At 45.0% G+C, this 144,179-nt stretch overlaps 2 protein-coding genes and 1 long non-coding RNA gene across 3 annotated transcripts; 2 read left to right on the plus strand and 1 right to left on the minus strand.

Annotated features, from left to right (window-relative positions):
* Nucleotides 1-25,363: 25,363 nt before the first annotated feature.
* MED24 (mediator complex subunit 24) lies at nucleotides 25,364-74,559 on the plus strand. The gene is made up of 26 exons (XM_069952608.1): nucleotides 25,364-25,448; nucleotides 27,476-27,614; nucleotides 29,306-29,388; nucleotides 31,909-31,947; nucleotides 38,344-38,417; nucleotides 40,402-40,625; nucleotides 41,486-41,597; nucleotides 44,358-44,508; nucleotides 44,687-44,800; nucleotides 45,874-45,921; nucleotides 46,017-46,099; nucleotides 47,051-47,137; nucleotides 47,227-47,332; nucleotides 48,299-48,441; nucleotides 48,518-48,555; nucleotides 48,640-48,722; nucleotides 49,789-49,970; nucleotides 50,124-50,223; nucleotides 51,792-51,967; nucleotides 52,049-52,313; nucleotides 56,172-56,353; nucleotides 56,450-56,543; nucleotides 57,390-57,489; nucleotides 67,145-67,225; nucleotides 71,846-71,994; nucleotides 72,273-74,559. Exons 2-26 carry the CDS (start codon nucleotides 27,485-27,487, stop codon nucleotides 72,387-72,389), a joined length of 2,961 nt encoding a protein of 986 aa, XP_069808709.1. The 5' UTR covers nucleotides 25,364-25,448; nucleotides 27,476-27,484; the 3' UTR covers nucleotides 72,390-74,559.
* Nucleotides 74,560-104,976: 30,417 nt separating this feature from the next.
* PSMD3 (proteasome 26S subunit, non-ATPase 3) lies at nucleotides 104,977-114,493 on the minus strand. Its single transcript, XM_069951542.1, has 12 exons — nucleotides 114,247-114,493; nucleotides 112,236-112,426; nucleotides 112,005-112,142; nucleotides 110,261-110,397; nucleotides 109,240-109,430; nucleotides 108,824-108,927; nucleotides 108,616-108,730; nucleotides 108,179-108,298; nucleotides 107,601-107,704; nucleotides 107,076-107,231; nucleotides 106,797-106,847; nucleotides 104,977-106,150 (listed from the first exon to the last, which is right to left on the minus strand). The coding sequence occupies exons 1-12, from the start codon at nucleotides 114,362-114,364 to the stop codon at nucleotides 106,073-106,075; spliced, it is 1,503 nt and encodes a 500-aa protein (XP_069807643.1). The 5' UTR covers nucleotides 114,365-114,493; the 3' UTR covers nucleotides 104,977-106,072.
* A 25,253-nt stretch (nucleotides 114,494-139,746) lies between these two features.
* LOC138772362 (uncharacterized) lies at nucleotides 139,747-141,484 on the plus strand. The gene is made up of 3 exons (XR_011359752.1): nucleotides 139,747-140,011; nucleotides 140,092-140,193; nucleotides 140,951-141,484. It is a non-coding gene; the product is annotated as an uncharacterized lncRNA (long non-coding RNA).
* Nucleotides 141,485-144,179: the final 2,695 nt, after the last annotated feature.

The raw sequence follows: 144,179 nt of genomic DNA on the forward strand, positions 1-144,179 counted from the left end.
CTTTCCCAGTGTCCTGTAGTCAGCATAATGGAGGTCACCCAGCTTTCCCAGTGTCCTGTAGTCAGCATAATGGAGGTCACCCAGCTTTCCCAGTGTCCTGTCGTCAGTGTCATGGAGGCCACCCAGCTTTCCCAGCATCCTGTATGTCAGTGTGTAATGGAGGTCACCCAGCTTTCCAGCATCTTGTACTTAGTATGATGGAGGTCACCCAGCTTTCCCATCATTTTATAATGGAAGTCACACAGCTTTCCCAGTATCCTGTAGTCAGTATGATGGAGGTCACCCAGCTTTTCCAGCAATAGTACTCAGTATGATGGAGACTGCACAAGGGTCTGTACTAGGGATGGTCCGAACCCGCCGAGGTTCGGGTTCGGCTGAACCCGAACGCTCGGCATCGGATTCCCGCTGTCTGCCCGCTCCGTGCAGCAGGAGGACCGCCTGGAAAACTGGGATACAGCCTATGGCTATGGCTGTATCCCAGTTTTCCAGGTGTTCCTCCCGCTGGATCCGCCCGCTGCACGGAGCGGGAAGACATCGGTAATCATTGCGGATGGTTCGGGTTCGTACGAACTCTGTTCGGACCATCCGTAGTCTGTACTAAACAGAGGAGGAGAGGAGTGTACTACACACGGGGGCATTACTATAGAGAAGCCTACACCCCAGAGAGGGGGGGCAATACCACAGAGAGGCCTATACTACACAGAGGCTGCATAGAGGGGGCTACACTACAGAGAGGCCTATACTACACAGAGGCTGCATAGAGGGGGCTACACTACAGAGAGGCCTATACTACACAGAGGCTGCATAGAGGGGGCTACACTACAGAGAGGCCTATACTACACAGAGGCTGCATAGAGGGGGCTACACCACAGGGGAGTTTGTATAGAGATGAGGATAATGCTGGAGCGAGGAGCCTAAAATGTCTCTCTAGCAGATCCTGTGGAGACAAGTCATGGTCGGAAAAGTCTTCATGATGGCCGGGGCCAGATGGAGACCAAAGGAAAAGTGAACAACTTTCTGTGAGTGACTGAATGATGTTTTTGTATTTGGTAGAACACTGCTCTATGCCGTAATTCACACACTGCTTCTTCCAAGTAACCCCAATCTTCATGAAAGCCCCCCTTCCTTCCCCAGTGCTGAACTGAGTAAGGTCCGGGGGCCAAAGGCCCCCCACATCGACTCTGATCGCTAGCCTTCCTCCTCATGCAGCACCCACACTCTCTCAGAGGCCATGCTAACTTGTGTCCCTTTTTTAGAGCTCTTACCATGGTGAACGCTCTCCCTCCCTCTACTGCTTAGCCCTTACCACATTTTCACAAGCGCCCCCAACACATTTGACCCCCTTGCTATACCTGCTCCATCATGTAGTTGGAAATGCAGGTATCTATACACCTTATGCTAAAGTAAGTTAAAGGGGTACTCCAGCAATTTTTATTTTTTAAAATTAACTGGTTTCAGAAACTTATATAGATTTGTAAATTACCTCTGTTTCAAAATCTCAAGTCTTCCAGTACTTATCAGATAGATAGATAGATAGATAGATAGGAGATAGATAGATAGATAGATAGATAGATAGATAGGAGATAGATAGGAGATAGATAGATAGATAGATAGGAGATAGGAGATAGATAGGAGATAGATAGGAGATAGATAGATAGATAGGAGATAGATAGGAGATAGATAGATAGATAGATAGGAGATAGATAGATAGGAGATAGATAGATAGATAGGAGATAGATAGATAGGAGATAGATAGATAGATAGATAGATAGATAGATAGATAGGAGATAGATAGATAGATAGATAGGAGATAGAAAGATAGATAGGAGATAGATAGATAGGAGATAGATAGATAGATAGATAGATAGATAGGAGATAGATAGATAGATAGGAGATAGATAGATAGATAGATAGTGAGATAGATAGATAGATAGATAGATAGGAGATAGATAGATAGATAGATAGATAGATAGATAGATAGATAGGAGATAGATAGATAGATAGATAGATAGATAGATAGATAGATAGATAGGAGATAGATAGATAGATAGATAGATAGATAGTGAGATAGATAGATAGATAGATAGATAGATAGATAGATAGATAGATAAATAGGAGATAGATAGATAGATAGGAGATAGATAGATAGATAGATAGATAGATAGTGAGATAGATAGATAGATAGGAGATAGATAGATAGATAGATAGATAGATAGATAGATAGATAGATAGGAGATAGATAGATAGATAGATAGATAGGAGATAGATAGATAGATAGGAGATAGATAGATAGATAGATAGATAGATAGATAGTGAGATAGATAGATAGATAGATAAATAGGAGATAGATAGATAGGAGATAGATAGGAGATAGATAGATAGATAGATAGATAGATAGTGAGATAGATAGATAGATAAATAGGAGATAGATAGATAGATAGATAGATAGATAGGATAGAAGTGGATATCTAGCAGCTCATCATATATCTTTGATTGTACATACATGTATAATCACAACCAACTCACCCCTTTTAATGTCTAAAAGCTTATTACCTATACCACTATTATTTTTAGGCAAAGATAATCTGGTTAAAAGGGTTCTCTAGAATTAAAAGAAAAACAGCATATTTGTTTTCTTCCAAAAACAGCGCCACACCTGCCCTTAGGTTGTGTGCGGTATCACAACTTGGCTCCATACACTTTAGTCGAATACCACACACAAACTGAGGACAAGAGTGGTGCTGTCTGTGGAAGAAGGCAGCTATATTTTTCTAATCTTAAGCCCTTTTACTTTTTTTGTGGTTCTATATTTCAGATGTAGAAGCCTCTTACATTGCTCTTTATCCTTATTCACTATAAGAAATGTAGAAGAATATTCCCTTTATTATTCAGAAATCCGTGTCACCTGCTGAGATTTCCTATGGGTAACAATGGTTGGGGGCCCACTTAGACTCACTCGCCCCCCCTAGGCTGAACCCCTAGCTACGCCCCTGTGCCAGGTAAATGAAGGACAACGATCTAATGATATTCTGTATTTAAACACTCATTTTTTTATATCCAGATATAATGAAATGTTTATTCTCCTTTATTCTGTGTCCACCTTACTAAATGTGCCTAGGGGGAAACACATGACCAGTTCATATTCTCTATACAGATCCTGTTTTTATTGGCAATAGCGATGGATCAGGTTCCCAATGAATCTGAAGCATTTTCTCTGCTTGTCAGAGAAGATGCTGGGTAAGCCAAATGGCATTCTGCTCCTCTGACAAGCAGAGAGAATGCTGAATAGGTGCTTAACTAGTTAGGATAACAGGACAGGTGTGCCACACAATACTAGGGGGATTGGTGCAGCGAGCTAGGGTGTGGAAGAGAGTGAGAATGGTAGTGAAGAGGATGAGTGTGGTGGTAGTAGTAAAGTCTGTAAGTAACAAGGCCTTTCTCCTGTGTGTGTAGCTTTGAGCTCTGAAATGAGGGAATGCAATATAAGATGAGAGTGGTGCTGTGAGATGGCTCGGCCTCCTAGTGCAACGCAGCCTTACTAACTTGTCACTGTCTCAGGTGGGCATGAGGGCTTTCCCAGGAGCACACTACTCTCTAGAGCTTTCATGTAATCTTTCCCTCTTCTGAGGGCCGATGTAAAGGATTTAGGCGGGCTGCACCAGTGTGTGTGTGGTGGTCCGTAGTGTGGAACTGTAGTTCCCCCGGGGCCAACCCCTGATACTGCTGTCTGGCAAGAAGTTTAAGAGTAACTTGGTTTAAGAGCGTTTTGGTTTAAAAGCTCAAGGTTTTTCAATATTGTGACTTGGTTTAAGAGCATTACTTTGGTTTAAGAGCTCCCTGTACTGGGTGGGAGGGCGAGTGGAGGAGGGGCATGGTCTGCAAAGCGTGGTCTACAGCACTGTACTTTGACCTAGGAAGTCTCCCTCACCTTCCATATTATAGCAGATCCACTTCAGGCTGGGGCTTACATCAGGGGACAGGACTGTGGAGGTAATCTCTCCATAGCTGTAACCCCTCTCTCCCCAGACAGAGAGCTGCATGTATGTGCCCACATCTGCCCTGCTCATTCCTTCATGCTCCCTGCAGTCTCTGTCAGTCCTTGTGTTTCCCATCCTCTCCATTACTGTACAGTAACTTATAATATCACATATTCTGCTGTTTCTGAATGTTTGTTTCATTTGTTTTACATGTTATTCAGAATAATAAATCATTATTTTTGGGGTGTGGAACCAATTGTCTGCATTTCTATGATTTCTCATGGAAAAATTTGCTTTGGTTTAAGAGTAGATTTGGATTACAAGCACGGTCCTGGGACGAATTATGCTCGTAATCCAAGGAACCACTGTACTTGATAATGGTGAGGTGCAGGTGAACCAGACAACAGGGAGAAAAGGAGGGTGGTGATGTAACATCTTCACTGAAAATACTGACACTTAAAGGGAAACCGACTGCCCCGCTATCCAGACGATAAAGTCTCTTCTTGCGGCCTAAAGATACTGCACCGGCTGGAGAGCAGGGAAGGCAGAGGTTGTGCGGGGCGGGTGCTGACTTCTGTGACACTCTCAGCCTAGGAATAAAGAATGATTTTTACATACCTCCCAACTTTTTGGATGGCCAAAGAGGGACATTTGTGGTTCAGGCCTTATTTTCACTACTGCATACTTTTTTAATATCTGCTGATCCTCAAATACGGAGCACTTTGCAACCCATTACTTCCTGTAGTGCAATTCACACATCCTCTACTTTTGGGACTCTGCAATCTGCAAAGTAAGAAAATAGTTCTGGTTGTCAAAACACCTAAGCACTCCACAAAACCATCCGCAATTGTGTTCAGCAATTCTGTGACACCATTTAAGCTCCTCCTGACAGGTTGGGAAAGCTAGTGACATCATTTTATGCCCCCCTCACCCCCCCCCCCTTTTTTTTTTTTTTTTTTTTGTAGATCTGCAAAATACCAAGCACAATACAGAGCTCAATATGGATGCATTACAGACGATATTTGTAAAAATGATGTGTGAAAGGGGACATATTGTCTCTTGATTCATCTGAATATGACAATTTTTAGGATCCAATATGCACCACATGATAGAATAATATGCAGGTTTGGATCTATTATAAAGTAAGAAACCAGACACTTTCTAGAGTAACAGAAAGTTTATTTACGCCAATCTAATTTCTAGGTCAAAAAGAGGGACATGTAAGGGGCAAAGAGGGACAGAGGGACGTGGGTCAGCATATCCATACTGTCAGTTTCCCTTTGAGCAGTCCAGTTGCATACAGTTCTCGAGTCTGCCTGCCAAGAACGGGTTACTGTGCTTCGTGTGGAGATTGTAGATGGTTTTCCACAGTTTGTCACTGTAGGATGCTAAGGAGCACAATGATCCTGGCCTTCCCAATGGAGCTTGAGTCTTTCCCTCCCTGTCAGCTAGGAAGCTTTCTGCTTAGTTATCTAGGCCGAGCCAAAAGCTACTACCTGCGGTTCCTGAAATTGTGCAATGCTCAATTGAACAACTTCAACTCCCAACATAGAAAGAAGACAAAGAAGCCCAGTTATCTCTTCCACCAATAATACAGAGAATTCCCACTAAGGGTGGGTTCATACTATGGAATTCTCGCGGATAAACTCAGCGGAATTTTGTCGGCTGTCTGCGTCCACGGCCACGCGCCTTTCCGCCGGCTCCATAGACACCATTCTATGGGCTGGCGTATTCCGCTATCCGCCGAAAGAAGGGACATGTCACTTCTATGGGCCGGCGGAATACGCCGGCCCATAGAATGGCGTCTATGGAGCTGGCGGAAAGGTGCGCAGCCGTGCGCGCGGACATACTGCAGAATTCTGCGGACATTGTCCGTGAGAATTCCGTAGTATGAACTCACCCTAACAGTAGAAGTGCAGGCCCTTTCCTGGGTGTGGAAAGCACATCTGACAAACTCTCTCTCCCATGTCCTCTCGTAGGGCTAATGCACACGTCCGCTGGCTAAATCCCTGTCTCAGTAGGCCTTTTATACGGAGCATATTAGCATACTCCACCCACCTTCTGGTAAGTTCTAAAAAGAGCTGGAAACGTTTAAAGGGATTATCCTGAGCTACAAAAACATGGCCACTTTCTTCTAGAGACAGCCCCACTCTTGTCTCCAGCTTGGGCAGGGCTTTGCTGCTTATTTCCATTGAAGTGAATGGAGCTTAATTGTAAACCGTACCTGACCTGGAGACAAGAGTCGTGTTGTCTCTGAAAGAAAGTGGCCATGTTTTTGTAGCACTGGATAACCTCTTTGAAGGGGTTATCCAGCGCTACAAAAACATGGTCACTTTTCCCCTACTGTTGTCTCCAGTTCAGGTGCAGTTTGCAATTAAGCTCCATTTACTTCCATGGAACGAAGTTTCAAAACCCCACCCAAACTGGAGACAACAGTAGGGGGAAAATGGCCATGTTTTTGTAGCACTGGATAACCCCTTTAACACTACCTAAAGCAGTTCCTACAAAAGCCTGCGGGTGTCACTGTTGCCTAACAGTTTAGTGTAGCGTGTGTAGTGAGGCAATGTAACCCATTCCCTGTCTGCCAGTTACACTGGTACAGAAAATACATAGCATACCTTTACATATTACAAACAGTTGGTAAACAGGTGCCATCCTAGACCCAGCCAGAAGAATTGTGCTCCGCTACACTACATCGGGAGGTCTATTTTATTGCTTACAGAATGATACTAGCACAAGGTAGGCATAAGTGTCACTGTAATTTTTTGCTTGTTTTTTCTCTTCCAGAAATCAATATTACAAGCGATTTTAAGAAACTTTGTAATTGGGTTTCTTAGGCAAATATGCCATTTTCTGAATTCAAAAAGACTTTCCCCAGGTCTCCCCCCCCCCCTTTCATTTATTGCTCATTATCAGGAAATCTCGACTCTTTTACATCAGTCGGCCCTGTCTGTTCTATGGAGAGGGGAGGGGGAGGAGGGAGATTAGTCGGCAGCATAGAACAAAAGATTACACAGCAGTAGTTGTGTGACAGCTGCTATTCAGAGGTCAGAGAGGTCAGTGCTGACTTCAGAGGAGATAGCCTGGTGATGTAGCTGATAAATTAACTCTTTGTTGTCCTGTTTTGGTGCCTCATCTCCCTAAACCCCTCCACTCTCCATAAGACAACCATGAAGGTAGGGGGGAGAGCTTCAAACTGCTTTTTCATGATAAAAATGCAATTAACCCGATAACAAAGTTTCTTAAAATCGCCTGTACTATTGTTTTCTGCCAAAAAAAAAAAAAAAACTTAAAGTGACACTTTAAGCAACTCTGTATTAAGAGACACTCAGCACTGCATTCTCCTTTAAATGTTCACTGCACAGCTAGGTGGCGCTATGCAGGGAAAAAAATGAAGGGAAAGCAGCAGTAAATCACTACCATAACCCCTTCATTCACCGGATTGGTCAGTAAATCAATACTCCCTGATCCTAAAGTGATGGCATACCCCAGCAATGCAGTCACTATATAAGATGGGAATGCCTCTTTACTTTATTAACACTTTCTTTATTAGTATCTGATGCACATATAATAATTTGACATCATTATTTTACACTACATATTAGCGATTGTAAGAAAATATCACCATTTCCTATCCACATCACTTAGCCAAATTAACAAGCATCGCATGACAAACCGCTCCACTAAAGCATGAGCTACGATTCTGCCTCCTGGGTGTTTTCCCTCCATATTACCAAGCAAAAAGATATCTGACCTAGACAGAGATATGATACCCAGAGTGTGCCAGCCTGCCCGCCTCTCTTGTTATGCTCCATTTCCTTCACATGTCTAGGATCTTCTTATACGCACCCTGAAGGAATCTGTAACCCAGAAAGGGCAGAGCAATATTATGTATAGGGAAGGACCCATGTGCAGCAGAAGGAGATCGATGGAGCATTATGGGATGAAGATAGATAACGGTAGAAGCTGCACGGAGCAATAAAAGATTAGAGATGGGGCTCTGGGGTGTCGAGGAGAGGTTAGATGGAAGAAGAAACACAATGAAAATATTGATCCTTGTTGATCGTGCAGATAAAACAACCGTGTCAGATCTTGTTATACGGCATAGTGAATATGGAGCAAATATGTTTATAGAAAATATCCTACAGTTTGGTGCCTACAGCTCCTATGCAGACCTACGTGTCACATCGAAAGGGTAGAATCAAACCTCCAGTGTAAGTAATCTTGTAATACGGTACTTGCTTTAGGGTCCTTGTCTAAACACGTGTATGTTCTGAAAACGACTGCAACTTAGTCACTAGCTGCATGGGGTGACAGGATGCCGACGTATCCGTGCAATGGAAAGGCAAATCATATTATGAACCTGGACCAAGACATTGATGCTAGGTGGATGCGTTGAGATGAAAACCACATGATATTTTTCCATTTCTGGGGGGAAAAATTGGAAAATGTTGGTAAATTTACTGTCACTTCGAGGAATTCTGTCCAAAAAAGCCCAGTGCTTGTCAATGATTCCAGAGATAGAAATGGGTCAGATGTTGCAGCTGGTGTCACTATCAGTGTACGGCAATAACCTGATATAAATTATTATGGCTGATAAAGAAGTGTCTGCTTGGCTAGAGAAAAAAATAGTATTATAGTATTTTGTTGAATGATGTGTTAAACTGAGGGGTCAGCCTGTGTAAGGCCAGTCTTAAAGGCCTTTTACATAGGCCGATTATCGGCCAGGAGCGTTGCTAACTCATGTAAAACTGACAGCCGGGGAGCGGGAAAACACCCAATATAGTCAGCAAGCTTTAAAATTTATCGCTATTGGCCGCAAAACTTTTTGTGTAAAGAGAAGATCTGATAGCATAGAGAAATTGACTGCACTGATATTATATGTCTATGCTGCCCATTTCCAGATCAGACAAGCAGTACATACATACCTAGTGGGCTGCTGTGTGATCCGGCATCCTGCTCTCTGGCCTCTGCTGTGTCTTCATGCAGCCGTCCTCTTCAGCTGTCAATCATTCTGGAGGAGGCGGGAACCTGAAGATACAGAAAGGCCGGAGAGCAGCATAGGAGAGTGGGATGCCAGATCACACTGCAGTGCTGAAGGTAAGCAAGTCAATTTCCATGGCCGAAAGAACGTTTCTTGTATTGTTCGTGTGGCCTGGCTGCTTGATTTATTTTGCAAACGAGCAGTGAAATCTTCAGGTGTAAAAGGACCCTATGACAAACTTTCATGTCATGGAGAGATGTAGACAACATTAAATATAAACTGTGTCTTTATTCATACCATGTGCAACGTTTCAGCAACTTCTTCCTCAAAGGCACCTTTGAGGGAGTAGTTCAGCAAAGATGTTTTCTTTTAACTGGTGCCAGAAAGTGCCAAAGATTTGTCATTTACTTCTATTGAAAAATCTCAAGTCTTCCAGTACTTATCAGCAGCTGTATGTCCTGCAGGAAGTGGTGTATTCTTTCCTGTCTGGAGAGCAGAAAATATTTTCTGGTTCAATGTTTTTTATTAGATTTTTTGCTACTGCTCTCGACAGTTCCTGACATGGACAGAGGCGGCAGCAGAGAGCTCTGTGTCAGACTGATAAAAAAAACCGTAGGACATACAGCAGCGAATAAGTACTGGAAGACTGGAAGCACTAGTTGATTTGAAAGTATTTTTTAATTTTTTATTTATTTTTTTGCTGAACTACCCTCTATTACCTTCTAGAACTCCACTTCTTCCCTGTAACCGTATCTGGTGATAACTTCTGAGACGAGGGGGGGTGGGAGCAGGCATTGCGTGGGTGTGGACTGTCAGCCCCATTTGAGATGAACTATTAATTTTAGTAAATTTTTTGTGCACATAGGACATGCCCATTTTACTGAAGCCAAACACCTTCTGTTGAACCTTGGAGGAGTGCCAAAAACGAATAATAAATGTGGCACAAGTGCTAATGGCAACATCATTTTGGTCATACTCGACAGACCACCTTTTCATATGTTCCCTTCTGAATTATCACACAGTGGCACCATCAAAGGAAAAAAGCAAAGCAAACATTAAAGAAGAGTGATTCCAAATAGCAAAGAAGAGCCTCATGAAAGTCCTCAGCTTTCACCTACAGGCTACTGAGGCTTCTATCCATGTTTCACACTTACTAAGACTGAAGCTGCTGGAAATTTTCCACTATATATATTGAAAAAGCAGCCTTTTCACGGGGCTAAAAAGTTGTTTTTCAGCTCTAAGAACTGCTCCCTGTGGGTATACTGCAAATCTCTGAGCTCTGACTGCAGTGAGAAGAGCAAAAATACAACACAAAAGCCAGACAGAGTCATTTTAAACGATAGGAGGTGCTGGGCGTCACCGCCCTGGCTCACACTTTTTTTTCTGGTGCCCACCTCGGGTTTGGGGACTGTGAGCACCAGGGAGAGGCAATGACGGGGACATTACTCATAGCCGGTTGTCAGTAGAAACCAACAAAATATTAGAATGTGAAAGAAGAACTATATACATTAAAGTAGCTGCAGCTCTCCAGCACTGATCTCAGGAGAGAAGTAAAACACCGGCTGGGGGTAGTAAATGATAAGGATTATGGGGCACAATGGGTGGTCTCTTATTGTTAGAAAAAGGAATCCAGTGGTAATGTTACACTATTAAACCTCATGAACATTAAGTTAAGGAACATAAAGTAAAATAAAACTCCATTCCCCCAAAGCACCCTATACCAACCCCTTCACTTGCTCCCGTACCCACACTGCTAATGCTCTGGACTGTCTGCTGGAAGTGTCCTGATGACATCACAATGCACTTGTTACTAGCCTAAAAAAAAGTTTGTCATAGAGATCTCAAACATCCACTATGAATGAACAGGGAGAAGGGCTTGGCTATGTGCTTCTCTACATGATGCAGGAAATGGATCCATAGATGTTCTAGAGAACTTTTCTTCTATACCGAGGACAGACCGATTGGGGGGGGGGGGGGGGGGGGGGTATTTAGCGAGGTGATTCTATCCACTAATTCTAATAATGTTAGAGGTCTCTACACCCAGAACCCATTTGAGTGTCCTATCAGATGCTGTTGTGTACTGAGCTATTATCCACCCTAAGTACTGCTTTAAGAGTAGACTATATAGATAATTTGTATATATGGATCCTATCAGATGGCTAAATACTTGCTGTAAACAAGCCCTGTTCTCTTAGATCATGAGCTCATTTAGCTCATATAATTAGGCCTTAAAGGGGTATTTCACCCAAGAGCTAAAAAATAAAATTTTTCCAAAACTTGGTGGTCTTACTCACCAAGTCTTCAAAAGTATTTTGAGCCATCTCCTGTCTTTCTAGCTGCCACTATTCCTGAGTTACATTTTTTTTTTTTTTTCGAAAAGCCGGTCTATATCCAAGATGGCGCCAGTGGGGAAACTACATTTCCCAGCATGCATTGCACCCCAACTGCCAAGTATCTGCCTTATCTGCCCATAGCTGGCTCAATCTGCTTCTGCTTTACACTGTAAACAAAATATCTATCTATATATCCATCTACATAGATAGATTAGAAAGAGAGAGAGATGAAACAACTGTGTTTCCATTCCCCTATACTGCTCAGGAGAGGCTGTCACTGTTCTGTTGTTTCCCTGTCCTTTGGCCAGGTGTTCACTAATTGGTGTGATGTCAGTGGTGGGTGGTTTACAGATGAGGTGTTACAGCTTGCCTGGTAACAGCAGAGACAGAGATCATGTGACTTTGGTCTCAGAAGGGAGGGGGAGGGCAGAGGAGGTGTTAGAAATGTGACTTTGCGCTCCTCAGTCCGTGCCGGGCGGCCGAGGAAGCGCTGAATTTCTGTCTGTGTTTGCACTGAGTGAACTGTGTTTTACTTTCCAGCCACACCTACCTTGCCTGTCAGACTTCTGGCAGTGCAGGGGTTACTGCACTGCTAGATCTGTTCAGCTGAGCTTGGTGCTGGGATCAGGGCTGGTCCAATCAGCTGCTGGACCTAGTCTCTGATCCAGGATAAAAAGCAGTCAGATCCCTCAGTTCCCTGCTGGCTATTAGTTGTTACTAGTCCCAGCTCCCCTGCTCCTTTCCCAGCGTGCCCTGTCCTAATCCCCTTGCTATTGCTCTACCCGTATTCTGACCTCTTGCCTGACATTTGACTATCCGCTCTCCTTCTGATTTTGTACTGCGTTGTCTGTTTGGTTTTGACCCTGCTAGTTGACTATCCTCTATTGTGTTTTGTTTGTCTGTCTACGTTTTGTGTATTCACCTACGCAGTGTAGGGACCGACTCCGTGGTTGTCCACGACCGTTTAGGGTCGACTGAGGCAAGTAGGCAGGTGACAGTGGGTGGGTTCAGATCTAGGGCCCACTGTCTTTTGTCTTGTCTATGCCTGCCTGTCATGACAGAATAGCCAGCCTCTCTAAAAAAAAAAAAAAAAAAAAAAAAAAAAAAAGTTTTTTTTTTTTTCTTTTGCGGATCATCATGGATCCTGTGAAAGCTCTGGTTGAGCAAATGCAAGGTCTGAACAGGCTAGTTCAGAATCTTGCAGAACAGGTGCAGGAGCAGGAGTCCACACCACGGCAAGTGACCATGACCGCGGCAATGCCTCTGGAACCTCCGATTCTGCTCCCCGAAAAATTTAAAGGGGACAGGAAGGCCTTCAGGATCTTCAAGGAAGGTTGCAAATTATTTTTTCGTTTACGTCCCCGCTCCTCAGGAGATGAAACCCAAAGAGTCGGCATTGTCATGTCTCTCTTGCAGGGTCCTCCTCAGGAGTGGGCTTTTTCGTTACCCCCTGATTCTATGGAATTATCTTCAGTGGACCAATTTTTTAATGCCTTGGGGTTACTATATGATGACCCAAACAGAACCGCTGTGGCAGAGCGACAGCTGACTTCTCTGCGACAGGGTAAGAGACCTGTAGAGGAGTACTGTGCAGAATTCCGTCAGTGGTGTGTTCCTTCAGGGTGGAACGATCCAGCATTGAGGTGTCAATTTAGGATGGGGTTGTCTGACCAACTTAAGGACCTATTAGTGGTGTACCCTACCCCTGACACGTTAGAAGGGACTATGACATTGGCAATAAGGGTTGACAGGAGACTCAGAGACAGACGTGGGGAAAAGAGCGCCTCTGATGCTTCTAAATCTCTTTCTTTCCCTAACTCTACTCCTAAGTCTAATCCTTCTGTTCCTCTGTTGTCACAAGAAGACCCCATGCAACTAGGTGCTGCTGACACCCAGACCCGACGAGCTCTTCGGCTACAGCACAATCTCTGCCTGTACTGTGGCAAGTCTGGTCACTGGGTGAAAGAATGTCCATCCAAGCCTGGTCAACCGGCGAAAAGACTCCAGCGTCTGAGTGACTGTCGAGAGAGTCACTCAGGCGCACAGGTACCTCTAGAAAATAAGAACAAATTGATGTTGCCCATCTCGTTGTTTTTAGGTAATAAGTGTATTTCTGGGTATGCTCATGTGGATTCTGGAGCTTCTGCCAATTTTATTAGTTCTGCATTTTGGTCATGCTTGGGAATTTGCCCTCTTCTGCTTAAATGTCCATTAACTATTACTGGTGCTGATTTTACCCCTTTGGCCCGGGGTAAAATCCAGTACATCACTCCGCATCTTGAGGTGCAAATTGGATCAGTTCACAAAGAAAATCTTGATTTTCTGGTTATGGATAACTTATCCTCTGACATTATTTTGGGTTTGCCCTGGTTGGACCAGCATAATCCTGTGTTTGACTGGTCTAACAGGGAATTGATTAAATGGGGGCCGAATTGTGCTTCTCATTGTATTGCGCTGAATGTCACAGATTGTTCTCCTGTGGAGGGAGCAATTCCTGAGTTTTTATCTGACTTTTCTGATGTCTTTGATGAGAAGGCTGTGGAGGTGCTACCGCCACACCGACCTTATGATTGTGCGATTGACTTGATGCCAGGGTCCAAGTATCCTAAGGGAAGAATCTTCAATCTGTCTAGACCTGAGAGGGAGGCCATGCGAGAATACATTCAGGACAGCCTTCGCAAAGGTCACATTCGTCCCTCTTGCTCTCCCTTAGGGGCTGGGTTCTTTTTTGTGGGGAAAAAAGATGGTGGTCTTAGACCGTGCATTGATTATCGTGAACTAAACAAGATTACCATTAAGAACCAACATCCCCTTCCCCTAATTCCGGATCTATTCAATCAGATTGTGGGCGCCCAGTGGTTCTCTAAGATTGACCTACGTGGGGCCTACAATCTGATAAGAATAAGGGAGGGGGACGAGTGGAAAACTGCCTTTAATACGCCTGAAGGGCATTTTGAATATCTGGTTATGCCATTTGGGTTAAGCAACGCGCCGGCAGTTTTTCAACATTTTGTTAATGATGTTTTCCGTAAATATCTTGGTCAATTTTTAGTAGTTTATCTGGATGACATTTTAATCTTCTCTCCTGATTGGGCCTCACACATAGGTCATGTTCGTAAGGTTATGGAATTGCTCAGATTGAACCATCTGTACGCTAAACTGTCCAAATGCCAGTTCGGGATCCAAAAGGTCTCTTTTCTGGGTTACATTATCACCCCTAACTCCTTCTGTATGGACCCACTGAAGGTGGCTGCTATTGAGAAATGGGAACGACCTACTAGTCTAAAGGCCCTGCAACGATTTTTAGGATTTGCCAATTATTATAGAAAATTTATTAAAGGCTTCTCAGTCATTGCCAAACCACTGACTGACTTAACCAGAAAAGGAGCTGATCTTGTGAACTGGAGTCCCGAAGCTGTACAGGCATTTGGACAGTTGAAAAAATGTTTTTCTGAGGCCCCAGTGCTTATTCAGCCGGATTTAGATCAGCCATTCATCATCGAGGTAGATGCTTCAGAAGTGGGGGTTGGAGCGGTCCTCTCACAAGGTTCCGAGACCCTCACTAATCTTAGACCTGTAGCCTATTTTTCAAGGAAGTTCTCTAAAACTGAGTGTAATTATGACATTGGTAACAGGGAGTTGTTGGCCATTAAATGGGCCTTTGATGAGTGGAGACACTTCCTTGAAGGGGCTAAACATAAGATCAGGGTTTTAACTGATCATAAAAATCTCTTATACCTTGATAAAGCTAAGCGCCTTACTCCTCGACAGGCAAGGTGGGCGTTATTTTTTACCAGGTTCCATTTTGAAATTACCTTCCGTCCGGGTTCTAAGAATGTCCGAGCGGATGCTCTGTCTCGCAGCTTTGAGGCCAGCAATGCCCCCAGGGAAGAACCTGAGACTATTTTAGCACCAGGTGTGGTCGTTGCCACCCTCCAACCTGACCTTGCCGCCCAGGTGGTAGATTCACAATCCCTAGCCCCTAGGAACATCCCGGAGGGAAAACTCTTTGTACCCCCCAACCTTCGACTCAGAGTTCTTGAAGAGACCCACTGTTCAGTTTTAGCAGGTCACCCGGGCATTGCTGGCACAAAGTATCTGCTCTCACGGTATTATTGGTGGCCGTCTTGGGCCAGAGATACTAAACTGTTTGTTGAGGCCTGTGAGGTCTGTGCCAGGTCCAAGGTTCCTCGTAGATTACCTGAAGGTCTTCTACATCCTCTCCCTTTGCCTGAGAGACCCTGGACCCACATTTCAATGGATTTTATCACTGACTTGCCATCTTCAAAAGGGAAGACTGTTATCTGGGTCGTAACTGATAGATTTTCTAAAATGTGCCATCTGATTCCCCTTAAGAAACTCCCTAATGCACGTACGTTAGCATCTCTGTTCATCAATCACATTTTACGACTTCATGGGGTTCCAGAGAACGTTGTGTCTGATAGAGGGGTGCAGTTTGTCTCTAAGTTCTGGAGGGAGTTCTGTGGTCGATTGGGGACTTCATTGGCATTTTCATCTGCCTTCCATCCTCAGACTAATGGGCAGACTGAAAGAGTCAACCAATCATTAGAACAATTTCTAAGATGCTTTGTTTCTAGTGCCCAGGACAAATGGAAGGAGTATTTGTCCTTGGCAGAATTCGCCCTCAATAATAGAGAAAATCATTCTACCAAAATGTCGCCGTTTTTCTGCAATTATGGTTTTAATCCGAGGTTTTCATCTGCGCATGCTGCTGAATCTGTTAACCCGTCAGCTGAAAAAACCTATAGAAGACTGTGCACAGTCTGGGCCCAAGCTCTTGAGAACTTGGTTAAAGCCCAGGAATTATCGAAAAAACAAGCTAACAAAAGACGCATATCTGGCCCAGAATACCTAGTGGGTGACAAGGTGTGGCTTTCCACCAAAAACTTGAAACTTAGGGTTCCGTCTGGAAAACTGGCACCCAAATACATTGGGCCTTATGTCATCACTGAGATAATTAACCCTGTTTCTTTCAGGTTGCAATTGCCAAGAGTCATGAAAATTCATAATGTGTTCCATAAGGCTCTATTGAAAAGGTATATCACTCCTGTGTTGCCGTCTATTCCTCCAGATCCCCTGGTCATTCAAGGGGAGCTTGAGTTTGAAATTGAGAAAATTCTGGACTCTCGCCGGGTGCAGAACTCCGTTCAATACCTCATTCATTGGAAGGGGTTCGGCCCGGAAGAACGGACTTGGGTGGCAAGCCGAGATGTCCACGCTCCCCGTCTCATTAGACAATTTCATAATTGTAACCCCTCTAAGCCTCGTCCTTTGAGTGAGGGTCCTGAGGCCCCTCATAAGAGGGGGGGTACTGTTAGAAATGTGACTGCGCTCCTCAGTCCGTGACGGGCGGCCGAGGAAGCGCTGAATTTCTGTCTGTGTTTGCACTGAGTGAACTGTGTTTTACTTTCCAGCCACACCTACCTTGCCTGTCAGACTTCTGGCAGTGCAGGGGTTACTGCACTGCTAGATCTGTTCAGCTGAGCTTGGTGCTGGGATCAGGGCTGGTCCAATCAGCTGCTGGACCTAGTCTCTGATCCAGGATAAAAAGCAGTCAGATCCCTCAGTTCCCTGCTGGCTATTAGTTGTTACTAGTCCCAGCTCCCCTGCTCCTTTCCCAGCGTGCCCTGTCCTAATCCCCTTGCTATTGCTCTACCCGTATTCTGACCTCTTGCCTGACATTTGACTATCCGCTCTCCTTCTGATTTTGTACTGCGTTGTCTGTTTGGTTTTGACCCTGCTAGTTGACTATCCTCTATTGTGTTTTGTTTGTCTGTCTACGTTTTGTGTATTCACCTACGCAGTGTAGGGACCGACTCCGTGGTTGTCCACGACCGTTTAGGGTCGACTGAGGCAAGTAGGCAGGTGACAGTGGGTGGGTTCAGATCTAGGGCCCACTGTCTTTTGTCTTGTCTATGCCTGCCTGTCATGACAGGAGGGGAGACAGAATGTGAGTGTGAGAATGTGGTGCAGACAAACAGACTAATTCATGTAATAGAAATCTATCACAAACAAGCTTAGATTATGAGTGGGGATTGAACAGGGTTTAATCTTAAGTGGAGTACCCCTTTAAGGACCGCTCAACTTCAATACCCTAGGTTTTGACAGGAGTGGCAGAGCACAAGCTCCACTGGTGCTCTATGCAGCAGCCATGTGGTTGAGGGGACAAGAGCCCCCTGCTCTGGTGATGAGTCGGGGTCTCATAGGTCAAACTCCCACTTATTCAGTTAGTAAGCGAAAAAAGCTTTAAAATAAAACATGCCTTTAAGTTTACTGTCAGAATATTTTCCCATACAATGTGTAATGGTGACATTCCCTTCCCATGTGTATAGCCTTACATTTATCAGTATTACACCTCATCTGCCACTTCTTAGCCCAGGCCTCCGCGTTATCCACATCCATGTGTAACCTAATCCATTCATCCTTTCCCCAGTTTAGTCTGCAAAAATTGATAAATAACTATGCAAGGTCATTAATAAATATATATATATCATATAATAGTGACCTATATACCCCTGTGGTCCCCATTATTAATGGTGGCGCTTCAGATTTATTTAGATATACTGTTACTTTCATTGATATGTTTTCCAGGATAACGTTACTAAGAAAACCTTCAAACATTTTAGCCATAATAGAAGTTATAGGGCTATACTGTATTGTGGAAGAACCTGTATCGGCGTCAGTGTAAAGCATATTGGAGAGCTGAATCTCAACTGACAGACGGATGTTGGTGGAGATAGGGGTTGAACGTGATGGAATTTCTCTGCTCTACTCCTTTGTTCTTGGAGAGATAAGCTACCGCCCTCCCCATAAAGAACACAGGAACGCTGAACAGTTAGTCGACAATTATTGAAGGTGTACAGACAAATTTATGCTGCCAGCTACCATCTTACCTGCACAGCTCCCTATGATCATGTTGACAGAGGAACCCACTGTATAGAAGTCACGATCACTATTGACTCTAGCATCTGAGGAGATAAAAGTTCAGGATCTGAGTTATATCTACTAGAGCGTATCAGCTGTAATGCATAGCCGACACTGGGTATAGAACGGGCTTGGCCCCTAAAAGCATTAGTATTCCACCATCCCAACATCACGTATGTCACATGTCAGGGAAGGGGTTAAAGGGCAAACACTTACAGTTTTGACCTTTTCACTATTTATATAACTTAAGAACATTTTATCGTTTATTTTACTCTTTTTGGCAACGAGCCTCTGTCTCCAGATTTGCTGATTTATCTCTTTTTTTCACATCATTTATTTGCTTATGGTTTTAGTGCTTCTTCACTGCTTTCCTGTTTTAGTAGTTTCAATGTTTTCGTTCTGTAATTTATTGCCCCCTTTACATTCTTATTTATCCACATCAGTTTTCTCCTGTTTATAACTCCATTTATTCCCAAGTTAGCTTCCCCCCAGCATTGTATATTCCAATGCTTTTTAGCTCTCTGCCACTAGCACCGTGTACACTGGAGCCTCCAGCATAGGCCAAACGGTATCTAACACCGATAGTGATACACAGTGTCCTCCAGTGTATTGTGTATTCTAATGTACAGAGCAAAAAGGGACCAGGGCATAAGCAACCCTGCAGTTCCTGACACAGACATTGGGGGCGATAGAGAGCCCCATGTCAGCTGCTACTGTTATCATGCATCTGTGGTGCACTACTGTGAGGCGCGACTGGTCACTTGCTAGATGGTGCTGTGTGACGCCACTGGTGTAGTGGGTGGTCGAGATATAGCCAGGTGTTATGCTGTCGTGATGCCAGTGCCAGTTGGGTTCACAGGTATGAAGGAACACCTGCTTTTATTTTAGTGAGGCTGGCTATAACCTTTGCCCTGTGGTCAGTAACCTGCCTGGCTGTTTCGGGGCGCTTATTACGGTGGTCCGGAGTGGAGTTGTGGCCCACCCGGAGTATTGGTACCGCCACCCACAGAAAGGGGAGATGACCCAAGGAAAATGCAATGGCTGTGTAGGTCTTTACTGCAGGAATATTTGATACAGTGATACACAATAGACTTTTGCCTTGATAACACATTTTGGACTTGACTGATAAGACTTGTGCTGAGAGTTTAAGAGGTAGAATAGCCATGCTGGCCTGATTGCGTGCTGAGAAGTAGAGTAAGTTCAGAAAAGTAGACAGGAAGATGTCAAGAGAGTTCCAACCCAAAGTAGTACTGTGCTCTGCCGGAACTTTAGAAGTAGAGAGAATACTTGTGCCCGTGTTTTGACTTCTTGGTCTTTGCACCACCTATTGCCCACTAGTGTCAAGCGACCTGTCCTAGAGGGTGACACAAGCCCCAGACCTTGTTATCTGGAATGAGCAGAGTGGTCAGAATTTTCTGGTTACACCGACGCTGCGAGATAGAGTACGTAGGCTTCTAGCAACTTTGCTCTATCCGGATAAGTTCCTCTTTCTTCAGGATACTGTCCTGCACCATTAGACTGTTCACAGCGTGGGCTGGGATAATCCCTGACTTGTCCTCTCTAAGAGTACTTAGCACTGCATAGTGTGTAAAAAGTGCTGCGTTCAAGAAAAGAGTGTTCTTGCTTCCCATGTGTGTGCGTCCACTACCACACCTCAGGCTACACTGGACACATCTTCTAACAGGGGACCTGGCATAAGCCAGGGCCCAACTTGACTGTTGTAGGGACCGTTTTCACTTAACAAAAATCACAGCAGCCACTCACCTGTCCACAGCCGGCCCGCCGGCCGCGCTCACTGCTGTCCGCACATCCTGATGGGCTCCTGCGAAGTCACTCAGCAGCACTCCTGGGTTACTTAGCTGTGGTGAGTGGCTGGAGTCGTCGGGGTTCACGCTGCGGCGATCGCGTCTCCGTGGGGGGGGGGGGGTTCGGGGCTTGCTGCAGGTGGGCGCGGGGGTTCGGGCTTGCTGTGGGTGGGCGGGGGGGTTCGGGGCTTGCTGCGGGTGGGCCCGGGGGTTCGGGGCTTGCTGCGGGTGGGCGCGGGGACTTGAGGTTTGCTGCGGGTGGGCGCGGGGGTTTGAGGCTCGCTGCGGGTGGGCGCGGGGGTTCGGGGATCGCTGCGGGTGGGCGCGGGGGTTCGGGCGCTAGTGAGGGGGCGGCCGCCTGAGGTTTGCCTCAGGCGGCAGAGACCCCAGAATCTGCCCTGCAGCATATGCAAGAGAAGAAAGGAGATAGGTAGAGAAGAGAAAGAGCTCTTATTGGTGCACAAATCACAGAAACAATAATCCCAGTTCACCAATTTTATTTGTCAGTCTTCTAGCATTGGTTAGCGTGAAATTTAGAGGATTTAGTTTTTTTTATTTCAAACTTATCCTTATTAACTTTAATCAATCTTTAAGGCAAGTCAATCAGATCATGAGAATGTTGACAGCAGAAGAAGATGACTGCTCTTATTAGAGGCTGTGACCAGTGCACTTATGGGATTATGGCAGTGAAGAAAGAGCTGCCTGTAACAAGGTTTGTGTCAGGCCTTAAAGAAAGAGAATGGGGGGAAACGCGAGATGCGGCACACAGTGTAAGCGAGATAACCTTGGGGAGACACCCTCTAAGGAACTCGTTGCTCCCACTAAAAGGGGGTTCAAAGCAAGACACGTCTGTATGGCCAGATAGGGAATAAGGACTGGGATTGTGTTGTGTGCATCCCTTGATCAGGGGACGTTCATATTTTCATTCTAATAAAAGGACGTTTATGATGACAATGGACATTTTATAAAACCTACAGCAACTCATGTAGTCACAAAACAGATTTAGCAGAAATAAATGACTGGATGCAAAAGAAAAATAATCTTTTTTGCCCAAAGTAACCACTAGGTGTCACTATTTTGGAGCTTTTAATAAGCTGGTATAGAGGTAAGACCACACTGCTGTAGTGGTGGTGCTCGTGGTAGGCACTGGTCCCAGCAAGCAATAAAGGAAAGTCCCAGCACTCACCAAGTTCTTTTGTGTGCTTTATTGTGGTATTCACCCCATACAGGTACAGAAGTAAGAGGACGCAGCCAAAACGCCGCCACGTCCTCCTACTTCTGTGCCTGTATGATGTGAATACCATAATAAAGCACACAAAAGAACTTGGTGAGTGCTGGGACTTACCTCTAATATGCTGGTGTCAGAGGGTTATACAGGTTTGTAAATGACTTCTATTAAAAATCCAAAGTCTTCCAGGACTTATCAGCTGCTGCATGTCCTGCAGGAAGTTGTGTATTCTTTCTAGTCTGATACAGTGCTCTCTGCAGCCACCTCTGTCCATGTCGGGAACTGTCCAGAGCTGGAGAGGTGTTCTATGGGTTTTCTACAGTTAATGACCTGGACAGAGGTGGCAGCAGAGAGCACTGTGTCAGACTGGAACAAATATACCACTTCCTGCAGGGCATGCGGCAGTTGATAAGTACTGAAAGACGTTTGTAATAGGAGTAAATTACAAATCTATATAACTTTCTGACACCAGTTGACTTTTAGAAATATATCAAAACTTTCGGTCAGTCGTGGTCCGACTACTCAAGGCAAGCCGGGAGAAGTTCATGCAAAGTGCGTTCTCTTTGTTCTAAATGACAGGACAGAGACAGACCCCTAATGTAACCCTATAGGACCATATACACGTATATATATATATATATATATATATATATATATATATATATACAGTATATCCCTGCTTATTCTCTGAACAGTCAGACCCTGACCGCTCAAAAGTTTCCCTTACACATTAAAGTAATACAAATAGAAGACATATAAGTCCTTCCTATAGTGTATCGTACCCCACACATGAACCTGTGGCAGAAGGCTGGCAGGGGCGCCTCCGTATCCTGTACTGACTGTATACACCCTTCTGTGCACACAATGCAGAATTCCAAGAAATCGTCTCCTTTATATGAAGCGATGTTCCTGCGTCCCAGCATCAGTCTCCTACCCTGATGACCATGATGCACCTTATTAGTAACCATGGCAACTGGGATTTTTCCATCGCTCCATCAAATACTAAACATAAATATCGACTGGAATGATAAAGCAGTTTTCTCGCCAAATGATGTCGCTGCATTTTGTCTCTGTATAAAAGGATTATCTGGAATGGATTATACATCCATCAGCCATAACATTAATACCACCTGCCTTATATTGTGTAGGTCGCCCTTGTGCTGCCAGAACAGCTCTGACCTATCATGGCCTGGACTGCATAAGACCTCTGCAGATGTCCTGTCCCCTGAGAGTCCTCCACGTGGTGCACAGCTATTCTTTCAGGGGATAGGACATGAGCAATTTTTTGCCAGCAGTACTTACAAAGGCACTTCCTTTCCCTTACTTGTCTGGCCAATTACAGTACAGTACCTATTACTCTCTGCTATGCCATGACTGATGGTGAAAGTATATTGGACTGAATAGGCTGGCCTATGATTTACATAGTACACTACTATAGATGACATGTGAGGTATTACCGATGCATTGGGTTTGCAAGGTGCAAGCAGAAAGGAAAGAAACAGCAGCAGCAAAGAAAGGGTTACACAAAGCACGAATACTCAGCTGCTGACGCTGCACTGTGTACATACAGTAGTAGGAACCCCGTTATTTACATAAGAGACATCTGCCCAAAACTTTTTGGGTGGTCAGAGATGAGACAGAAGGCCTGATTTACCTTTGAAGCTCAGTGTGGAACCTCTGCAGGGGACAGACAGGCTGACAGGTTACAGGTAGAGAATACAGGAACGCTTGGCTGTCCTGAATGTTCCTTCGTATGGGGAGGATGGCAGGCGGGAGAGATGACTGGCCGCCAAGCGATCGTTCGACCATCAGTTATTGAAGGTAATGGCCAGCTTTAGATTATATGCAGTTTTTATGAGCTGTAAGTAGTTGAATAAATGGGAGAAAAATTATCTTTAATAACATGTGCATGGATAGCCATATTTCCAGTAGACTTTTATGTAAGAGATAAAGAAAAAAATCAGCATTTTTCCTTCCTTTTACGGCTGTATTTTTTACCGTGTTGAATCAGGCCTTATAGACAGATTCTAGAAATGATCGAATTTATGTTGTAAATTGAGGGCCCTATAACACGGGACGATTATCGTGCGAAAAACTCGTTAAATCATTCGAATTTAAACGATAATTGTTCTGTGTGATTGCAGGCAACGATCGAAAAATCGTTCGTAGGTCGTTGATCGTTTATTTAGATCTGAACCTAAAATTATCGTTAATCGTTCGCTAATCGTTCTTTGTAATTCCACGTTCGTTTGCTCAAGTTCCGCGTTTTTTCACTAATCGTTCAGTGTAATAGCACATTTTTTATTGTTTTTCTGGGATCAGAAGGAATAAACGATCAAAGTAAGGATCGCAATAATGATCTTGGTAAAGATCGTAACTAACGACCATCGTTCTGTGTAATCAGGTGAACGATTTTAGGTAAACGATAAACAATCTCGTTTGCGATTGTTTATCGTTAGTCGTTAAAAATCTCTCAGTGTAATAGGACCCTTAGCCTTTGATCTCTGCTACGCGTGACTGGCAAAGCTGGATGCAGTCCTGGGAAAAGTTTCTTTGTCAGGCACCTGAGGCGGAGCAGAGGAGAGCAAAGATCAAAGGCAGCCGGATCACAAGCTCACAGTGTAGCGAAACGCTTCGCTTAGGGTCCTATTTCACGGGCCGATGGGGGCCCAATCAATGATGTAAACAAGCGCCAATCTGCTAGATCTGCGCTCGTTTACTGGGCCTATTCCAGGGCCTGATGATCATTGAGCGAGGGCTGCAGGGACATCGTTAACGATGTCCTTGCAGCCCTTGCACCATAAATTACCTGGCAGGACTTCTTTTCGGCTCAGTCTTCCTCCCCGGGTCCCGCGGCACAGCATCAGCAGCTCCGGAGCGGCCTGACGGCAGTCCTGGCCTTTGATTGGCTAAGCGGTCTGACAGCTCAGTCAGGCCGCTCTGGACCTGCTGATGCTGTGCCGCGGGACCCGGGGAGGAAGACGGAGCAGAGGAGAAGCCCTGCCAGGTAATGCATGGTGCTGCTTCTCGAATCGGTGGTCGCCCGCCGCGCACCGCTATTCCACTGTAGCGATACACGGTGGGGGACCGATGATTTTAGGTCTGGCCCTAAATAAACGACCAGCAGATGACACGATCATCGGCTGATCTTTTTCTCTATTCCACTGAGCGATAATTGGCCGGATGGGGGGCGATTATCGCTCCCGTGGAATAGGCCCCTTAGGGCCAGTTCACACTGAGCAAGATGGTCAGAATTCCGCGGCAGGAGAATGTGCTGCTTTGAATGGGAGAGCGCGTGCTCGTCCGCTTTCTCTCCTCTCCGCTCAAAGAACTAACATGTTAGTCCTTTGAGCGGAGAGCGGCGGCAGCGGAGGAGTGCGCGCCCTCTCATTCACTTGCAGCAGCACACTGAGCGCGGCGGGATTTCATGGCGGCGAATTCTGACCATCTTGCCAGTGTGAACTGGCCCTTACAACGTAAATTTGCTCATCTCTATCAGATTCCTTTTGTTGCTTATAAAAATCACAGCTCAGCTTTATTTTTTAAAAAAAAAGAAAAGTAAAGTTGTGGAAAGTACAGCGGTGCCTTTGATTACGAGCATAATTCGTTCCGGGACCGCGCTTGTAATACAAATCACTCTTAAACCAAAGCAAATTTTCCCATAAGAAATCACTTTAATTTTTACCCAACTCACACCCTTCCAGCTGTTCAAAAACTACAACTCCCAGCATGCCCAGACAGCCTTTCGCAACAGCTAGAGCGCCATAGGTTGAGGAACAGAATTCTATTCATTGGTTATATATGTTCCTGAGTAAATAATAGAAAGCTAACAAAGTACAGTGACTAAAAGTAAAAAAAAAAAAAAAAAGCCTCTCTATAAAGCTTTCTTCCTCACTATAAACTTCCAATATTACAACTCTTAATACTTAAAACTCCTATCTAAGCGCCTCCACAATCCGTCCCCCGTCTGCAGCCCCTAACTTCTCTGTCAGTTTTCTTCTCACGGCTATGACGTGCCCACCACTTTCCCGCCGCGTCTGGGGCGCAAAAAAACTACAGCTCCCATGTTCCCCCGCGGCCAGCGTGACGTCATTCTTCAGCGACGCCAGCGATCTCCTGCGGGGGAACTGTCATGGCGGCTGCTATTTCAGGGGCTTGATTGTGTTGTGATCGCAGGTAAGGAGGGTTATAATCGCGCGGGGTGATGTTATAATGGATGGGGACGTAGAATTATCACCTAATGTGGAGGTTAGAGATTAGTCATGCACTGTGTATAGTCATCCATTCCATTAGGCTAGTGATGCTGCTTCTGGTTACACTGCTCCTATGGGAAGTGATGGGGTCTCAGATAAGAGAGCAGGTTTTGTTGCCTAAATGCATCTATAACGTGATATATGACATGTATATAGTATGACTAGTGTTACAGATATTTATTAAAGGGGCTGATCTCCTCTTGTGAAGCAGAAGTGACCACTGATCCTAAGCATGAATGGATGTCAGCCAGCCCTGACACCTGAATGGACCAGGTGCTACCCCAGAGCTGTGTTCCCATCATTCTCACCATCAGTCAGGGTCCTACAGGTTGGATCAGGAAGCAATTGCATCTCCTAGCAAGATGTCATTGGAATACCCCTTTAAAGGGATTGTTCACTGAAATGTTTTTCTTTCAAATGAACAGGTGCCAGAGATCTGTAAGTTACTTCTATTAAAAAAAAAAAAAAATCTCCAGTCTTACAGCAGCTGATAAGTACTGGATGTCCTGCAGGAGGTGGTGTATTCTTTCCAGTCTGACACGTTACTCTCTGCTGCCACCTCAGGAACTGTCCAGCAAATCCCTATAGAAAACCTCTCCTGCTCTCTAGACTGGAAAGTATACACCACTTCCTGCAGTACATACAGCATCTGATAAGTACTGAAAGGCATGAGATTTTCTTATAGCTGTAAACTACAAATCTCTAGCACTTTCTGTTGATTTGAAAGAAAAAGAAAATAGTAATCTAGCTCTTTAAAGGGAACTTGTCATCACTTTCTTACTCCCTGGGGGGTCATATTATAGTTACCTGTCCCGATGTCCACGCATTGTTCTGCTCCTGGACCCTGCCAGCTTTCTTCTGATCTCTCCGCCGGCCACATCACGACCCGGCCGATGGATGGGGTCACCACTGCAGTCACTGATTGGCTCAGCTGACTTAATCCCAGCTTTTGGTGACGTGGGACCCGGGTCGTGACGTATTCGAGAGAAGATGACAGCCAGCGGGGTCTGAGATCCCCATGATGCAGCACAGCACGGGCTTCAGGAACTGTAATCATAGTGTGTTTTTTATTTCCCCCACCACCCCCGGGTCATAATGATTTTTTAGTTCCCGCCGGACCTCTCCTTTAACAGGACTTTAACAAGTCTCTTGTTTATACCCCCGCTGATCATCAGAATATACAGGAAGAAACGTGGGGCTGTTCACTTCACTCCCTGGCTCTCTCAGGTCTTCATCTGGCTTCATCACACATCAGTATACGTTTTGCAGATCCACTTTTTTTTCTTACGGAGGTAACATCCACAAAAATGCAGATCCCATAGACCACTATTAGAGTGTCAGTGCCGCAATTACGAACCACACTATGTCCTTTTTTTTTTTTTTTTTTTTTTTCTTTTTTGAGGATCTGCAAAAATAATAGACACATAGAAACTAATGAGACCTAAATTTGGACAAATCATCATGGACAAATTTTGCAGATGTGTTAATGAGGCCTAAACCTAAGGAGCCTGTGTAGTGCAAATGAATGGAGATCACAGCCGCGTGCCTCTCCTGGTTCTGTCTAATGATGAATGGGGTCTGAACACCCAGACTGCTACTGAGCAAAACCTTTGACCTGTCACTACAGCATTTCCAGCTAACTACCCATGGGGGTGCTGGGAATAGGACCCCTACCTTTCAGATATTGATTCCTATCCAATGAACAGGTTGGATATTTGGGGTCCTATTTTCATCCTTTTAGAGGAGACTCTGGTTTTGGTCATCTAAGATGCTTTTCTTCCTTGAGGAGGAGACCTAATTTGCATACTTCTTCCCCCCATGGACCTCTTGCCTGAAAAGTATTCTGCCAAACAACATCTGTGTCTCTTCAGTGAGAAACTGTCCTCACACCTGATGTCTTGTAGCTAAAAATTAAAAAAAAATTGTATCTTTTTTTTGTTTTGTTTACAGACTAGTAAAATGAAGCTGGTGAACCTAAAGCAGGCCATTCTACAGGCCTGGAAGGAGAGGTGGAGCGACTACCAATGGGCCATTAACATGAAGAGATTCTTCCCCAAAGGAGTCACCTGGGACATCTTGAATTTAGCAGGTTAGTTAAGCAGAGAATTTCCAGTATCCGGGTTACACAGACTCCACCCCCCCCCCCCCCCCCCCCCATTGATTGCTAAAATAAGCTCAGCTAAAGGCCCTATTCCACCGGCAGATCTGACAACAGATTATCTGCCAAAGATTTGAAGCCAAACCCAGGAACAGACTATAAACAGAGAACAGGTCATAAAGGAAAGACTGGATTTCTCCTTTTTTCAAATCCACTCCTGGGTTTGGCTTCAAATCTTTGGCTGATAATCTGTCGTCAGATCTGTTAGTGGAATAGGGCCTTTAGTTTTATACATCTTTCCTCGCTGTAGGAGCTAATGTATAGTAAGGGCCCTATTCCACAGTAACGATAATCGGCCCGGATCGGGCCGATTATCGTTCGGTGAAATAGAGAGAACGATCAGCCGATGATCGTGTCATCGGCTGATCGTTCATTTAGGGCCAGACCTAAAACCATCGTTCCCCCACCATGCATCGCTACGGTTGAATAGCGGTGCGCGGCAGGCGACCGACGATTTGAGAAGAAGCAGCAGCATACATTACCTGTCCAGGCTTCTCCTCCGCGCTGTCTTCATCCCCGGGTCCTGCGCGCTCTATCTTCAGAATGGCCGGTCAGCTGACGGAGCGCTCAGCCAATCACAGGCGGGGACCTCCGCGGCCTGTGATTGGCTGAGTGTGGCCTGTCAGCTGACCGGCCATTCAGAAGATAGAGCGCGGGGGACCCGGGGATGAAGACAGCGAGGAGGAGAAGCCTGGACAGGTAATGTATGATGCTGCAAGGACATCGGTAACGATGTCCCTGCAGCCCTTACTTAACGATCATCGGGCCGTGGAATAGGCCCAGTAAACGAGCGGCGATCTAGCAGATCGTCGCTCGTTTACATCGTTGATCGGGCCCTCCTCTGCCCGTGGAATAGGACTTTAACTCAGTGGAGCCCATCTCTTGCAGCAAGACGGTGAGAGAAATGCCTAGCTGAGCGATTCTCCCTGCTTGTTCTAAAAATATGTATGTTTTGTTTTTTTGACTAGTCTAAAAGTGACAGGTGCACCTTTAAATATATAATTCTATAGGTTAATGGTGCGTTTACACAGGCAAAATTATCTGACAGATTTTTGAAGCCAAAGCCAGGAACAGACCATAAACAGGGAATGGGTCATAAAGTAAAGACAGAGATTTCTCCTCTTTTCAAATCCATTGCTGGCTTTGGCTTCCAAAATCAGATAAATCTGCCTGTGTAAACGCACCATTACCCGATATTAATAGTCTGTAAGCTCATGCATGCAAGCAGGGCCCTCACTCCTCATGTATATGTATATGTATATCTCTGTAATGTCTATTTTTGTTTATGTATGTACCCCAGAATTGTAAAGTGCTGTGGAATTTGTTGGTGCTATATAAATAAAAAATTATTATTATTATTATTAGTATTATTATATTAGCATTTTTCCACAAAGGACCTCTGTCGACAGGAGAGGTGTTTGTATATGATCAGTGGGAAACTTATCAATCACAGGTCTCTCGTTCCTCATGACCATGGTGCATTTAAACGTTTATGGGACTGATGGAGACAATCTGGCAGTCCCTGGGCTTCCCACAGAAGCTATACACGCCTTATGGAGATGAACACTTTGTCACATTTGTGTTGTAGATGTTATAGCTTTGTTTTCTTCTCCTCCCTACAGAAGCCCTTTTAGATCAGGCTATGATCGGACCTGCACCCAACCCCCTGATCCTCTCCTATCTAAAGTACGCCATCAACTCTCAGGTACGTTATTTAAGTGAGTAATGGTGAGCTGAGTTTTTTCTTTGTTCACGTTATTTAAGTCCATGATAAACGACACGTTTTTCAGTGCAGCAAACGCTCCAGGTAATGGATAGCTTTTATTAGGTCTTCAGTCGTGGACAAGTACGGTCGGCGCTCTGTCTGCGTGTTCACATCTAGTCTTTTCTGATGTCTGATTTAATATCAGAGAGTCCCATTGTATATGTGCAATTATATTATGCAGCTCTGCCGCCTATTGTTCAGCCTTATGAATCCATGACTTGTATCACTGTTAGTAGATGTGATGTGTCTATGAGCAGTAAGTATACTATATCCCATTCCATCTTGTCACAATGCATGATGTAAGATTAAAGCCAATCCGAATCATGCCGTAGTTTAGAGATAAAAGCATGTTACATAACTATAATTGTTCATTACATAGGCTTATCTACAGCCCATGTTTTACTCCAGAGCTTCGTTCAAACATGACCAGACTTCAGAGCTGGAATCTTCCAGTTTTCCTTGCTAGCGCAATATCTTAGCAGAATTTCCTTTAGTGCTTTTCATTCTGTGCATAGCACTCTACAGTAATCTTTTTAGAGAAGTAATACTCTGCAACCCCTGTCCCTCACAACAGCCGTGCTGAAGCTCTTGTCCAGCTCGTCATAGTTATTTCCTGCTTGCTGGTGATAGGTTGTCCTTACAGCAACTGCCCTATTTAAAGTGTACCTGTCAATAAAAGACCTATCAGAAGTTTTGATCAGTGGGGGTCTGGTTAGATGAGAGTGGTGAACGGCCTTCACTTCCGTCTCTGTGTCACGTGACCTGGTTGGACCGTGCTTCACAGCATCTCTGCACTCTTTCTACCGATTGGTCAGGGACTGAACACTCCAGGACATATCAAAACATAACAGGAAAATGGCAGACTGGTACATTGGGATAGAGGACCCTGTCCGTGAGGGCTTACAATCCATAAGGGTAGGGGAGAGAGACAGTGGGTAAGTCGGGCAGCTAGTTAGTGTGGTGCAGAATTATTGTAGGTTGTAGCCTAGTTCCATTTGAAGGTCTTGAAGGTGATGGGAGCCGGATGTGTTGTGGTAGAGAAGTTCCAGAGTATGGGGGAGGCTCAGGCAAAAACTTGGAGGTGGTTGTGTGAGGTGCCAACTAGGGGGGAGCACAAAAGGAGGATCATTAGAGGATTGGAGGTTGCGTGAGGGAGGGTAGAAGGATATCAGGTTAGAGATATGGGACAGGTTGTGGATGGCCTTTTATTTCATGGTAAACAATTTTAAAATGAATTTGTTGGGCAATGGGAGCCAGTGAAGAGATTGGCAGAGAGGGAGAGATGAATTAGACGGGCAGCAGAATTAAGGATAGACTGGAGGGGGAAGCAAGAGAGTTAGATGAAAAGCCAGAGGGGAGGCTGATGTAGTCCCAGTGGAAGATGAGCGCATGGACCAGCAGTTTTGTGGAGTCAGGGGTGAGAAAAGAGCGGTTTCTGGAAATGTTTTTGAGGTGAAGTTCATGGTCTGAATGTGCGGTTAAAAAGACAGAGTAAAATGAAAGGTGACCCCAAGGCAGCAAACTTGGAGCCATTGACTGTGATTCACAGGTTAGATGTAGGGGTGGAGCGAGATAGGGGAAAGACTTTTAGTTCTGTTTTGTCCATGTTGATCTTTAGAAAGCAGGAGGAGATATAGCCGATGGACACTCTGGGATCCTGTCTAGCAGAGAGTTGACATCCGGACCGGAGCGGTAGAATTTGGTGTCATCGACATAGTGGTGGTTCCGTGGGATTCTATGATCATCTCCAGGCCAAAAGTATAGCTAGAGAAGAGGTCCGAGTACAGAGCCTTGGGGGAAACCAACGTTCAGGGGGTGAGGAGAGGAGGGGGTGTGGGAGTGGGAGACGCTAAAAGTGCAGTTAGAGAGGTTGGAGGAGATCCAGGAGAGCCAAGCTGGTGATACCAAGGGATGAAAGTGTGTGTAGGAGGAAGGTGTGGTCGACTGTCTCCAAGGCAGAAGATAGGTCAAGGAGAAGGAGCGCCGAGTATTGGTGTGAGGCTTTGGCAGTCAGCAGGTCATTGGCTACTTTGGTGAGGACAGTATCTGTGGAGTGGTTCAATGTCAACCTGCACATTTGGGAGTTCAGCTCTGGGCTATAATATAGGCTTTAACTGCCAATAAATCATACAATGGGGGAGATCAAACTGATGTAAAGTAGAATTGTCTTAGTTGCCCCTAACAACCAATCAGATTCCACCTTTTATTTTTCAAAGTCTCTGTGAGGAATGAAATGTGGAATCTGATTGGTTGCTAGGGGCAACTGAGACAATTCTACTTTACACCAGTTTGATAAATCTCCCCCAATGTGTCTATATTGCAGCCCTGATACTCCCATGCCCATTATATGCTATTCTGATGGTGGGAAGAGGTCGGCATGGGATGACATGTCGGTGGCTTCTAATGTAATGGCTGATGTGTGCAGAAGTGATAACCTAAATCTGACTCTCTTCTCTTTAGATGGTGTCGTACGCTACGGTCCTGACAGCGATCAGTAAGGTATGCCATACAGTATGCTCCATGTGTTCAGGGTAGGGCTGGGCGATATGGCCAAAAAATAAAATCTCGATTTTTAAAAAATTTTGGACGATTCTCGATTTAAATCTCGATTTTTTTTGTTTTTGCTAAATAAATAGGACATTTTTCTCCCTGCAGCATCAGATACGATTTTATTGACGTTTGAGACAACTATATTGTTTCCCAGTGTAACAGTGCTCCTCCTGTGCCCCCATGTAGTAGACAAACACATTGTGTGCCCCATATAAGTAGTTTTCCCAAATATGTGCCCTATGTACTCTGTGCCCCCATATAGTATAGGCGATCTTCTTTGTGCCTTCATCTAGGTAGGGAGTAGTAGTGAGGGTATAGTGGATAAGGGGTGTAATAGTACAGGTAAAGATGAGGAGTGTGGTAGTAGTACAGGTATAGATGATGGGTGTAGTAGTACTACTGAGGGGGTATGGGGTGGACTGGGGGTCACTGAGTGGGTATGGGGCAGGCTGGGGGTCACTGAGGGGTATGAGGCAGGCTGGGGGTCACTGAGGGGTATGAAGCAGGCTAAGGGTCACTGAGGGGTATGGGGCAGGCTGGGGGTCACTGAGGGGTATGAGGCAGGCTGGGGGTCACTGAGGGGTATGAGGCAGGCTGGGGGTCACTGAGGGGTATGGGGCAGGCTGGGGGTCACTGAGGGGTATGGGGCAGGCTGGGGGTCACTGAGGGGTATGGGGCAGGCTGGGGGTCACTGAGGGGTATGGGGCAGGCTGGGGGTCACTGAGGGGTATGAGGCAGGCTGGGGGTCACTGAGGGGTATGAGGCAGGCTGGGGGTCACTGAGGGGTATGGGGCAGGCTGGGGGTCACTGAGGGGTATGGGGCAGGCTAAGGGTCACTGAGGGGTATGGGGCAGGCTGGGGGTCACTGAGGGGTATGAGGCAGGCTGGGGGTCACTGAGGGGTATGGGGCAGGCTGGGGGTCACTGAGGGGTATGGGGCAGGCTGGGGGTCACTGAGGGGTATGGGGCAGCTGAGGGGACACTGAGGGGTATGGGGCAGGCTGGGGGTCACTGAGGGGTATGAGGCAGGCTGGGGGTCACTGAGGGGTATGGGGCAGGCTGGGGGTCACTGAGGGGTATGGGGCAGGCTGGGGGTCACTGAGGGATATGAAGCCGGCTGGGGGTCACTCAGGGGTATGGGGCAGCTGAGGGGACACTGAGGGGGTATGGGGCAGCTGAGGGGACACTGAGGGGGTATGGGGCAGCTGAGGGGACACTGAGGGGGTATGGGGCAGCTGAGGGGACACTGAGGGGGTATGGGGCAGCTGAGGGGACACTGAGGGGGTATGGGGCAGCTGAGGGGACACTGAGGGGGTATGGGGCAGCTGAGGGGACACTGAGGGGGTATGGGGCAGCTGAGGGGACACTGAGGGGGTATGGGGCAGCTGAGGGGGTATGGGGCAGCTGAGGGGACACTGAGGGGGTATGGGGCAGCTGAGGGGACACTGAGGGGGTATGGGGCAGCTGAGGGGGACTAGGCAGGCGTGGTAAAGTGTCAGGACTGTGCGGTGAGGTGCAGGGCCGGCAGTCAGGAGAGATGTGGTATCGGCGGCTCCAGCCTCTTCACAGAGCCGCGGCTGACCTCTCCCGCCCCTTACACGTTAGTGCCGCGCTGAGCTGCGTCCCGCTCTCTTCCTGTCACACGTGCAGGTCCTGTTCTGTGGAGGAGGCGGCAGGGATCGCAGCAGAAGGAGAGAACGTCGCTGCCCGCTGTACAGCTCCAGGACCCGCAGCGACGTTCTCTCCTTCTGCTGCGATCCCTGCCGCCTCCTCCACAGAACGGGACCTGCACGTGTGACAGGAAGAGAGCGGGACGCAGCTCAGCGCGGCACTAACGTGTAAGGGGCGGGAGAGGTCAGCCGCGGCTCTGTGAAGAGGCTGGAGCCGCCGATACCACATCTCTCCTGACCGCCGGCCCTGCACCTCACCGCGCAGTCCTGCAACTCTCTCCGGACCCGACACTTTACCGCGCCGCCCGCAATGATTTTTTGTGAAAATCGAATTTACGATTTTCACAAAAAATCTAATCGATTCTAACTGTCTGGGCGATTAATCGAATTAATTCGATTAATCGCCCAGCCCTAGTTCAGGGTAGATTGTCTTATTGGGGTCATGTAAAAGACCTATAGCTCACAATATAATATTTCTACAGACTAATTGATCTATTAGTAATATAAGTATTGTCTGTGATGGAGATCGTCCTCGCTCTGCGCAGTATGGTGTAAGTATGATTTAGCATCTTTACTGTGTAGAGCGATCCTGCTGCTCGTCCTGTACAGGCCTGGAAGGAACATAAGGTGGTTGTGAGAATTGTAGTCTCCTATATGCAACATTGTGTGCGGCCCAGATTACCCATTGCGTACAGGAGGCAGAACCACTAGTGATAGCAGATTGTCCTCTTATTTAGTCCTCACTTTATATGTTGCCACATCGTACTGGGGTACAGATTCTGGGATAAGCCCTTTAAGGGGTTGTTCACCAAAAAATGTTTTCTTTCAAATCAACTGGTGCCAGAATGTGCCAGAGATTTGTAATTTACTTCTATTAAAAAATTTCAAGTCTTCAGTACTTATCAGCTGCTGTATGTCCGGCAGGCAATAGTGTATTCCAGTCGGATGCAGTTCTCACTGCTGCTACCTCTGTCAATGTCAGGAACTGTCCAGAGTAGTAGCAAATCCCCACAGAAAACCTCTGCTCTCCAAACTGGACAGAATACACCACTTCCTGCAGCAGCTGATAAGTACTGGAAGACTTGAGATTGTTTAATAGAAGTAAATGAAAAATCTCTGGCATATTCTGGTACCAGTTGATTTAATAGAAACAATTTTGGGGTGAACAACCCCTTTAAGCCTTATGAAGACGAGAAGCCCTATCTCTAGGCAACTGTAGTGAATGGCAATTTTTCTTATGAAGATTTATTAGAACCTATAAACAAAAATAGTCTCACTCTTTGACATGAAGTCCTAGTGTTTACATCATGTGAAATCTTGGAATCCATTGCTGGCAGCGTATGCTGCAAGCTACAACTCCCAGCATGTCCTGAAATCCTACCGAATGTTTCATAACCAGTTTTTCCAAACCTATGGCTTTCTAGCTGTTGCAAAACTACAACTCCCAGCATGCTTTGGCAGACTGCAGCATGACCTTTAGTAGTTTCCCCAGCCTTTCAAATCAGAAAGTTGTACAGAATTATAAATGACTTCTATTTAAAAATCTCCAGTCTTCCATTACTTATCAGCTACTGTATGCCCTGCAGGAAGTGGTGTATTCTCTTCATTCTGACACAGTGCTCTCTGCTGCCACCTCTGTCCATGTCAGGAACTGTTCAGAGAGGTAGGAACTCTCCATAGAAAACCTCTCCTGCTCTGGACAGTTCCTGTTACGGACAGAGGTGGCAGCAGAGAACACTGCTGCCACCAGTGTCAGACTGGAAAGAAAACACCACTTCCTGCAGGACATACCGCAGCTGATAAGTACTGGAAGACTTGAGAATTTTAAATCAAAGTAAATTACAAATCAATAAAACTTCCTGCCACCAATTGATTTGAAAGAAAACATTTTTCCCTTCACTATCCCTTTAATTTTTTCCCCCCTTTCTTATCCTAAGTAACCCGGCAGCTCCCAAACAGCACAATGTTTGGAGCGTAACTAAAAATAGCCTGAGAACGTCCTCACGTAAATAGCATAACTGGTTTCTGTTTGGGGGTCTCTTATTTTTTTTTTTTCCATTTCAAGTAAACCAGACGAGATTGAAGATGAAATGCGCGGCCCGCCGGAGCTATATGTCATGGGGCAGGAGCTCCAGAATGGAGACTGTTTTTCTCTGTTACATAGAAACCTTGGCCGGTCGGAGGCAAATGAGGACTGCGTGTTTACACGTTACTGTATACATTGATGTGTACATAATATCGCTCTCTGGTCACCTCGCCTCCAGAGCGGAAAAAAAAAAATCGACTCTCGGGCTGAGAAACGCAAATATTTACATTAGCGGAAGAAATATGGTCGGGCCGAGAGCGAGATGTATGGTGCAGGAATTTAACCCGTTGGGCTCTGCGGCCAGCAGCAAGCGGGAGGTTAGGTGGGGTTTCTTATAATGAAAAGTTATATGGGGAAATATACATTTTTGTGGTCGGGAAGGCACAACAGAAATGACATAAATATGCAGTAAACAGCGAGGATTGTGAGAGGGAACTTATGTTTAGTAAGTGAGTGGGACGTGGGGCCCCGCTGCTATGGAGGGAGCATAGGAAACCGGAAGAAATATGGAACTTGTGGAGAACTAGTCATAACATAAATATATACTGTATTGTCGCCCAACTTGTGCTCAGCTGATAAAAAATTTGCCTTCTTGCCCCTCTAAAAATGTATCTGATGTGTCAGCCACCAGGGGTCTCACTTCCACTGGGTTTGCAGTTCACTTCCTGTTGCTAAAGCGAACCAAACTTGGCATGCAAAACATTTTGATTGGTTAGGTTCTCGCTGCTGGGAACAACAGTGATCAGGAGAGCGAGCGGGGAGAGGCACATGTCACTGCTTCATCTCCATCAAGCTGCCCTATAGGCTTGTTAAAAGCTGTATGTGCTGCAGTACAAAAATGCACCTCTCCCAGCCCAGCAGTTTGACCCTGACCCATCAAAACTTTTCATGTGACAGTTTTACAGTGTCCCTTTAAGTGGCACCAAGTAAGAATACAGAAAGTGTGGGCGTGGTTTAGCTAGTTCTTTGTACATGAGAGGGCCTGGACTGTGTTTATTGCAAGTTAAAGGGATTGTCTGGTGTTAAGTAATTTTTAATATCTTGCTGCTGTTATGTAAAAAACAATTAAGAGCTTATGCTGACCTGTCCGTGCTCCCCCTGGTCATCTGTTGCTGGTGTCCCCCGCTGCAGCGCCTCTGCTTCTGAGACAGACTTTTCTCTGGTGTGACAGCCGCTCAGCCAATCACTGTCCACAGCGCTGTCCCATCTTAGCCAATGATTGGCTGAGCAGTCTGTTACTCCCAAGAAGAGTAAGGGTGGGTTCACACTACGGAATTCTCGCGGATAAACTCTGCGGAATTCCGTCGGCTGGGCGCGCGCCTTTCCGCCGGCTCCTCAGACACCATTTTATGGGCCGGCGTATTCCACTATCCGCCTAAAGATGTGACAGGTCACTTTCGGCGGTTAGTGGAATACGCCGACCCATAGAATGGTGTCTATGGAGCCGGCGGAAAGGCGCGCGGCCATACAGCGGAATTCCGCAGATATTATCCGCGAGAATTCCTCAGTATGAACCCACCCTTATGGTGCGTTTACACAGACAGATTTATCTGACAGATTTTGGAAGCCAAAACCAGGAATTGATTTGAAAAGAGGAGAATTCCCAGTCTTTCTTTTATGAACCGTTCCCTGTTTATAGTCTGTTCCTGGCTTTGGCTTCAAAGATCTGTCAGATAAATCTCTCTGTAAACGCACCATTAGTCTTGGAAGTGAAGGTGCTGCAGGCAGCGCAGGACACTGGCAATACCGCAGAGTCCACACTGTGCCTGAAAATTAATCAAAGTTTCCCTTTGTGCACCTGCCTCTTGTGTAGCTTGTCATCAGCCGCAGCAGCTTACCAGTTGGACCAGGGCAGCTTTTGTGCTGTGATTTTTCTCCTAGCTCATTGTCGCCATCAGCTTCATCATCAGTTTACTGTTTAATTCAGGGCTGCATTGACACTGTATTTTCCTCTCCCTTTACTTGAGCTTGTCATCATCAACATGTCACTGCTTGGATCAGGGCTGCTTTTATAATGTAACCCGATCTTTGCTGTAATCTTCTGCCCTCTTCCTTTTAGTTTGTCCTCATCCTTATCAGTAGTTCATGCCTTATACCAGGGCTGCTTAGATGATGTAACCCCTGCCTAGATGTGATGCTTTTGTTGTCTCCTCTTTTCTGCTCAAATAGCACCTTGCAAAGCAAGTGCATTATTAACTCTTTTCATCCCAAACATGCCATCTATAGTATAGTATTATATAAATCATCCCCCAACGCAGTGCCAGCCTTTATGGCCCAGTGCACTTGCCACTGCATAGCAAAGTGGAGCATGTGCTGTGATTGGTCAGACAAGTAAGGGAAAGGAAGTCCCTGTGTGAGTACTGCTGTACTGCTCCTCCTGCACAAAGTGTCACCAATGTTACCAGGACCTCAGTAGTGGTCACCCAGCTTTTCCAGTTTCTTGAGCCGCAGTTTTGTGTACAGTAGTTATACAGACTTGTCTGATGATCAGAGCTCTAGAAAAGCTGGATGTTTCCTATAGGGAATACAGTATATGCCATTGTGGTTTATTATAATATGATAATGGTTTAATGTCTTATTTTATCTCCAGTTCGATGACTTCTCCAGGGAACTCTGTATCCAGTCTCTGCTGGAGATCATGGACATGTTCTGTGATAATCTAAGGTAATGTTTGCAGTAGTGCAGCTTGTCCCTGTTTGCCTCACAACGGAAATAAGGTGCTGATATTGTTACCGGGAGTGAACCTGTATCCGGCAAATAGGACGGATATGAAGAATACACAGAGCGTCAGCGTGTTATTGTCTGGCCTAGGAGAACATATGGTGAACATATGAAAATATATACTTTTAGGCTGGGTTCACACTACGTATATTTCAGTCAGTATTGTGGTCCTCATATTGCAACCAAAACCAGGAGTGGATTAAAAACACAGAAAGGCTCTGTTCACACAATGGTGAAATTGAGTGGATGGCCGCCATATAACAGTAAATAACGGCCATTATTTCAATATAACAGCCGTTGTTTTAAAATAAAAGCAAATATTTGCCATTAAATGGCGGCCATCCACTCAATTTCAACATTGTGTGAACAGATCCTTTCTGTGTTTTTAATCCACTCCTGGTTTTGGTTGCAATATGAGGACCACAATACTGACTAAAATATACGTAGTGTGAACCTAGCCTAAGTCTGTTTTTCTTCAAGTGGTTTTATCTGGACATAAGTGATTATATTGCCTTAGGTAGTGTTGAGCAATACTCACTGCTCACCCATTCCCTCTCAGTTGGACTGTCGGAGATGAGTACAGCACTCCGCTAACTTTGCAGTCCCATAGCAAAAGAATGGAGTGGCTGCTCCATTCACATACGGTAACAAGGGGCCCCCATTATTGTGATAGGTGGGGCCCTGCAGTCAGACCTCCAATTTTATGGGTCGATACATTTTAAGTTTTTGAATGTCCTTATACCATGATGTTATATGGTGATAGCTGCTAGTATTTAATACCTTCCATCACTTCTTATAGTTTTGTCCCACTCATCCACCTATTTTATATCTCTTTGGGCTATAGTGTTTTTTTTCTTAAAGCGAATGTACCACTAGGTACATCGATTTGTTTTTGTTCATGAACAGACCAGCACTGACACAGGGATGCTGGTGGCGCGGTCCTTTTTTTGAACCGCCACCCAGTTCCTGCACACGGTCTATTTCCAAGCACCGGCCCTACATGAAGCACTGGAGGCGGTCCCGCCGATCCCCAGTGTGACGATCACCCCTCCCCTTTGTGACATTGCTCCATTGATTCTAATGGAGCCATGTTACAGAGGGAAGGGGATTTCGTCACACTAAGGGCCTGCGGGCCCGTCTCCAGTGCTATAGGGCGCGGCGGGGCGAGAACCAGGTGGTGGTTCAAAAAAATGAACTGCGCCACCAGCATGCCCGCACCAAAGCAATGTACTTAGTGGTTTCTTCTGACTCAATCGGCAGAGGTCTGAACCTGACTGATTAAACGTTTTGACATATCTGTAGGGCCGGGTCATCCACTAGTGTCTTATCTGCGTTCATATTTTATATACATTTGCTTCTGGGAAAGCTGACAAAGCTGGATTTTAATGCTGCCATATTAGTTACGTCACTCAGCTTTACCAAATTCATGAATGGCAAATTTGAGGTGTTTTGCCATTCAGAAGCCTGGGAAATCTGAGTAAGGATCCTATAACTATATGGATTGTCATTTAGGCTACATTCACACTTTCTGTATTTTTATTTATTTTTTTTTTTTTTACGAATAGTGGATGATTGCAGACATCAGTAGTTTTTCAGGACTGTTTATGAAGTTGTGAATGTAGCCTTAGATTGTGGTGGGTGGTAGACCTCAATGAGTTATATTCACAGGTTATTCATATTATGTTGTGATGAGCTGCTCATGACTTCTGTATTTCATTACCTTTTTCTTACAGGAAACCTGTCACGAGTCATTAGGGTGGTCCCTGATGGCTTCTCCCCCCACCAACCATGATTGATAGCTTTTTTTCCCCTGATTGGGTATGAGCTATCAGTCAAGGCTGGACGAGCAGGGAGAAGCCACCTGGGACCACCGTAATGACCCGTGGCTCTGGCAGTATCTCATAGATGTCCATGTTTTGTGTTGCAGCTGTCATGGTAAAGCAGAAGAATGTCTGAGCCTATGTCGGGCCTTGATGAACGCTGTGAACTGGCTTATGCGAGGCTCGGCCTACTATGTGGAGAAGCTGAAGGAAGTTATAGATCCTGTGACTGGAGAAAGCAACCTGTCGATGTGTCTGAAGAGGCTTGAGGCCATCCTTGGTAGTACCAAGAACAGGGCTCTCATTCATATTGCCAAGCTTGAGGAACCAGGTATGTACATGTATCCACGAGACAGGCAATCGGTGTATGATCGGTTGTTTGGGGATGGAAGCCCTGCATCGCCTTGGCACGGGTTACTGCAGCTCCGCTCCAGTTTAATTCGTCAGGAGCTTACCTTCAGTAACCTGCACCAACACTACATGTGTATGGGTGCTGGTGTAGTGGCTCAGCTGAACAAGTGGTTGGTGGGGATGCTAGATGTCAACACCACAACAATTAAACATTCATGGTCTTCCCATAAGGTTGTATACCCGAATAACTCTATACTCTTCTGCCACAATCCCCCACTAATCCGATGGCACCTAGTCCCCACTGCTCACACCTGATCTCCTCTCAACACAAGGAAGTGTCCGCTCAGCCAATCACTGCCTGAGGCGTGTCACTGCTGCTGCCTGTGATTGGCTGAGCAGGCATCTCCAATACTTCTCCAGGACTTCAGTAGGATGTAGTGTGCAGCAGGGACTAGGAGGAGTTGGAGCAGCAGTGGTGGGGTGTTAGTGTTACTGTTTTAACTTTTTTAGCCCACTTTTAGAAAAAAAAAATTAAACCTGATTTTAAATAAGTTAATTTATTTTGGTGCAGAAACTCTAAAAATTTGCTGTGTTTGGTTTGCTTCCTGTCAAAGAACTTTTCTAACAGTAGGGGTCTTAGAAGGTCTCCTTAGTTATTGTGCACATATGGGAAAGCTTCCATATCTGAAGCCTTGCGGCCTTTATTGAAGCCTAATAGTTGCCGTCCCTCCTCTCTGTATCAGTTCAGCAATGTCTTCTGGATTGTGGTACTTGCACTGGGGTACAGTCTCTAGCTGGCAGATATGTCAGACCTTGTTACCATGTCTTGTATACTTGTAGCCTCCTGGGCATCTGTGGAACAATCACTGCTGCGACTTGTCGAGTGCGTGAATCTCCTTCCCAGCGTTCAACTCAGGAGCAAAGCCGAAGATTGCATCTCGCAGATCAGGAGGTACGGCCATGTCTGGCTGCATTATTGTATACTGTTTCAGATGGGGGCTCTATACATATTTAATTTAGCATCCAAATCCAGGGAACCTCTTATGTAATCATTTGTGTATCGTGTTTGGAAACCCTTAATGCAAGTTTAAAGCGCATTTGCCTTAATAGACATGTCACGTAGAGTTCTGTTTGGTGCTTTTGAGAACCTTAGGCCAGGCTCACACTACGAAACCTGAGCGGGGAATTTCTGACAGATTCCGTAGTGCGTACCTGTTCACGGACGCGCCTCTCCACCCGTGCCATAGACACCATTCTATGCACGGGCGGATTCCGCCGAAAGAATTGACGTGTCAATTTTTTGGGGGGATAGCAGAATCTGGCCGCCCATAGAATGGTTCCGTAGTGTGAACCCGACCTTACATCTGAGTTATTTGTCGAGATGATCTCCCAGTGTCTTCGGACAGATGTGTTTAGCATCTTTATGTATAGCTTTATGTGGAATAAAAATAAAGGTATTCTGATGCCCAGCATATGCCAGAAGGACACTTTAATATACATTGAATAAATAGGGACAAGCCAGGAGATTTCCTGATTTACATGCTGAAGGTTGGATTGAATCGGGAATCTGACAGATCTATATTATGATCAGACATGGAGGAAGGGGTGGGTAACAATCTGATCGGTAAGGAATACAGCTGATCCCGAAAACAGAGGATAAGTCATAACAAACATATTGTGAGGGCATGACTGATCCTGGCAAAGTGTTATAGGACATAACAAGCTGATCCCTGGGGGTATGACTGATCCTAAGGGCCCTATTCCACCGGACGATTATCGTTCAGATTATCGTTAAATCGTTCGAGTCTAAACGATAATCGTTCGGTTGAAATGCAGTTAACGATTAACAACCGAACGAGAAATCGTTGATCGCTTATTAGACCTGGACCTATTTTAATCGTTGCTCGTTCACAAAACATTCGCAAATCGTTCGCATTGAATAAGACATCGTTCGGTCGTTCGCAATAGATACGAACGCAATAGCGAATAAATAGCGAAGAAAAACAATCGCAATTACGATCATAAGTAACGATTATCGTTCCATGGAAATGAGTGAACGTTTTCAGGTCTTTCGCAATAGCGGTCATTTGAAATCGTTAATCGTTAAGGATTATGCAAACTATAATCGTCCGGTGGAATAGGGCCCTAAGGATGAAGGATAAGACATAACAAGCTGATCGCTGTGGGTATGACTGATCCTAAGGATGAAGGATAAGGCATAACAAGCTGATCGCTGGGGGTATGACTGATCCTAAGGATGAAGGATAAGGCATAACAAGCTGATCGCTGGGGGTATGACTGATCCTAAGGATGGAGGATAAGGGATAACAAACTGATCGCTGGGGGGGGATGACTAATCCTGGAAATGGGGTATAAAGGATAACAAGCTTATTGGTAGGGGTACGACTGATCCTGAGGATGGAGGATGAGGGATAACATGCTGATCGGTGGGGATATGACTGATCACGAGGACGCAGAATAGAGCATAGCAAGTTGAATGGTGGTAATCTGACCAGTTGGACCCCCACCGATCCCAAGAATGGAAAAAGGGGAATAAGTAGCTGATCTGTGAGGATCTGCCCACTGAGACCAATCCTGAGAATGGAGGACGGGACATACATTTTGGAGGAGCACTCTGGGTTATGCTTAGGGCAGGCCCCAAAGACTTTCTTTGACGTTCTTTGCGACGCGTCATGCTCCACCCACTCAGACCCTGCCCTAGACATAACATTTTTCTGGAGTTCCCCTTTAATACTGGCCTTGTAAGCCCTGCCAGAGCAGCAGCTGATATCCACCATCCACATTCTGAGTAATATTTTGGCACTGGATACATAAAGGCTAATAATAATGAATCACGTTATGACATCTAACCTCCGTTTAGCCTCCATAGACAGTCTCCAATGCAAATTCCTTATCCCAGAGCACTCTTCCCTAGGGTTACATTGATCTGCGGTTTCTTCCTTTTTACAATGAGGATCAGCCTAGGGGATGTGAAGTCTGGTTAATGTTGCTATGATGCAATTCTTAGGCGTGTTAGACGTATGTAGAGAACAGAAGGAGGTTGACTTGTTTGTGTGGATGATGTGACACTGTGCATGTGTTGCGTGATGGGCGATCGCCCGTGTTTACATGTTACTGTGTATTTGTATAGAGGAAGTCTGCGGGTGTGTTTACATTGTATCACATGCTGGAAAGGATGGAAAGCTGTTACCGGCTGGGATGCAGATGAGCTTTTATTGGGAGATAGGTCGGAAAAGGATCAGCCTGGGGCTCATAAGCTGCAAAACTACAATTCCCATCATGCCCTGAACAGGCCCAGACTGACAATCTGTTGCACCAGGCAAATACCCGGTAGGCCACCTGCCTGCGTGGGCCATACTTGCTGTATAATTGCAGTAAGGGTGGCTTTCTGAAGCCGAAGCGGAAAATTAATTGATTTAATCTGTTGCTTTGCCCAGAAAGTGCCCTGCCAGTCACTGCCCACATTCAGGAAGCCTTAAGTCTGTTCATTATAAGGTATATTGGAGAATCATTGTCTCCTCTGCATTGATGTTTCCCTTCCAGTGTATCTAGTAGCTGGAAGACAGATACCTGTGGTATGTGATCTCGTATTGATCTGCTTGTATGCAGTAGTGTATAAAATGTAACCTAACGTAATGGCACAATAAACTCCAGTACATGTATCTAAGGCTGCATGTGCCTGTCTCCGCAGCATCCCGTCTATGTTATGTGCACATTCAGACCAGCTGCACCGCACAGGATTCCCCACAGTCCATGCTGTTGTTATGTTAGAAGGCACAATGAACCTGACCGGGGAGGCACAGCCATTGGTGGAGCAGCTGAACACGGTGAAGAGGATGCAGGTGAGACTGGGCATAAAGGGGTGCTACCCTGGTTGAGGGTGAGGATCTCCAGATATTGTGGTACTACACCACCCAGCATGCCCTAATTGGGGGACCACTATCCTAATAACTTATGACATGACGGTGTTTTCCTTTACCATATACATGTCTGATCCCTGCCATGTCTTCTCCCCCATAGCGCATCCCATCGCATCTCTTCCTCCTAGAAGTCTGGAAAGCTTGTATAGTTGGATTAATAGAGTCTCCCGCAGGGACTGATGAGTTAAAGTGGACTGCGTTCACCTTCCTTAAGGTATGTTCTTTATGGCATCTCTGCTCCTGTGAATTAATGCTTTGCCTTGCAGCTCTTCTCTCCTCTGCTGTCAGCAATGTATTACCCTGCCATTAGAGAGCACAGGGGCTGCCATGATGGCTGTCCTTCACTTCAAGGATTTTCCAGCAATCCTTTCCTATGCAGTTAGATCAGATCAGTCTGCAGTGAAGGAAAGGAGACGTCCGTGAAATGGACGTGCTGGGAATCATGGGCATGGCCCTATCCAGTACAGATGCAACACTTGGCCTTGTAGCGGAGAGGGGCTGCATAGTATGGGGACAGACTTACTTTCCTAAACATACTAGTATTTTTGTGAGAGTGAACCTGTCCACCATATTAAGAGGCCCTTACCAAGTCCAGCGCAGTCTGATGACAGATCTGCTTCAGTCTGACTGGTGGTAACCTCTGAAGAACTATGCCACATTTAAAGGGAGCAGAGGGGATTGGTACTTAAAGGGGTATAACAAACTGATAGTTTGTAGGTTCTGACTTCTGAGACCACCACCTATCCCAAGAACAGTCACTCTGTTGCCCCGCCATGAATAGAGCGCTCACAAGCCTGCATGACCACCACTCTATTAATTCTCAATACAGCCACCAAGTACTAGAGAATGAATGGAGGTCAGACATGGTGAGCGCTCCATTCATTGCAGGGTAATTGTGTCCTTGTTCTCAGGATCAATGGGGGGACCCGGTGGTTGGATAGGAGATAACCAGCTCAGACGGGAATACCTGTTAAAGGGAGGGGCTATGTCAACATTACAACTTATCACCTATCAGCTGGACATCTGATTGGTGGGGATCTAACCATTAACAAGCTTTCATTTTGAGAATGTGGGACCCTTGTCCCCCTGCATCAATGGAGTGGTGGCTGAACATGTCACTAACTATAGGACTGACAGAGATGGTGGACTACTATATATATTATCTCCATCAGTCTCAGTGACTGCCAAGGGGTCTCCCGCCACTTATAACCCTTTATAGCATGAAGTCTTAAGCATATATAAGCCGCTGATGTCATTGATACTTAGGTATATACTCTTCTCCCTCAGATCCCACAAGTTCTATCAAAACTGAAGAAATTCTGGCTAGCAGATCAGGTAAGAGAGAAGACTCCATTGCCAGTATGTCCTTGCACTGGTTTATTGGGATATTGCCGTGTGGATTATACTCTGCACTGTCTTTTATTCTGTAGGACTTCAATGAGGATATGAATACTGCTTTCGAGTATCTGCTGAAGCTCACCCCATTACTGGATAAAGCCGACCAGAGATGCAAGTAAGTTATATGTTGGGAACTACGTGTTAAAGGGGGGAGTTTATAAAAAAAAAAAAAATCATTTAAACAACTGGTGCCAGAAAGTTCCAGAGATTTGTAATTAACTTAAAATTAAAAAATCTCAAGTCTTACAGTACTTATCAGCTGCTGTATGTCCTGCAGGAAGTGGTGTATTCTTTCCAGTCTGGTACGGTGCCCTCTGCTGTTACCTCTGTCTATGTCAGGAACTGCCCAGAGCAGTAGCAAATCCCCATAGAAAAACTCTAGACAGTTCCTGACATGGACAGAGGTGACAGCAGAGAGCACTGTGTCAGACTGGAAAGAATACACCACTCCCTGCAGGACATACAGCAGCTGTTATGTACTGGAAGACTTGAGATTTTTTAACAGAAGTAAATTGCAAATCTCTGGCACCAGTTGATTTGAAAGAAAAAGATTTTTGTTGAACTCCCCCTTTAAGACCCTCTCTAATTGCATGGCTGTGTGCTTCACGCTCTGGTTTGCTGCTTGATCTGCCTCATCGGCACTCAGACCAATCAAAACTCTTGACATATCTGTGTGATAGTAACAATTTAGTCTCTTAGTAAGGCTGGGTTCACACACAGTATATTTGAGGCAGTATTTGGTCCTCATAGCAACCAAAACCAGGAGTGGATTAAAAACACAGTAAGGATCTGATCACATAATGTTGTAATTGAGTGGATGGCCGTCATTTAATGGCAAATATTTGCTGTTATCTTAAAACAACGGCTGTTCTATTGAAATAATGGCCGTTATTTACTGTTATATGGCGGCCATCCACTCAATTACAACATTATGTGATCATAGCCTTTCTGTGTTTTTAATCCACTCCTGGTTTTGGTTGCTATGAGGACCTGACATGAGGACCAAATACTGCCTGAAATATACATAGTGTGAACCCAGCCTAATACTGTATCGCTGTCTCCTCAGCTGTGACTGCGTCAGTCTGTTACTTCAAGAATGTAACAAGCTCGGCCTGCTCTCTGACAACCACCTGGATCACCTTGTGGCTAAAAGGTATCGTCACTCATCCCACCAGCAGTCATTCCTTAGGTAACATGTCAACCGTTTTACTATGATGAGGATCACATAACATCTCATGTTAGGTCGGCAGATCGGGAACAGGCTCCTCGCTCATCTGAAAGCTCTGCCATTCAGCCCAATCCAGGCCTGATCCTCCGGGCAGAGCCCACTGTGACCAATATTCTCAAGGTAAGATACACACAAGATGCACTGTAAGGGTACAAACACACACACACCGTATACGCAGCAAATACGCAGCAGATCTGCAGCAGATTTGATGGTGAAGATTTGATGCTGTGTTCAGTTATTTAGATCTAACCTGCTGCGTATTTGCTGCGTATCGCAGCAGTAAATACGCTGCGTATACGGTGTGTGTGTTTGTACCCTTAGAATCAATGGAGCTGCATCATAGAGTAAAGTGTACCTGTACTTGCAGGTAGCTGGTGTGTCTGTCTGTCTGTGTGTACATGAGGAGTAGCACTTGTATATGGCACATGTCACTAGATTTCCATCTTTAATATTCAGTCATCCCCAGGGTAGTGGGTGCAGACTAGCTGCTGTTATGTTTTCATACAATGTACACAGAGAAGAGTTGGTCTATCTCCCATATGACTCTATACTACACCCTCAGAATCATCAGCATAGAGGATATGATGGAGCAGTACTGAGCAGTGTAAGCTGTAAATCCAGTATGGGGGGGAATACAACACATACTACAAAGTCCTGGAGCATCCTCCTCTCTGCCTCGGTCCCTCTTTATTGACTGTTATGAGCAGCTGAGTGAATGATAAATGTAAGAGGAGAGGGAGAAAAAGGAGCCTCATACATGGAGAATACGTTTTCTTGTTTTCTCTGATAAGATATGTTACATCCCCTTGTAGTATTGATTAAGGCAACGTATGTTATAAGTGCATTGTCTATATAAGAGGGGATGTCTCTAGGTTTTCCACTGTGACATGGCTGGAATATAAAGTTGTATCTCCTTACTATAAGTTCTGTGTAGAAGCACCCATAGCTGTTTCTAAGTATAAGCTTAATTTGTATGGAATGTATCCATGGAAGACCCAAGCCTGAGATGCTTTTGGGGTCTGGTGACCCTGTGGTGGGTTTCCTTACGTATGACTGACTTATCTAGAGATGCTTTCTGTATTACAGACAATGGACGCAGATCACTCAAAGTCTCCGGAGGGTCTTCTGGGAGTCTTGGGACATATGTTGACCGGGAAGAGTCTGGACCTTCTATTGGCCGCTGCAGCTGCCACTGGCAAATTAAAATCTTTTGCTCGTAAATTCATCCAGTGAGTATCAGTACAATGGGGGAGATATGGGATGGCTGCAATGTGTCCCCTGACTAACACTTTACTGCTCCTCTAGGCTGAATGAATTTACCCGACACATCGGTGCTGAGGGCTGTAAGTCTCTGCCATTAATCATTGATTTAGCTCAATCCAGTAAATATGTGGACACCAATATGTATTATTGTTTATTTTTAACAGCAAAAGCCGCCTCTACCCGGGCACTTCTGTTCGATATCTCCTTTTTGATGCTCTGTCACGTGGCACAGACATATGGCTCAGAGGTACTCCATTACCATCCGCTTTTATCCTTTATAATGTCTTAGGATTAGGAAAACCGCACCAACCCTGTTCTCAGGCTGTGAGGGCTATTACAACTTTGCTTTATTTACATTAATAGAACTGATTATATGTGTATATAGAACTGTGTGAATGTCTATACACATATATATATATATATATATATATATATATATATATATATATATATATATTATTTTATTTTTTTATTGCTGGCCTATCATCAGTATTGCAAGTGATCAGCTGTGCAAGTGTCGCAGCTTCTGTAATATTTATCAGTTCCTGCATCCCTGTGGGTTTTAGTATGAGCAATACAAGGTACTACATACTGATTGTATGGTGATGGAGGTAAATAAAGATGTTGTGCCACTCACGCAAGTGCTATGGCGCCCATAATGAAGTGCTATAGCCCCCATGAGTGTTGAACGCCTAACTATCTAATATTCAGGATGTATCTTGGAAATATGGCTGGATAACTCCTTTAATATGTAATTTTATGGGACGTCCAGCAGGGGTAGCTGTTGGTCAGTAGTTTTCCTGTTGTCAGCTTCCATAGTGTTCAGTGAATCAGCAGATATATTGCAGTTTATTCGCTGTATGCTCGGGTTTAGTAATAGCATAACTATCAAATTCTATAGCATTTAATGTATACATGAAGACTCCACCTAAATCTTTTACTTACTGTAACATCTTTAGTGTTTTTTTTTTTTGTTTGTTTGTTTTTTTGCAAGAGTTGAACCCCGGGGTAAAGGGGGAAAACAATATTTGGTTATTAGGGCAGACACTTCTCTACTTGTTGTTCCCTATACATGACAAGTAATTGTCCCCCCCAATACAGAGAATGGGGATTCAGACATGAATGGAGTGTACCAGCGCTCCATCCAAACATTTTTGAGCATTGATGTCTGCCATCACCATAGATAGGCGATAACTGTTCAAATAGGAATGTACCTTCAAGTAACATTTCTTATGGCCTGATCCCTTATAGCTGCAGGAGAATTAAAAATTGTGGCCATTTTCTCACCTTACATACTGTTTTTTACATTATAGATGATCCTGTCGGATGGAAATGCTGGCGGGGAGACGCCATTCTTTGAGAGTTGGATGCAGACATGTATGCCCGGAGAGGGAAAAGTGCTAAACCCAGAGCACCCCTGCTTCCGCCATCCTGATATCCCCAAAGTGGAAGCCTTGGTAGCGCTGCTCAATACCTCCACAGAGATGAAACTGGTGTATGTATTTTTCTCATCTTCACACACATCAGTACATGCCCTTCTGTACATATAGCTTTATATGCATGAACATGTCTGCTGTCAGCATAGAATGAATACAGGATCTGCGTGACTAATCTAGACATATAATGGGTTTAATGGTTCTTATTTCAGTCAGACAAAGTGGCATGAAGTCTGTCTCAGTATTCCTGCAGCAATTCTTGAAGTACATAATGCCTGGGAGAATGGAGTCCTGTCCTTTGAAGCCATCCAGGTACACAGCAGTGTTCTTTAGATGTGTTTTCCTATCTGATGAAGTTGTCCTCAAATCACAAGCGATCCCAAGAATTCATATTCTTGTTCCCAGAAGGAAAAGCACAGCACTCTATTCGTTCTCTATGGGGTTACAGAACATGTCTGAGCGCTGAACTCCTATTTGGTAATCCCATTGAGAAGAAATAGAGTGCTGGTTGTGCATGTGCCGAGTACATCGTTCGCTTTGTCCCCATTCTCGGGATCTGTGGGGGTTTCAATAGTTTGAACCATTATATTTCCTTTATTTATATAGCCCCAACTTATTCCACAGCCTTTCCATTTAGATTGGTCCCTGTCCCTCTTAGGGCTCACAGTCTTAAATCACCTATCTGGAGTACCCGGAGGAAACCCATGCAAACACAATCTGCTTATTGACCCCTATACTTTGGATAGACTGACTTGATTGGATGGGAATACCTATAAAGTCCAATGACTTTTGCTTAATACACTGACAACAGGACACCCATCTTGTACCCAATACTTGGATAACAATATCTCCTTCTCTAAAAGTGTGACTTTACTTTCAAGACTGATGGGGACTCGGGTGCTGAGACCCCACTAATCGCCAGAACAAACAAGAAGGAAGCCTCGGTTGAGCACTATCTCTCCCCTCTCTTGATGAACATTGGCGCCTAACTAGTGTTGAGCAAACTTGCTGAACTGTTTGGTTCGACAACGTTCTCCGAACCCGATCACTCAGCATTTGACTACCGGTGGCTGGAGTTGGATGCCGCCAGAGGGAGTCCTGGAAAACATGGATACAGCCATAGGCAGCCCCAGGACATCCAACTTCTCAAGCCGCCAGGAGTCGAATGCCGAACTTTCAGGTTCGGGGGAATGTTGCTGAACCTGAACAGTTTATCACTTTGGCACTACTACTAACCTTTCTATAGATCCCGTCTTCAGTGACCTTGGAACGTAGACACTCGGCGGAGCACTCACGTTTTTGTTATTAATGAGCGTCTCAGCATCTGGATCCTCACTGTTCAAGCTTTCTTATATATATCTCTGACATGTCAAAACTTTTTAAAACATATTTATACTTTAAAGGGGTTATCCAGGATTAGAAAAACATGTCTGCTTTTTTCCAAAAACCACATGCCTGTCCTCTGGGTGTGTGCGGTATTACAACTTTGCTCTGTTTCCACTGTTTCCCTTCCTGGATAACCTCTTTAACATGCAGATGCAAACATATTAAGACTACAGATGAGCAAACCTTGTCCGAACCTGAGCATGCTGCATTTGATTTCAGGTGACTAAAGGAGTTGGTTGCGGCCTATGGCCGTATCCATGTTTTCCTGGATTCATCCAACTTCTGCATCCAACTTCTTTAGCCACCGATAATCAAATGGTGAACGATCGAGTTTGCTCGTCATCTAATTAAGACCTTCCCTCATTTAGTGATGGAGATTGTCACCCATTGGGTGTCTGATCCAGTACGATCTGTGCTAGATGTAGACATCTAGTCCTTCCCCACCACTCAACCTCGCTTGCAGAGATATCCAGACACGTTCTATTGTATTGCAGAAAATCACAGACAATATTAAAGGGAAGGTGTGTAGCCTGGCTGTGTGTGCTGTGGCCTGGCTGGTGGCTCACGTTCGGATGTTGGGTCTAGACGAGAGGGATAAGTCTCTGCAGATGATCCGGCAGCTGGGGACCCCCTTGTATGCTGACAACATCCTGCAGTTTTATAATGAGCGGTAAGCCTTTACTTATTCCATGTTCCAGTTGTGTCCCTTTCTTGTCATCGATATTGATCACATTCATCATGTATTCCTCAGAGTGATCATCATGAGCTCCATCCTGGAGAACATGTGTTCTGAAGTTCTGCAGCAGACGGCCACTCAGATCAAATTTGCAGTGACGGGAAGCGAGCCTGTGCCTTATGTTCACCGCCTGCCCTCCAAAAAGCCCATTAAAGAGGTCTTACACGGAGCCTTTAGCACCACCTTAGAGAAGGGCTGGGTGGACATCCGATCCCTTCACATCTTCGACACCTTACTCCACATGGGAGGCGTCTACTGGTTCTGCAACAACTTGGTCAAGGTGCGTGAAACTTATACTGTGCAACTTACACTTGTACCGTGCCGTTTAGAGCACAATTTTGGGCAGGATAGTGACGTAATGCTTTGAAGTGTGCCTGGTAACTTTTCACATGTGACATGTCATAGGTTGTCCTATGTGCAAGCACCATATTCGGTAATATTACTCCTGGAAATACTGATCCATTGTCACATGTCTGAGGGGGTGGTGCATGACACACAACATGTAGATGTCTGAGCAACTTCCACCCATGCAAAACGCGGTCATGTCATGTAGGATGTGTGGAGAAGTGGAAAAAAAATGTAACTTTTTTTTATATAAATAATAAACAAACAAACACATACATAATTATATTTATCTATTCTTCCCTTTTAAGCTAAAGTTTTTGGGGTATTTAGAAGTGGTGATTAGGTAGTATAATGTTTGTATTCTAAGGGCCTGTGCACACAGAGCAACAGAGGCGGAAATTCTGAGCGGAGTTGTGCCGCAGATTCCGCATGAAATTCTGCCTGTTCCATTGCTTCAATGGGATTTCTCAAGCGCCTCCGTGACATGTCAATTCTTTGAGCGGATAGCGGAGACACACAAGAAGTCCCATTGAAGCAATGGGACAATGAGAATTTCAAGCGGAATCCGCGGCACAACTCCGCTCAGAATTTCCGCCTCTTTTCCTCTGTGTGCATTATTAGCATTACAGTGACAAGTCGCCGGTTGCCATGGTAACAATCAGCATCCTGCCGTTACATTGCCAGACGGAGAGTCCCCTTCCCCTCTCAAACATTTTAGATACTATGGTCGCTATTGACTGTGGCGTCTAAAACGTTGAAGTAACGGGATTGAAGTTGCGATCCTGGCAGTTGCAGCAGGAGTTCAAGCTTTGTGGGACAGCTTAGCTACTGCCACTATCTCTCCGTGACAGCAATATAGCAATTGCAGGTAGCAGATGTGCCATCTCTCCCTGCCTAATTTTAGCCCTGCCCAATGGATCGGTTGCAAATCAAATTCATGATTCTGTTCAGAATCTGAATCCTGAATTGATTTAAACTGAATTAATCAAATAAATTGCCAAGCCCTAAAACATGCACAAAACGGGCCAGTCTGCTTAATGTGTACTGGCCCTTTAAAACAAACCTTTTTCCCGTATCGGAAGGATTTTGGTAATGGAGTAGTTGCACAACGTTGCAAACAAAATGATAAAGGCTTCAGTGATTTTTACCTCTTACAAAGAACAATGAACGGAGCAAATAAAATGATTCACCGTTCTGGAAAACTCTCAAAAGTTTCTTTGCGGACAAAGAATAATGACAATGGGCAATACATGGAAATTCCTTCATCTGACATCTCAGTACCTGGTCAGAAAGAGAGTGCCGGTATATATGTGTACAGTCATGACAGCCAACATCCTGATTCCTGCTCCCCAGTCATAAGAGGAGCGTTAAGAGGCCTTCCTAGGCTAGCTGATCATGGGGACATGGCGGCTCGCCTTCCATAGATTCCTGATAAAATAACAAGGTTGGAGCTTCTCTGCTGTGTGTTGTTTCTCTGTTATTCCTCCTGGAAATATTTGAATAATTTGACACACATTGATACTGACTAAAGGGGATAGTAACGCCCAGTTGTCAATTTTCAGGAGGAATAACAGAGGAACAGGTCAATGCCCAGCTCTTGAAGCTGCTTCAGAAAATATTCATTAAATGGAACCTTTCTGAGGGCAGCATAACATGGCGACTGACATGCTGATTCTAGTGGTTTGTTGCTTGTCCAGTAGTTTACAGTCTGAATCCAGTGGAATGCTGATGACAGGCTTCTCTCTATTTGCATAGTATTTGGGGAAGGCCTCAATCCTCAGCAGGGGGAGCGGCACCTAATGTATATGCTGGACTCTTCTCTTCTCTTACCTTGTGTATTGATGGAAGCCAAAGACCGCAGACAATCTATCATTATGTCATATGCTGCCCTCATCCGAGGTAGACTTGAAGGGTTTCCTTTTACTTAAAGTAGTTATCCAGTGTTAAAAAAATTAATAATAAATTGCCATGGGGTAATAAGGTCCCAGGGACCAGGTGGTCTAAAATCATCCTTGCACTTGAAAAATGGAAATCCTTAATTCCCAATCGTGATGAGGAAGACTGTGAGTCTCTATTAGAATTCCACAAATACATGTCCTCAGCACATAGCAATAAGCTCACACAGTTATATTATATCCATCTAGCCTGTTTTACTCCAGTCCTATGGTGTGGACTTACCTGAACGTTGTTTTGTGCTGCAAGGAGGTACCTTAGTTACTTTCCACCATAGTCTAAATCTCTGTGCCTCTTACACACTCTGTGTCTGTTTGTCCTTTTGAGTGAGGAGAAGTAGACACATCACCTAGTATCCCTTAACTACATCTTCTCCGACAGAGACGTACTTGTTCTATCCCCTCTGCATAGCTTGCTTGCAATCTGATACTTGAGTGATGTGATTGTATAGGACTCGGACTTCAGCTCCGTTAGTGTTTTATCTGGCCAATATATTGGACGTTGTTTTGTTAATATGTTTGCTCTGGGCAACCAAGATGCCTAAAGTTTTGTGTTATCGTTAAAAAAAAAATATATATGGTTGCTTTCTTCCAGGGAAAGCACACCTTTTGTCTCCCAGTTCAGGTGTGGTTTGCAGTTAAGCTCCATTCAATTCAATGGAACGGAGATGCAAAACCTGTTTTTTTGTTTTTTTCTGTTTTGTTTGTTTTTCTAACGCTGGATAACCCCTTAAGGGTAGCTTCACACGTACCGTATCGCTGCGTTTTTATCGCTGCGTTTTTGGTGTGATTTTTACATGCGAGTTTTGATTTTCACATGAAAATCATGTGAAAATCAAAGCGCGCATGTAAAAAACGCAGCAATAAAAACCCAGCGTTAAAAACGCAGCGATACGGTACGTGTAAAGGCACCCTTAAAGAGGTATTTTCATTTTAGAAAAGTATGCCCTATCCACAGAAAGGGGCATAACTAGTAAATTGGTAGGAGGCGTGATGACTTCATGACTCGGGGGGGCCAGTGAGGAATTGCATTTCTCAGCTGATGGACTGGTCACTCACCCAGTCCAGCCCCAGTCACTGACTGGCTGAGCGGCCAGTCCATGATCCCCGAGCCTGGCGGCGGTCAGACCCACCACTCACTACAGGCACGGGGGAAAGGTAAGTTCGTTCTTGTAATCAATTTCCCTCTGCTGCATTATACAAAGCGCCAGACTTCTCTTTTAATAGAGCTCTATTGCTCGTGTACACCTATCCCTCCATTCAGTCTCTACAGGGCCACAAAATTTCTGCATTCTCCAGTGGTTGGCCCCCGACCAATATGCTGGTCGTTCTCTATCCTGCTGTCTCACACTGGTGGATGTTCTCCTGCTGCCCATCTCTTGCGCCTCCTGCCAGAGATCATGGTGGATGCTGAATGTTAGGGTCCTATTACACTGATCGATTTTTAACAATCGCAAACGAGATTATCGTTCACCATATTACACAGAACGATAATCGTTAGTTACGATCGTTACTATGATCGTTTATTCCTTCTTATCCCAGAAAAACAATGGACAATGTGCTATTACACTGAACGATTAGTGAAAAAATGGGGAGCTTGAACGAACGAGGAATTACAGCGAACGATTAACGATAATTTTAGGTTCAGATCTAAATCAACGATCAACGACATACGAACGATTTTTCGATCGTTGCCTGCAATTACACAGAACGATTATCGTTTAAATTCGAACAATTTAACGATTTTTTGCACGATAAACGTCCCGTGTAATAGGGCCCTTAGTGAGACTAGATGTATACAGGTCTATGCCAGACATGTGACCCCTCTCGCCCTTCTGCAGGAGCTGCTGAAAGAAACGCGGATGGAGTTTGCAGTGCGAGCGGTGGAGCTCCTCTACGCCATCTTCTGTCTGGACATGCAGCAGCTCACATTAACTCTCTTAGGACACGTGTTGCCTTCCCTGTTGACTGACTCTTCTAAGTGGCACACACTGATGGACCCGCCGGGTCGGGCCCTGGCCAAGTGAGTATACCTCTCTGTAATATACAAGTAATGCCATAGCTGTGCAGAATTACCATATCCCTCACCTCCCATCCCTGTTATGATCTTTTATTGCAGATTGTCTGTCTGGTGCGCCATGACATCATACTCCACCCAACACAAGGGGCAGCCATCCCCCCGACAGAGGAAGAGGCACAGGGAAGACATTGAGGTGAGTAACAAGCCATGAGACCTCTCCAGTGTGGAAGAGGAGTCAGATCAGCGCTAGATTTAAATCATTTCAATGCCATTTAAAGGGGACACAGCATAAGCCATCTAATAACATTACTACATATAAAGACCTATATAGATTTCAGATACTCATGTACTGAAGAAAAAAAGCAGAGGTATACCTGATCATTATAAGGATATAGATTTGCCTTAACATTTCCCTATACAAAGACATCATGAATCCATAACGTCCATATTTTTAACATTTCCATATCGGTTTCCACTTTCCTCCTTATTGTGCAATTCTCCTTCTTTTAACCTGTCCAGGAATCTGCTTGCCGCAGGCAGTGACAGGGCTGTGGCACGTGCACGGGCGCTGCATCCTCGAAGTGCTTGGATATAGAGGGGTCACTTTCCCTTATACTAAGACTTTGTTATGAAAGCTCATACATGGCATACAGATATGTCTCATCGCTGGTCCAGCCGTGATAACTTACCACAAATGCCACTCTCCCTACTGGTTAGGCTGGGTTCACACTACGTTTTTGCATTCCTCTTTTTTTCCTACATTTTTGCAAAGAACAGATGGAAAAACAGATGCATTTGTGTGCGTCCGTTTTGATCCGTTTTTTCCAATGACTTCCATTATTAAAAAAAAGGATCAAAACGCATCAGGTTTTTTTTAACGTACACAAAAATGTGCTCGACTATGTTTTTGTGTACGTTAAAAAAAAAAGAATACGTTTTGACCCTTTTTTTTTTTTTTTTTTTTTTTTTTTTAAATGATGGAAGTCAGTGGAAAAAACGGATCACAAAACCTGATGAACACTATCTCCTCCTTTTGTAGGATTACAGCAGCCTGTTTCCCCTGGATGACAACCAGCAGTCTAAGCTGATGCGGCTTCTCAGCTCCAACGAGGAGGAGCACTCGGTGCAGGCCAACCCCAGTAAGTACACATCATGGCTACTCTCTACTATGGTGTTTGCAGAGGGATGCGTCTAACACTGGACAGATCATTATGTATTAAATGGAGCCTCAGGATACACTGTGACATCATAGGAAGGGAGGTAAATCTGGTTGGATATCTGCAACTACTATTCCCATGAGGTCCTGTTATGCAGCGTCACAGATCACTATAATGTGATGGTTGGATGGAGTTACTACAATTATAGGAATTCCCCAACTCTACACCTAAAAGCTGAATTTGATTTGAACCTTTAGGCTATATGCACACTTCCTTAGAGACCGGCCGTTCCGTGACCCGGCTGGGTCACAGAACGGCCAGTCTCTGAAACGATCATCCCGGCCGGTACTGCAGTACTGGCTTGATGATTTTTCGGGCCACAGAGTTCTGATGCTGGCGCATCCGTGCGTGCCCACAACAGAACTCTCCACTGCACGCTATGGAGCGAGCAGCCGGAGCCGCTTGCTCCACAGTGTGCACTGACAGGGTTTTCTGCGGCCGTTATTCACTGAATAACGGCCGCAGAAAACTGACATGTCAGTTTTTTTGCGGCACTGCTAGGGATCTTCAGCACAAAGCAACAGCTCAGAACTTTGGTAAGGAGACTGAAACAATAGTAACAAGTACACAACAAATTGCTAGTCTCCAGGTTTGGAGGGGATGATTCAACATGCATTTTACCTGACCGCAATACCCCTCTAACTCAAAGTGATTTTAGTGCTGATATTGTACAGCTTTTTATCATTTTCTCTTTTAAAGGGACAGGTGCACACACAGGGTTTACGTTACTTTCCCTTACATCTTTTGCCCTAAATGCTAGTGACTGTGCACTAACAAAACTGTGTGGAGGATGATTTCCACAAGAGATTAGTATAAATGACGTGTGGGGGTGGGGGGGGGGTTACTGATGCTCTTGTGTGTGGAAACAAACAGCAGCAGAGAAAGGGTTACATTAAGCACTGATCTGCAGCTTAGCAGGGATAGGGAGATTACACTGCAACACTGGACATACAGCGGTCAATGCATTTACTTGCAAAAGAAAAAAAAAGCCGAGCTGCTTTGTACTGCTGGTCATCCCCATCAAGTGCAATGTCTTCCACCTTACTCACCCGCACTCAATGACAAGTGTTTATTTAAGCGGTAGTCATTCAGCTCACGTTGCCTGTTTTACATACTATAATCCCTCTATCTCCTCTGAGGTTGCTTTGTGTAACATCCTGGCGGTAGCAGGGACGCACCCAGCCGCAGCCTCTTGAGAATTTCCCCTCTGGGAATACAATAGTCCTGCTTTGCAGTCTTGGCACGTGACCCGGCAGGTTCATCCGTCATCCCGGATAAATAAAAATCCCAAGTTCCATATTTTCTGATAGGTTCATATTTGCTGCCAAGTTCCTCTTTCTTTCTTTCTTTTTTATTGTGCAATTCTCCTTCTGACTTTTTCGGATTTCCCTATCGTATTGCTTCTGTGTGCATGGATTTTATTCTAAGCCTTCCTTATTATTAGGATACCGATGGGTCTAGCTTCAGCTAGATAGCGCACGTGTATAAATGCAGTTGCACAGAATTCCTATATATAGATATAGATATATCAGAGGGGGGTCTTAGCACTGCCACCCCAAACAATCTAAGCTTTTAATATATCTTATTCAAAAATTAATATTACTGACAGTGCCACTTTAAAAAATGTTCTGTAATATTAATAATCTTTTTCAGGAGGGTTAACAGAGGAACGACCCAATGCCATATAAGAGGCTGTAATGTTGTTGTATGGGGATTACAAATAGGGAATGTTGGGAGAGGTGATGGGAAAGCTGCCAGACATTACCATGGTAAAGGATAAACAGCCGCCCTGCTCCCACTCTTAGGGCCCTATTACATGGGACGACTATCATGCGAAAAATCGTTAAATCATTCCAATTTAAACGATAATCGTTCCGTGTAATTGCAGTCAACAATCGAAAAATAGCTCGTATGTCATTGATTTTAGATGTGAACCTAAAATTATCTTTAATCGTTCACTAATCGTTCCCTGTAATTCCAAATTCGTTCGCTCAAGTTCCACATTTTTTCACTAATCCTTTAGTGTAATTGCACATTGTTCATTGTTTTGCTGGGATCAGAAGGAGTAAACGATCTAACGTAACTGATGACAATCGTTCTGTGTAATGGTGCGTTTACACAGGCAGACTTATCTGACAGATTTCGGAAGCCAAAGCCAGGAATGGATTTGAAAAGGGGAGAAATCTCAGTCTTTACTTTATGACCCATTCCCTGTTTACGGTCTGTTCCTGGTTTTGGCTTCAAAAATCTGTCACATAAATCTGCCTGTGTAAACGCACCATAATATGGTGAACGATTTCAGGTTAACGATAATAATCTTATTTGCGATTGTTTAAAGTTAATCATTAAAAATCGCTCAGTGTAATAGGACCCTTACTGGTGGCGTTGTTTCCCAGTAAGACGCTGATTCCCAGAGGTCTCTTTACTGAACTCTGTATGTATGTATATATATATATATATATATATATATATATATATATAATTTTTCTTTTTTTTTTCTTTATTACATACACTACACACGCACACATACTATTATTATTGACTTCCCAGTAAGGCAGCACAGTCAGAATTACATAGTAATGTCACTTTGTGCTTATGGAAACACCAAGCATCCTGCTCACATGACTCACTAAGATATTAGGAAAAAAGGTAGGACACATTATTTCAGCCATTTCCCTTTTTATGACTTCAGAATGTCTTCCTTCTCCTTTCTCTGTCGCCCTCCATGCTTAGTCAGGAGGACTCGCTCCTCCATCAGTCATCATTGCTTTGGCTTTCTGCCTCGTATATCGTGGCGTTGGGCAAATGACTTCACCTGTTCTGTAATCCAGGAATTTTAAAGGGCACGGCTTTCTGTCTGCGGAGATGCACATGTGCCCCCTACATATGTGTTCATCCTAATAATGTTTGCTTTTTTTTATTTATTTTTTTTATTGCTGCTTCGTTATTTCATTTGTGGATAGTTGGTTGTATACAGTCCTATGACGATGGATTGGTCTGGTTTGTCTGGATACCGAATGAATAGTGTTTGAATAAAACATGAGACCATTTACTTACAGCCATTCCTGGGCTTTTCTTAACAGCATTTAGTGACACGCTTTACAGCAAGCCTCATGGACATAGACGACAATAGACGGACTCTGTCCCCTTGAGATGAATGTAAAAAGTTACTGAGCGTGCTCTGTGACCTTTGAAGAGATCATTCCACATGGAGCTACTATTGTCTTCTCTATCTACTGGTGTCACATGTCGCTGCAATGCTGTACAGATCACTTTACAGCAGCCTCCTCTTATAACTTCAGACAGAACAGGAAGTCTCAGTTTAGTTTTAGCCCCAGTGGTCAGAATGAAAACTGCAAGATTTGAGGATTATTTTATAATAAAGATAGAAAAATGGAAAATGTCACCAAAAATTCTTAAAAAGAGGATTTTTTTGTACTCACCGTAAAATCCCTTTCTTGTGGCTTCATTGGGGGACACAGCACCAGTGGGTATAGGCTACTGCCACTAGGAGGCGACACTAGACAGAAGAAGAAGTGACTCCGCCTGGCAGGCTATACCCCTCCTACAGGCACCAGGCTAACTCAGTTTAGTCACAAGCAGTAGAAAATAGTAACAAAAAACAGGCAAACAAACAGACTGGTCCCGGGAACGAAAACCCCAAGAACAGAACAAGCCCCGGGAGCACAACCTCAAACAGGGTGGGAGCTGTGTCCCCCAATGAAGCCACAAGAAAGGGATTTTACGGTGAGTACAAAAAAATCCTCTTTTCTTGTGCCTGTCATTGGGGGACACAGCACCAGTGGGACGTACAAAAGCAGTCCCAGAGGGTGGGGAAAGAAGATTACAATCCCCATGCGGCCCGCCTAACGCACAGCGGCCTGTAGAACCTTGCGGCCCAGACTGGCGTCAGAGGAAGCCAGGATATGGACCTGATAAAACTTTGAAAAAGTGTGGACTGAAGACCAGGTGGCGGCCTTGCAGACCTGGGACACTGAAGCCTGATGGCGGACCGCCCAAGAGGCCCCCACAGCCCGAGTAGAATGAGCGGTGACCCGAAAGGGAGGAGCCCTGCCACGAACGCGGTAGGCCTCTGCGATGGCTGCCTTGATCCAACGCCCAATGGTGGTCTTGGAAGCCGCCAGTCCCTTGCGCGGACCTGACGGGACCACAAACAAGGAATCCGAGCGGCGAAAGGAAGCAGTGACGGACAAGTAGATCCGTATGGCCCGGACAAGGTCCAAACAATGCAGGGACCGTTCCCTAGGATGGGAGGGCGCAGGGCAAAAAGAGGGGAGAATGATGTCCTCATTAAGGTGGAATGCAGACACGACCTTCGGCAGGAAGGAAGGAAGAGGACGAAGCACCACCTTGTCCTCGTGAAGGACCAGATAAGGGGAGCGACAAGAGAGCGCTGCCAGTTCAGACACCCTACGGATGGAGGTAATCGCCACCAGGAAGGCGACTTTCCAAGAAAGGAAACAAAGAGACACCTCACAAAGAGGCTCAAAGGGAGGACCTTGTAGAACCTCGAGGACTAAATTAAGATCCCAGGGCTCTAAAGGCTGTCGAAAAGGAGGGGCCAAATGGACCACCCCCTGAAGAAAGGTCTTCACCTGAGGGCGGAAGGCCAGAGCCCGCTGAAAAAGAACAGACAGGGCGGAAATCTGCGAACGCAAGGTGGAATGACTGAGGCCTTTATCCAGCCCGGACTGTAAAAAGGAAAGAATCTTGGGCGTGGAACACACCAAGGGGTGAAAATTATTCTGTTCGCACCAAGAAAAGAAGGCCTTCCACACGCGATGGTAGATCCGAGCTGACTGAGGCTTACGGGCCTTAAGCATGGTTTGGATGACTGGTTCCGAGAACCCACGAAACCTCAATACCGCGGCTTCAACAGCCACGCCGTTAAACTCAGCTGAGGTAAATTGGGGTGGAATATTGGCCCTTGTGAAAGGAGGTCGGCCCGCAGGGGAAGTCGCCAGGGGGCGTCGGCCAGGAGGTGCACTACGTCGGCGTACCAGGATCGGCGCGGCCAGTCTGGAGCGACAAGAATGGCGGAAACGCCGAGTGCCTTGAAGCGTTTCAGGACTCGTGGGAGAATGGGCAGAGGAGGAAAGGCGTAAACCAGGGAGAACTGCTCCCATGGGGTCACCAAGGCGTCGACCGCGAACGCGCAAGGATCCCGGGCTCGAGTCACATAGATGGGGAGTTTGTGGTTCAGCCTGGAGGCGAAGAGATCTACGTCTGGGAATCCCCACCGCCGGCAGATTTGAAGAAACACCTCGGGATGTAGAGCCCATTCGCCCTGATCCAGTCTTTCGCGGCTGAGGTAGTCCGCCGCCCAGTTGTCCACCCCGGGAATGTGGACTGCCGAGAGGGCTGGAACAAAACGCTCCGCCCAATGGAGAATGCGAGCGGCCTCGGTCATGACAGAGCGGCTCCTGGTGCCGCCTTGACGGTTCAGATAAGCAACGGCGGTGACGTTGTCGGTCTGAACACGGACCGGGTAACCCCTCAGGAGATCGGTCCACTGAGACAGGGCGAGAAAGATGGCCCGGAGCTCCAGGATATTGATGTGAAGCCGAGCCTCCATCGGCGACCAAGAGCCCTGAGCTGTGTGGCTCCCGAAGACAGCCCCCCACCCGGACAGGCTGGCATCCGTAGAGACGACCAGCCAATTGAGGGGGAGGAACGAGCGGCCGAGGAGGACCACCGGAGACGTCAACCACCAAAGAAGCTCCCTGCGAACAGCAGGGGACAGGAGGATCTTCTTGTGGAGAGACAGAGGGGACCTGTCCCATTGAGACAGAATCGCCCGCTGCAGAGGGCGCGAATGAAACTGAGCGAAGGGGATCGCCTCGAAGGAGGAGACCATCTTGCCCAGGACTCGCATGCAAAGGCGAATCGAACAGGGGGCGCCCGAGCGGAGCAGAGAGACTGCCGAGCGCAGGGAGGCAACTTTGTTGGGAGGAAGGAGGACACGGGCCGTCTCGGTGTTGAATAGCATCCCGAGAAACTCCATAGAGCGGGAGGGAAGTAGGGAAGATTTTCGGTAATTGATCACCCAACCGAAATTGGTCAAGAGATCGAGTGTGATCTGGAGGCTGGACAAAGTGTCCTGTTTGGAGCGGCCCTTTACCAAGAGGTCGTCCAGGTATGGCAGGACAGCCACCCCCTTTGACCGAAGCAGAGCCATCAAAGGTGCAAGGATCTTTGTAAAGACCCGAGGCGCCGTGGCGAGCCCGAAGGGCAGGGCAACGAACTGGAAATGTCCAGAACCGACGGCGAAACGTAGGAAACGTTGATGACTGGCTGCGATGGGAACATGCAGATAGGCGTCGCGGATGTCTATAGATGCAAGAAATTCGTCCTGCTCTAGAGACGCGACCACCGACCGCAAGGATTCCATGCGGAACCGCCGAAGGCGAACGAACCTGTTCAGCCGTTTCAAATCCAGGATAGGACGGACCGAGCCGTCCTTTTTGGGGACTGTGAACAGATTGGAATAGAATCCCTGGAAATGCTCGGAGGGAGGAACCGGGACCACAACTCCTTGAGCTAGGAGATTCTGAACCGCCCGAAAAAGCTCGGAAAGCCGCGCCGAAGAGCGTGGGAGATTTGACGGAAAAAAGCGAGGAGGCGGCATGGACGCGAACTCGATTTTGTATCCTGAAGACACCACCTCCCGTACCCACACATCGGGCACATGGGCGAGCCAAATCTCCTTGAAGGAGAGCAGACGACCCCCTACTTGAGGGAGAGACCCGACAGGGAAAGGACCATCAGGAAGAAGACTTGGGGGCAGGACCTTTAGAAGGGCGAGAACGGGGCTGCCAGGAGGGGCGGGGTTTGAAAGAGGGCTTCCTAGAAGGAGCTGGAGGCGCATCCTTAGCCGGGCGACGACGCGCCGGAGGCTCAAAGGAGCGGAAACGGCTGGAACGCCTGTGAGGCTGAGGGCGCCGGGACCGGTTTTGAGGGAGCAAGGAACTCTTCCCCCCTGTAGCGTCCGAGATTATTTTATCAAGCCGCTCCCCGAAAAGTCTGTTCCCTGCAAAGGGAAGAGAGGTCAGAGCCTTCTTGGAGGCGGCATCAGCTGACCAGCATTTTAACCAAACAGATCGTCGGATGGCTACAGAGTTAGCCAGGGACCGCGCAGACAAACGAGCAGCTTCCTGAGAAGCGTCGCACAAGTATTTGGACGCATGCAGAATCTGCGAGGCCAGAGGCAGGAGATCCTCGCGCGGGGTGTCCAGGGAGAGGTCATGGACTAACTGCCTGGCCCAAGAGGAACAAGCCTTGCTGACCCAGGATGCAGCAAAGGTAGGACGTAGGGCCGAACCGGCCGCAATAAAGACAGACTTCGAAAAAGCGTCGATTTTCTTGTCGACTGGGTCAGTGAGTGAAGCACCATCTGCCAGAGGCAGAGTAGTTGACTTGGAAAGTCGAGAAACCGGAGGGTCCACAGAGGGGGGCACTGTCCATGTAGTGACCAAGTCAGGGGAGAAGGGAAACAAGGCCTCGGCACGCTTAGAGGATGGAATCCGCCGGTCAGGGTGATTCCACTCCTTTGCTAGAAGATCTTCAAAATCCTTATGGTTGGGGAAAACCAAAGGCTGTCGCTTATGGCGACTGAAAGAGACTTCACTCCTGGAAGTAGAAGGGGACTCTTCTGCAATATGTAAGGTGTCCCGCACTGCACGGATCAAGGCCTGCACTGCAGAGGCCAGCTGATCCTCCCTGTCGGACTCTGAGGCAGAGTCAGAGGGGTCCCCCGAGGTGGCGGAGAGGGGTCGCTGGGAAGCGGAACCGCCTGCAGTGGATCTGTCCGGAGAAGGGTCTGAGGAACACCTAGAAGGTGACCGTGAGACAGAGAGTCTAGATCTCCTAGAAGGTGACCGTGAGACAGAGAGTCTAGATCTCTTATGAGACCGTCCTCTGGAAGGCGAGTCAGGAGATACCCTGGAGGGTCCCGCCGCTGGAGGCGCTTGGGAAGGCAACCGCTCAATGGCATGGATCATGACCTGGGACAGCTTAGAGAGGTCACCGATCGCCTGGGACAGGGATCTAGCCCACTCAGGGGAGGCTGCATCTGAACCTGCAGGGGAGGTCTCCTGGGAGGTGGCACTAGGGTTAAGGCATAGCAGACAGAGGGGGCCAGGCTGACCGCAGGGGAACTTTTTATTGCAGCGAGCACACGCAAAGTGTGTCGCCACAGCCGCAGGAGCGAGCTGCCTAGGGGGGTCGTCCCGGGGACCAGACATGGTAGCTAGGGCTGGTAGCCTGGAGAGTGGAGGAGGGGAATATCACCCACTGGGTGAGCCTACCCGACCCTGGAGCTGCTGCCGCACTGGATGCTGGAGCTGCACTGGATGCTGGAGCACGCTGGATGCTGTGGATTCTGAGCTGCTGCTGCTGTGCACAGGGAGCTGAGGCTGCTGTACTGACAGGCAGAGAGAACAGCAGGTGGCCACAAGCTGCTGCGCTGCAGAGACGAGAGGAGGAAGGGAGGGGGCACAGGAAGGAGCAGGTGGGGGCTACAGGAGTAGCCAATAAGAGACAAGCTAGCGGCGGGAAGGGCCGAAAACGGGCGGGCGCTCCGCCCCCGTGACGTCACTCGTGTGCGCCGATGCGGCCTAGCTCCGGCAGAAGCCGGGGGCTAAATTTATGGGCAGGCCGGCGGCAGCGAGACGGCGGCGCGGAGCGCTGAAGAACGCGGCCGCCGGCAGAAAGGAAGGGAGAAGAGCCCGGTAAACCCCCCGGTCGCCCCTATGGAGCTGCTGCATGCGGGCAGGAGCTCCAGAGACTCCCTCCACCCCCTCTCCCTGAAGAAAGAGGCCCGCACAGACCATCTTGCCCAGGGCCTCTGAGAGGGAGGCAGGGAGGGAGAGAGGCAGGGAGGGAGAGAGACAGGAGGGGAAGAGGCAGGGAAGGGGAGTAATTAGGTGCCCTGGTAGGATGACCCCCCCCAGATTCCAAAGAGGGCTAAGGACAGGAATACTCACCTGTCCGGCGTCTTCAGGTGCGCGCAGGGTCACCCCTTCGGTCACCTCGCACCTTTGTGGGGGACCGGTATCCTGCCGCAGGGAGCGGGCGTTGGGGGACGGGTGACCGGCGCAGGGAAAAGAAACTTTCCATGCACCCTCAGGGGGAACTGCGTCTGATGTGGCAGCCCACGCCGACGGTCCCCCTGATAACCTAAAAGAAAAGAAAAATAAATAAAAAATGGAGGTGCATGCACCTGTGTCTACCTCCTACGGACACTAGACTAAAACTGGGTTAGCCTGGTGCCTGTAGGAGGGGTATAGCCTGCCAGGCGGAGTCACTTCTTCTTCTGTCTAGTGTCGCCTCCTAGTGGCAGTAGCCTATACCCACTGGTGCTGTGTCCCCCAATGACAGGCACAAGAAAAATAAGTTTAACATAAATAAACATTATTCAAACATTTCTGATGAACCATACCTTTTAGTGTATGTAGCCAGTTTTCTGCATATGTGTTTGCCTTACGTTCAAGTTTATTCTGCAAATGATATGACGCTATCGATATATACCACTAAAGCTTTTCTTTACATCCAACAGCAGATCGCCCCATGAACAGCTCGCTCTCCGCCTCGCAGATCCATAACATCAGCTCCAAGGAGCCCTTGAATAGAGTACTGGGTAAGTGCAGCCAATCTGACAAGGAAAGACCCAGCGGCTGTTGCTGTTTACCTTTACCATACCTATGCTAGGATGGTAAAAAAAAACCTTTTTGCTGTGAGTGTAAGGCTGGGTTCACACTACATTTTTTGCAATCCGTTGTTCTCATCCGTTTTTGCAAAAAATGGATATAAAGACATGCATTTGCGTGCATTCGTTTTTATCCGTTTTTTCTATTGACCTATTGACTTCCACTATAAAAAAGGATCAAAACGTTTTTTAACATACAGAGAAAACTTACTTGACCTTTATTTTTGTGTATGTTAAAAAAAAAAAAAAATGTTGATCCTTTTTTTTTTTTTTTTTTTTTTTATAGCGGAAGTCAATGGAAAATCTAATCAAAACAGATGTACACAAACACATCCGTTTTTCCCTCTGTCTTTTGCAAAAATGGACGAGAAAAACTGATTGCAGCTCCCTCGTCAAGCTTTTATTCTACCTGAATTAAAACTATACAGGAAAGAAGAGTAGAGCAGAATCCTTCAATAGCAATATAATAAAGCCCCCCTCACAAGTTGTCACCTCCAAAGGTGGCAAAACCAGTTGTTAGGTTTGGGGGCATTTTTTTTTCTTTCACATGGGTCACATAGGTTTTAAATAGACTTTTATCTACAACACATACATTTATAAAATGCTTTTTGTGTTTCCTAAAATTAGTTGAATGATGTGAAAGTGGGCACATACTTTTTAAATATATATATAAATATATATATATATATATATATATATATATATATATATATTTATATATATATATATATATATATTTATATTTATTACACCCAGCCCTGTGTATGAATTCCACTGTAATCCACCTTCCATGACACCATCTCTTGTCTGTGGTGATACAAGACTCTCCATAATCCTACCGACTTGGGCTTTCCCAGTTTTCAGTATAATGACTCATCCACTTTTCTTCTTTAAAGGAAGTGTATATAGACCATTCCTTCCAGAACAGAAAACAAAAGTTGGAATATTACAAAAGTAAGGACATAGTAATAGAAACTATCCCACACATAGGGGGGAAACAATAACCTGGCGTTTATGCACAAGAAAACAGAATGGCATCTTGAGGTATAAATTCACATAAACTAACAGACATACGGTAGAGCAAATACTGTCAAATAAAAGTGGTTGAAGTGGATGTACCACTTATATGCACATATGAACCTTTTCATTCAACCTTATTAGCGCTACTGTGCTAATTCTGCGCGTGTCGTCCTTTTTTCAATCCACCGTCCGGTTCCCGATATCTTTACTGTTTTCTCAATATGCAAATGATGTCTTTTTGGTGCACTGGAGGCGGGCCCAGTGCGCTGATATCTCCATCCCTGGGTGACGCGAGCCTTCTCTGTTTCTTCAGTTCTGCCTTCTGTGTCAAGCCCGGCCTGGCTCTGCCTGTGATTTAGTGCGACCTGCGAGCTCCGTCATCGGAGCCGGCATATGAGTTGTACTGCGCAGAATCATACCCCACTCTATGCGCTGATGAACAGGCAGTATCCGCAGCGGTGCTAATAAGGTTGTATAAACAGGTGCATATAAGTGGTACATTCACTTTAAGATGACGTATGAAGATTGAATAGCCAGGAGTAAGGGTCCTTTTCACACACAAAGATATCTGACAGATTTTTTGAAGCCAAAGCCAGGAACAGACTATAAACAGAGAACAGGTCATAAAGGACAGACCGAGATTTCTCCTCTTTTCTAATCCATTCCTGGCTTTGGCTTCAGGAATCTGTCAGATATCAGTGTGTGTGTGTGTAAAAGGATCCTATCATGTTTTCTTAAACTTGTAAGAGCAGCCCTGGGCTTCATATGTGAGTTTATATAGGGGCAGAGCAGTGTCTACCACACCTAACCACCTGTGTAGAGTAGGTTAATGGGGTGCTTCCAAGGATTTTTTTTTTTTATTTATTTTATTTTACTTTTGTTTTAGCATAGTAATACTCAAACTCCAACTCCTGAATTTTATCAGGACCGACTCCCGACTCCTGCTCCTTCATAAATGGCCAGTCATATACCAGGGGAGTTATATATCTCACTGGCTCAGCAGCTTCTCCCTAATGTCCTACATGATCCTGGGACGACTTCTGAGGGAATAAGGAAAGATATACAGCAGCTTCTCCTGTGTGTGCAGTGGATGCAGCCAGTCTCCAGCCTCCATGTCCTGGACTACTCACAACTAGACTAGATGGAGCAGGGGGTCTTTTCTGCTGACAATCTTCTCTCAATAACTCAAAATAACTCAATTTCACCATGCACAACGATACACTGCTAACACTGCGAGATACCTGTAATATAGAGGGGTCAGCGTCAGCCATAGTGATATAGAGGGGTCACAGTGGGGCACACACAGCCTGCTGCAGCCATAGCACACACTCATACACAATTCACGAACTGGAGAGAATGGAACGGCTGCACATCCCATCTATGGCTGATACTAATGCCGCTAGGCCTATATTAAAAATCAACACCAGAGTGTCTGTATATGAATTGATCAAGCCATATTGCCCCGTGTACCACTGCGCAGGTCCTCTGGTCCACACGGGTCCCTACGCTAACTCCACACCGTGTCAGTCAGCGACCGCCAACCCCGCAAAGCGTGCACATGCAGGGAAGGGAGGCCATCGAACGTCCCTGCAACCCCAATGTCACAGGACCAGACCCAAAAAGCCCCACCAAACCCCAGCCAGCACCACTGGCGGGGAAGGCTCTCTGTTTCTTCCCTGAACCGCATTTTGTTTCTCTCTTTTCTCCGTGTTTTGCACTCCTCCTGGTGAGACCCACATGACCGCAATTAGCAGGAGACACCTGAGTGCACATGGTTTTAATCTCTCCTGTTTTTTCCCATTCTGTTTGCTGCAGCTATGGTGAGTGAAGTACCTTATCCAGACTTGTGCTGCTTGGGGGCGACCTTCTCCGCCGGCGGTGCTGGCCGCGTTCTGGTGTGGTGTTTTTGGGTCTGGTCCTGTGGCATGGGGGTCGCAGGGCCGTCCCATGGCCCCCTTTCCCTGGCTGTGCACGCCTGCGGGGTTGGTGGCCACTGACTGGCACGGTGTGGACTTAGTGTAGGGACCCATGTGTATCAGATACCGCCACGAGGTACATGGGGCAGTATGGCTTGATCAATTCATACACAAAATTCTGATGTGTTTTTTATTTAGCCTAGGGGCACTAGTATCAGCCATAGGTGTGAGGTGCAGCGCTCTGTTTCTTCCCTGAACCGCACTCATACACAATTGGAGTCTGTACATTTTTTCCAACTCCAGCCAAAACCAGCTCTGAATCCACGACTCCGACTCCACAGCCCTAATGAGAAGTAGTCAGACCTTGGGGCCTAGTACCCATAAGAAGCCCACTGATTGATCCATAAATTCAGGACCTCAGATCTAAAGCAGGAGAGGATGAGATAAGACCAGAACACATGCCAAAAGTTTTCCTCCACCTGTGAATGTTTATGGCAGATGGAAAAATCAGCTTCTCACTTTTTTCAATATCGTGATGGGAGTATAATAAATCTGATGGAAAAAATGTAACCTGGACAGACCAGTTGAGCAGAGACTTTCCTCTATATTCTCAGGAACCAAGGAAGTAATTGTATTATTGCATCTATCCATGGCTGAGTTCATTATTCTGAGCATATGCAAAGCATATGGCCATGAAACGTGACCTACAGTCCTGGAACCCACATTACTGTAGCTCGCAGAGACGTTAGTGGAGAATCTACATCTCATCCCCGATCAGATAGGCCAAAAACAGATCATTTTTAAAAACCTTCTGTTAGCCATAAAGGACCCTTTTCCTTGTAATACATTGTATTCCCTCCGCCTTTGCAGGATTCTTGCCACAAACTAACTATAAAAGTGGAATAAAACGTTTTCTCTTTCACTTTATTGATAAAGAGGTTGTCTGAGGAAAGCAAAATATTTTCTCCATGGTTGGCATAGTGTAAAAATATTAAAGGAGAAGTCCAGTCCAGATTCTGGGAGTCAGGTCGTGACATCACCATTTTATCCAGGAAGTGAAGCCTTGATGCAGTAGTAAGTGCAGGGAAAAAAGCCCTTTATAAGCCTTTCCAGTAATAAGTGTATATTGGTGATTTGTATAACATTTGGGGGGCAATACAATACTTCAATAAAAAATTTTGCCGGACTTATTTAAGCATGCCATACTCACCTTCTAGAGTCCCCTGAAGCTGCCGCACAGATGCTGCTGATCCTTAAATGGTCTGCTTTTTGCATGTTGTCTTGACCAAACAGCACCTTCCCACTCATCCAATCAGTGGCCGCTTCAGTGTCCCACCTCAGTCACTGATTCGTTAAGCAGACAGGTCCTGTGGGGTTTGGACGTCACAGGAACCCAGCAAAGGACCAGGAGCATTGTTGCAGGGGAACAGGAGAGGTGAGTATAGTTGTTTTTTGTTTTTTACATCATTTAGCGTTTTGGGTGACTGTATAACATTAGACAAGATCCTCCAAGACAACGTCTATATGTAGGGTATAACAAATTCTCCACTATCAAAATCTATAGGATCCAGTCCGTGACTACTTTGCTCATCACCCTTCATGTTTTTGCCCACAGCTAATCTCTTCTTATTGATCTCGTCCATCCTTGGAGCCCGGACGGCCGGGGCCCACACACAGTTTGTGCAGTGGTTTATGGAGGAATGTGTTGAGAGCCTGGAGCAAGGAGGAAAAGGGGGCATCCTTCAGTTCATGCCTTTCAGTATGGTGAGTAAGAACTGTTGTGGTGCCAACCATCTGTTTCCAGTCCAGTAGCTGACAACAGCCCCATACATTGTCATGGGCTACTGCAGATCACCTCAATTCACTTCAATGGTAGCTTACCTGCAGTAACTCAGCATGGCCAGTAACTCAGTTGGGGCACTGTCTGCTTATTGCTCAGTTCACTGTATGTGCTGAAGCAGCAATTTTAGCGGAGCGCTGGTTGTTGGACCCTACTGATCAAATATGATATTGATCATTTTTCACTTTTCCATTTTTTACAGGTTTCCGAATTGGTTAAAGTCTCCACACTGTCAAGCCCTAAAATAGTGTTGGCCATCACTGACCTGACTCTACCTCTTGGAAGGAGAGTAGCTGCCAAAGCATTGACTGCCCTGTGAGCATCTCTGACCGCATTGGGTGACCTTTCCTTATAGCGGCCATACTTCCTGCCAGCTGGCTGAGCTCTTCGAGGTGTACAGTGACTGCACAATGAAGTCTTCTTAGTAGCCCACAGATCACCTGGAGCACACAGATCATGTAGAGACTCTCCTGCTATCAGTAAACCGTGGCTCATGCTTTATCCAGATTATACAAGAATTCCAGGAATGTAATGTAGCGGAATGGCTCATTCAAAGAAACATTCCCAATTTTGGTTTTCTCCTTAGGAAATCAGATGTTGTTGTTTCTGAATATTTATGAATAATTGACATGTGGGTGTGGCCTTTGCTAGAGGGGTGTGTCTTTGCACAGTATAATGTTGCCCCTGATTGGAAAGTGTTGGGGACACGCCCCCAACACCTACTTGTTAATGTATTCATACGTTTCTTGGAGGAATAACAGAGGAACAGGACAGCTGAATGGGGAATACAAAGCGTACATGGCAGGAGATCAATCGGTCAATTTCTGAGCTGTATCAATAGGTTACTTTAACCAATCCCTTTAAAGGGAATACTATGTTATCTACTGTTATGTCATGGTATAGAGCTGGAGTTGCTGAGCAGATATTACCTCAATTTGTGGGAAAAGACTGAGTATAACTTATTTATTAATGTGAATCTCTGCTCAGTCCAGTGGGCAGTGTCACTAAATGATAGGACCACCCACTGGACTCCTTAGCATGGAAAGATAGGGATTTCAATCAGTTTACAAGTTATACTGAATCTTTTCCCATAAAGGTATGTATCAATCCTGCTCTATAACATGATGCCGATAGACTAGACTGCATTTTCTAGGTGACAGGTTCCCTTTAAAGCTTTCATTCTGGGAGTTGTGTCAGAAAAAAGACATAGCTGTTATCTATCAGTGTAACTCTATAGAAGTGACCCAGGAGTCCACATTTGGCACCTATGTGTACAGATACCATCTGTGGGTCAGCTGCTGTGTGTTGCCTAAGGACCTGTTTGCAAATGACATTTATCATCTGGTGCTGTGAAGTCGCTGTTCACAGAAAATACTGAATCACAGATACAAAAGGAAAAGTAAGATTTTTCCTGTTCTATCATTTTGTAATATATTTTTTTGTATTCTTGATTAAAATTTCTTACGTGCGATTTGACAAAAACGTAATGATCAGATTCTCAATGTAGAGCTAGCTGTTTAGAGACTCTGTCAACAGGTTTATGGTGTCCTATCTAAGGGTAGCAAAAACTAGGGACATAGAAGCTGAACAGAATGATAGATCACTTACATTGTTCTGTGCAGCTGATCCAGAGATATCCTCCGGAATAACATGGACAGTAATTAGACCTCTCCATTATGTGTATGAGCTCAGTAGTCCTCATTATTCATGAGAAGCATAAAACTCTGCCCACCAGCTGCTGATTGGCAGTTTTCTATCCATGCTGTCTATAGGCAGCAGCTGGAGGGCGGGGGGAGGGGTGTGGCAAGAAGCCTATTCTTCTGCATATTAGGAGAACGGCTGAACAGAATGATGTAAGTTATACACCGATCTGTTCAGCATTTCTGTTACTAGTTTTTTTCCCTCATTTATGGCAGAATAAACCTATTGACAGATTCCTTTTAAAGGGGTTTTCCAGGATTAGAAAAACAGATGCTTTCTTCCCAAAAACAGCACCACACCTGTCATCTGGTTGTACGAGGTAGTAACGCATTAAAGAAACTTTGATTTGTCACCCAGAGATTTGGTTGGGTGTCTAGACCCCCAGTGAAGCACACTGCTAAGCGTTTCACTCCCCAACTCATTGCTTTACCCGTCCTGTTTGTGCGGCCCCGGGTGAGGCAGGAAATGATTAGTAAGATCGGCGCTCGTTTGCAGAGCCTTCGTTTGGACAGAGAGATGTGTGGCCAAAAACGGTAATTTATGTGGCGCACAATAGATTCATCAGCTGATGACCGATGCTCCTTACTGATGATCAACACCCAGGTAGAAATGGGTTGTGTCTTGGGCTGATTTATAATGACTATAATTGTCGGGCGCCGACCATGCATCGCTACATGGTAGAGGTGCACAGCCGGCAGCTGAGGATTTCCAAACTCTATACATTACCTATCCATGCTCCAGGGCTCCTCTTGCACTCTGCTTCTCCTATGGTCCCGCGTGCTCCAGTTTCAGAGCGGCCTGTCTGAGCTGACAGGCCACTCAGACAATCACTGGCCGGGACCGCCGCGGCCAGTGATTGGCTGAGCGGCCTGTCAGCTAAGACAGGCTGCTATGAAGCTGCATCGCTCGGGACCCGGTGAGAAGCAGTGCGCAAGAGGCGCCCTGAAGCATGGATAGGTAATGCATCGAGTTTAAGCAAGGGCTGCAAGGACATCGGTAACGATGTCCATGCAGCCCTTGTTAAACGATTATCGGGCCCTGTAATAGGCCAGGTAAAAGAGCACCGATCTAGCAGTTCGGTGCTCGTTTACAGTTATCGGCCCCCCATCATTCCGTGTAATAGTACTCTTAAGAAGCAGTGGCTACATGAGGACACACGTGAAGAGAAGGCTGAGGGCGGCCCACACAGACCACCAGTAGAGAGGATTGATTGGTTGACTGCAGCTCCCACGGTTTTCTTGTCCACCATAGTAATTTACTGCCAGAGAGAATGGTTCTCCCAGAAAAGTCATCCAATAGTCACTGCCCAAAAAAGAATTTAAACTTAACTTTTATTTATACAAATAAAATGTCACCCAAAACTAATGGTTATGTGAGATTAATGATTCCATCAGCAACATACTGGTGTCAGCCACATGTGTGTATGCTGCACAAGTATTATAGGGCTAGATAGGGGCCGTGGGCCATCTCATCTGCCCCATCCAGCCTGCTCCCTAAGGGCCCTATTCCACGGGACGATTATTGGTCGGATAATCGTTAACAATAAACTATTTCAAATGACCGCTATTGCGAACGACCTGAAATCGTTCACCCAATTACATGGAACGATGATCGCTACTCATAATCGTTCTTGCGGTCGTCTTGTCGTCGCTATTGCATTTGACACTACTGCGAACCACCGAACGACATCTCATTCCATGCGAACAAGCAACAATAAAAATAGGTCAAAGTCTTATTAAGTGATCAACCGATTTCTTGTTCGTCGTTTAATCGTTAACTGCTATTCAACCAAACGATTTTCGCTTTGTTCGGAACGATTTAATGATTATCCGAACGATAATCGTCCCGTGGAATAGGGCCCTTAGGGTGGGCATGCCTGTTGAGCCCTGACCTGGGATAGCTATACTATGCTGCCCTAGGCGGAGCGAGCGTCCTAATAAGGATAGCCCTGCCCTGCCCTGCATCCTAGTCTCCTATACTCACCCTTCAGGTAAGGAGGCTAAGGGCCCTATTACACCAAATGATTTTCAGACGTACTTGGCCGATTACTGGCCATTGTGGCCAATAATCACTTGGTGTAATAGGTCATGTTAATGCGTTTACATGGAACGATTATCGTGTGAATTTGCACGATAACGATCAAATTCAAACGATAATCATACGTGTAAACGCAGCGAACGATCAAGTGACAAGCGAGAAATGGTTCATTTTGATCTTACAACATGTTCTAAAATCGTTCGCAAAAAATTCGCAGATCGTATCGTGTAAACAGTTGTTCACCGATTTTTCCTATGTGCGAGATAGGCTTAAGCGATCGCAAAACGAATTTTCTGTACGATATATCGTTCCGTCTAAATGCTGATCGTTATTTAAAAAAAAACGTTACTTCGAAATCGTTAATCGTACGATTGGTCGATTTATCACTCCGTGTAAACGCAGCATAAAGGGCAACAATCAGCCACATGCACAATGTCGACTGATTGTAGTCTTAAAACATGACCTATCAAAAGGACTACAATAATGACAGTCTACTTGCCACGCAACAGGAGTGGCGGCAGCAGACCACCGCTCTCTTCTATGGGCCACCTTAGATCGTCCGGGCTGCTCCTCACTGCTTGATGTCTGTGTGTAATAGCACAGACAGCGAGCGGGGAACAAGGAGCAAGTGAGCGCTGACTTGACAGGTCGGTGTTTTCTTGCTCCTATGTAATATGGCCCTAACTGTTTCACTCAAGGGCCCTAGACTTACTAGTATGGCTAGTAGTGACCCCACTGGCATAGATCGCTATTAGAGATGAGCGAACCGGGTTCGGGTTTGAGTCCATCCGAACCCGAACGTTCGGTGTATATGATTAGTGGTGGCTGCTGAACTTGGATAAAGCTCTAAGGTTGTCTGGAAAACATGGATACAGCCAATGACTATATCCATGTTTTCCACATAGCCTTAGGGCTTTATCCAACTTCAGCAGCCACCGCTAATCAAATGCCAAAAGTTCGGGTTCGGATGGACTCAAGCATGCTCAAGGTTCGCTCATCTCTAATCGCTATACAATAGTTTGTTATATATTGTGGAACACGTCCATTGATTGTGGTGTAGAGTCAGTGATGTGAAGTCCAAGGCGATGTTGGTTATGTCAAAGACAACCAAACTGTGTAATTAGTATTTGATACTTAGATATACGGTTTATAGAACAACTGTACACATGGGGGAGATTTATCAAACATGCTGTAAAGTGAAACTGGCTCAGTTGCCCCTAGCAACCAATCAGATCCTTTTCATTCCTCAGAGTCTTTGGAAAATTAAAGGTGTAATCTGATTGGTTGCTAGGGGCAACTGAGCCAGTTTCACTTTACAGCATGTTTGATAAATCTCCCCCATGGTTTGCAGCAGATAGTAACTCATTAACAGCTCATATGTGCTGAACAGTATTAAACCACAAATACCTTCCAGGATCAATATATGAGCCATGTTATCCAGCTATGAAAAAAACTTCACTGAACATGATGTCTGTAGTACTTATGGTCAGCTGGAGAATAAAGCAGTGCCTTCTGTTATCATGCGTCTTGCCACTGACACTGCCCCCTACTGGTGTTATGATGTAGGGAAGACACGCTCCCCCTGCTGGTGCGATGATGTGGGGAAAACACATTGCCCCCTGCTGGTGCGATGACGTGGGGAGGATACACTTTATCCCCTGTATTCCCCAGAAATATCTCCATCACACTGTAAGACTTCCTTAGCTGCCCGTTCGCCAGATTTATCACCAGTCCAATATTTATTGGACCAGATGGGACGCAACTTCAGAAAAGTGTGCAGGACCTATAGGCCCGGCTGTAACATCTGTGGGCAAATGTGCTGCACGATGCCATACAGAACCTGTATCCTCCATACCCAACCGGATCTCATCTTGTATCTAGGCTAGTGTTGGTCCAAAAGGTACTAGAGCTTTCCCCAATAAGCTTATCCTTTCCCTCTGATATTGTAAGCACATACACTCACCGGCCACTTTATTAGGTACACCATGCTAGTAACGGGTTGGACCCCCTTTTGCCTTCAGAACTGCCTCAATTCTTCGTGGCATAGATACAACAAGGTGCTGGAAGCTTCCTCAGAGATTTTGGTCCATATTGACATGATGGCATCACACAGTTGCCGCAGATTTGTCGGCTGCACATCCATGATGCGAATCTCCCGTTCCACCACATCCCAAAGATGCTCTATTGGATTGAGATCTGGTGACTGTGGAGGCCATTTGAGTACAGTGAACTCATTGTCATGTTCAAGAAACCAGTCTGAGATGATTCTAGCTTTATGACATGGCGCATTATCCTGCTGAAAGTAGCCATCAGATGTTGGGTACATTGTGGTCATAAAGGGATGGACATGGTCAGCAACAATACTCAGGTAGGCTGTGGTGTTGCAACGATGCTCAATTGGTACCAAGGGGCCCAAAGAGTGCCAAGAAAATATTCCCCACACCATGACACCACCACCACCAGCCTGAACCGTTGATACAAGGCAGGATGGATCCATGCTTTCATGTTGTTGACGCCAAATTCTGACCCTACCATCCGAATGTCGCAGCAGAAATTGAGACTCATCAGGCCAGGCAACGTTTTTCCAATCTTCTACTGTCCAATTTCGATGAGCTTGTGCAAATTGTAGCCTCAGTTTCCTGTTCTTAGCTGAAAGAAGTGGCACCCGGTGGGGTCTTCTGCTGCTGAAGCCCATCTGCCTCAAAGTTGGAGATACTGTGCGTTCAGAGATGCTCTTCTGCCTACCTTGGTTGTAACAGTTGGCTATTTGAGTCACTGTTGCCTTTCTATCAGCTGGAACCAGTCTGCCCATTCTCCTCTGACCTCTGGCATCAACAAGGCATTTCTGCCCACAGAACTGCCGCTCTCTGGATGTTTTTTCTTTTTCGGACCATTCTCTGTAAACCCTAAAGATGGTTGTGCGTGAAAATCCCAGTAGATCAGCAGTTTCTGAAATACTCAGACCAGCCCTTCTGGCACCAACAACCATGCCACGTTCAAAGGCACTCAAATCACCTTTCTTCCCCATACTGATGCTCGGTTTGAACTGCAGGAGATTGTCTTGACCATGTCTACATGCCTAAATGCACTGAGTTGCCGCCATGTGATTGGCTGATTAAAAATTGTGGTAACGTGCAGTTGGACAGGTGTACCTAATAAAGTGGTCGGTGAGTGTATTACATTGTATTAGTTATTACATCACACACAGAACGTTTCATTGAATTCCAGTGGCCGCCATGGTGTGGTTGAATGCACATGGGCCAGAAGTGATGTGATATCTACTAGCAGATTTTCCGCTGCTCATTGTGTTGTGGGTTTGTGATTGACTCCATTACTTTCTGTGATCCGCAGTGAGCCTGCAGCAAAATCCACATGTAGTGTGTGTGGTTTTTTGCTGTGTTACCGTGAAGGATCAGCATAAAAAAAAATTGTAGTGCCTGTGCAATCGCCCTAATGGGGTGTATGTAATCCCAGGGCAGCACAAGCTAAATATGTCCCTGATCACTAAATGTCATCTAAAACCCATTCTATGAAGCCATGGAGTTTCCCTGGAGGACTGGGACTGTTTATCCTCCTGGCGATCTTGCCTTCTCCTCCAGGGACAATGACTTTCTTGGGATTATCTCAAATTCCTTTAGGGTAGGTAAGTAATTGTTTCCTATGGTCTCAAGAGACAAATACAGGACTGAGGAGGGTCGCCGGCGGCTTGTGTAAAGTTGGGAATTCCAAAGCTCACTTAACAATAGGGTAATGGCAGACACATAAGGAAATCCTAAACTTGCCTCTATCTTGGGAATGTACAAATATCTGTCCCATACTGATCGGATCATATAAGCATATCATGTAAGAAAATCACGTAGTAGTCATGGGAACAGAAAATAAGAAAAGCAGCAGATATAATAAGTGGTTCCATCCAGGTTTGAATTTAGAATGATGTAACACAATGTTATTAAATTGTCGTTGTCACTTTAAAAATATTTTGCCAACTGGTGCTCGCTTGCGTCCTCGGACAGGCCAATTAGCAGGGTAAGCTTACGTATTCTTTTACATGGCTTGATGATCTTGTGGTAAGGGCTGCATGGGAATCATTAGAGATGTCCGTGCAGCCCCTGCTTGTAGGTGTACTCAGCATTTCTAATAAAGATGATGCTTGCCTCTCCACGCTCCTCCAGTGTTGCCTTCTTTCTCCGGGATACCCTGCTAACCAGTCACTTCTGAACCCATCTCTGCAGTGGTAGGCCGCTCAGCCGATCACTGACCGAGACAGAACAGCGCCGTTGCCAGTGATTGGACGAATGGCTGCAGTCAGCAGGGGATCCCAGAGATGGGGGCACTGGGGGAGTGTCAAGAGGTAAGCATTATGTTTAGTATTTTCTGTATACCTTTTATCAGCTGTTAGCTGTGCAAGACGACGATCGGCTGATAATTGGCTCTTCAGCCAATCGCTGTCTTTATTAGCGATATCTGCCTGTATCTGACTCATTCAACAGATAATCACTCTGTTTAATAGTGCCCTTAGTCTGTGGAGCCCATACCCAGCAGCAAGTTGGGGAGAGAAAACCTGAGCTGAGCACTTCACCCAGCTCTACCTAATGATAGATTTGGCCAGCTAAGGACTTCCACTTCCTAGTGCAGGCAGGGGATTCTTGTTCTGTCAATGGGGGCCTAACTACTATTAGAGGCACAAGGAATGGGCCTAGTTACTCTTTGGGCCGCAAGGATGGCACAACTTCTTAGTGGGCTACAATGGGGACTAATTATAACAAGTGGGACAAAAGGAGACCTGACTAGAATATGTGGTTACATAGAGGTTCTAGATACAGTGGGGGCTAACTGCTGTATGGGGGCACAAAATGGGATGATATTACCATTTGGAGTACTATAGATGGGGACTCTTTATGAAGCTAAGGAGGGTGCTGAAAATATGTGGAAGCTAAGGGTCCTTTTACATGACCTGATATGCATCCGAGCACAGCCGCCATTTACTTTCATTGCCTTTACAAAGCACAATAAATTACGCAGCTGGGCCACATGATCAATCGATGAATTGTTCAAGCGGCCATCTAAGTACACTGTTATAGCAATGCATTTCTTGGCCACACGAAAGATCAGATCAGCCAAGTGGGCATTTGCTTGCTCGTCGGCTAGTCGCTGACTCTTTTACACGTACCGATTATGAACTTTCCTAGGAATGCTCCTTAGCGATATCAGTCCATGTGAAATCGTCCAGCAAGTCTACAAAAACAGGTTGTGACTGGATGAGAGCTTTATGATGGCCTGGCCAGATGGAGAAGAAAATAAACAGTGAAGAACTGTGATCTCCTGTGCTTGACTGGATGTACCTGTAACAACATATACAGTCCGCAGACCCTATATAAAGCTGGTATTTACTACAATATTGACACTGTATGTGGTAATGTGGTTTCTCTAGTGTGTTTTATTCAGTAAGTGTGGTGGTATTATTTATTCCCCTGTATACTTATGTTATTGTTTTTTTTATTCACTAAATGCATGACAGTATTATTTAGTCATGATATGGCAGTATTATTTATACCTTGTGTGTCCTAATATTATTGGTAATACTGGTCTGTGTAGAGTGGTTTATATTCGGTAACAGTATGGCAGTGTTATTTAGTTATGATTTAAGGTATTATTTGTTCCATGTACAGTAGTATCATTGGTAACATTATACTGTGGTTATATAGTAGTGGTTACTAAATTAAGTAGCATGATGACAGCATTATTTAGTTATGATGTGCAGGTATTAATTTCCCCATGTGTAGATAGATAGTATGACAGTATTCATCCATGGTGGGGTAGTATTATTTGTCCCTATATACTAATATTACTGGTAGCACTGGTCTGTGTATAGTGTTTTTTAGTCACTAATAGTATGATGGTATTATGTAGTTATGATGTGGTGGTATTACCCTTGTATACTGATATTATAGGTAGTGGTGGTCTGTGTATAGTGGTTTTTATTCAGTAACAGTATGGCAGTATTAAGTCCTGATGTGAAGGTGTTATTTGTTCCTTGAACAGTAGATTTATTGGTCTGTGTGTAGTAGTTTTTATTAAGTAACATGATAGCAGTATTTATGATTTGGGGGTAGTATGCAGTAGTGGATTATAATAGGGGCGTTTCGGGCGGCAGCCCGGAGCCCTGAACTCCTGGGGGGCCATGATCACCCAAAAAGACTTATACTTTCAGTGGTGTACTGTCTCCTGGCTACACTTCTGCCATGATTTGCAAAAAATCACAGTTTTTCATGGCAATTTTGCACAAATCAGGACACCATGACATTATCTGTCCTGTACTATGAACGCCAGGCTAGTGCTGCCATAGTTACAGTGGGGTGGGGGGCCCAGGGTTGGTGAACAGCCCGGGGCCTATGGTAAAGTTAATCCGCCCCTGGTAGTATGTGTTTTATTCAGAGTATAGTGGTATTATTTAGTTATGATGTGAAGGAATTACCCTTGGATACTGATATTCTTGGTAATACTGATCTGTGTATACAGCACCATATTAACAGCTGCTGCTGCCCTAGGCAGTAAACCTGAAGACGCCCCATCTTGGGAAGCGTGGGGGAGAGTTTGCGTTTTTCATGGCTTTTAACAGCTTAAGGCTGGGTTCACACTACGTATATTTGAGGCTGTATTTTTGAGGCTGTATAGCAACCAAAACCAGGAGTGGATTGAAAACACAGAAAGGCTCTGTTCACATAATGTTGTAATTGAGTGTATGGCCGTCATTTAATAGCAAATATTTGCTGTTATTTTAAAACAACGGCTGTTATATTGAAATAATGGCAGTTATTTACTGTTATATGACGGCCATCCACTCAATTACAACATTATGTGAACAGATCCTTTCTGTGTTTTCAATCCACTCCTGGTTTTGGTTGCTATGAGGACCTGACTTGCGGACCAAATACTGCCTGAAATGTACGTAGTGTGAACATAGCCCCAAACATAAACAAATTTCCATATTGAATCAATGGTTAGAGCCGTCTGCATATTTTCTGACAGAATTCTCACCACAGGATTGGTAGGTAATAGCTCCAGGCGTCACGTTTAACACTGCCAACCCAGACCTAAACAATACCGGCATACTTTTGTCTGGATAAGACCGCCAGACCTGACCAATAACGCCATACTCTGACTGGATAACATGGCCATACCAGACCTAAACAATAGCCACATATTGTGATTGGATAACACCGCCATACCAGACCTGCCAATAATGCCATACTGTGACTGGGTAACACCGCCACACCAGACCTGACCAATAACGCCATACTGTGACTGGATAACACCGTCACACCAGACCTGACCAATAACGCCATACTGTGACTGGATAACACCGTCATACCAGACCTAATCAATAGCGACATACTGTGACTGGATAACACCGCCACAACAGACCCCTAAACAATAGCAACATACTGTCATTGGATAACACCGCCATACCAGACCTGACCAATAACGCCACACTGTGACTGGATAACACCTCCATACCAGACCTGACCAATACCACCATACTGTGACTGGATAACACCGCCATACCATACCTAAACAATAGTGACATACTGTGACTGGATAACATGGCCATACTAGACCTAAACAATAGCGACACACTGTGACTAGATAACACCGCCACACCAGACCTGACCAATACCACCATACTGTGACTGGATAACACCACCATACCAGACCTAAACAATAGCAACATACTGTGACGGGATAACACCGCCACACCAGACCTAAACAATACCGACATACTGTCACTGGATAACATTGCCACACCAGACCTAAACAATACCGACATACTGTCACTGGATAACATTGCCACACCAGACCTGAATAATTCCACCATCACCCCCTTCTCAAAAAGACACCAGATTTACTGGCAAGCCTGAACAAGAGGTGGAAGACTAAAAAAATAAAAACAAATTCCTAGGAATAATTACAGTCAGTTCTTGAAGAATTTGTTTTCTGAAATGTTACGCAATAGCGACAGACCATGGAACATTCACTTTAGAGGGTGTCAATACCCAGTGTTCAGCCTACAACACAACACTGCATGCCAGGCTATTTCTAGAGAATTTATCAAACAGGGCCGACATCCACACCCTTTCCCACATCACCACCACCATGTGCAGATTTTTTTTTTTTTTTTCATTTAAATAACTGCTTAAAGGGATTATGTAGGTCTTTTTTATCTTCTTCTAGGAATAGGCTATCAATATCTGACCAGTAAGGAATCCAATACTTAGCAGCCATTGATAAGCTTTTTGTTTGAGCCTTTGGGGGGGGGGGGGGGGGGCATATGTCACGGAAAAGAGGCAGACTTGCCCCTTTGCCGTGGCATACATCTGCCGTACCCCTTGCTCACCTGATGGGCGGGGGGCTGACAAGGTGGGAAGGAGGCGTGGCCTTCTCCTGTGCCTGATTTATGACGGTTTACACAATCTGATTGGTTGCTATGGCCAACTGCTCTAGTGTACTCTGTACAAGGGTTGATAAATTTTCCCATCATTCTAACAGTGTTCTTCATGTACTCATTGACATCCACTCCGATACTGAATACAGAAGATGAAGAAATAATAATTCTATTGTCAATGTTAAAACCAGGAAGTTTATATAGTAAAGTATATTATTCCACATCAAGGAAATAGAAAGTGAAGTATTTTAACCCCTTATTTTCCTTTCATATTCCTTTCTCTGTCTGCATGTCTTTCTTTGTCTCCTTGTCTGCTTTGCTTTTATACCATTCCCATTTTTTTTTTTATATATATATATATATATATATATATATATATATATATATATGTGCTAAATTTTACACATAATTGCCTAGGAACAACCAACAGAAGCTGGTGTGACACGGATAAAAAAAATAGATCAGTCCTGAACAAGCATTGATAATGGATCAGCCGTTGCCTGGGCCTATTAAGCCGCATTCCCACGTAGTCCCTTCATAAAGCCGAAATCAATCCCTCATGTGGTTACCCATAGCTTCCTAATGTTATCGATCACCCCTGGCAACATTGCACGGATATTGGTCTTTGCATAGTCTTATATAGTGGAGCATCAACCTAGTCAGCCAATAATCACCCCATGTAATAGGGACTTAAAGGGGATTTCCCATCTCATGAAGTTATCCTCTATGCTTAGAGTAGTGAATAACAAGCTGATTGGTGGGGGTCTGACTCCTGGGGTCCCCCACCAATCTAAGGAAAAACTGTCCCTGGAATGAAGGGTGCTATTAAACACCTTTAATTTGTATATTTGCTACATGTTCATACACTTTGGGGGAGATTTATCAAACATGGTGTAAAGTAGAATTGTCTTAGTTGCCCCTAGCAACAAATCAGATTCCACCTTTCATTTTCCAAAGAATCTGTGAGGAATGAAAGGTGGAATCTGATTGGTTGTTAGGGGCAACTAAGACAATTCTACTTTACACCAGTTTGATAATCTCCCCCTATGAGCCTTATGTAGGACCAAAAGCAAAATATATATATTTTTTCATTTTCTTTTGGTCACCCAGCTCAAAATAAGGCTCCTGAAACGGTGTGTGAACATGGCCTTAGTGTGAAAATTCCATCATTCACCAGAGGGTTATATATGGCAGACCTTCTACATGGACAGACCAGGCGGTACTTACAAATTTATAACAAAAAGTTTATAAAAACATTTATTATTGTATAAAATAAATAAATAAAAGTTTTTACAATAAATAATTTTTTTTAGAGCACATTATGTACCGTTTCACGAAAAGTAACAATTCAATATTATATAAATGATAAATATTTCCTCAAATAACATTTTTTAAATTTTTAAATAAATAATAACTATAATAAATAGTAAAATAATAAAAAATAAATATATTGATAATTTAGTCCCACTTTTTAAATAGACTGATGCATTGGAGAGAGGGGATTTTTTTTTCTCGTGAATGATCACGTTTCTTCTCCATCTTTTGCCATTAGGTTTACAAGATTAGTGTAGATGGAAGTCTTCAAATGGGCATTTTTGGGTTTGCGGATAAAAGAAAGACCGTGTAGCGTGGTCCTACCAGCTGTAATGGGCATGGGGAGTGGTAACTTGTTCGGCACCGTGATGACTTTGTCACGGTCACAGGTTGCATTGAGGTTGACGATGGCCTTTGGTTTACAGGAAGATGATTGTCCACAAACCACTTGGAGACCACAAAAGCCCCTGATGCTACGGCCCATCTTGACCAGCACTTTTGCACAGTCATGGCCTTCCAGATGTAAGGACAGTCAGTAGATGGAGTTTGGAGTAAATGGCGATGGAGTAGTTTGAAGAAGAGGCATGCATAGTCCACCATCATCATCATAAATATAAAATCCAAGACAAGAGTCCTACAGACACAGGAAAATCTGCGTCCCCAAAAAAGTGAAATATCCACTACTCGCGATTTTTCTATTGCAGACGTTGCAATCCCAGGTTTCCGCCATAGCGTGCGGTGTACAGGAGGATGTTTAAACATTAAACAGATGGCTCCCCCAACATCTTCACATTATCGACGCTGAGCAGCAAGTGCTGCCTGGAAGTCACTTAAGGCGTTGTAGAGGTCATGGAGGATGAGGAAAACCCCGACTTTTTCTTGGAATTCAGTGATGTCACTGCGCAGTGTCTGAGGGACATGGGCAGGGATGGCAATGCCTTGCTGGGTCATCTATAAGAAGAAATAAGACCGGATCAGGACCAGAACTGCTTAAAGTACATCTCCTCATCTTAACATAGTATTAGGTCCAACATTGATGGAAGTTGTAGTTTTTCAACCACTGGAGTAAGATCTATAAACAGTCTCTGACGGCCAATAAACCAGTTGGCTCTAAACTGTGGATCTCTAGCCATTGTAACACTATAAAAACATCCAGCAGTCACATTCCACATTACAGCAGTCACCTTAATAATAGCCTGCATAGACCCCACTATATGGCCTGCATAAGCCCCTGCAAGTAAAAAGGTGTACTTAAAGTTGTACAGATTTGTAAATTACATCTATATAAAAATCAAGGCTTCCAGTACTTATCAGCTGCTGTATGTCCTGCAGGAAGTGGTGTATTCTTTCCAGTCTGACAAAGTGCTATTTGCTGCCACCTCTGTCTGTGTCAGGAACTGTCCAGAGCAGGAGAGGTTTTCTATAGGGATTTGCTACTTTTCTGGACAGTTCCTGACATAGACAGAGGTGGCAGCAGAGAGCGCTGTGTCATACCAGAAAGAATACACCACTTCCCGCAGGACATACAGCAGCTGATAAGTATTGGAAGACTTGAGATATTCAAATACAAGTAATTTGCAAATCTATATAGCTCTTTGACAGCAGTTGATATTAAAAAAAATGGGCCCGTTGATCGTTTTGGTGGAAAGAACAATAGAGCGTGCAGCACTATGCTTCCCATCAAAGTGATAGACACCATGACAAAGCCACAGGACCCAATTCTAAGTCAGTGGGGTCCATCAGGCACCGTGGGTGTCTGTCAAAAGATTCAGCTTTGTTGTCACAGTTTCCGCTGTGCCTGAAAACCATGACGGAAGTGTGAACAGAGACGTAATCACTTGTAGGTATAATCTAGGGATGGTACATTATGCAATTGCTTAATGTAGTATCACAATGACTTCCTTTATGACCCGCAGCTATCATATAGAAGAGCAGTGCTTTTATCTTGTTGCATGACTAGTCAACAATCCAACCACAAAATTGGAGAAGCTGCAAAAAAGCATTACTAATATATTTCTGTATTTAAAGCGGATATCCAGGATGTGAGGTATTACAGCACAGCTCCATTCACTTTAATAGAACTCAGCTGTAATACCACACACAAACTGATGACAAGGGTGGCGCAGTTTCTGGAAGAAAGTGGCCATGTTTTTTTTTTCCTAATTCTGGATAATCCCTTTAAGTTTAGCTGTTCATTCTCCGTAATGTTTCCATACATCTCACTTCTGACACTTACCATTTCCTCCATGTTGGAAATCAATTCTTGCAGGTCATACAGCAGATCGGTCAGATCGTGTTTGGTGTATAGATGTACGGAGCTGAGGAGGGAGTGCGTGGTCTTCAGGCCGCTTGATAACTCAGCATAGCAAGCATCCTATAGCAAGAAGAAGACGAAAGCTTAGAAGGATGTTGACAATGTGTATTCTGCACCATATCAGACGCTATATACCCCTTCTTCTTATACAATAGTGAATAACTTGTATTGTATAAAATGCCTATGTGTTCTGTTTGGACCTCATCGATCAGCTGCAATCGGTGGAGAGTGCTAGATTACTCTGCAGCACCCCCGGAGGGGAAATGAGGCATTACATGTATCTGTGTAAAGCACATAGCATCCATACAAGAGAAGGTCGAGAGGTTGGCACCACTCACCTGGCTGCCTTTTTTGCACTCTTCCAGAGGTATTGGGAGGACATTTTGCAGAAGAAGTCGTATCTGTTGCATCTTCCTCTCATCGAGCCCCTGTGGAGGTTAATATTAGGTATTAGTACTATTGTAATATCAGACATATAGTTGACAATGTAGCTGGACTTCCCGAAAGGAGAGCTGACAATGACAGCACTGTGCTCTGTCCTGCACTATGACGCTAGTAGGACAGTATGGAAGTATGGAAGCATAAGGACTATGGAGATATAAAGGACTTAGGGGCTTAGCTGTGTACACAGATCCTGAACTAGAACTAAGATTTTTCTGAAATGGGCAGTAGGGTAGAATAATGTGTCATAGAGGACACTTGGGTATATAAGATCACTAAACTGTGAGAAGATACTATGATAGAACATGGGATTATGGGGAGATACTGTGATAGTGATGAACATGGGACTGTGAGGAGATACTATAATAGTGATGAACCTGGGACTGTGGGGAGATACTATAATAGTGATACACGTGGGACTATTGGGAGATAATATAATAGTGATGAACCTGGGACTATGGGGATATACTATAATAGTGATGAACCTGGGACTATTGGGAGATACTATAATAGTGATACACGTGGGACTATGGGGATATACTGTAATAGTGATCACTGTGGGACTATTGGAAGATAATATAATAGTGATGAACCTGGGACTATTGGGAGATACTATAATAGTGATACACGTGGGACTATGGGAGATACTATAATAGTGATGAACCTGGGACTGTTGGGGAGATACTATAATAGTGATGAACCTGGGACTATTGGGAGATACTATAATAGTGATACACGTGGGACTATGGGAGATACTATAATAGTGATGAACCTGGGACTGTTGGGGAGATACTATAATAGTGATGAACCTGGGACTATTGGGAGATACTATAATAGTGATACACGTGGGACTATGGGAGATACTATAATAGTGATCACTGTGGGACTATTGGGAGATACTATAATAGTGATGAACCTGGGACTATTGGGAGATACTATAATAGTGATACACATGGGACTATGGGGATATACTGTAATAGTGATCACTGTGGGGCTATTGGGAGATACTATAATAGTGATGAACCTGGGACTATTGGGAGATACTATAATAGTGATACACGTGGGACTATGGGAGATACTATAATAGTGATGAACCTGGGACTGTTGGGGAGATACTATAAAAGTGATGAACCTGGGACTGTTGGGGAGATACTATAATAGTGATGAACCTGGGACTGTGGGGAGATACTATAATAGTGATACACGTGGGACTATGGGAGATATTATAATAGTGATGAACCTGGGACTGTGGGGAGATACTATAATAGTGATGAACCTGGGACTGTTGGGGAGATACTATAATAGTGATGAACCTGGGACTGTTGGGGAGATACTATAATAGTGATACACGTGGGACTATTGGGAGATAATATAATAGTGATGAACCTGGGACTGTGGGGAGATACTATAATAGTGATACATGTGGGACTATTGGGAGATAATATAATAGTGATACACATGGGACTATGGGGATATACTGTAATAGTGATCACTGTGGGGCTATTGGGAGATACTATAATAGTGACAAACGTGAGACTATGGGGATACAATACGACAAGGTGGGTATACAACATCTAGAGAAGAGGTGATAAAAATCCTCTTGGATGCTAGGACTATGGGGCACATACTCTGACAGTAAGGACCTGCAGGAGGCATGGCAGAACTGAGTCTAGTATATAGGATCGGTACTTAGCAGGGACTATAGCAGTGAGTCTATTGGGATGTAAAGGCAGAAATCAGCATAGCATAGCGTAATAGCATATATATATATATATATATATATATATATATATATATATATATAGTATTAACTGGTGCCTACCATTTCATTCTTAATTTCCATAGCTTCCAGCTTGATTTTCTCAATGAGTTCATCATTCCTGTCCATGGGTAAAGGAGCGGCCAGAATGGTGGAGAGGAGAGCGAGAGCCACAGCCAGTGCTGGAGGCGGACAGAAGCGTGTCAGTCACCATAGAATAACCTTCTGCACTGCAAACCCTGCTCTGAAGCCCTGTAACAACTTGTATCCTCCCTCCCTCTCATTCTTTCTCTTTTCCAGTTTCCCTTTTGATTTCCCCCTTAGGGCACCATCACATCTTACATTCCTGCCCCTCGCAGAGCGTTAACCCCTTATATTAGTGTTCTACTAACACCAGACCTGGGCAGGAAAGTACAAATTATTTTACTAACTAATAATAAGTTGTATATTTCATATTTAGAAGAAAACTTTCCTTTTTCCCTATTATCTTTCAATATGAATGCAACATATTCCCTGCTCTAGAGCAATAGACAGGACCACTAATAACATTGCAATGTACTATATACAGGAAACAATGTAATACAATACAAAAAGAAGGGGGGGGGGGGGGGGGGAATCACACAATATCCAATGTTCTACCCACCTGTGACTGAAAAGAACCCTGGAAGGATGGACATGGTATAAAGGTGAGCAGGGGAAAGGATTGCTTCCTGTAGCTTAGTCTGGAAGTTTATGCTCCATTCTTATCTACCCCATGGAGCTTTTATACCTACACAACTACATTTTGCCTGGAAATGCCCTCCTGTCATAATCTCATTGCATCACTCCGTCCGTGCGCACTAAGTGAATGAATGACATGCATGGCGCCCTCTATTGGCCACAGAGTAAGACTCAGCAAATCCAGATTTGAAAAGAAAAAAAAAAGAAGTCCAAATTCATGAGTAATGGACACAATGGAAGTTGCTTTAAAACTTCATCTTTTTGCAATAAGCATATATATATATATATATATATATATATACACATATATATATATATATATGTCCATTCTTCAAGCATGAAGTGTAAATTTCAAATATCAAGAAAGAAAAGTCATCGAGTCGTATCAATGTGGATTTGAGTAGCTGCTTTTGTACTAATCGCTAAGTTTGCTTAAAGGGGTGAAGCAGAATTTCCTTAGAAAACAGTATTCAGTGAAGTGTTCCCAATTAAACATTTTATGATTTGGAGGTAAAATGATCAATACAGCGCTCATTCCAATAACAATATGAACGGCCATTGTATGTTTGTATCTTTATGGTTTTGAAGCCTCTTTATGTACTTTTAGGAATTGTATGTCTGATGTAGTTTTAGCTTTCAACAGTACTTGATTCTCTAAGTCAGGGATGGGGAACCTTCGGCCTGGACAATTCCCATAATGCACGGGCAGCCACAGCTTTAGCTTCGGCTGTCCAGGCAGGATGGGAATTATAATTTTGCAACAGCTGGAGGACCGAAAGTTCCCCATCCCTGCTCTAAGTAGTCGCTGAACATTTCCAAGTTCAGTGCTTAGAGACATTTGGTGGTCCATGTAGAGAATGAGTGGAGCACTGGCCACTGCTCATATTGGAAACAACATTGGTCCCAAGCACTTGGTGGAATAGGGATAATATAAGAATGTGAATATCTTTTTAAGGCTATGTTCAAATTATGTAAAAACAGCAGCTGTTGTTTGAAACGTCCACTGTTGTGCATGTTCAACCGGCCGATACTGCGTTATCAGATGGATGAACATTACTTTAAAGTCACTGCAATCTGGCTGTCGTATGGGTGTGGCTGAGAATTGGATAAGCATTGATTCTCCGTCACACTACAGTCACATGAACTGTCAATTATTTCCATACACTTTTTGAAAACAACGGCCAGAAATAAGTAACAGGTCAATTATTTTCACGGCCGTAATAAACAGCCGTTTTTCCAATTGATTTCAATGCTGTTCATTTATTTAGGACAAGAACGGACGTTGTTTTCATTGGCAACATCGCCTGTCCTTGTTATAAAAAATACAGTGTGAACATAGCCTTAATATTCCTTTGTTTGATCTAGTAAATAGATGTGCCTTTATAAACTTTTTACATTGCTCCAGAAACTATCTGTCTCCTAACCAAGTATTAGACCCCAAATTACATATTATTCCACCATCTGGTGCAATCTTTATCAATGAATTTATAACATGTAACGAAAACCATGAGTGAAAACTGAGAATAAGGCTGTTTCACATGGTTGTAATACAGCATCCATATTACAGTCACAAATCTCTGCCTGACTGTAGGTCTAATGGCCCAAACTAACCACTGCCAGCCCAGGCCTTGCAATGGTAATGTAGAACTACAATTCCCATGTGGCTATATTACACTCATATGAAACCAGGCTAAAGGTAGCGATCGCTCAGACATACTGTAAGGATCAATATTTGTCATTATGACACCAAAGGACCACACTGATGCCAATACAAACTAGAGCCCAACCCACAAAAAACGGGCCCCACACAGCTCTGCAGACATAAATATGGAGAAGATGCAAAGCAAAATTATAATTTTTTTTTTTATCAAAAGAAGGAAAATATAACAAAACTTTATTATTGTATTCGTACTAACTTGTAGAGTAGGGTGGAAAAAATTGAAACCCTGCGCAAAATGGTCAAATTTTATTTTTTAAAATTCCCTTTTACCCTGCTTGTGTCGAGTTGGAGACCAGAAAACACTGATCAGTGGGATTAGGCACCCATAGGACAAAAGTGTTTGGGGATAGGGGAGGTAAGTATCACCTTTTCTGGTTAGTCAGCCCAAGAGCTTTGCCTGACAACTATCATGTCTAGGTTCTGTCCATGATTAATCATGAGCATTTATTCATCTGATGTAGTCAGCTTGTACAGTTTAGACTATGCTGTGTCATTGTCCACATAGTATATAATACATCACGATATGCCATGTTTTGCCCGGTTACCGTATAATGACACATCGCTTTCCCGTGACCAGACAAACGCACATGATAGAGGAGAGCGGTGATGCTGAGTGAGTTTCTCACTTTGTTATTCCCATGATATCTATAATAACGTCTCTTCCTGCCAATGCACTGGATTCCTAGCATATTATAACCTCTCGGCCAGTCAGCAGAACACTGTGGATTGGGATATTTATAACTTCTATGTCACGTTATGTTCTCTGTCTTTCATATTTATGTAATTCATGTAATCACAACAGGAGATGAATCAATAAATATATTATAACAGGATTTTCTCTTGCTAGGAAGTGATGGCATATTATTAGGGTATGCGATCACTTGCTGATTCATGACCAACCCCACTGATCCTCAGAATGAAGAAGCAGCAATGCTAGATCAGCACGGCAGGTCCGATCTTAGACTAAGCGTAAATGTTGGGCCCCGAATGCTCAAATATGGTAGCAAGAACACTAAACTATATAGGTAGGTGTGCCCATTTGGTAGTTAGGTCCTTCCATTGAGGTAGGCAGTGTCACCCCAAGAAATAGGTAGCCTACCCAGTTAGGTAGGTCTCCCCTTCCAACCCTTTTAGAAGTAGGTTCCTCCATGAGGTAGGTAGTCCCCCCTCCCCAAGAAGTAGGTAGGTTCCACTAAGTAGGTAGGTCTCCGATTCGGGTATGTACGTCTATCTGCTATATGAGTAGATCCCCCGATTAGGAAGGCATATCCCAATAGTTAAACAAGAAAAAGAGGATCTCCTCATTATCATTCACATCTTCTCCCTATTCCCCTTTGGCGGCACAATGCATTGATATCATTGGGGTATACAAATTTTTACCCGCTCCCAGGCCTTTGTAGGCGGCAGGTTTAAATGGCTCTCTGCTCAGTCATGGTTCTCAACTGCTTATGCATCCTAGGGACGCAGATATAGTTAAAAACACTGCTAGCTTGCCAGTGTACTGTTTGCCTGTACAATGTGCTTCAGACCCACCACTGTTCAATTCAACTATAATTCAACCCCATTCACTTGAACACAGCTGCACCTAAGGTCCCTTTGTTGCCTGGGTCAATGGGAACCCCAGATAACCTATCCTAGCGTATAAAGTAATATTACACTCACAGCTTGCTAGACTGCAGAATCTGCACTATTAGGCAAGGCCCCAAGACAGTCCCTTAAAGGGGTTATCCAGTGCTACAAAAACATGGCCACTTTCTTTCAGAGACAACACGACTCTTGTCTCCAGTTCAGGTGCGGTTTGCAATAAGGCTCCATTCACGTTAATGGAACTGAGCAGCAAAATCCCGCCTAAGCTGGAGACAAGAGTGGGGCTGTCACTAGAAGAAAGTGGCCATGTTTTTGTAGAGCTGGATAACCCCTTTAACCTTGCTCACACAAGTAACACTTATCACAGATACATCAAGCACCCAAGTTACCTACTCTGCGTTGTCCATCAAGTGAACAGACTATTCTACTGTTGTGCCTAGCTATTGCACAACAGTATAAGATGTATTGCACGTATAAGATGTATTGCACTGCACCTACACACCTTGTTCTACCATTACAAAGCCAGTGTTAGTATACCTAGGGGTGGGCATAGCACTCCTGGCCACCATGACAAGTGCCTAGTCGGTACACCCCAACACCTAGCCCACTGCTAACACAACCTAGCAACCCCAAGTTACTGCACAAAGGCCCCATCCACAGTGCACCAAACGGTAATAATGCCCCCCCCGAATGGTGCCCCATGCAGTAATGGCCCGAACACATGTGCACTAATAGTGACTGTATTTGCCCTCAAACTATAGGAACGTAGACCCCTATAAAATAGGTAAGTAGTCTTCCCTCATTATGTAGGTTACCCTGCTCTTTAATTTTGCCCCCTTTATACCAATATCCCCATTAGGTAGGTTAGCCCCAAAATTAAGTAGGTAAGGGGGATACCTACCCAGTATTGGCACATATACTAACCTACCCCATATTTGGTAGGTAGCTCTCCACATTAGGTATGTTGGGCCATCCTATATTAGGTAGATAGCTCCCCCCATATTAGGTTAATATGTAGGCGATCCCATATTAGGTAGGTGCCCCCCCCATATTAGGTAAATGTAGAGGCTATGCCATATTAGGTAGCTAGCCACCCTCTGCCAATCCCCATATTAGGTAAATATATAAGCCATCCCATATTAGGCAGGTGCCCCCATATTTGGTCTATCGCCTTACATATTAGGTAAATGTAGAGGCTATACCATATTTGGTAGGTAGCTTCCCCCCCCATATTAGGTAAATGTAGAGGCTATGCCATATTAGGCAGGTAACCCCTCCCCCCAGCTCCATATTAGGTAAATATGTAAGCCTTCCAATATTAGGTAGGTGCCCCCATGTTTAGTCCATTGCCTTACATATTAGGTAAATGTAGAGGCTATGCCATACTAGGTAGGTAGCCTCCCCATATTAGGTAAATCTCTAGGCCATCCCATATTAGGTAGGTGCCCCCATATTTGGTCTATGGCTTTACATATTAGGTACATGTTTCGCCATCCTATATTAGGTAGGTAGCCCCCCATATTAGGTAAATCTCTAGGCCATCCCATATTAGGTAGGTGCCCCCATATTTGGTCTATGGCTTTACATATTAGGTACATGTTTCGCATCCTATATTAGGTAGGTAGCCCCCCATATTAAGTAAATCTCTAGGCCATCCCATATTAGGTAGGTGCCCCCATATTTGGTCTATGGCTTTACATATTAGGTACATGTTTCGCCATCCTATATTAGGTAGGTAGCCCCCCATATTAGGTAAATCTCTGGGCCATCCCATATTATGCAGGTGCCCCTTTATTAGGTAAGCCGGCTACCAGCAATCAATTTGTTTGAGGTTGACATTTTATCCCTTGAGGGTGATCTCAGCAGGTAGGGGGATATACCCTGCAATAACGTTCTTTTTGAAGTCTTTGCACAGCTAAATGACGACTTCTTGCATCCTGTCTTCTTAGAGGGTTGCTTAAGATCTGTCATTCTGCTGAGGTAACACTAAATCCACTTTCCGCCTTGTGCCTTTCATCCAGTGGAATTTCCACTTCTGCACCCATATTCTATTGGAATATGCAGAGACGGCAGCTGACATGTGTAGAGGAGTGACGTAGGTGGCGACTCCGATTTCTGTAATTTTAAGTAACTATTCTGGGTCTGGATCCAATAAAGCAGAAGCAGATCCCCCAGGGAGGGTAACTCCCTCCTGTAAGTGATTACACACTGGGAATCCACATCCAGGATGTTCATTGTACTTCATAGTGACTGATCACCATCTGTCAGGTTACCAATAGGAAATAATCATGATTAAGGGGTCAGGGGTGCAACATGGAGTCCAGGAGCCCCCAGCCATGTATAGTGCTACTGTCCTGTATGACATAGGGACCCCTCAGGTACCCGCACTCCGGTTTACCTCTGCGCCCACTAAAACTTACACCCCTACAAAGATCAAAGTAAATTATTTCAGGCTTTGTTCACACATATTAGCTGGAGTAGATCGAAGTGTGTGCTGTGTGCAACCAAAAATCCGGTGCACATTATTATACACGTCTTTAGAACAAATTAAAGGGATTATCCAGAATTAGAAGAATCACAGCTTTCTTGCAAAATACACCACCACTCCTGTCCCCAGGTCGTGTGTGGTACTGTAATTTTCAATTTTTTTTTTGGTTCCAGACAGTTGTACAGATTTCTCCCCTGCAGGAAGTGGTGTATTTTTTACCGTCTGACACAGTGCTCTCTACTGCCACCTGCTGTTAGTGTCAGGAACTGTACAGAGCAGTAGCCAATCCCCATAGAAAACCTCTCCTGCTCTGGACAGATCATGAGATGGACAGAGGTGGCAGCAGAGAGCACTGTGTCAGACTGGAAAGAATACACCACTTCCTGCAGGACATACAGCAGCTGATAAGTACCTGAAGACTTGCGATTTTTAAATAGAAGTCTATATAACTTTCTGATATCATTTGATTTGAGATTTTTCTTTTCTCCAGAGTAACTCTTCAAGCTCCATTCACTTCATTGAAACGGAACAACTACACCCAAACTAAGGACAAGAGGGGTGCTGTTTCTCGGAGAGAAAAATAAAACTTTTGATGTGACCAAATGTTTTGATCGGTTGAGGTCTAAATGGTGGGTTAGACTCTGGCCGATTACTAGAATGAGCTGGCAGAAGTACTCAGCTAAGCACTTTCTCTATTTGGGACCATCTCAGAACACACATGGGGAGAGAAGAGCTCAGCAGTGTGCTTCTCTCCCTACTTGTTCTATCAGTCAGTCAGGCTCTGACATGTTTCTGTGGCACTTTAAAAGTGACACCTTTTAGGTGCAAAGTAGGGTTTTTCATACATTTTAAAAAAAATTTATGTTATTAGGATGTTTTAAGGTTGTTTCCATTTCATTCCAGACTGGTTTGCAAAATTTGTAATAGCATTTTCTGGAATAGAAAAATATACCGTATATACGTAAAGGATGAAAAAGATTTGGAAAAATTTAAAAAGCCCAAAAAAATTCTAAATGCTGTTTGATACATTTGGAGCATCTTTTAGTTGCTTTACATTTTGCGTGGCAATATTTCTTTGTATTTTTGGCAGGTGGTATCTCCTTTAAGCCACGCCTCCTTTCCCGCTAGGCCGCAGTCCTATGCTGAATGAAGCTGAAAAGCACATTGGAGGAAATCTATCAAACCTTGAACAGGGAACCTAGGCGCAATTACCCAAAGCAACCAATCAGATTCCAGCTTTCATTTCCTTTTTTCTGAAAGCTGGGATCTGATTGGTTGCTATGGGCAACTGCTCCTCTGCACAATGGTTGATTACTCTCCCCACCCTCACGACAAGTCATGTCAGCCATTTTTAGGCACAAATTATACCAATTTCTATATCTACCCCAATATCCGTAATTACGCTGAATTTGCCGTAGTAAGTATGCATAGCTATTTACCCATTTGACAAGGTTATCCCTTATCCAGCAGTCAGACCCGCCGCAATCTCGAGAACAGGTCATGCTTAGCGTTATAGTTTCACAATTGCTAGAGAGTCACCAGCCGCTGACCTTTGTCCTTATGGCAGTGACACATACGTATATTCTATGTCCACTTTCACAATCACGTCTTATTTAGGTCTTAACCCCTTCATAGCCACACCACTTTACTTTTTTTCACCTACAGACCCATTGGAGATCTTACTTTTTGCGATACCAATTGTACTTTTTAATGACACACTTAAAGGAGAGGTCCAGAGGCTAACTAAAAAATCATTAAAGGGGTTGTCCAGCAAAAAATCTTTTTCTTTCAAATCAACTGGTGTCAGAAAGTTAAATAGATTTGTAATTTACTTCTTTTAAAAAATCTCAAGTCTTCCCATACTTATCAGCTGCTGTTTGTCATGCAGGAAATGTTGTTTTATTTTCAGTCTGACACAGTGCTCTCTGCTGACATCTCTGGCCGAGACAGGAACTTTGTCTCGGTTTTCTTTAACCCCTAGGCGACCCTGGACGTACCCGTACGTCCAGGGCCGCCTCCATTGGTTCAGAGCGGGGCCGCGCGGCGGCAGCACTCTGAACTGCCGCGGTCCCGGGTGCCGCTCGTAGCCCGGGACCGCAGCTATTAGCGGGCACGGTCCGATTGCCGTGCCCGCTAATACAGTAATCGGATGCAGCTGTCAAAGTTGACAACTGCATCCGATTACTTGATGCAGCCGTTCCCTGGTGTCTAGTGGGGTGGATCGCTCCTCCTCGGTCCCGTTGTACCGATCCACACATCTTACCCTGTCCGGGGCTCAGCTCCGTAATGGTGCTGAACCCAGTTCGGCACTCTATTGCTTCCGGCTGCAGCAGCCGGAAGCAATCGATGTGCCTATCTCATCAATCTATGCTGCATATCTATGCCCCAGGGGGGCTTCTAGTATAAGTGTAAAAGTGAAAATAAAAGTGTTGTTTGTAATAAAAAGCCCCCTCCCCTAATAAAAGTTTGAATCACCCCCCTTTTCCCAGGTTATAAATAAAAATAAATAAATAAACAGACATGTTTGGTATCGCCGCGTGCGTAATCGCCCAAACTATTAATTAATCACATTATGGATCTCAGACAGTAAATGGCGTAAGCGCCAAAACATCCCAAAGTGCAAAATTGCGAATTTTTGGTCGCATGAAATCCAGAAAAAGTGTAATAAAAAGCGATCAAAAAGTCATATATGCGCAATCGAGGTACCGATAGAAAGAACACATCATGGCGCAAAAAATGACACCTGACACAGCCCCATAGACCAAAGGATAAAAGCGTTATAAGCGATTTTAAGGAACATATATTTGTTAACAATGGTTTGAATATTTTACAGGCCATCAGATACAATAAAAGTTATACATGTTACATATCGTTGTAATCATGACGACTTGAGGAATATGCATAACAAGTCAGTTTTACCCCAGGGCGAACGGCGTAAAAACGAAAAAAAAAACAAATAAAAGAAATGCAGTTTTTTTTCTTCAATTTCACCACACTTAGAATTTTTTCCTGGTTTCGCAGTGTACTTTATGCAAAAATGCAGCCTGTCATTGCAAAGTACAATTAGTGACGCAAAAAATAAGGGCTCATGAGGGTCTGTAGGTGGAAAAATGCAACTGCTATGGCCTTTTAAGCACAAGGAGGGAAAAACGGAAACGCAATTTAAATTGGCCTCTAAGGGTTAAATTCCCATAGAAAACATCTCCTGCTCTGGACAGTTCCTGTCTCGGCCAGAGATGTCAGCAGAGAGCACTGTGTCAGCCTGAAAATAGAACAACATTTCCTGCAGGGCATACAGTAGCTAATAAGCGTGGGAAGACATGAGATTTTTTAATAGAAGTAAATTACAAATCTATATAACTTTCTGACACCAGTTGGACAACCCTTTTAAGGGGGAAAATTTAAAAACAAGTTATAGTCTCCTGTCTTGGTGTCCATGCAGAATAGCGTCCGGCTCCTGGACCCCGCTGGCTGCCTTCTGAGTCCCCAGCATTGTCTGTGTAGGAGCTGTACAAAAAAAGATGTTAAAAAAGTACTGCGAAGATAAAAAAAAATCGGGTATCCACGGGGAAGCCGCTGGAAAAGGCATTGAGGCGGCTATAAGAGAGCCGGTGATTCAGGATGCATTCTTTTTTTTTTTATTCCCCACCCACCCCACCCCTGCCTACACAGGATTTTTTTTATTTTCCTTGGACTTCTCCTTTAAACATCTTGTTTTGTTGGTACGGCTCCTACACAGACAATGCGTCTTCATGGCAACTGACAAACAAACCGTAGACGGTACAATCCCGCTATCACATTTCCTCTCATTTGTCTCCTTCTTAAAGGGGTATTCTTATCTCAACTAATATAGTTATACTTGTAGGACTCATTACCTTGCCTCCTTCTCCTAATATGCTGCTATTCCCTTCCATTATTCACAGACCATTGCTTAAACGAGTAGTTCACCAAAATATTTTTTCATTGAAATTAACTGGTCCCACCAAGTACTGGAAATTTGAAATTTACTTCTATTAAAAAAGATTTCAAGTCTTCCAGTACTTATTAGCTGCTGTATGTCCTGCAGGAAGTGGTGTATTCTTTCCAGTTTAATACAGGGCTCCCTGCTGCCACCTGTCCAGAGCAGTAGCAAATCCTTATAGAAAACTTCTCTTGCTCTCCAGACTGGAAAGAATACACCAGTTCCTGTAGGACATGCAGCAGCATTTTTTTTTTTTTTTTTTTTTTTTTTTTTGTGAACAGTTACAGGACACCACTCTGCTCTAAAAGCAGTGGTCTGCCTGGTATATAGTATACATATTATAGAGTGTATACACATATACACCAGCCAGACCACTGTTTTTAAAGCAGAGTGGTGGTCGGTAACCTAGACAATGGGCTGTCAACAATGGGAGGGATGGAGCAGCATATGAGGACAAGTTTGGTAAATTATTGTATTTGCAGAAAATTTTACCTTGATGAATCTTACAAGTACAACTAAGTAAAGGCCTTATTCCACGGAACAATTATCGGCCATATTCGGCCGCTACGGATGATAATCGTCCCGTGGAATAAATGGGCAACGATCAGCTGACATCATTCATGTCGACTGATCGTTGCGTCGCTTGTTTTTCAAACATGTTGAAAAACAAGCGACTGGAATAGCAGCGATCTGCTGCCGTCGCTCCATGGAATAGGACTGGCGGCAGCAGACTGCCACTATCCCCTCCTGGACTCACCCACTCGCTGCCGACACGTGGAATAGGGGCTTTAGTTAAGATAAGAATATCCCTTTCAATATTAAGTGAGGGTATGTTCACACTACGAAATCCGCGCAAATAAGTTCCTGCGGATTCCGTGGCTTGAACCCGTTCACAGCTGTGCCCCTATCCGCCCGTTCCATAGACGCCATTCTGTGGTCGGGCGGAGTCCGCATTCCGCCGAAAGAGCTGACACGTCTATTCTTTCGGCGGAGTCGGCCTGGCCATAGACTGGTGTCTATGGAGCCGGAACTTATCCGCGTGGATTCCGTAGTCTGAACCTACCCTTATGTTGTGACTTCATAATCCCTAAAATATATAAAAAATACTCTGAGCCAGTGGTTTTCCTTGATGTGACAAGACGTTTAACCCATTATTGACCACCAATATGCCGATAGCAAGACTGTGGAGAAATGAGGACACTCAAATGCTTTCTATAGTGGCCGGGATCAGAGCAACCTCTAATTCCAGACGTTCAATCACAATAGTAGCCACAGAACGTGAGTGATTGCAGCACAAATGTAGTTCATCGGGGATACAAAGAAGCTTGGGAAAAGTAAAAAATCAAAATAAGCTTTTCACAATAGGTATCACTGTATTGTGTTGATAGGATAAGAAGCACAGATGGGAATACCCCTTTAGAGTCAGTTGCCCGGGGGTCCAAGAGAAGGGCTTCCTTTGTATAGGGTGTGTTAGTCACATGATCTTGCAGTATAGACCGCATCATGTACAAGCATGCTCACAATACCAGCGAAATCCCCCCAGACCGGCCTTTCATTAGCAATCTGTTTACTGAATACGTCACCCCAGGAAGACCCTGAGACATATGCTGTTACAATGCATTACCTGAGGCGTCGGGCTGGTTGCGCTGGAATTCCTGAGTATATCACACACTAGTCTTGACTCAGCTTTCAGGTACATTACACTGAGAGCGGGAAAGGTGATCCAGGACATTGATGACATGATAGAGGAAATGGGAGGGTGACACTGACTAACGGTTGTATTACAGATCTAAACAGCCTCCACGCTATAGGAAGCCGCAATAAGACAAGCAAACACGTTAATGGGCCCCAAGGGTATCTCTGATTTTATAGCTTATTCTGTTTGTCAGGTTCCAGGAGGACGACAACTTATACAGGTATAAGGGAGGCCACTCAATTTTTACCAGACTTAAAGTGTACCTATCATTTGTAAGAACTTCGGACATGCCAGAAGTTTTCATTGTTTGGGGTCAGTGCTGGATGGTGGCTCAGGGGTTAACATTGTCAATGTGCAGCTCTGGGGTCAAATCTGACCAAGTGCAACAGATGCAAGTCCGTATGTTGTCGTTGTATTTCAGGGGTAGAGAACCTTAGCCCTCCAGCTGTTGCAAAACTACAACTCCCATCATGCCTGGACAGCCAGAGCTAAAGCTCTGGCTGTCCAGGCATGATGGGAGTTGTAGTTCTGCAATAGCTGAAGAGGTTCTCTACTCCTGCTGAATGTGTATGGGTTTCTTTCGCGTAATTCAGTCTGTTCCCTCATTCCTTGAAAACCTCTTTACGTAAAGGATGACTGCGGCAGGCGGCCATATTGGCGTGTATATACCTCATAGGAATGAATTTCTTTCCTATCCACAGAACAGAAATAGTTTGCATTCCACTGAAGAATCCCTGTGTGTACATATAGCATTATACACATAGCAGGTTGGCTGCCTACTCCCTTATATACTCTCCCCTATGCAGATAGTTTACTCCATCCCTCTATCCATCCCGCTTATGTGGCCACACAGGTTAAAGGGTGAGCTCTGTACAGCGAGATATACCTGTAAGACCAGGATGGGCCACTAAATAGGACTCTTCATTGCTTACATGCAGATATCATGGCAATTGGGAACATATACAAAAATTTGCAAGCTAGGAAGTTTTCAGGCATTCGGTAGTTTTCCAGGAACAACCTGACCTAATGGAACACAACCCATGAGAGAAAAACTAAGCACACAAGAGATGGTAAACATCATATGCAAATTTTCCTCTATTAGTACTGTATTCTATCATCATCATCACTCACATGGTCCTGATAGACTAAATCTATCCCCTGTATTTCCGGCCAATATTGCGTAACTCCCTCTTGAAAACGCATGAGAAGTGTATAGTGATAAGGGGTGTGTGTATATCTCCCTCTGCTGGTCAGTGGTGGCAGTACACAACTACTGTTCACAGTTCTGTCATTAATATAGACATGTGCCCATCTAGTTTGGCCTATTACCCTGCGGTGCCGATTCACAGAAAGGCGATAAACCCCTATGAGGTTTGGGTCCTATTACCCGGGACAATTATCGTACGAAAAATCGTTACACTGTTCGAATTTTAACGATAATTATTCTGTGTAATTGCAGGCAACGATCGAAAAATCGTTTGTCGTTGATTTAGATCTGAACCTAAAATTATCGTTAATCGTTCACATTTATTCGCTCAAGTTCCGCATTTTTTCACTAATTGTTCAGTGTAATTGCACATTGCTCATTGTTTTGCTGGGATCAGAAGGAGTAAACGATCATAGTAACGATCGCAATAACGATCATATCTAACGATTATCGTTCTGTGTAATATGGTTAACGATTATCTTGTTTGCGATCGTTAATCGTTAAAAATCGCTCTGTGTAATAGGACCCTTTGGGTCAACCTTCTCTATTTTAGGGGGGGGGACATTCCTTTCCAGCTCAAATCTAGTGATCACAATAAATCCCCCTATCCATAATCTAGTGGCTATAACTTGTAATCTTATTACATTGCAGAAATGTATCCCAGCTTCTACTCAAATTTTTTTTAAAGGGGTATAAAAAAAAAAAAAAGGTCTGAGGTGAGACCCCCACCGATCATTACAGTGAGTAAGGAGAAGCACTTTGCCAAGCACTTCTCTCCCCATCTCTCATTGCATAGAATGAAGGGGAAAGAAGCATGTAACAGATCACTTGCCATGGCTCATTCTAGAAATCAGTGGGGAGTGTCGGCAACCAGATCTCAAAAGATTAAAATCTTTGACAGTGTCCTGTGAAGCTTAAGACACGTACATGTTCTGACAATTATCACTATATAGTCATATATTATTAATAATACGTCTGATGTATGCCAGCAACATGGGATAGATGTGAACACTTTACCTGGCATATGCCCGGCTTGCCTAGTGGGCGGGCGGGCAGGGGTTGTGGCCTCGTCCCAAGCCTAATTAACGGCAGCCACAGATCCACCAGACTTACCAGGAGAAAATGGATGGGCCCCATAGTCACTTTTTGATTGGGCCCCCTTCCCGACTGACCACTAAGCCGTCAAGTGTAGACATAACTGCAAGCACTTTCATTTCAGTTAAAGAGACATTTGCAGAACACGGGAGGCCTGCTCGGCCACCTGGTGCTGCAAATTAAAACAGCTCCGGGGGCCCAGTATATTGCAGGAGCAGGCCACGGGTTCCCTGTTGCGGTGGGCCCTATAGTAGCCGCTATGGCTGCTGTAGTGGAAGTTACGCCCTTGGTATTCACCGATCTCTGCATCTCCAAGGTCTCTCAAAATCGATGCAGCAATGATACAGAAGAGCAATCTGACCATATATATTCTTCCTATACCACCGTGGTATACTTTACACCGTGCAAATAAACCACATTAGATTTGGTTACAAACAGCTTTTAATGGATTACTAAAGAGCAAAATGAAAACGCAATGTGTGTCTTCACCTTACGGTCTCAATCAATAAAACAAAATTAAAAAAAAAAGATATTTGAGTTGCAGGATCCTGTTTGTAAGTTAATGACTCCTGGTCATCTGAACAAGTAAATTCGGAAAGCGGCTGTGCGGGTATACTAGCAATCCTGATCTGACATTGAATGTTGGGGAAACGCAACTACGCATTGGATTTGACATACGTTGAGGTAACCATCTGACAGCCGGCAAACATGGGTCACATGATTCAGAATAAGATCCATTCACAATACCAGCTGGGTGTCAGAAAGTCGTCACAGCAACTGTGATGCCCCTTCACTCTCGATGTCAGGTTAGGCAGAGATAACCCTTCAGAACCACTTTAAGGGTGCTAACAATATCGGTAAAATTGGCCATGTTCTTCCTTGTGTAATTAGGTGTAAAGACTAAGGATAGTGAATCAGATGGTAAAAACATGAAGAAAAAAATAAACTATGTAGTGAGACCAAGCCAGAACGGTCTTATGAGTACACCATACTAGGCCAGCTTTACCCCGCGTAATTTGATGCAGTTGGTAACCACAAGTGCCACCTAAAAAGAGAAGGAAAGAATGACACCAATTTGTTGACGTGTCCCCACCCTTTGGAAGAAATGTTGACATGTCAAAAGTTTTGATCAGCAGGGGTCTGGGTGGGCTCCGTAGACTTACTATGGAAACTCAAAACATAGCAAAACGGGGAGAGAAGCGCTATGATCAGTAGCTGTCTAAACAACCAAGACCCCGACCGATCAAAGCGTTTGACATATCTCTGTGACATATAAACACACCACAACCGCATTGTGATAGGCCAGCGTAAGAGAGCAGGAGCTGGCAGATCTGTCACAGTGTATCTGAATAGTCTGCGCGCTCGCCACCAAATAGACATGCAGTTCTGTTCCTCAAATGACCAATACAGAGGGGAAGGGAAGGGCTGGTGGTGGCACAGGAAGAGGCTTGAAACCAAAAACCAAAACAAAAACCCCAGTTATAAACTTAACAAATGTGAACATGGCTATAAGCGAGGGTCATGGGAATCCATCATCATCGTCTTCTGCCATCTCTTTAGCAAATTCTAAATCCTGCTGCTCTCTTTCACGTCGTTCCTGTACAGAGAAACATTCCCAGTAAGTGTCGGAGGTACAGGACAATGGAATACAAAGTGGTTTCACAAGTAAGAAGGGGGAATGGGTCATGCTATAGCCAATTCGTGTAAATATATATCTATATCTAGGACTCTTTAGATCAGTAACTTTAACCTGTGGCTCTCTAGCCCTTTCAAGACGACAGCAACGAATTACAGCTCAGCTTTTAGCTCTGGTAAAATGGAAGCTGAGCTGTGATTGGTTGCTGTAGGCAGTTTGCACCAGTGTATATTTTACACCCTTTAATAAATCTGGGCCCAAGTTAACACTATGAACAGGCCTATTATTAGCATAGGACTGGTTGTCTGGGTGTCAGACAGTTACTGTGGGAACTATGGCACCTACTGTGCAGTTGTATATCTCCATGCCCAATGCCAGACCAGGCAAGAGAATATGCCTCTGAGTACTTATGGCAGATCCTGAGGATATGTCATATTTTTTTAGATTGTGTACCCCTTTCACAGTGGTGACATGCAACATAGTGTGGGATACATTACAGATAGAAAAATATTTAATAAAGTAGTTTGTTATGCAGCTACATATATGATCACCCAAACTGCAATGAAATATAGCATTGCTGCCGAGGTTTCCATACTGTTATGCTCACCTCAGCCGATTCCAAGTCTTTGTTGTAGGATTTGGGAGGGAATCGCATAGCCTATGGGATGAGAAAGAAGAGAAGAATAAGCATGTATGCACCTTAAAGGAAATACAGTCCAGAATAATATGTACAAATAACTTTCCTATATGGATTGAGGGGATAACTATTACATACAATGGCTCACACACACACCATACAGATGTATTGTGCAATGTAGGCTGACTATAATTATAAAGCACTCTACATTACCCTACAACCAATATTTGTTCCTCCCTCAATCCTTACCTTGACAGACATATTGTGTATGTCTAGACAGAATGAAATGCGTTGATGGAAGGCCAGCTGTGGTTCCCTTGTAGAATAGATATCAGTCATCTCCTTAGACTGGACGTATCCCTTCTCGTGATTAATACTGGCCTCAATGACTCCATCACGGATCGCCTGCATTAAACAAGTTCAAAAATGTTATCTCAAGTTTTTACTGTTGTACAGGCTATAAAAGGTGTTAGTATTCCAATGATAGCTGTTTTCCGGTATAAAATAAGTTATCCTGTACATGTAAAGCAGAGATGGGAAACCTTTGGATATCCAACTATTGTAAAACTACAATTCCCATCATGCTTGGACAGCCAAAGTATTGCTTTGGCTGTCCAGGCATGATAGGAACTGTAGTTTTGCAACTGCTGGAAGGGTTAGAGGTCCCCCCCCATTCCTGATGTAAAGTGATGTAAACTTTATATTCATCAAGAAGAAACAACATGAAAACGGGTGTTCAGATCTGCCCAGCTCGGTTTCTTTGTACTCACTCACCTTCGCCACTATGAACTCTGCATCCTCTGGACTGTCCAGCTGTAATTTCTGAGCAATGTCTGGCAGTGAAATCCGGGAGTATGACAGACTGATCATACGCACACCTAGAACAGAAGGAAGAAATGTTATGGCCTGGTCATCATCTCATTAACACAGGCCTGACTTCTCCAACCCCTGGTAAACATTGGTTACTTATGGGAAGGGGGCAAAGTAAATGAGATATAGCATCAAGTCAGCCATAGACGTGCAATGTCCTCCAATGGCTCTCTATTCTGGTTAAAGTAGGGGCCCCTCATAAGACAACCCCTTTAAGCACCATTATCCTATGGCCAGTCATATACAATGTAAAAGCTCATACGGCAGACAGGTATCTCTCTCACACAGGGCAAGGTTTTTGAGGTATAAATATGCTCATTGCTATAGAGCAGGGGTAGGGAACCTTAGTTCTCCAGCTGTTGCAAAAAACTACAACTCTCTTCATGCCTGGATAGCTAAAGCTCTCTCTGTATAGCAAGGTACCCCTGCTATAGAGAGATAGTAATAAAGCCCTGCCAGACAACCCCATTTCACCTTCCTACCTGTCTTGATGACATTATGTCTCAACCGGATGATGAGGGTGTATGTACCATCTGTCTGGAACTTCTCACAGAACTGATCCAGCACCTGATTGAATTTGGACAGGTTGCCAGTGCGCACAGCTGTAAAAGAAAACTACTTTTAGACAATTCCAAGTAAAGAGATCACATTTACTAGAAGTGAATGCTCTGCACAATGTTTATACCTATATGTATAAGCCGCCATTACAAAATGCATTGTCTATTTTTGCAGTAATAAGGTATTTTCAGTCACAATTCTTATATCAGTGATTTCCTTGAATGTTTGCTGGCAGCAGCAGATGACCTGTGTAATGAGCTGTTTGGATAGTTGCACCACACACATATTCCCTACATCTACTGTAATCATGGCTTGTTCCCGTAAATAAATAAAGGGTTACAGAAGTGGCTGAATCACTTACCTTGAGTGAGCAGAAAATAAGGCATTAAAGACCTCTTCAATGAGTGCTGTCTGAACTGAAGACGGTCGGGAATTTCCCCCAATAACAGCTCCACCACGATCAGAAGTTTGTGAACCTGACGAGACAGGAAAAGGTGGGATCAGACTGGACATGTCTGCACTGCTGGGTCCTGAATAACATGGAATAAACTCTACATAAAACTACTCACCGTCTGTTTGAAGCCCACTGCTGTATGCTGGGGGGCTTTCCTCAGAGCATTAGTTAGGGTCCTTCTTGCTTCAGAGTATTCCAACTGAATGGCTTTAATGCGGCCTGAGGGAAGATATTGTGTGTAATAGGTATAATGGTGTACAGGTATAGCTGGGACTAGGACATCCAATATACTTTTGTTGAACATTACAAATAGATTCAACATTCAAAGCATGATTCTGATTTCTATACACTTACACAAGCAACTTTATATAGAAAACTTATACACTGACCATACTCCACTATTTGGGTTAACTATTTAGCATCCTCAGGTGACACACAGCATACAACCAATATCCTGGACAGACCCAATGACTAGAACATTAATGCTAACAATGGTGTCTTTCAATATAAACCAAGCCTTCTACCCCTTACCTGTATAATACAAGTATCTGGCCCACTCGTTGTTGTTCGCTTGCTCAGGGAACACAGACTTAGATACCAGTTTTTCAGCCTGGTCATACAGATTGTATTGTAAGTAGTTTCTGAGCAGCAGGTTAAGCAATGTGGCCTGTCCATCCGCATCATGCCGCAGTGTGGCTGTGCGCAGTCTTGCATGCAGGAAGCTGTAAAATATTAGAAAAGTATGAGGGATGTAAGCAATGTAAGGGTAGTGAGAGAACCCTTAATTTCTATACACCCTGTACAAATATAAAACATTACATGTATTCTGTGTTTGTAATGTACAAGCTATAAGAGAACCCATAAGGCGACATGTACTCTCCAACAAAGCAATGTGCATACACCAGAAGCCACCAAAGATGTGTCACTATTGATAAAATACATGGAAGACTGTGGGAACAGGCTGACTTCATATAGGCAGTGTTGGGACACAAAACGTCAGCTGCATAAAGACCTGATGGTTTAGTTTAACATACGTAGTGACGGATTTAGAGACTGTCAGCAGGTTTATACTGTCCTACCTAAGGTTGCATAGACTAGTGACAGAGAAGCTGAACAGAATGATGTATCACTTACATTATCCTGTGCAGCTGATTCAGAGCTATCCTCTTAAATAACATGGAAAATAAGTAGTCCTCTCTATTATATGCGTATACTCAGTAGTCTTCGATATTCATGAGCACCAGCTCCCTCTGCCCACTGGCCATTGATTGGCAGGGTATATTACTGTTTATAGGTAGACATTGACAACTGTCAGCGGCCACACTGCTAAAGGAATGGTGTGGCACAAAGCCCAATCTCCTGCATATCAGGAGAACGGCTGAACAAAATGATGACATTAATACACTGCACTGTTCCACATTTCTGTCACCAATTTATGCTTCCCTCATTCATGAAAGCATAAACCTAGTAACAGATTCCCTTTATGTAGGTCTATGCAGAAGCCATGTAACACAGGCTGCACAGTATCATCTGGAATGCTATAAGACTTTACCTTCTGACAATATCCAGCTTGTTTAGGAATTCATAGATACGAGAGTGATAGTAGTAGCACTTAGCCACTACTATGTCAAGAGCCCGCCGATTCTGGGAGCTGATCTTCTGCATCAGGTCATCCGATACCTTCTGTGCCTGCAAGTGAAAGAAACAAATGTGAACGCTCATGTTAATGTGGAAAAACAAGGGTGAAATTAAAGGGGTTTTGCAAGACTTTTACACTGATGGCCTATCCTGAAAAAAAGGGCATTAAAGGGGTACTCCGGCCCGGGGGTAGTTTTGAGCTATGGCCGATGATGGGGTGGTTATGGACGGCGAAGGACACTTAACTACCCCGTTCCAGCTCCGGGTCCTGGATCACGCCACCTGGTACACCCGCCGAGGCGGGACTTTGCTACGGCCGCAGGATGGGTGTACCGGGCGGCGCGATCCGGGACCCGGCACTGGAACGGGGTAGGTAAGTGACCTCCGCCGTACATAACCACCCCATCCCCGGCCATAGCTCAAAAATACCCCCGGGCCGGAGTACCCCTTCAATGTCTGATCAGCAAGGCCGCAGCTCCAGCATATACACAACAAATGGGGCTTATCCCTGTGTAGTATCAGGGCTGGGTTACCGCAGTTAGCTTTTTATTACTGCATTCCCAAGTAGATACTGTCACAGAGATCTGTGTTTGTTCATGGAATTTCCTTACTTGGTTTGTTGTATTAGCATTTTACATTGTGATAACTATGGAATCTTCTACACCCTCCAGAGGTGTCATCTCTCCAACCATGCCCCCTGATGTAGCACAGGAGGTGGGGGCAGGGTAGGTGAGATCTAGGTCTCTGTGTGTGGGAGCAGAAGTAGATTTTACTGGACAAGAGGAGAGAAAGCTGCAGCGCTCTTCCTCACCATGTTGTTGTGTATTTGATATGTAAAGCGTTTATTGCAGTGGAATAAAGAACTTAAAGTGTCACTGTCGTTTAATTTTTTTTTTTTTTCTTTTTTTTTTTTCAGAAATCAATAGTACAGGCGATTTTAAGAAACTTTGTAATTGGATTTATTAGCCGAAAAATGTATTTTTATCATGAAAAAGCAGTTTGAAGCTCTCCCCCCTGTCTTCATGGTTTTCTTATGGAGAGGGGAGGGGTTGAGGGAGATGAGGCACCAAAACTAGACAACAAAGAGTTAATTTACAGCTACATCACTAGGCTATCTCCTCTGTCAGCAGAGTCAGCACTGACCTCTCAATACCGGCTTTCACACAGCTCTAACTGTGTAATCCTTTGTTCTCTGCTGCCCACTAATCTCCCTCCTCCCCCCTCCTCTCTCCATAGAACAGACAGGGCCCGACTGATGTAAAAGAGTCGAGATTTCCTGATAATGAGCAGTGGATATGAGAGAGGAGGGAGGGCTTGGGGAAAGGCTTTTTGAATGCAGATAATGGCATATTTGCCTAATAAACTCAATTACAAAGTTTCTTAAAATCTATACTGTACTATTGATTTCTGCAAAAAAAAACAAAACACAACAGACACTTTGAAGAAAAAACTAACCGCTCAGTGTCTGTCTCTATTGGTCACAAGGGCTTTTGTGACAGTTCCTTTAATCTATACTATGAGGGACTTCATCTTGATCTGAAGACCTATATCAAACATTCACTATGACAGGCACTTTATTAGGGACTAATAAATAAAGATTGCGTAGCCATTTCTGCCCAGGCAGTCAATCACCGTTCTCCTCGGTACAGTGTTCTCACCTCGGTGTAGCGTTTGCTGTTCATGAGGTATATCACCAGAAGTAGCTGGAGGTAGGCTTCCACCTCAGGGATCAGAGGGGCTGAAGCTGCTTTGCCAGTACGTGGTCTGAACTGCAAGTCCCCCTCCGTGTCCATCAGCTGAGGAGATGAAAGTGGAAAGAGGCAACATCAACACATCTCATCCATGCTGACGTCTTATAGGTAACATGTAATGCGAGTTCTGGCTCTCACCTCCTCCAGGAAGCTCAGCAGCATGTCACGGGTGGCAGGGTTGGATGTGAAGAAGCCACTGATTGCTTTATGCAGGACATTGGGGTTCAGGCGACGGGATGTGGAGGGCAATGCTCGCAGGGCGCGCAGAACAAACCGGGGTTCCTTCCCAGAAACTGCTTTCTCAATTTGCTTAACATGTTCCTTAATATCTAGAGGGAAAAAAAAAAAAAGATTAAGGAACAATAGCTGTGACCCTCTGCAATTTGAGAACAGGGACCAGAGTCTCCCATCAGAATGAAGCCGTGCAGATAGCAGATTTGGCTATCTCTGGCTGCAAGCAAAGAATGAATGGTGGAGCAAGGCACATGCAAGTCCCACACCCTGACGGGAGACTCAGGTCCCTATTCTTAAAGTGTTTTTTCAGTGTATTTTTCATTTTGCCTGAGGATAAAGGATAGCTTTGAACGCTAAAACAACTCCTTTAATAGAGCTGCCCTGTAGTTTAGAAGTGAAGGCCGGATCTGGAATCATGGTAGCACAAGAAGAGAAGCTTTCATTATGTTTCTGTGACCCTGCACTCATTTCTACACTGCAATAAGCACTTGGCTGTAGTGATGGACCTGTGTGACACGGTGAGCTGGCACAATGGATTCTTCCAGCTCAGAGACAAGCTGCCAAATAGTGACCCCCCCCCCCCACCACACACACACACACACACACTTTTCCCCGACCACCCTTATCGAATAGGGCCAGAGCTTTGTTACTGATACACGGAAGGAACTAAAAAGTATGGGAGAAAGGGTTTTTCTGGTTCCAATAAATAAGAGCTTAGATTGATAGAACATAAAATATATAAATAAGGAAAATTTATAAAATTCATATGAAAATTCAATAATAAAATTTTACATTTTTTTTTTAAAGTGACTGTACCATCAGGCCCAGGCAGACGCACTGGAGGCGGGCGACCCACCCTTAGTGGGAGGAAACCCTAGCCCCTCTATGATGGGGTTCCATTGATTCTAATGGAGTTACGTCATGGAGGGGCTGTGGTTTTCTCCCACTAAGGGTGGGTCGGCCCGCCTCCTGTGCTTCTGCCTGGGCCTTGTGGTACAGTCACTTTAAGCTGGAGTCATTCCCAGCTCCAACTCCATAACCCTGATTCCCATCACAACTAATACAGTTATACTCATAGGGCTTGTAAAGTTAAAGCGAATGTACTATCAGTTTTGCACACGAATAGACCACTGCTGGCACGGGGAAGCCGATGCCGCGGTCCGTTACTTGAACCACGGCCCGGTTCCTGCGTATGGCATCGTTCTATTCCTGGGCAGGGGTGATGCACTGGAGGCGGGGCCTCCAGTGGAGGAAACCCCGCCCTTTATGAGGCCCTCCCCCAGTACTGCACCCAGGAATAGAACAGCGCCTTACGTGGGAACCGGGCTGCGGTTCAAGAAACGTACCGCGGCACTGGCGCTGTTCTATTAGTGTGAAAAACATTCGCTTTAAATATTACAAATACATTAACCTACCAGACGGGCTATGCTGCTCATTTCCTCCAATTGTTACCCTAATGTGTAGGTGCCCAACCACCCATCTGATCTGGCTGATGTATATATAGCTGTAATGTATATTTATAGAGATATAGTGTACATATACTGTATAATATATATAAATATGTATACTATATCTATATATACCCCAGCCAGACCACTGTTAGAGCAGAGGGGTGGTCGGTAACCTAGACAACAAGCTGTCAACAATAGCAAGAACCTGTGGCCCTCCAGCTGATGCAAAACTACAACTCCCATCATGCCTGGACAGCCACAGCTGCATGATGAGAGTAGTAGTGCTGCAGGTTCCCCTTCCCTGCTATAGGGGATCAGTAATAAGGAGAACAATGTGGTATATATGATGATGTATAGATCCCCAGTGCTGCAGGGGTTACTCGCCGCCATGATTTCGAGGCCTGTGTATGGTGACAATAACATGGAGCACATACACAGGGGACACAATGGAGTCTCGTCTTTACCTTCAAGGGTCACACTATCCAGCTCCTTCTTCCCTCCCTCCCCGGTTACAGCCGCGGGCTCCTCCTCCTTCATCTCCACATCCTCCGGTTCTCGCCGTTTTACCGTAGCCTCCTTCATGGTAAGAACCCGGTGCCTGCTGCTGAGCTCGGTTTCCGCTTCCGGTCTGGGAATGACTGGCAAGTCTGAGGCTAAGGCGTCGCGCGGGGGATGCCGGGAAGGGAGCGCAGGCCGGGGAGAGGAGCGCCGAGCGCTGAGTCACTGAGCCAGACTGACGGTGTGACGTAGGCGGCGGCTGGGTACTGTGTGCACCGTGGGATTGCCTAACGCAGGGATGGGGAAACCTCAGCCCTGCAAAACTACAATTCCCATCATGCCTGGACAGCCGAAGCCTGTCCAGGCATGATGGGAATTGTAGTTTTGCAGCAGCTGGAGGACTGAGGGCTCCCCATTCCTGGCCTAACGACAATCAAGGCTCCCGTGGCATGATGGGAGTTGTAGTTTTGGCAACAGCCAGAGCCATGGTTTGTGAGCTGTAATAAATTCCCCATTCAGCTCTCCCAGAGCCCTGACAGACAAGCATGTAGCTGAGTGACTATATTACAGCTCACACCCAGCTCTCCCAGAGCCCTGACAAACAAACATGTAGCTGAGTGACTATATTACAGCTCACACCCAGCTCTCCCAGAGCCCTGACAGACAAGCATGTAGCTGAGTGACTATATTACAGCTCACACCCAGCTCTCCCAGAGCCCTGACAGACAAGCATGTAGCTGAGTGACTATATTACAGCTCACACCCAGCTCTCCCAGAGCCCTGACAGACAAGCATGTAGCTGAGTGACTATATTACAGCTCACACCCAGCTCTCCCAGAGCCCTGACAGACAACCATGTAGCTGAGTGACTATATTACAGCTCACACCCAGCTCTCCCAGAGCCCTGACAGACAACCATGTAGCTGAGTGACTATATTACAGCTCACACCCAGCTCTCCCAGAGCCCTGACAGACAACCGTGTAGCTGAGCGACTATATTACAGCTCACACCCAGCTCTCCCAGAGCCCTGACAGACAACCCTGTAGCTGAGCGACTATATTACAACACCCAGCTCTCCCAGAGCCCTGACAGACAACCATGTAGCTGAGTGACTATATTACAGCTCACATCCAGCTCTCCTAGAGCCCTGACAGACAACCATGTAGCTGAGTGACTATATTACAGCTCACACCCAGCTCTCCCAGAGCCCTGACAGACAACCATGTAGCTGAGTGACTATATTACAGCTCACATCCAGCTCTCCTAGAGCCCTGACAGACAACCATGTAGCTGAGTGACTATATTACAGCTCACACCCAGCTCTCCCAGAGCCCTGACAGACAACACCGTAGCTGAGTGCATATGATAAAGCGCAAACTCAGCTTCCCCTAAACTCTGACAGACAAACCTGTAACTGTGAATATGTATATGAATACATATGATCTCACAGTGTACACCCAGCTTTTCTATAGCCCTGAATGGCAAAATCTGTATGATATTACTGCTGACACCCATCTTTCCCCAAACCCCAATAGACAAACCAGTTGCTAGGTGAATATGTGTGATAATAGTGCTCAGACACAGCTTTCCCATAGCCCTGAATGACAGACCTGTAACTGAGGGAACATGAAGGAGACTTCACCCTGAAGGAGTTTATATGGGAGGGGTAGTCTGCTCTGTACACTGAATTTGGAGAGATCTATGTATGGTATATGTGGTATGTGGAGTTTGATGTTTCTCTTGTATTATTTTGGCTCTTGTGTTATGGAGCGGCTTCTATCTCCATGGACTGCTCCACAACAGATCAGTGTGGCACTCATTGTTGGTGTTCACGTCCATTGGTGCAGGTTGTCTTTCTTTTTTAAACCCCTTCCCTCTGTTCTATATGTTTAATCATTTCTTTATTTCTATAGCGCCAACGTATTCCACAGCACTGTACACAGCTTGTCATCACCGTTAGGGATCACAAGTCACCATTCTATATGTCTTGGAGAACATATGTACATCTTGGGGTCTGTGAACCCGGGGCCAGTGCTATAAGACAACAATGCTAACCACTGAGCCAGGGTCAGATTAGCTGGATCAATAACTTGGGATAGTATACAAGACTTATGGTCCTTTTACACGGAACGATTTATCGTTCAAATTTGCACGATAACGATCTAATTCGAACAATAATCGTACGTGTAAACGCAGCGAACGATCAAACGACGAGCGAGTAATCGTTCATTTTGATCTTTTAACATGTTCTCAAATCATCGTTGATCGTTCGCAAAAACTTCGCAGATCGTTCAGTGTAAACATTCTTTCAGCGATTTCACCTATGTGTGAGATAGGCTTAAACGATCGCAAAACGATTTTCCGTACGATATATTGTACCGTCTAAACGATCGTTATGAAAAAGAAAATCGTTACTCCGACATCGTTAATTGTACGATTGGGCCAATTATCGTTTCGTGTAAACGCAGCATAAGCGCTGATCGTTATAAAAAAACATTGTTCATTCAAAATCGTTAATCGTGCGTTAATCGGTCCTATTACACGGAACAATTTTTAACGACTAACGATAAACGATCACAAACAAGATTGTTTATTGTTAACCTGAAATCGTTCGCCATATTGCACTGAACGATAATCGTTATATATGATCGTTATTACAATTGTTATTGCGATCGTTTATTCCTTCTGATCTCAGGAAAACAATGGGCAATGTGCTATAACACTGAACGATTAGTGAAAAAGTGCGGAACTTCAGCGAATGAATGTGGAATTACAGCGAACGATTAGCGATAATTTTAGGTTCAGATCTAAATCAACGATCAACGATTTATGAACGATTTTTCGATCGTTGCCTGCAATTACACAAAACGATTATCGTTTAAATTTGAACGATTTAACGTTTTTTCGCACGATAATCATCCCGTGTAATAGGGCCCTAAGTGTCCATTCACACGTCCATACACGGACTGTATTCCATGGACCAGACCTGGGAGCTCCCAGCATCATGTGTACTGCATAGCTGCGTGGCTGTGTCAGTACACTTGCACAAACTTTTAAACAGTTTCAGAGCTCCCTGTCTGGTCCATAGAATATAGTCCGTGCAATATAGTTTGCGTGATTTATCTTTTTTTTTTTTTTTAAAGATACGCCGAAAACCTACTCCAGCCCTCCGCCTCTACATAAATCTCCATAGCGCCGGATATGCGGGGGCATTTTTAAAAAATGTCCCCCATAGTGTTAAAGAGCATGTTCTATCAGGTACATCCTCTTTAATATGACCCACGGATAGAACGTTCTATCGCCATTCTATCCACGGGTCCCGGGCCAGGGCTGAAGCAGGGAATTCCCTCCCCTCTATGACGCGGCTCCATTAGAATCAATGGAGCCGCGTCATAGAGGGGCGGGGGGTTTCTCCCTGCCTCTAGTGCTTCAGCCCCCAGCCCGGTACCCGTGGATAGAATGGCACCGGCTTCTCTGTGACAGCGCCGTTCTATCCGTGGGTCATATTAAAGAGGATGTACCTGAGTACCTCAGTTTGGGAGTGGGTTTTGCAGCTCAGTTCTATTTAAGTGAATGGAGCTAAACTGTAATACCACACACAACCTGAGGATGGGGGTGGTGCTGATCTTAAGAAAGTAGCTGTGTTTCTTCTAGAGATGGCCCCCTTATGTGGCCATTTTTACTTTTATTGGTCCATTCCTTAACAAACTAAGAGGGATTCCTTTCTGTGTTGGGTGCAATAAAATTATAACCCGCATGTTTACCGCTGTAAAGAACAAACTCTTGTGTAAAAGGTTATTCCCTCAAACTCCAAGATCCTGAGTATAAATGTTATAGTCAGACTCTTTGCTTTGTAACGTTGCATATAAGATGGTTATTAATAGAGATGAGCGCAACTCCAGCATGCTTGGGTCTATACGAACCTGAGCGTGCAACCATTGAATACTGGTGAAGAAATGCTGCATGCTGGATCTATATTTCGTATAGACCCAAGTGTGAGTTGCACTCATCTCTAGTTATTACATCTCTTTATAGCAGCCCAGCACACACCGCAGTGTACACCATTATATCTATGCTTTTCTTCCAAATCATAAACCAAATTGCAGCGCCAATGTTTTAAGCCTCGGGCTGTGTTGATCTGATCACTCCAATGACAAAACACACCATAAGCAGGGCATGGTGGCTGCGGGCCTACACTTTCAGTCCAGTCCTGACATCTTGTGGTGAACTACAGAACTACACCAATAAAGCCTGCAATGACCATCAAGATGCAAAATACTGTATATTTAATTTGACCCATAATCTTTTTCCTGTGTCAATATAACATCAATCACTGTGACTATAGTCCAAGACTTTAATGGGCATACCCTAGTAAGGCAAGGGCCACACTGCGTTTCTACATCCATTTAAGTATGCTAAAAGTTAACGTAGAAATTTTTAACATACAAAAAAACATGGTAAACCAAGTCTTTCTGTACGTTAAAAAAAAGCATGTTTCCACCTATTTTTTTTCTATAATGTAAATCAATGGAAAATTGATGTTGTAGTACGGCAGACAACTGCATCAGTTTTTTTCCCCTTTAAACGTATAAGTTAAACAGACAGCAAAAAAAAGTGTGGTGGCAGTGCCACGAAATTTCATTGTCGGATTGCAAAATCTGCACATATCTGTTTTAAATTCATCTCAGGATTTGTTTAGTATACCCGATCTAATGTCCGACTTCCTTTAAGGTACAAAGTACAATTGAGTTCACAAAACATATGGACATGTGGTTCTTGTCTTGGACAGAGAGCACTGCGTCAGACTGGAAAGAATACACCACTTCCTGCAGGACAAACAGCAGCTGATAAGTATGGGAAAACATCAGATTTTGAAATAGAAGCAAAATACACATCTATATAACTTTCTAAAACCAGTTGATTTGAAAAGATTTTTGCTGGAGTACCCCTTTAACTTGTAGTTGCTTGCATATATTCATCCATTCACCATAAGCTGACGTACGCTCTTAGCCAGCTGTGTGCTGTAAAACATGTAGACCCAAAACCTTTTGCTATTAAAGTTTATTATACAGTAACCATATGAAGTTTTTCATCAACAGGCTGTATTGACAGATTAAAACATTGGGGTGGTATTACTGATATATGAACGTACAGTTTCTAACAATGCAGTGTTACTGGGACTGGCAATACATCATTGCACTCAGTGTCTTATCCAGTCCAGGTTTAGCGAGGGAGATGTTGCTAATAGGGTTCATAGCCCACATGTAAAAATAAATAAATAAATATATATATATATATATATATATATAAACATAGGGTTATCATGAGTTGTTGAAACTGAAATACATCACCCCACTAAGAAGCTCACTAGAGCCCAACGCCTTTCCTGTCTCTCAACGTTCTTCAAGAGGAAGATGGAACTTGTAGACATGTCTGTCCTGCTCTGATGCTGGACATCTAGCCAGTTGTGTAGCCACAGGCAAGACAGGCGTGCCATCTAGATGTGTACCTCATTGTAGAGGTTGTCATGCCTCGTCAACTTAGGGGGTCGGCCTTTCTCCCAGTGCTGGTATTTTGAAGAAAAACTATGTTTATTGCTGCTGTGGGTTGCGGAGCATCCGTGCCCTAGGCCTGTGGTGCCTCTCTCCCCGCCTCCATCCAGGGGAGAGAGGTTCTGCAGGCCTAGGGCACGGATGCTCTAGGCCACGCCAGACTGACTGCCCCAGCAGGAGAAAGGCCAACCCTCAAACTGGGCACTGTGTGAGGACCTCTTCAATGCAGTACAGGAGTTTTATTGGTGCCTAGGTGCCACTACAGATTCGCTTTAACACCTGTTCATAAATCCAAACTATATTCATGTTTGTCATCAGTGTTGGACTGGGGAACCTTGGGCCCACCAGAGGAAATGATCCTGAGGGGGGCACCAATAAAGAACCAGTGAGAAATAACATGTCAGTCAGTGTAACTGCAGTTTCTGAGCTGGGGGCGCACTGGAGGATTCTCCGGTCCTCTGTTGGGCCAGTCCGACACTGTTTGTCATACAGAAATGTGGCTTATCCACGGCTTTTTAACCAACTTCAATTTTGTTTGGAGCAGGTGTAGATTTTTGTGCCCACCATGCAACAAGCGCAGGTCCTGCCGGATTAATAAATCTTAATATATCCAGCAGGGTGAATGGGGGTTGGGCTTTAAAGGGATTATCCAGCGCTACAAAAACATGGCCACTTTCCCCCACTGTTGTCTCCAGATTGGGTGGCATTTTGAAACTCAGTTCCATTGAAGTAAATGGAGCTTAATTGCAAACTGCACCTGAACTGGAGACAAGAGTAGGGGGAAAAGTGGCCATGTTTTTGTAGCGCTGGATAACCCCTTTAAGACAGCGTATGAGTATGCCGTCTTGATAAATGTGCCCTATTGATTCCTCCAGTGGAGGCAACAGGATCATAACAGGCTGTGTGTAATATGTACATTTAACTTTCCACATTTTTTTTTTTTTTTTGCTTCTTTAGGCCCCGTTCCCACTGAGCAAAGCTAGCGGAATTCCGCGACGGAATTGTCCGCCGTTAGCCTCCCGCTCATAATGGGAGTCTATGGGAGGCGCGCGCTGCAGCTCTGTACGTGCTGAAGAATGAACATGTTCATTCTTCAGCGCGGACAGGGCAGGAGCGCGCGCCTCCCATAGACTCCCATTATGAGCGGGAGACTAACGGCATTCCGCGGCGGACAATTCCGTCGCGGAGTTCCGCTACCTTTGCTCAGTGGGAACGGGGCCTTAGGCTACATCCTTAGGCCTCATTCACACACTCATAGTTTTTTTCTGGTCCTTACATTGTGTCCACTATCATGTCCCCAATCCGCTATAAGGCTGGGTTCACACGATGTAACTGTGCGGCTGTATTTTTTATGCGGCTGTAAATGTGCGGGTGAAACTCCGGCCGTGGGAAAAAATAGACATGCGGCTCAAAACATACGGTCATTTACTTGGAAATCTGGTTCAACTAAAAATAACAAATAAAATGTTAAGAAAGTGATGCAAACACCTCTGGATGCATCTGGGAAAGCAGGGAACACAGTTTACATGAATTGCTATTACCGGGGTTTGCGATCCTCTGCACTATAGCCGATGTCTCTCATGGTTAATATATTGAATTAATAAAACACATTTTCTTTCTAATAAAGTCCCTTTTATTGTTCAATAATTAAATGTAAACGATTCCATCATTTTGCAATTAAATATACTGTTAAAATAAATATATATATAAATAAATGTATATTTATATATATATTAATTTTTTGACAGTATATTTAATTGCATAATGATGGATTCGTTAGAATTAAATTATTGAACAAAGAAACTGATTTTATTACAAGGAAACTGTGTTTTATTAATTAAATATTAATTAGTACAGGAAGCTCTATAAGCCGTTAATTCATATTGCCGGCAATAGAGCTTTCTGTACTAATCATCACTTTACTTTAATTAAAACATCAAATGTTTCTTCTAATTATGTTATCACAATAGCATTATTAGAAGAAACATTTAGAATTATATGTGCGCTCAGCTGATTGGCTGATCGGCTGAGCGCACATATAATGAGCCGGTCCGCAGCACAGTGACTTCATTGTGCTGCGGACCAGCGAAGAGACAACATCGGGACATCGGATGGTGAGTATAGAGCTCTCCCCACCCCCTCCCCAGCACTGCACCCCTCCCAGCAAGGAAGGGGGGTCACTTAACCCCTTCCTTGCTGGGATGGGTGCAGTCTGACATCAGTCTGGCCCCCAGGGGGTTAAGGGGGATGCAATACATCCTCCCTTAACCCCTTGGGGGTAAGACTGTAAGCAGCGATCTGTAAAGATGCTGCATACTGTAAGGTGCACAACACCGCTCACAGTGATGGGTGTTGTGCTCCTGTTTGTGTGTTTTTTGTGTGTTTCTCCCTTTTTGTTTTTCAGATATCGGTATCCTGGGGATTACGTCGGATTCCATGGACTACGTCGATGACCAGCGGTTGTTGTTTTAATTTTTTTAATAAAATGGTCAATGAGGGGTGTGGGGGTGTTTTTATTTGAATAAAAAAAATGTTTAACTTGTGTCTTGTCTTTATTTCTTTACTTTATAGACTTAGTAGTGGAAGCCGTCTAATAGACGGAATCCATTACTAAGTTGGGGCCTAGTGTTAGCCGGTATAAAATGGCTAACACTAACCCCATATTATTACCCCAGTACCCAATGCCACCAGGGGTACTGGGAAGAGCCGGGTGCCAGTGGTCCCGGAGCGTCAAAATTGGCGCTCCTGGACCGGGCGGCAGCAGGCTGGTAAGATTTAGGCTGGGGAGGGCCTAAACCAATGGCTCTTCCCACCCTGGTGTTACCAGGCTGCTGTCGTTTGGTTTTTAACCCGGCTGGTTATAAAAATAGGGGGGACCCTATGTGTTTTTTTTTAATTATTTATTTATTTATTTAAAAAAAAAACCCGCATAGGGTCCCCCCTATTTTTATAACCAGCCGGGTTAAAAACCAAACGACAGCAGCCTGGTAACACCAGGGTGGGAAGAGCCATTGGTTTAGGCCCTCCCCAGCCTAAATCTTACCAGCCTGCTGCCGCCCGGTCCAGGAGCGCCAATTTTGACGCTCCGGGACCACTGGCACCCGGCTCTTCCCAGTACCCCTGGTGGCATTGGGTACTGGGGTAATAATAGGGGGTTAGTGTTAGCCATTTTATACCGGCTAACACTAGGCCCCAACTTAGTAATGGATTCCGTCTATTAGACGGCTTCCACTACTAAGTCTATAAAGTAAAGAAATAAAGACAAGACACAAGTTAAAAAAATTTTTTATTCAAATAAAAACACCCCCACACCCCTCATTGACCATTTTATTAAAAAAATTAAAACAACAACCGCTGGTCATCGACGTAGTCCATGGAATCCGACGTAATCCCCAGGATACCGATATCTGAAAAACAAAAAGGGAGAAACACACAAAAAACACACAAACAGGAGCACAACACCCATCATTGTGAGCGGTGTTGTGCTCCTTACAGTATGCAGCATCTTTACAGATCGCTGCTTACAGTCTGACCCCCAAGGGGTTAAGGGAGGATGTATTGCATCCCCCTTAACCCCTTGGGGGCAAGACTGATGTCAGACTGCACCCATCCCAGCAAGGAAGGGGTTAAGTGACCCCCTTCCTTGCTGGGAGGGGTGCAGTGCTGGGGAAGGGGTGGGGAGAGCTCTATACTCACCCCGATGTGTCCTCTTTGCTGGTCCGCAGCACAATGAAGTCACTGTGCTGCGGACCCGCTAATTATATGTGCGCTCAGCCGATCAGCCAATCAGCTGAGCGCACATATAATTCTAAATGTTTCTTCTAATAATGCTATTGTGATAACATAATTAGAAGAAACATTTGATGTTTTCATTAAAGTAAAGTGATGATTAGTACAGAAAGCTCTATTGCCGGGAATATGAATTAATGGGTTATGGAGCTTCCTGTACTAATTAATATTTAATTAATAAAACACATTTTCTTGGAAATAAATTCAGTTTCGGTGTTCAATAATTTATTTCTAACGAATCCATCATTGTGCAATTAAATATACTGTCAAAAAATAAATATATAGATAAATATACATTTATTTATATATCTATTTATTTTAACAGTATATTTAATTGCAAAATGATGGATTCGTTAGAAATAAATTATTGAACAACGAAAGTGTCTTGATTACAAAGAAAATGTGTTTTAGTAATTTAATATATTAACTTTTAGAGGCATCGGCATTCGGCATCATTGCCGGCTATTTTTGAAGTACTCCGTACGGACCGCCTGTCAATCCTCGGCCGCATTTCCAGCCGCAAACAATGGTCTTGTTAATTTTTTACGGGTCCGTTTACGATAGGGCCGTAGATTCATACATAGTGTGCACCGTGCAGCCGCATATCCTATACTTCCAAGCATACACACGAACCAACAAAAATACCGCCGCACAATTACAGCCGCACAGTTACAACGTCTGAACCGAGCCGGGCCCAACTGTATGAAGTACATCCAGAATCAGTGTCAGATAAAAAATAAAAACAATTATAGTGCTTGTTAATAAAGCTGAATTGGTTCAAAAAACATGTCCAACCCCTAAAAGGTCACATAGTTGCTTTCAGTCTGTAACATTGTGATGAAGCTCTGTGCTCCTAGTGCCGTGTCATAACTTTATTTTTCACATTGGTGCCAGATTTGTGCTATAGTTTCTCTTCACAGCTGTCAAAGAGCTTGTCTTGAATATCACAGCTTGTCTTGAATATTCATGGCGCGCGTCCCCCAGCCTCCTAGGGACATCATCTGTAGCTTCCTGGTTCTGTACTGCGTGCGCTCCTGCAGCCTGATTCACGCATGCGCTGTAGTGTGTCGGAACGGCTCAGGCACAAAGCCTATACCCTCAATGGCTTCGCTCAGTGCCGCATCAACACACTACGGCGCAAATCACGCCGCGCGAGCGCACACGCAGTACACAGAACCAGGAAGCCAAGGGTATGTTCACACGTACCGGATCTGCAGCGGATTTCTCGCTGCGAATTCACAGCAAGACCCGCTACAGATCTAGTAGTGTGAAGATGAATGGGTCCCATACACGCAGTGGATCCGCTGCGGGTATGGGACCTGGCTCCTTTAACCCCTGGCCGCCCGCAGCCCCTAGCATACATTACCTGCTCGGCGCCGCGGCTGTATGAAGCTCCCGGCTCCCTTCACTCCTCTTTTTTATATAAAGCACTTTATAAGCATTTCCTGTAATAAGTGTATATTGGTGATTTGTATAATTTTTGGGTGGCAATACAATTTTTTAAGAAAAATTTTTTGCCGGACTTCTCTTTTAAGGAAAAATCCGGGATTTTTTTATTTTTTATTAAAGTATTGTATTGCCCCCAAAAGTTTTACAAATCACCAATATACACTTATTACAGGAAATGCTTATAAAGTGCTTTTTTTCCCTGCACTTTCTACTGCATCAAGGCTTCACTTCCTGGATAAAATGGTGATGTCACTTCCTGGATAACATGGTGATGTCACTTCCTGGATAACATGGTGATGTCACGACCCGACTCCCAGAGCTGTTCGGGCTGTGGCTGCTGGAGAGGATGATGGTATCCTCCAGTGACCTGTGTCCCTCAGTGTCCCCCTGCCATCATCCTCTCCAGCAGCCACAGCCCGCACAGCTCTGGGAGTCGGGTCGTGACATCACCATGTTATCCAGGAAGTGACATCACCATGTTATCCAGGAAGTGACATCACCATGTTATCCAGGAAGTGAAGCCTTGATGCAGTAGTAAGTGCAGGGAAAAAAGCACTTTATAAGCATTTCCCATAATAAGTGTATATTGGTGATTTGTATAACTTTTGGGGGGCAATACAATACTTTAATAAAGATTTTCACCGGACTTCTCCTTTAAGAAAATGTTATTGTTGTATCTCGCTGGTTATGGTAGGCCAGTGTTGCCTCATTCTCTGTACCACTGAAGTTCCCTTGTCCCAGGCCATGCCCTGCTGGACTTCCCCATCCATAAGATGGCATCATAAGTAGGAGCATGTGACATATACGTTACTGTGCAGGAGGCAGGGCAATGTATATGTCACATGCTCCTCCTCATGACGCCATACTATAGACAGATAAATGGTCCAGCAGAACACAGCCTGAAGCGTTGGGGTGTGGAGCAGCAGCCAGCACACAGTGTATGTGGAATGGCCTCATTTACTTATGTATTACAGTATAGGAAAACACTGAGTAATGGTGGACAACCCCTTTAATGTTACAAATGAATGTGATGGTTCTTCAGGAGAAGAGGCCAATAAACGGACATCACTGATACCAGGATACAGGAGAGGACAGAAGGAGACAACGTTATAATAACAAACATCACTGCCCTCTGCCTCCTCCAACATACCGTCCTATGTACATAACGTCACCCCCTCTGCCTCCTCCAACATACCGTCCTATGTACATAACATCTCCCCCTCTGCCTCCTCTAACATACCGTCCTATGTACATAACATCACCCCCTCTGCCTCCTCTAACATACCATCCCATGTACATAACATCACCCCCTCTGCCTCCTCCAACATACCATCCTATGTACATAACATCACCCCCTCTGCCTCCTCCAACATACCGTCCTATGTACATAACATCACCCCCTCTGCCTCCTCTAACATACCGTCCCATGTACATAACATCACTGCCCTCTGCCTCCTCTAACATACAGTCCTATGTACATAACATCACCCCCTCTGCCTCCTCCAACATACCGTCCTATGTACATAACATCTCCCCCTCTGCCTCCTCTAACATACCGTCCCATGTACATAACATCACCCCCTCTGCCTCCTCTAACATACCGTCCCATGTACATAACATCACCCCCTCTGCCTCCTCCAACATACCATCCTATGTACATAACATCACCCCCTCTGCCTCCTCCAACATACCGTCCTATGTACATAACATCACCCCCTCTGCCTCCTCTAACATACCGTCCCATGTACATAACATCACTGCCCTCTGCCTCCTCTAACATACAGTCCTATGTACATAACATCACCCCCTCTGCCTCCTCCAACATACCGTCCTATGTACATAACATCTCCCCCTCTGCCTCCTCTAACATACCGTCCCATGTACATAACATCACCCCCTCTGCCTCCTCCAACATACCGTCCTATGTACATAACATCACCCCCTCTGCCTCCTCCAACATACCGTCCTATGTACATAACATCACCCCCTCTGCCTCCTCCAACATACCGTCCTATGTACATAACATCACCCCCTCTGCCTCCTCTAACATACCGTCCCATGTACATAACATCACTGCCCTCTGCCTCCTCCAACATACCGTCCTATGTACATAACATCACCCCCTCTGCCTCCTCTAACATACCGTCCTATGTACATAACATCACCCCCTCTGCCTCCTCTAACATACCGTCCTATGTACATAACATCACCCCCTCTGCCTCCTCCAACATACCATCCTATGTACATAACATCACCCCCTCTGCCTCCTCCAATATACCGTCCTATGTACATAACATCACTCCCTCTGCCTCCTCTAACATACCGTCCTATGTACATAACATCACCCCCTCTGTCTCCTCCAACATACCGTCCTATGTACATAACATCACCCCCTCTGCCTCCTCTAACATACCGTCCCATGTACATAACATCACCCCCTCTACCTCCTCCAACATACCGTCCTATGTACATAACATCACCCCCTCTGCCTCCTCCAACATACCGTCCTATGTACATAACATCACCCCCTCTGCCTCCTCTAACATACCGTCCCATGTACATAACATCACTGCCCTCTGCCTCCTCTAACATACCATCCCATGTACATAACATCACCCCCTCTGCCTCCTCTAACATACCGTCCCATGTACATAACATCACCCCCCGACTCCTCTAACATACCGTCCCATGTACATAACATCACTGCCCTCTGCCTCCTCTAACATACCGTCCCATGTACATAACATCACCCCCTCTGCCTCCTCTAACAAACCGTCCCATGTACATAACATCACTGCCCTCTGCCTCCTCTAACATACAGTCCTATGTACATAACATCACCCCCTCTGCCTCCTCTAACAAACCGTCCCATGTACATAACATCACCCCCCGACTCCTCTAACATACCATCCTATGTACATAACATCACCCCCTCTGCCTCCTCTAACATACCGTCCTATGTACATAACATCACCCCCTCTACCTCCTCCAACATACCGTCCTATGTACATAACATCACCCCCCCAACTCCTCCAACATACCGTCCTATGTACATAACATCACCCCCTCTGCCTCCTCTAACATACCGTCCTATGTACATAACATCACTCCCTCTGCCTCCTCTAACATACTGTCCCATGTACATAACATCACCCCCTCTGCCTCCTCCAACATACCGTCCTATGTACATAACATCACCCCCTCTGCCTCCTCTAACATACCATCCTATGTACATAACATCACCCCCTCTGCCTCCTCTAACATACCGTCCTATGTACATAACATCACCCCCTCTGCCTCCTCTAACATACCATCCCATGTACATAACATCACCCCCTCTGCCTCCTCTAACATACCATCCCATGTACATAACAATCACCCCCTCTGCCTCCTCTAACATACTGTCCCATGTACATAACATCACTGCCCTCTGCCTTCTCTAACATACCGTCCTATGTACATAACATCACTCCCTCTGCCTCCTCTAACATACCGTCCCATGTACATAACATCACCCCCTCTGCCTCCTCTAACATACCGTCCCATGTACATAACATCACCCCCTCTGCCTCCTCTAACATACCGTCCTATGTACATAACATCACCCCCTCTGCCTCCTCTAACATACCGTCCTATGTACATAACATCACCCCCTCTGCCTCCTCTAACATACCGTCCTATGTACATAACATCACCCCCTCTGCCTCCTCTAACATACCATCCCATGTACATAACATCACCCCCTCTGCCTCCTCTAACATACTGTCCCATGTACATAACATCACTGCCCTCTGCCTCCTCTAACATACAGTCCTATGTACATAACATCACCCCCTCTGCCTCCTCTAACATACCATCCCATGTACATAACATCACCCCCTCTGCCTCCTCTAACATACCATCCCATGTACATAACATCACCCCCTCTGCCTCCTCCAACATACCGTCCTATGTACATAACATCACCCCCTCTGCCTCCTCTAACATACCGTCCTATGTACATAACATCACCCCCTCTGCCTCCTCTAACATACCGTCCTATGTACATAACATCACCCCCTCTGCCTCCTCTAACATACCGTCCTATGTACATAACATCACCCCCTCTGCCTCCTCTAACATGCAGTGCCATATAAATACCCCTCCCCCCTCTGCAGTCCCACCATAGTCCCCAGCATACCATTAGTGTAGCAGATCACTGTATTATAGCACTATCCCTCTAGCTGCTCCTTACTGTACCCGGGAGACCCCGCCCCTTTCCCAATAAGGCCCCGCCCCTTGCTATGCCAGCATCCCTCCCATTGCAGGCTTTATCCTACAGACTACAGTATAACCCGCCATCTGGATCGGCCGATCCTCCGGTGAGTATGCGTCTCTAATCCCGACCCTGTGAGCTATGAGAGCGCCCCCGGCGGGAGGAGGGAGAAGCCGCAGGTTTCCCCGGTGAGCGGTCACTATGGCGCCCTCTGGCTGTCAGCTGTAGGTCGGGCGCCTCACCACACCGGGAGGATTATAATTCCAATAATAGAATATCACCTCTTCATTATTTACAGGGATTTCCATTGATGTAGTGCGTCTCTCTTTAAATGGAGTCACGGGGGTGTGGCCTCGATAAGCCCCGCCCCTCTCTTCTAACCCTGATAGTACTTTGTCACCACTTATCCTGGTAACTCTGGAGCAGTCACCTGTATAGCAAGTCCAGGATCGCTCCACTCAGAAGAAATCCTAGAAATCCCACTTACAGACTTATGGTCCTTTTACACGGGACAATTGATCGTTCGTTTTTGCACGATAACGCTCAAATTCGAACGATAATCGTACGTGTAAACGCAGCGAACGATCAAACGACGAGCAAAAAATCATTCATTTTGATCTTTCAACATGTTCTCAAATCATCGTTGGTCGTTCGCAAAAAATTTGCAGATCGTTCCGTGTAAACATTCTTTCATCGATTTCACCTATGTGTAAACGATCGCATAGCGAATTTTCCGTACGATGTATTGTTTCGTCTAAACGCTGATCGTTATGAAAAAAACATTGTTCATTCAAAATCGTTAATCGTGCGATCGGGAGAATTATCGCACCGTGTAAAGGTACCTTAAAGGCCCTATTCCACGGAACGAATGTCGTTCATATTCGGCCGATATCGGCCGCTACGAACAATAATCGTCCCGTGGAATAGAGTGCAACGATCAGCCAACATCGTTCATGTCGGCTGATCGTTGCAGTTGCTTGTTTTTCAACATGTTGAAAAACAAGCGACTGATACAGCAACGATCTGCTCCCGTCGCTCCGTTGAATAGGAGCATCGGCAGCAGACGCTGCTATATCCTACGGGCTGCCTGGACGATCAGCGATCCTCCGAGCAGCCCCCTCCCCCCCGCAACTCCCCGCCGCCCCCTCCCGCACTTCCCGCCGCCCTGCCGCGCATAGAGCACTCGTTTGCTCCTCTTAACGACCGGTGGAATAGGGGCATAAGGCTATGTTCACACTAAGTAAAAGTACGGCCGATGTTGCCATCGGCAACAACGGCTGTACTTTATGCGCCTGTGAACATTGCCTCTACTTCAATGGGATCCCGGCCGGAGCGTATATACATGGTATACACTCCGGCCGGGATGCCATGCGGACCCGCAAATAACTGACATGTCAGTTTTCTGCGGCCGCAATTCAGTGAAGTGTGTCCGTAGAAACCCAAGTCAGTCCACACAATGGAGCGTGCGGCTCCGTCCGCTTGCTTCATTGTATGCAGTGGCAAGTTCTGATGCGGGCCTGCGCTGATGCGCCCGCATCAGAACACTACGGCCAGAAAGATCATCCGGCCGCTCCTGCCATACCGGCTGGGATGATGGGCAGAGACCGCCGGCCGGTCTCATACGCAGTGTGAACATAGCCTAACTTATAATAGTCACATAACAATAAAAATGACCACACACAGATACACAGGTGTATATTGATGAATATTGATATGCCAAGGTAATGCTGCGTTTGCACAAAGCGATAATTCGCCCAGGCGATCGTTTAACGATTTTGAAGCAACAATTTGGTTTTTATAACAATCAGCAATTAGACGAATAAATCGTTAGTTAAATTGGTTTGAAAAATCGTTATTGCGATCGTTTTTAAGATCCCTTAAGCCCATCTCACACACGGTGGATCTTTGAAAGACTGTTTACACGAACTGATCTGCGAATTTTTAGCGAACGACGATTTGAGAACATGGTGAAAATGAACGATTTTTTGCTCGTCGCTTGATCGTTCGCTGCATTTACACCAATGCAATGCTATCACTCAAATGTGATCGTTATTGCAAAAATTTGAACGATAATGGTTCCGTGTAAACGCACTATAACAGGAATGGGTGAGTATTAGAGATGAGCGCAACGCGAGGTTGGAGAAGCTGGATGCAGCCTAAGGAGGTTCTGGAAAACATAGATACAGCCTAGGGCGGCATCCAACTCGAGCCACTACGGGCAGGGGGTGGGGGGAAACTGAAAAGGGCAATATGCACCACATCACAGAGCTCCCGGAACCCCGCCCACTGGCATCTGCTCCCTGATTCCGGGTAGATCACGACCCAGGATCCACGTCACAGACTGGTGGGATTTAGCCTGCTCAGCCAATCAATGACTGCAGCGGTGTCCCGTCCCAGTCACTGAAAGACTGGCTGAGCAGGACATCTGACAGCTGGGTGGTGATGTAGCCAGTGAGAAGCTCAGAAGACAGGAGTGGGACGCAGCACTGCACAGGTTCGGGGACCAGTATGCACATTGCCTTTTTCAGTCATAGACTCCATTCTATGCACAGGCAGATTCCTTCCTCCGTCCAAAGAATGAACTTTGCCATTCTTTGGACGGAGGGTGGAATCCGCCCGTGCATAGAATGGAGTCTCTGATTCGGGCGTGACACACGCGCGCCCGCTGCAATCCGCGAGCGGGTGCGAGCTTGGAAATCTGCGACGAATGTTCCGTCTGAATTCCTCAGTGTACCCTTAGAGTGCAGGAAGTGGCTGAGCTTCAGGAAGGTAAGTATGCACTTACAGTGCTGAATCAATATAGCACATATAAAGGGCAGCAGTGGTAAATAGCATATTGTGATCCTCTGTATAAATATTCTAGCAGTGTTTTTTCTCCACAATATGGAAGAGATCTTGAATAAGGCCCTGTTTCCATTTCTGTAATGTACAGCTCGTGTTTGCACTGTATACTACAGAGCGGACCTTGGAACTCCCAGAATCATCATTCATGATGATGATGTTGTGAGCTACCAAATATTCACAGTACTGTGCTGACACAGCTGTGAGAATACCCTAAAGGTGCGTTTACACAAAACGATAATTGGCCCGATCGTACGATGTCGGAGTAACGATTTTTTTTTTCATAACGATCAGCGTTTAGACGGTACGATATATCGTACGGAAAATTTGTTTTGCAATCGTTTTGCCATCGCTTAAGCCTATCTCACACATTGGTTAAGTCGGCGAACAACTGTTTACACGGAACGATCTGCAAATTTTTTGTTAACGACGAACGACGATTTGAGAACATGTTGAAAGATCAAAATGAACGATTTCTCGTTCGTCGCTTGATCGTTTGCTGCGTTTACACGTACGATTATCGTTCGAATTCGATCGTTATCGTGCAAATTTGCACGATAATCGTTACATGTAAACGCACCTTAAGGATATGATCTAGAATTGCATTGACAACAGCTGGGATCAGAGATAACTCTGGTCCCTGCTGTGTGATCCCAGGGATCCCATGGTCAGTAGTGGAGCTGAGCTGTAATACTGCCTAAAATAAGAATTTGCCCTTGACAATGGTACGACATGCCCGATAACAAAGACCAAGAGGGGAGGATGAACTAGAAAATGCATTGCCATAATCCTTATTCTTTCCTTACAGGTCAACCTCAATAAAGATGATTGACTAAAGGTCACTACGTAAAGTTGATGCGCCAGAAGCAGGAAAAATGGGCAAGCGTAAGGATCTGAGCGACTTTGACAAGGGCCAAATAGTGATGGCTAGACGCCTGGGTCAGAGCATCTCCAAAACGGCAGAACTTGTGGGGTGTTCCCGATTTGCCGTGGTTAGTACCTACCAAAAGTGGACCAAGGAGGGAGAACCAGTGAACCGTCGAAAAGGTCACGGGCGCCCAAGGCTCATAGATGCACGTGGGGAGCAAATGCTAGTCAATCTGGTGCAAGCCCACAGCGGGGCTACTGTCGCGCAGATTGCTGAAAAAATTAATGCCGGCTATGATAAGAAGGTGTCCGAACACACGGTGCACCGCAGCTTGCTTCGTATGGGGCTGTGACGGTACTCCATGACCGCAGAGAGTTGATACGCTTATTAATGGCAGTCAGGTTTGTTTCCTTCTGGGAACGTATCACCTGACAAGACGTCTGACCACAGCCTGGTGCTATCCAGCGTATTCGTCAGTGCTGTTCAACAATCACCTGTGGAGAGGGTACGTGTGGGATGACGGGTTAAGCTTTTAACAGGGAACTTGTGTAGGTTGAGGAGTTTCTGGTTCCTATTGTAAAAAAGACAAAACAAGCTGGAAGTTCTGTCTCTATTGTATTTAATGTTTATTTAAATAAAAAAAAAAAAAAAAAAAAACTTAGAATAATTTGTGATCGTGAGCAAAATCATTGCACGGAGCGATAATCGTCCCGATTTGGCTGATTATCGTTGTGTTATCGGCTGATCGTTTCTTTAGGCGCAGATCTAAAATCATCGTTCACCAACTGCGCATCGTTAGCGATTTACGGCTGATGATTGCCCACACAGTTAATACATTACCTGTCCACGCTCCCGGTCTTCTCCTGCGCTCTGTATGTGTCCTAGCGCTGCAGCTTCAGAGCAGTCTCTGAGCTGACAGACCGCTCAGCCAATCACTGGCCAGGACCGCCACAGCCATTGATTGGCTGAGCAGCCTGTCAGCTCAGACAGGCCGTTCTGAAGCTGAAGCACACAGAGTGCAGAAGACTGGGAGCGTGGACAGGTGAAGTATTTACTGTTTAGGCAAGGGCTGCACGGACATCGCTAACAATGTCCGTGCAGCCCTTGCCAAGCAATTATCGGGCCGTGTATAAGGCCCAGTAAACGAGCCCCAATCTAGCAGATTGGCACTAATTTAAAATATTGATCAGGCCTTCATCTGCCCGTGTACTAGGGCCCTTAGGAGAACACATGGAGGCTTTGGCTCTGGCGTTTGGGCGAGGCATGCCTATATATGAGCTACATCTTCCTCCCAGGTGATGAGCAGTGAAGCATGAGCTTGTACGTGTGTGTCTCCCCATACACGTACATGAAACTGGTGCTAAAATTATAAAAAGTTAGTATTTCTCCAGAGAACACACATTTGGCATTGTACATGAGCAATATCTGTAATATTGAGTCATGTTATACTCATGAATCGTCCTTTACATCCAGCTATAAAGGGGGTATTCCCATCAGCTTTTGTTATGCTGCGTTTACACGTAACGATTATTGGCCCGATCGTACGATTAGCGATGTCGGATTTACGTTTTTTTTTTATAACGATCAGCGTTTAGACGGTACGATATATCGTACGAAAATTCGCACTGCAATCGTTTTGCGATCGTTTAAGCCTCACACATTAGTTAAATCGGCGAACGACTGTTCACACGGAACGATTTGCGAATTTTTTGCGTACGATGAACGACGATTTGCTGACCTGATGAAAGATCACGATGTACGATTTATCGTGCGTCGTTCGATCGTTCGCTGCGTTTACACGTACGATTATCGTTCCAATTCGACCGTTATCGCGCAAATTCGCACGATAATCGTTACGTGTAAACGCAGCATCAAAGTTTTGCATTAGTGATATTGCTTTCTTTTGAAGTTTGTCCCCTTTCTCTCGCTGTAGTGTTGACAGCTCATTGTCGAGGTTCCCGACCACCGCTGTCAGCTCTGAGAGAGGTGGCCGGGCTCTAATGCGCTTGGGTGGTTGGGAGCAGTAAGGACCCTATTACACGGGACGATTATCGTACGAAAAATCGTTGAATCGTTCGAATTCTGTGTAATTGCAGGCAACGATCGAAAAATCGTTCGTATGTCGTTGATCGTTTATGTAGATCTGAACCTAAAATTATCGTTAATCGTTCGCTGTAATTCCACGTTCGTTCGCTCAAGTTCCGCGTTTTTTCACTAATCGGTCAGTGTAATTGCACATTGTTCATTGTTTTTCTGGGATCAGAAGGAATAAACGATCATAGTAATGATCGCAATAACAATCATAGTAATGATCGTAACTAACGATTATCGTTCTGTGTAATATGGTGAACGATTTCAGGTTAACGATAAACAATCTCGTTTGCGATCGTTTATCGTCAGTGTAATAGGACCCTAATGCCCCTATTCCACGAGTCGTTTGAAGGAGCAAACGAGCGCTATTAGCACTCGTTTGCTCCTCGTTCCCCGCTCGCTGCCGCCGCTATTCAACGCGGCGTCAGCAAGCGGGTGAGTGCGGGAGGGGCGCGGGGAGCTGCTGGGGGGGCTGCCCGGGGGATCGCTGATCGTCCGGGCAGCCCATAGGATACAGCAGCGCCTGCTGCCGATGCTCCTATTCAACGGAGCGACGGCAGCAGATCGCTGCTATATCAGTCGCTTGTTTTTCAACATGTTGAAAAACAAGCGACTGCAACGATCAGCCGACATGAACGATGTCGGCTGATCGTTGCACTCTATTCCACGGGACGAATATCGTTCGTAGCGGTCGATATCGGCCGAATACGAACGATATTGCTCCTCTAAACGACCCGTGGAATAGGGCCTTAATGGTACTTTTACACGGAGCGATAATTCGCCCGATTAACGATTTTGAATGAACGATTTTTTTTTTTTTATAACGATCGGCGTTTAGATGGAATATTCGTTTTGCAATCGCTTAAGGCCTATCTCACACATAGGGGAAATCGTTGAAAGACTGTTTACACTGAACGATCTGCGAATTTTTTGCGAACGATCAACGATGATTTGAGAACATGCTGAAAGATCAAAATGAACGATTGATTTGATCGTTCGCTGCGTTTACACGTACGATTATCGTTCGAATTCGATCGTTATCGTGCAAATTCGAACGATCAATCGTTCCGTGTAAAAGGACCATAAGTGTACTTTTCACTCACTCCCTCTGAGCTTACACACGTCTCCGAGGCTTGTATTGTCCCTGAAGACATGTAACCTCAGTGGGGGACACAGCAATGGCGAGCTGATTCCTCCCCGTACACGCCTGCAATGCTGCCCTGGTGACACAGAATCCGCACGTGTGTGTGCGTGCAGATATCCATGTGAAACCTAAACTGTAAATTATCTTAATGAACTTACAATTAATGATTCACAACTAGACTCATCTGTTTGCTGCCGGTAACATATTATTATCTCTATAAGGCCTCGTTCACATACTTCCTCCCAGGGCCGGCTCCAGGTTTGATGACAGAGCCTGTCTATATTATTGGTATACGTACAGGTTTTCTTCTGGTAACCAAGAAATAACCTAATAATCCCCGATCTGTGCCAGTGACCTTACAATGTCATAATAAGTTATAAAACACAGTCATGTGACCTGTATCACCAGATACTCCCAGTAGTCTCCACCGCTGGAGGCTGTGACATCATTGGACACTCCCTCATAGATACTTTCCACCCACACACACAAAACACAGACTGCAGGGCAGCCATATTTAATAAGTGCCATGATGTATAAACAAGCAGAAATAAGAGACGCTAGAGCTAAGCTAGGGTAGTTATGGCTATACCCTTCAAGGGGAAGTCCATGTAAATTAGATCTCAGCATATTGTGACTTCTTTCTCCCTAATGCATTGTACAATGCCATAGATGCCACCTACTGGTTGCTATGGGCAACCCCCTTAATAATATCCATCTCCCCTATAAGACCTAGAATTGGTTGTTGCTATGGGCAACTGCTCCCTCACCAGCGTCACGTTGCTGTACACTACTGCCCATCAGTAAAATGGCCGCTTAGGTATCAGCTACTGACGTCATCACATGGGTATGAAAGGCGTTGCAGCCGTTGCCTTGAGTACGTGTTCGCTCTCTCCTGTCCGCACACTCTCCGAGCGCTCAGCTGCTGGTTCCGGCTTTGGGTGAGGACCCCTCTGCTACCGTGTGTGTACAGCTACGCGGCTCCCGCCCGCTTAGTCGGCTACAACCGCAGGAGAGCCGGTGTAACGACCGGGGCGGCTACAAGGCTTTATTTGTGGTGACGCTCATAGCAGTGATATACACAAACCTCGGTGTTTTTCTAGCAGTCGTTATACCGTACCCGGTTTCTATACCTGAGCGGTTAGCCCTAATTACGTCACAAAGTTATGGCGGGGGGGGAGGCTTGTGAGGCAGAGACAAGATGGCGGACATAGCTTCCTCTCTCAAGTTGTAGCGCAGCACCTTTTTCCTGCGCGGTGACGTCACGGGGCGTGTTTTCATAGCATCACCTTCTCAGGCCCCGCCCCTTATCTTTTGTTTTGTTCCTAGTTTGTTTTCTTCGTCCATTACGTAGCTTTGTGTTGGGGCCTTTTCATCACTGATTATTTCTAAGCTTTTCTTATAATATCTAGATTCATTATCATCCAAATTCTATGATATATCTATTTATTTATTTATTTTTTTCATTTGAAGAAATACTAAAGTTGGAAATAACATACATTTAAAGGGGCTCATCCTGAGAAGCTTGCCACGTCTATAGGGTAGGAAATAACGGGTAGGATTAAAACTACAGGGGTCCCTGACAACAGAGGCTAATTCTCCTGAGCCTGTTGGGATCACTGGGGGCCATAGAGGTATTTCCAGTTACCCTTATATGCTTGGGCAAGGGGGGATAACATTAACACGGATGTATTTACTCAATCACTTCCACGCTACCTGATCAATGCTGCTATATAAACGGTGGCGTCCGTTCCTCACATCTTGTGAATTGGGAAGTAATGTGAAGAATGGACAGCACTTACAATGGTGCCAATCAGGTTGTATGGAAACCTTTACTGGCTTTGTCAGCTCATCTGATAGGTAGTAAGGTCATTGGTCCTTATGTTTTAGGGTATTGGTTCCAGATCTTAAAGAGGACCTGTCACCCCCGGTGCCGAGGTGACAGGCTCCCAATCCCCCACTACAGCACCTCATACTTACTTGATCGCGCCGGGTCCCGCTTCTTTGGCCGGTCCCGGGAGGGAGATATCCCCGCGGGAAGCCCGACGTTCTCATATTCAGACTCATATCAGCGGTGCGCATGCCAGGCTTCCCGCCGGGATATCTCCCGGGACTGGCCGAAGAAGCGGGACCCGGCGTGATCAAGTAAGTATGAAGGGCTCTAGCGGGGTCGGGAGCCTGTCACCCTGGCATCGGGGGTGACAGGTCCTCTTTAACAAGTGAAAGTTGGCATGTAGTCTCTTCATTGACTGGTCTCTTTCTTCGCAGACTCTTTGCTGATGCAAGTAAGGGTAATGACTGGCTCCCAGCGGGCACAGAAGATTCCATCCATATAAGGATCCAGCAAAGAAACGGCAGGAAAACGCTCACAACAGTGCAGGGCATATCTGATGAGTACGACAAGAAGAAACTACAGTCATGGCCAAAAGTTTTAAGAATGATTCAAATATTCAATAATATCAATCTGTCATGATTAAGAAAGAATGACACCACTGGACACTTTAAAAGGAGGCTGGTGCTTGCCATCATTGTTTCTCTTCTGTTAGCTATGGTTATCTCTAAAGAAACACGTGCAGTTATCATTGCACTGCACAAAAATGGCCTAACAGGGAAGAGTATCGCAGCTACAAAGATTGCACCTCAGTCAACAATCTATCGCATCATCAAGAACTTCAAGGAGAGAGGTTCCATTGTTGCCAAAAAGGCTTCAGGGCGCCCAAGAAAAACCAGCAAGCGCCAGGACCGTCTCTTAAAAGTGTTTCAGGATCGGGCTACCAGCAGTGCAGAGCTTGCTCAGGAATGGCAGCAGGCAGGTGTGAGTGCATCTGCACGCACTGTGAGGCGGAGACTCTTGGAGCAAGGCCGGGTCTCAAGGAGGGCAGCAAAGAAGCCACTTCTCTCCAGAAAAAAACATCAGGGACAGACTGATATTGTGCAAAAGGTACAGGGAGTGGACTGCTGAGGACTGGGGTAAAGCCATTTTCTCTGATGAATCCCCTTTCCGATTGTTTGGGACATCTGGAAAACAGCTTATTCGGAGAAGACGAGGTGAGCGCTACCACCAGTCTTGTCTCATGCCAACTGTAAAGCCTCCTGAAACCATTCATGTGTGGGGTTGCTTCTCAGCCAAGGGAATCGGCTCTCTGACAGTCTTGCCTAAAAACACAGCCATGAATAATGAATGGTTCCAGAATGTCCTCCAAGAGCAACTTCTCCCAACCGTCCAAGAGCAGTTTGGCGATCAACAATGCCTTTTCCAGCATGATGGAGCACCTTGCCATAAAGCAAAGGTGATAACTAAATGGCTCAGGGAACAAAACATAGAGATTTTGGGTCCATGGCCTGGAAACTCCCCAGATCTTAAAGTGACTGTACCACCAGGCCCAGGCTGAAGCACTGGAGGCGGGCCGACCCACCCTTAGTGGGAGGCAACCCCTGCCCCTCAATGATACAGTTCCATTGATTCTAATGGAGTCATGTCATGGAGGGGCTTGAGTTTCTTGTTACTGGGGGTGGGTCAGCCCGCCTCCAGTGCTTCAGCCTGGGCCTGGTGGTACAGTCACTTTAATCCCATTGAGAACTTGTGGTCAATCATCAAAAGACGGGTGGACAAATAAAAACCAACAAATTCTGACAAAGTGCAAGCATTAATTGTGCAAGAATGGACTGCTATCAGTCAGGATTTGGTCCAGAAGTTGATTCGCAAAACTTTTGGCCATGACTGTAGTCAAAGCCTTTAAGAAGGTAAGTGTGTGCCAGAGAATTTTATGGACATGGGATGCACAGATATAAGCAGGGGGTAATATCGTTGTCGTCTCCTACAGAAATTCGCCTGCAATGGTACTGTTGTTGAACATCCAGAATAAGGAGAGGTGATCCAGCTTCAGGGTGACAAGAGGAAGAATGCTTGCCAGTTCCTTGTTGAGGTGAGTAATCTAGTGCCACAGTGGCTCCTAAGCATGGGGTTATGTACTTGGTTCAGTGAAACCTCTCCGTAGATAGTTATAGTGTATGGACCTGACTTGGTCTCCAGAGACTTCTATATATGGGGGTTTCCTGAAGACTAGAATTATAAAGGTTTTATGGGCTGAACGTATTGATTTTAGGATGGAGCATAAATATCAGGTTGGAGTGTCAGCACCCCCACCAATATGCCACTTATTAGAGCCAGGATGGCCACGTATACAGAACAGAAGTGAACAGCTCAGCCCCCTAGTTGGACATGTTGGGTTACTGCAGCTTGGCTTCTTGGCTTATTATAAGAGATACAGATCGAAGGGTGTTGGCCTTGAGCCATTTGCCAAATGGGTACTTTTTAATCCCAGAAAATGCCTTTGAAGTGGCCTGACTTACAAAACTCCATTAAGTATTCAAGCCAGGGTGCTATGTTACCCAGCAGACCCAAAATGACTTGCGTGAAACTTTAAAGGGGTTATTCAGCGCTACACAAAAATGGCCACTTTCTTCCAGAGACAGCATGACTCTTGTCTCCAGTTTGGGTGGGGTTTTGTAACTCATTTCCATTGAAGTAAATGGAGCTTAATTGCAAACCATGCCTGAACTGGAGACAAGAGTCATGCTGTCTCTGGAAGAAAGTGGCCATGTTTTTGTAGCACTGGATAACCCCTTTAAATGCATGTCAGCTCTGAGATGTAACATGTCATCCTTATGCTTTCCCTACAGGTTGGACTTGTTAAAGATGACCAGCTAAAGGTCCATGGGTTTTAATGTACTACGTCTGACTACAGCTCCAATAAAGGACTTCTATTTGCAATGAATAGAAACTTCCCGGCTTCTCCCTTGTCACAAGTTTAGTACCTCTGACTTGTGGCATGCTGCCTCCCTTCCATGGACTGTAATAAACTTGGTAACACGCACTGACTCCATAGGGCAGTCATATTTTGTAGTTCTGAGCTCTTGTATTAGAACAATGTATTACCCGGTGTGTCAGATTCTACCCTTTAGGGGTGTTGTGGTGCTCCTGCATCACTGGGTCACCTGCACCAAATATGACTTCTATGCACATCAGAGTGGAGAGGTGAGATGAGACCATGACGGCATTCGTGAAATGGGTTTTTAATCAGGTCTGGCTTCCTGGAACTTGTATAGGTTGATGCGTTGCTGATTCTTATGGTTGGCACAACATTGTAAAATGGCAAAACTCAAGTCCTGTTTTTACTGTATTTAACTTTTATTTAAATAAAGAGAAACTTTCAATCTGACTTCCTGTTATTGGTTGGGTCACCTACTATAAGGGATGTTAATTACATGCAGTAAGATTGACTGTACTGCTTTACAATCGGTGACACAAGAGCATGCATTGTTCTAGTGCAGGGATGGGGAACCTTCAGATCTCCAGCTGATGCAAACCTACAATTTCAGGCATGATGGGAGTTCTGCAACAGCTGGAGAGCCAAAGGTTCCCCATCCCTGTTCTAGCAAATGCTTATTACTTGTGTGCATGTGTCTGGCCTGCAAGTACAGGGTCCCCTGGCATCCACAGAACATCATGAAGTTAATATGGAGAACAGATCCCTGCACAATTATGGATAATCTCATGACAAAGGGAGTTGTACTAGTGCTGTAGGCCATTTCATTCAGCATCCGCAAGGAAGAGTGACACCTGAGCTACACATCAGAAGGAGAGGAAGCTAACAGTGGCACTCGCAGTGCACATGCACCTGAGTCTCAAGTTTTCCAGGGGGCAGAGGGTACTGCGTCCTACTCTATCATCTGCATGACTCTGGTCTGATGTGTGCACCATAGGAACTTTAGTCTTATGAAATGCAGAGCAGGCTTGGGAGGAAGAGGTATGGGCATTACAATTCTCTTAAAGGGGTTATCCAACACTACAAAAAACATGGCCATTTTCCTCTAGAGACAGCGCCTCTAATCCATTTTGGATGGAGTTTTTTAACTTGCAAACCACACAAACTGGAGCCGAGCGGTACTGTCTCTGCAAGAAAGTGACCATGGTTTTGTAGTGCTGCGTAACCCCTTTAACCTCTAGTCAATATGCGGCTCAAGTTCTGTTTGATGTTTGAATACTGGTGGCTGAAGTGGGATGCAGCCCAAGGGATTCCTGGAAAATCTACAGCCTTTGCAAGTTTTCCTGCACATGAAGACACCTCTGCACACAAACTATGGTAAGGGTACGTTCTCACTTACCGCAACCGCAGCTGATTTTCTGCTGCGGATCTGCAGCAGATTTCATTTAAATAACTGAACACAGCATCAAATCTGCTGCAGATCCTGTAGGTGTGAACCCACCCTTAGGAGTGATTTAGGAGCTGCAAAATACTAATAGGTTTGTTTTTAAAGCAGCACTCCAGTTTTCAGTTACACCTATTGTATGACAGGATGGCAAGCTATTATTGTGTTCTTTCTATTGCTTGCCACCCTGAAACACCACAAGAAGCTACAGCTATGCTTTACACTACAACAATGTATAAACTGTTCAGATACCATGGCTTTTGTGGAACACTTAAGCCCCTATTAGATGGGGCGATATTGAGGAGCAAACAAGCACTGTCATAGCTTGTTCAGTCCTCGTTCCCTGCTCGCTGCCACTGCTATTACACGTGGGTATGGGGGGGTGGGTGCTTCCTGGGTGATCGCTAGATTGTCCGGGCAGCCTGTAGAGGATAGCAGCGGTCTGCTGCTGGCGCTCCTATTCCGCAGAGCAATGGCAGCAGATCGCTGCTATCCTGGTTTTGTCTTTCAATTTGTTGAAAGACCAACAACAGCAACGATCAGCCAACATCGATCACATTGGCTGATCGTTATTTTCTATTACACCAGATGACAATCGGTCAAATACAGCCGATAATCGTTTAGTGTACTGGAGCATTAACAGGGAAGTAATGTATTCTAGACTGGTAATTATACATGTTACCAGAGTTACCAGAGCCCCTTTATTCTAGTGATCAGTGGGGGTCTCAGCGCCTGGCCCCCCACCGATACGCACTATGACATGTCAGAAGTTTTTACGAATGAGCGTTACACTTTAATACCTTGTTACAAGCTGCTGCGGATGTCTCTTATCCCCGTCCATATAACCTTTAAGGGCAAATAAGAATGGTAGCGTGAAGAGGGCACAGCGCTGGTAGACCCAGCTCGTGTATTGAAGATCATGTCCTCTGACTTTCCATAGTACTTATTTATCCACTACCATCAAATGTCACTGTAAGACCCCTATGGCTTATCTCCACCATCATGTCCAAGACCCATCACTGAGTGTAAACTAATAGCCCCTACTAACCTCCTGGAGAGCCTATGATGTCAGCCAGGCGCATCCTCACAATTACTTCTGCCCCATTACCCCCCTATAATCTGATAACAATGTGTTTGTGCTGCCCAGATCAATCAGAGATGTGACAACCATGACCTCTTCCAGACTTATCTGCCAGAACTGGGGGGCCATGTTAGGTAATGGTGGTCATACATTATTGGTTACTGTCATTACCAGGACATGTCACATGGAATCTCAATTCTTTTAGTCAAAATGGACTCATTCACGTCAACTCTTAAACTAAACGCAGTGCTTTCCATGCTGTGCCTGGATAATCTGCTATGGCAACAAACTCAAAAACCCTTTTAAAGAGCAGGGGGATAGATGACGCTCCAGTTAAGCGGTATACAGCATAATGATCCCCTCTAAGGAGGAGAGCCGATCCCATTATCTTTGGTATGTACTTTAAAGGGTCTGCTAGAATCTCATTACGCTCCATCCACCATCCCATCACCTGTGGCCTCGCTTCTGAGCACCAGCTACTCTGCTTAATAATATTCATCTAGTCCTTACCTACTCATCTTTTAACCCTTCATCCCCTGTCATGTTCTGAAACATTTTACCTACTTTTTGATCTAGTTTACTATTCTACAATTAAGTGCAGGGGGTCCTATGGGGTGT

Source organism: Dendropsophus ebraccatus, chromosome 14 (assembly GCF_027789765.1).
Source record: "Dendropsophus ebraccatus isolate aDenEbr1 chromosome 14, aDenEbr1.pat, whole genome shotgun sequence".
NCBI classification, from domain to species: domain Eukaryota; kingdom Metazoa; phylum Chordata; class Amphibia; order Anura; family Hylidae; genus Dendropsophus; species Dendropsophus ebraccatus.

Excerpts from the sequence above, each read along its gene's own strand:
- PSMD3 (XM_069951542.1), bottom strand. The coding sequence starts at position 114,364 with ATGAAGGAGGCTACGGTAAAACGGCGAGAACCGGAGGATGTGGAGATG. Across the intron at positions 108,299-108,615 it reads TTATTTTCTGCTCACTCAAG|CTGTGCGCACTGGCAACCTG; the intron begins GTAAGTGATTCA and ends TTTCTTTTACAG. Across the intron at positions 106,848-107,075 it reads TACACAATATGTCTGTCAAG|GCTATGCGATTCCCTCCCAA; the intron begins GTAAGGATTGAG and ends CTCATCCCATAG.
- MED24 (XM_069952608.1), top strand. The coding sequence starts at position 27,485 with ATGAAGCTGGTGAACCTAAAGCAGGCCATTCTACAGGCCTGGAAGGAG. Across the intron at positions 29,389-31,908 it reads AGTACGCCATCAACTCTCAG|ATGGTGTCGTACGCTACGGT; the intron begins GTACGTTATTTA and ends TCTTCTCTTTAG. Across the intron at positions 41,598-44,357 it reads TGCATCTCGCAGATCAGGAG|CATCCCGTCTATGTTATGTG; the intron begins GTACGGCCATGT and ends CTGTCTCCGCAG.